Source organism: Perca flavescens, chromosome 23, assembly GCF_004354835.1.
Source record: "Perca flavescens isolate YP-PL-M2 chromosome 23, PFLA_1.0, whole genome shotgun sequence".
NCBI lineage: Eukaryota > Metazoa > Chordata > Actinopteri > Perciformes > Percidae > Perca > Perca flavescens.
Window position 1 is genome coordinate 8,469,593 of NC_041353.1, and position 135,342 is coordinate 8,604,934.

Consider the following 135,342-nt stretch of genomic DNA (forward strand, 5'->3'; position numbering starts at 1 on the left):
CCATAACCATGGATCAAAATGCACTAGAGGACGTAAACAGCTTCACATACCTTGGTAGCATCATTTCAAGGGAAGGTGGCACGGAAGACGATGTCCAAGCCAGGATCGGAAAAGCAAGGACAACGTTCAACATGCTAAACAATATCTGGAAGGCAAAAAACTTGTCACTCAAGACCAAACTGCAAATCTTCAACTCAAACGTAAAGACCACTCTACTCTATGGCTCAGAAACCTGGAGAATTACCACCACCATACTCAATAAGCTGCAGACCTTTACCAACCGGTGCCTCAGACGCCTCCTAGGAATATACTGGCGTAACACCATCTCTAACGCCAACCTGTGGGAACTCACCAAACAAGACCCAATAGAAATGCAAATACGGAGGAGGAAATGGAAGTGGATAGGGCACACACTCAGGAGAAAGAAATCAATCACTAAACAGGCGCTGACGTGGAACCCACAGGGCAGGAGGAAGAGAGGCAGACCGAGAACCACCTGGAGAAGAACCACAGAACAGGAGATGAAGAAAGAAGGGCTGACGTGGCAACATCTGGAGCGGAGGGCCCAAGACCGGAGAGGATGGAAGAGCTTCGTCGATGGCTTATGTTCCTATGGGAATCTAAAGGCCTAAAGTAAAAAAGTGTATTAGTAATGCGTTATATTACTGCGTTACAGCAAAAAGGAATACATTGCTGTAAACGCGTTACTCCCATCACTGACCCTGACATGGTTGACTGTGTAGATGAGAAGATACTTATGGGCAAACTATTTGCCTCCGACGACACATACGTCTTGTGCTTCTCTGCTTTCATGTGTGAATCGAGCGCTATGTGGCCCATTGTCCCCAGCTGTATAGTCTTTTTACATAAAGCACAACTCGCTTCATGATTACTGGCTGTTTTCTTCAGCCACCCCCGATCGTCTTGTCAGTCACCTACGAAATGATGCAGGTTGCACCCACATAGATCAAAGTGCTGCCCACAGATGGTGCGCTGGTCAAATTGCAGTTGAACAAAAAAAGATATATATAAATAAAAAACGGATGATGATTTGGACTCGGTCCCACATGAAATGTAAGACCTCCTTATCAGAAATTCCAGATTTTAAGACATTTTCAGACCTTAAAAATTGAAAATTTTATTTAAGACTTTTTAAGGACCCGAGGGGACCCTGGGTTATGATAACATTAATAAAAAGGGAAACGCAGTAAAAGCAGCTAAACTGGTTGACTCTATGAGACGTTTCTTACACTGATAAATGCTGATGAATTAAACTCCTCTGCTCTATGGAAAAGTGTCACCTAAAAAGCAAATTAAGAAAACACTGAAACCCCAACACAGACAGGGACAGTCCCCCCACCCAGTTTACATGGGTTTCCTTACAGAGATTGTTGACTGTGAGACGAATGGGGCGGAGGCTTGCTGTCGGTGCGCTCACTTCCTGGACAGCTGTCCCCGACACAACCACCCATCCACCCCCTTGAACTTCTCTCTTCCAGCTAAAGCAGCATAAGACTGTTCATTATAAGGAAGAGCTGCAACATCTTTGACTGGCTCTTACAGCCTTCTCTGTGCATCCTGTCAGGATATCCAGGAATCTGGAATCTTAAAGAGCATCAAATAGGACGAATGTCATTTCCCTCAACAGCTGCAGGCAACACAGGAGGATGTATAGAGCGTGTGGAACAGTTTGGTTGAAATAAGAAGCAATTTAGTAAAACGCCAAACATTACCTGGTCACAGCTTTTCAAGTGGGAGGATTTGCTGTTTTACTTTAGGGCCGCAACTAAGGATTATTTTCTCAATTGACCGTTTTGTCTATAAAATATATGTAGCGGTTCATTTGTAGTCTTTAAATTCTTGTTTTTTTCTGAACAACAGTCCAAATCCCAAAGATATACAGTTTACCATCACCTAAGAAAACTGAAGCTGCAAATTATCACAATAGAGAGCCTGAAACTGGCACTTTTGCTTGAAAAATTACTGAAACGATTCATTATTCTGTCGGTCGACTGATCATCTCCGCCCTGCTTCTCTTCATTTTAGCTTTGTGAAGGTAAAATCTCAGAATCACGGAAAGTCTGAACAGCTACTGTACAGGTCCATTACAACTGAGCAAACTTAATCTGCCAATAAAGGACTGTGTGATACGGTAGAAAGCTCCAGAACAAGCTTGTATGCGGACCTTGAGTGCAGATTGTTTTTGGTTTTTGCACTGGTGGTTGAACAAAACTTGGGCGTTATAAAATGGTGATGGCCATTTTATACAATTCTGACATTTTATAGATCAAATAATTGAGAAAACTATTGACAAAGAAATAATCCTTAGTTACAGCTCTAATATGGTAGCTACTTTGCTTTAAAAAAAAAAAACACAGCTCAAAGTTTGTGGTGGACAAACTGGTCGTCAAGTTAATTAAATCAGCCTCATGTTTGTTAGAAAGAATAAAAGATATTCTTGTAAATGCCATAAAGAGATATACTTCTCTTGTTTAATACTTCTATAGATGTGTGGAGAAAAGATTAAAGAGCATTATGGCTGCTGTTTTTAGAATAAACCCTTCTATATACAGAGCAAATACATGTACTGCAAGAGATCCAAATTCTATACTGCATAACTGGCACTAGATGGCATCACACGCCTCTTCAGTCCACATGGATCCAAAGAAAGGATGTGGCTGTATTGTGCACAGCTCCACTTATGAGGAAAATAGGATACTTCTAATGAAACCAAATTAGTTATTAGCATTATAAAATCATGACCGTGCATTTTTATGCTCTCATGAATGGGGCTTTTAAAATCTCCAGTTCTTACCAGCAGTTCCTGTGTTGTGATGGAGTTGTCTGTGTACATGCAAAGTGTTTCTGCTGATAGCTGCCTGCAGTCTTTTAACTTGGAGGCCAGGAATATGCACACAGCTCCCAGAAGCTGCAAATAACTCTTTCTTGTGGGCATCACTGCTAAAAACCTGTCTAAATAATTGATTGCTAAAGGGAAGACGTCTTCATTACTCTTCTCCTCTTCACACACCTAAAATGAGACAGAAATGGAACAGAAAAATTAGTATATATCTGTAAAATAATAAAAACGTAAAATAAAAGGAGTATTTATGCTTTAAAGCAAATGAGCAGTTAAATATGTGGGTGGTTTTGCAGAAGAACGTGATTTTTCCATGCTATTGTTGGTTTGAGGTTAAAAGGTTAAATCCCTAATTTCCATATCACTTAGCAAAGTCAGGGCATGGCAGAAACAAATTAGTTCAATAGGAAGTACTTCAGCAAAACGTCGCCATTCAACTCCTCTTCCTTGTTGGGGCTTGTCTCTTTAAAAAATATGTAAAAATTAAAATATATCATCGAGGATCTTTACAGCGTGTGCACAACGTTAATAAAGTGCGTTAAAATAGTTTCCGACAGTTAAAAAACTGAATTTTGCGAACATTAAGTGATTTTACCTTCAAAATTAAAGTGGTTTTGCATGCACGTTGCCCGACCAAAGCCAACGAGCTTGAGCCATTTGAAAAAATTAATAATAATTATTAAAAATGGTAACTGTCGGTTTTTCGATTATGTAAATTAAGATTAACTTCCCCTCTCACGCGTGAGCTAGCTAATTAGCAAAAAGCAACAACTTTGTAACTGTTAATCAATGTCAATATCTAGCTAGCTAGGCTATTTCTTTGAAGCCGAATTTTCTTCGTGGTGGAATTTCCGACTCTCCCACGCCTTTGGTGAGTCATTCTCGTTCAATTGTCAAATAGGTTAACATCCATGACAACTCTCTGAACTAAAACACACAGTTTTTGAGCCAAAATTAGCTTAAAGATGTGTGTCAACATGCAAAAAAAGAAATAGCTAAAGCAGTTAGCTTATCGATGCATAAAATGCCCACAAACCTCGTGCATCCAACCTGCAACCATTCGTCTCATATACGGCTGAATATCCTTCTGGACCCGCTGGAAATAAGAGCATTGAGGTAAAAACCTGTCCTCAATTTTTAATAAACTTTGCAACACTCTGTCATCATAGAGGATGTTTGGGTCAGGAAGGGCTCTCACGGCTATGTCCGACTCCAGGCAATAAAGCTCCATGACTCGGCCCCCGTCTCCCCCCCCTCCACTTTTTTGTTGTTTTTTGTGGCTTAATAATACAAATAAAAAATAAATATTGTCACGATATTGTCGACAGCGGACAAGAAGAGAAGGAGGGGAAGAGCCCAGGATAACGCATGAGGCTGAGACTGCTGGGTCTGCTTCAGTTAAGTCCCACTGCCTCTCAGCTTTGCTTCGGCGATCTGCGTTGCCTGCTCGGAGTCAAACCGGACACAACGAGGACGACATCCGGCTACGATTTTCAAAATAAAAGCCTATGTGGCAGAAACCCCTCTCTTCTCCACCATTCTCCAGTAGGAACTGTTTGCTTGGCTTCCGGTCTTGCTCTACTTTCTTTTTAAAGACTCGAGGTCGACAGTCCGAACGTGACGTAGCCTAGGTCTTATCTGCCCCACAACTGGTTTAGACTACTTTTAATGGAGCCTTTAGATCTCTGCATGAAAAAGCCTACAGGATAATAACCATAATGGACAATGTACACTTTTTTGGGGGATTAGTTGCTTAGTTTAGAATATAGCTAGTGTGTATATAATTTGAACTACTACTACTACTACTACTACTACTACTACTAATAATAATAATAATAATAATAATCAGCAGCAGCAGCAGCAGCAGCCGCATTATAATCATAATAGAAATGTAAAAGATTAATTTAACATTACAACTACTAACATGTTAAACCGTTAAATCAAATGTATTAGTTGTATATATTATACAATTTATTTTGTAGTAGTTATTTTTATAAACATAATTCTAAAAACAAAGGTTTGTACTGCCCAGTCATGAGGGCATCTCATCAACAAAAGAAATAAAACATTGACAACTAAAATTCAGTTTAGTTTATTACATTTATTTCTCAGGGACCAAGTACAAAAACTAATGCAATTCATTCAAATTCAAAAAACAATGATTACAAAATTTTATTTAAGAAATGTAATCAAAATTAGATTCAAACAACAAAGAACAAAAAGCAGAATTATAAAAAAAGTTATTTTTGTGAAAAAAAATAGAATATAATGAGAGGTGGAAATGACAATGACAGAATAATTATGAGATACATGAATTGCTGGGGGGAAAATACCATAAAAATGCTAGAAAAGACACAAGTAGAAATAATAGCTGTGGTAATACTTACCATACACGAATCACTACAGTTTAATGCAGCCGTCTTGCCATCAGCTGGGCCCCCTAAAAGAATATTGCTCAATCCCCCAAATTTCCCTGAATTTGTGAATAAAACAGATGCTATGTTGGGGCCTCCATGAATTTCTAGCTGCACATAAAACTCACCTCTTGTGGGCCAGACTTCTTAAAAGACTTACCTGTTAAGCACGGTACCTTACAAACAAGTTTTTATAAAGTGGGTTAAATTCCTATATACATCTTGCAATTTAAATGGCAAAACATTGGTTATTGTAAATAAAAAAAAGTTTACATTAATTTAAAGTTGAAGGCAGCATAAGAGTGAATACCAACAACAGTGCTGTATTGAAAACTGGACAAATGCCAAATCCCTAGTGTACAAATGATAGACTGTTTACATTATTGTATGCAGCTTATGATACAAATCAGCACTTTGTACTGTCTGCCATTAGACCTGTATATCTCCAACCCAGATGGTCCGACATATGTGAGGACCATGCAATAAATCAGGGACTGACTGAAAAAAATGACAGAACCTCTTGCTTTACTTTAAATAATCTATTTTATTAACTTTAATTTCTTATACTGCACTGTAACTTTTATTCTTTTTCGCACTATCAATTTTATTATTGTCTTTTAATGTTTTTAATTTGTTTATTATTGTTTTTTAATTGTTTTCTAACTGCTCTTTAATGTTTTATGTAAAGCACTTTGAATTGCCCTGTTGCTGAAATGTGCTATACAAATAAAGCTGCCTTGCCTTGCCTTGCCTTATTAATACTCTCCCTCAAAAAGCTAACAATCTAACTGTGGCTAACAATGCAGTGATGCACCAGATTAAAGTCTAAAAAGTTTAGTCTGCACAGTGGACCGTCCATGCAGACATTAGTTACCACTGCTAGCTTATAGGCTACCTGCTACTCACTTTTAATAGGATAATGACATATCTCATAACATTTTCACTTTCAACATTTCACTCGTAACACTGGATTCCCTGTCATTTCCTACGTTCACTCTTGATCTCATTGGTCATTTTGAACACTTAGTACGTAGGAAAAATTAACTTACAAGACAAACCACACTTACAGTGAGTGAATAATAATTAAGGACATCAGATAAATCTATCAGTTAGGAATAAAATGACTAGAACAGCAACAATATTTGAAGTTAGCTGGTTAACTAGCTGGTTTATGTCTCCTAGCTAGCTAAGCTTTATTCTGGTTAGCTGTAGTTGTCCAAAGCTAATCACCTGCAAAGTGAAGGTATTGTATATTTTTGAAGAGTACCAGCATCTTTTTATTTTTACAACATTTTTCAGTGGGGAATCTATGACATTAATCATTTCTATGCCTGATTTGTCATCTGCATGACTCTAGAGGTGTTGGTCCACAGGCTACTGTAATATTAAGCAGATTACACCGTGGTCTCGTTGCCAGTTAAGTTAATTTGGTCATAAACAACCGAGTCTCCTGCCGTTCCTTGAATTTATGACATTTTTATTGTTGGCCCTTACCAACAGAAGTTCCAGAATCTCCTCGTCTCTTCAGTCAGACCTTTTTGTTGCCATCTTTGTGTAAATGACCTTACTTCTTCACCCTCGGATGTTTGTATTCTTCCATTTTCCACCAGCTGCTTGATAGAAACGTCATCAACATGCCACTCACCACTCGCTTGCTGTGAGTTCTCCGGACAATTAGCCTACCTGCTCTATTCAAGCAGCTAGCAGGGTAAAGACCGTTTGACGCTCGATCCAACTAATTTGGACATTTGTGTTCTCACATGTAGCTCCTCCGGGTAATGTCTAGATAAGTTAAGGGTTGCAGTGCATGTGTGAAAGAGGCTTATGATGAATATTATACCAGCTTAAAATCAGATTGTTAGCATGCTGACGTAAGCATTTAGCATTAAGCACGGCTGTGTTAGTATTAAGTAAAGCCTCACACGCTAGCATGGCTGTACACGCTTGGTCTCTGGTCTCTGTTACACAGCGGCAGCTTGTTTGTAGATGTCTTTATTGTAAGTGTGACTACAGGTTCACTATTCAATAGGCTAATGTGTGATAGCCCTCGCTTAAAAGTCAGTACACAGCCTCTCTGAAACCATTGGTGCTTTTAATCAGGTCATAGTCCTGCCACATGAGCTGGGATCCATGTGACATATTGTGATGTTGTCCACACCCTTTGCCATAAGGATGTTGATCCCTTTCCAGGGAAAAGTTTTCCATAAAGGAAGTCCTTTGGCATGGTGGCATGCCAAAGGATGAGAGTATGAGCATGGACATGTAAATCTGCAGAGAGTGCTTGTGGTGTCTCCAGGATGTCTAAATGTTATTTTGTCCTTCTTAGACGTGATCTAATGTGAAATAATAGACAAGGAAGTTGTGAAGTTGTTAAAATCTTTCACGTGTGATCTCTGAAGGCCATTTCACTTCCGTGTATTTTCTCCATGCAGCTGTAAGTGCTAAATTCCTTATCAAAGGCATCAAAACATGCACAAATAAACCATTCACGCATCTAAATTTGCTGCTTCCGATCATGTGTAAGCATATTTACAGTCAGTTCAGCTGAATGACAGGAGCTGAACTGAACCACTTCTCGCTGGAACGACTTCACAAACTTCCCCCCCTTTCACAGTCGCCACCAAATAGCTGAATGAGATATGGAGTTTCATTGAGGGAAAAAAAAGAGAACTGTGGAGCTATTATGAGAGCAGACTGTGAAGTGAGAGTGGGAACCGTCTCTGAGGGAATGTCAAGGTTAGCAAGATAAGTTCTACTTCAAAGGAGTGGGTGTATGTTTGAGAGGATTCATCTTAAAATTGAGATGTCATGTCAGAGGGTTATCCGTTTGTCTGTTCATGGAGGGTCTGACAAATCCCTGGGTCAGTTTTTTTGTCCAAAGGGGGTCTCTCCACAAGACGCCAAAGAAGCCTACCATACCAGACAGTCAAAGCCTGCAACTTGAGGGAAAGGAAAAAGAGGTGTTAGACCGATAAAGCAGCCTTACCCTGTTGCTGCTGTTTGTGCATGTGTCCTATGATAACACATGTCAGCCACTATCACACACTCCGGGCAGCACAGAGGTAACAGAGAGCGCCCAAAGCCCTGGGAAAACGTGGAGGAGCGTGAAATCACCTTGATCCAAAGATTCCTGCTGCATACCAGTCCACTGAACCCACCAGAGCACAGGGGCCCGGAGATGGGCAGACTGCCACAGATCAAGAGAAAGAGACAAAGACAGAGAAAAAGAGAAGCGGTGGAGGGTGATTGTCAAGATCTTTAATCCCAGAGATTGGTTTGAAGCTTAACATCATTTTATGTATTTCCTGTGCCAGTCGCTCCATTAGGGAGGCCTCTCTCGGATATAAACAGAGGATTTACTTTTACATGCCAGTTTCAGGGCCAAGCTTGATTACAGGTTGCCCATGTGCTCTGAGTCAAGCTGGCTGTTTGGGTTTACTGACAGTAGAGAAGAGGATGCTATGGCTGGAATGCTGTGGTGTGAACAGTGGTAAACACTCCTCCCAGTGCTGAGTGATAGCTCAGCCAGTAGAGATGATAAAATGGCTTCTGTCTGTCACATGGTTGCATAGTGTATGCTTTCACATCAAGTGATTACACCCCACTGGAAGTGGACTAAACACCCGTTCCCAAACATGAAAAGTAGGCAACATGAATGTTGCTCTTTCACATGCTATTCTGGTCAGGCTATCAGCAGCGTGAAGCGGGCATCTATCGCAAATGTCACACATCAAAGCTGTCCTGTCACTGCCACTCACTGCTGAGGAGAAAAGTGAGAAAAGAAGGTGCTTTCAAGAAGAAGTTTAGCAATTAATGTGCAGGATCTGAGAAATAACTGTTTGGCGCAGCACAGCTTCTCTACCCACCATCTCATAATTATATTTTTGTGGATGTGTAAATCCCACTTCCTTAATGCTTGAGTAACCCCCACCATCAATCCTTAATATGTGATTGGAGGCCCTGCAACCAGCTAATTTGTACTCAACTACGCAGCGAGATTAAAAAACAAATGGAGCGACGTCAAATCAGCACAGGAAAAAGAGGGTGTTTTCCACACTGTGTCGAAGGAATGTTGTGGCTAAACTGAAAGCCATCATTCAAACTGAAATGCCAACATTTGAGGAGACAATGACGGGACAGATAGCAACATCCGGGCTTGGTCTTTAGTCGTCTGCGTCATGAACACAAGAGGGTTTCTTTTCTACAGTTTGGGCCTCGGTCACTGCTGAATCTACCCCCTCCTCCATTAAGTCTGTATACAAGTCTGACGTCCGGCAGCTTGCATCCCTCACTCCTACCAGAGCCTCTGAGAACATTGCCCTATTCTCCTGCATGCACTCAGGAGTAATAGCAGACAGAGGAGGGGAGAGGAACATGGTACACTTTAAACAAAAGGGGTTCTATAAGGTGCCAGAACAAAATGATCTACGCTGCTGAAAATCCTTTCATAGTAGGGTAGGACATTTTGAGAAATACACTTTCTAGCAGGGAGTTAAATAAGAAGATTGAAACCACTCTCCTGATACAATACTGGTATCAATGTTCTCATCTAACTGTCCGCCAAATAGCTATTAAAACTTCTTTCCCAAAATGTCAAAGTTTTGTTGTAACAATGTGAGAAATGTCCTGAATTTGCAATATTATGAGAGCTTTCTTCAAAACTACTGTATGTAGTATATATATCCCTATCCAAAGCCATTGAAGAACACTAATTTTTCTATACGTGGGGGGTGGGTAGGGACACTTGGCACAAAGGGGAAGCCTGGATTAAGTCATAAGCGGCAAGCAACATAGGTTGGATTTTAATTGGGTGAGATCACATCCTCTCCATTTCACAGTGAACAAACCTCATGTCTAGAAGGAATCACTTAGATATACTTGAATAAGATGAGTTTTGCGTCTGTTCAATCCCTCCCTGCATGCCAGACTTTAAAATAAATGCATTGAAAGTAACGTCCATGTTCACTGTATGAGAGCTCGACATGTGTCTGCTACAGAGAGTGATGTTCTTCATGTGAGCGTACAGCTAGATTTCAGACTCTTATATAACTCTGCTGTGGGGCCCCCCATGTTCTGTTCCAGCAGTCGACTCTAAAGTTCCCCCAGCTTTCCTGCTCATTTGCCTCACATCACACAGATGTCTCAGGGCAGTGCAGAAGATGGAGGGACGGCTGGGCCGGGGCCAAGAGGCATCGACTGGCTGTCACAAGTGAACAAGTGTGTGTGGTTAGAGATTAGGGAAGGAAGGACACAAACTAAGATTCCGGCGGAGGAGCTCCTGTGGCAGCTGTGGTTTTCTGAGTGCAAAGGATGCTGGACAACTGGAGCGAACCGATTGGCCAGCGAAGACAAGTGGGTGTGTCCTGGCAGTGTCCTGCTTCCTCTGTGTGATCTTAAATGAGAAGAGTGACAATTCATCAGGGACAGGATGTCCAATAGGAAGGCAGCTCCCAGGGGTAGACTGAGGGCCTTGCAGCTGGCCACTCAATGACCTTGGATCAAACAAAAGTTAGTCTTTAGCTTTATGTCCTTTTTTCAAACACTCTCTGTGCCCATAGAAAAATGAAACATTAATCACCAGCAGAGGACTGAGAAGTTTCCAGTAAGTCATTTTGTGTTAGTTTATTTTAAGCCAATGGGCCTCACTGTTCCACAAATAACTTTGCTTTCTTCGTCTATTCACTTCCTTTTGACTCTGCAACATTTCCACCCCTGCACACTTACATTTCCCTCCTGAGAGAGAGGAGGAAATGGGGGGCCTTGCAATGTGAACGAAAGCTCTTTGAAAGTGGCTCTAGTGAGGCGATATGCCCCTTATAAACGTTGAGCAGGGAAGAATTCAGGGGCGGACTGCTGGGGCCTGGACTGTCTGGGAGCTGCCTGGTGTTTTCCTGTGTGTGATGCATGCTAACCCTGGGCCCCCTCGACTTCGGCAGCGGCATAAAGAGGCCTCTGTAAAGCTGAGTCAGCTCCAGCCTTAATTCTTCCAGCCTTAATAACTTATTGGTCTCATTGCTTGATTAAATTCAGCAGGGGGACTCAGAAGGCCCCTGTTTACCCCAAAAATGTCTCATGCATTCAAACAGATGCATGGAAATCAACCTGTTATCAGTATGAGAGCTGGAGCCTGCCACAACAATGGTTCTCATGTAGTGCAGAAAGAAAAACAGGCCATGAAGTATAGCCAGACCAAACACATCAATGCACAATGATAAGTACTGTCAGTTTAATAGATCTAAGTGGGAGTTGGAAATATTGTTTCTGTGAGGTAACTCTTGTTGTAGTGACTTTGTCATAAAATTGAAGCCATTTTTACATTCTTGGCCGACCCTGGCATTTCAAAACAGACTACATTTATCCAATTAAGCATAGAAGACAAAAGAAGAGTGTGTGAAAAACAGGAAGCAAAGCCTATATAGCACAATATGGCACGATATAATCATGAAACCACTTTACTTCAACCACAAAGCAATTGTTTGGTCCATCTCTGGCTCACAGTGAGCTTACCACCACAGTTAGCAACGCAAACCAACAATTCATTTGATGGTGAAATCCAACGTGTCCTAGTATATTGCGTAATTTAGCATGCCAGATTAAAAAAGGACAAACAGGGGCATACTATCTGCAGGAAATGCCATGGTATAAGTTATAGTGATGGAGTGGTCAGGGGGTGGATGACAACATCATTCTCTTCTGTCCCCTGACATCCAGCCTGGCTTTGATCTTGTTATGGGTGGGGGGTCCAGTGGACGTCCAGTGGAGCAGAGGAGCCAACCCGCCTAGTGGTGCCCAGACCATCAGCTTGAATCTGTATCCACTAGGGCGTTCCTGTCTCTAGCCATGTCAAGGGATTTCACATACTGGGCAACATAATAGAAATCATCTCATCTCTCTCTCCAAGTGTACGAATATGAGAAACAACAGTATTTGGCCCATCCTCTGATATAAACATTACATTCATTCAACAAGACTCTCAACAAATTACACTGATAAAGGAATAGTTTTAGCCTGACAAGCCAGACCCACATCCAGATGTAGGGTCTGGGAACTCACCATTGACGGAGCTCGATCCGAGGGGCGGGATAAACGGTTGTCTTTCAAATTCCCTCTGCACGTAATAGGATAGCGCTACAACCAGGCAGAGCAACGAAGAAGGTAGCGGAGCTAGTTGATAGATTAAACTTTTGCCGTATCCGGTCGGCAAAACTCCGACCAAATCTTCCTTTTTTAAGAATGATTTCTGTGCCGCTCTTTGTTCTTTTATCAAAGAAAAGCTTAACTCCAAGTCTTCCAGAAGTCCGCTGTTCCCAGCAGCAGCCATAAGCCCCGCCCACCGACTCTATACACAATGTGATTGGCCTGACCAAAATTTGGTTTTTGCAGCTTGAAAGTCAACGGAGAGTGCCTAGACCCCCCCCTGGCTGCCAAATAAATTTGCTGCCACTAGGGGGAGTCTAGATTTCTAGGCTAGAATAGTTTGACATTTTGAGAAATATTCACTTTCTTTCTGAAAATTGGCACCACTCCACACTATCAATGACACTGTCCATTACCAAGAAATAGTCTGGCATCTCCATTAAATGGCAAATAGTAGTTTTAAACTTTGTTTTTTACACAGATTAAACAAATGAGATAAACATGTCAATTAGTGAGCTTGAAGGATGCTGGTAGGAAGATTTTGCTACCTTCAGATAGAGCCAAGCTAGGTGTTTCCCCCTGTTTCCAGTCTTTATGCTAAGCTAAGCTAACTGGATGCTGGCTCCAGCTACATATTTACTGTACAGAGAGCTTCTTATTGAGCTCACAGAAAGAGAGGGTATAAGTGTTTTCCCGAAAATGTCAAACTATTTATGTAATAAATGTCATTCTTCTACTGTAATGTATCATCTTAAACCAGTTTAGTCAGCATTTTCCCATGTCTTTTGCATTGTACTTTGGGTGCAGCCCTTTTTAGCTCAGAAAGCTCAAAATCCAGTTGAACAGGCTGAGCTTTAGTTTAGACACAGACAGAACACAAACAGTACTTGTTTGGTCATGTTTGTAAATGAGAAGTTGTTCTCAAACAGTTTACCTGGATAAATAAAGGTTTAAAAAAAAAAAAAAAAAAGTACTTCCACCCTACAGAAAAGCAGTTGAAATCAAAACCTGGAGATTAGTTTTAATCAAATAACAACCTTGCAGACCCAGATACCAGGGCTTTGTTACCGAGCTTAAAGCCCCCCGAGCTGTGAAAGGTGGATTAGACTGATCATGATACGACATGCTACGCACACACAAAATCATTTCACACTCCTGGAAACATGACAATTGATCCAACTTAACATTAACATCCCTTGTTTAGCAGTCTACCGGGGCTGTTAATGATAGTTACCTCCCAGGAGAAAACTTTTTCCTCTTTGCCTAAAGTCATCCAAGAGAAACTCATTGATTCTTCCCACCAAAAGTCTGGGAGAAACAGGACACATTCTAGTAGTTGCTCAGATGTCAGCCCATGCTGGGAAAGAAGAAGGTTCACAGTGCTGCTGTGGCCTAAAGCTGCAATGATCCAGTTGATCCTTGGCCACAGCTTCCCAGGACCGAGGCCTCGTCCCCAGGGAGCTCTGTTGAAGTTCCAGCAATGTCATTCTGCAACCTCAGCACTGTCCATATTGGGAACCCATCCCAATTGTAATGACCTACATACTGCCCATATGCATGCAAGAAATCACATTACGCAGTAAACATGGAGCGCAAACAAAGAGGGGTAACAACTATCTGTAAGATTTTATTTAACATTGCTAAAGGCGTGGATGGATGCAGTGGATGGATTGCCATGAAATTTGGTATGGACATTCGTGGTCCATTGAGGATAAATCCAATAGCTTGACAATTGTTGGATGCATTGGCATAAATATTTGCTACATATATGAAAGGTCCCTGCAAGATAAATCATGACTTTGGTGATCATCAGGTCAGTTTTCACTTATTCAGTGAAATATCTCATGGTTCTGCAGACAATGAATCCTAATTGCATTGGTGATTCCCTGACTTTTCCCCATAATTTCATTTTTATTGTTGGCTTATGACCCGATCTGCAAAACTAACATCATTCCCATCAGCCTCAGCTGTACTTTGTGTTTAGTGCTAATCAGCTAACATTAGCATGCTAACACACCAAACTGAGTATACTACATTAAACATGCTAAACATCAGCATGTTAGTATTTCCATTGTGAACACGTTAGCATGCCGACTTTAGCATTAATTTAGCTTAAAGCATCTCTGTGCCAGCCTTACAGAGTTGCTAGCATAGCTGTTGATTTAGCCTTGTTCTAAACAAGGATGCATAGTTTGGCATTCTGTAAAGACAGATCCAACAATAACAGCCTTCAATAGAGTGTGATATTATGCAAAGACTCCCCTTTTTAGTGTGACTATAAAACTTGCAACTATTCCATTCTCATGGAAATCGAGGGGTGAGCTGGCTGCTTCCCTGACAACCTAGGATGCCTTTGTTTCCGAAACTTATGTAATCATTGATAACAGGAAGTAGTGAGGCATAATGTCATGGTTAGAGCCACAGCCAGAGCTCAAGCCCTTGGTCAGGATTCCCACTGTCACTGAGGAAATGAAAGCAAAGGGAGGCTCTCTTTATGGTTAGCCCATGTAGACATAAATACTTACTGGGAGAAGGAAGATTTTCAATTGGACTGCAGAAAAACTGATGACTGGACAAAGAATGAATTGCACAAGAAGATATAATAGTCTAATAGAATGATCTCCAAAAAGCTGCACAAAGCTGGTGAGACACACAATGCAGCACTGGATTCATTCTCTCAACCAAGTAAAAAAGCAAACATTCTTGAGGAATGTGTGAAATGTGCAGCGTGGGAGGAGAAGTTTGACACATGCGGGTGGTTGCGAGACATGAAAAGTTGCCAGGGCCTTCAAGGTGCGGCTCCTCTCTCTACCCTCTGCAGTCCCGACAGTCAAATTGATATGTGTTCTCAGATGACAAGGGGTCCGTATATGTTTGCACTCTGTAGGGTTTCCAGAGTTCAGTTTCAGGCTATCAAAAATACAGTGATGGTGAAGGTAAGTAAGGGTATTTAAGATTACCCTGCAACATCATCTATACTGCCCTACAAAGTCAAACTACACTAACTGCACATTACATCAAAATTAAGTTAAGACGAGAATCAAACTTTTTTTACATCTTACCTGACGATATAACAATTATTATGCCAAGGAAATGTGTAAGTCTGGATAATTAATGCTAGCTAGTGAGATAGCCTTAAGCTAATTTACCCACTTTTCCATTGATCCTGTAATTGAAAATGTAAAAACAATAAGAAACAACAATATATTTTGTTTGAAGATACTATGTGTCCCTGTGCCCTTTAGGTTGCCCAAACTTTACTGTCTGTTTCTGTAGTTAACTATACCTGCTAGTTAGCAATATTGCTGAGATGAGCACGGAAAGTGCATATCAGTCATGTCAACTGGCCAGGTTCAAGTTATTGCTGTGAGAGAAAGAATAAGTAAGGATTTTTTAAGGCAGACAGACATAAAATGAAGTGAACTAACAGGCTGGTGAGGAGCTACAGTAGCAGCTGAGGGTTGCAGACAATCACGGTTCAACAGAGAGAAACAACAAAGGTATCAAAGGCCAACAACAGCTGGGTCTGCTTCCTCCAGAGAGCAGCGTTTGATGGATGGGGAACATGATATAGATTTTTCCACTGTGCAGCCACACATGCCTACATGACATTGGATATTTCACCGCACATGTCCAGTCCGGACTAAATGTCCTGACACGACACACAGACGCGTTCTTAAAAAAAATGCAGAGGAAACGTGTCATTCTTGTCAAAGTTGTGAAATGTGCTTCTTTCTCATCTTACAAATAAAACACTCAAATATATGTCATTCAACTGGTTGAGGGAGTATGCACATGAGGAAGAAAGTGATAACACATTCCCTTATGCTATAATCATTTCCTCCCTCCGGTGCAGTTTCTGCCTCGACAGCTAGCTCACCAGCTGAGAGGCAGAGAGGATGTACTGGGAAATGTGCACCAGCAGCAGCAAAAAAATGAAAAACATGGGAACTTCTCCTCTTAAGTTCACATTTAAAGTCAAGCTTTGACCAGCTCTTTGAATGTACTGTAGTTTACACAGCCACCAGTCCATTCAAAATGAGCCTTCTGTCCCCAGATGATTTGTGATAAGAAGTGAAAAGGCTAAGTCATTATTATCATAGTGGGTTTCGCACCAGCAAAACCAGAGTTATTGTGTAAATGCTTCCACAAACACGAGCTGAAAGGTTTATTTACAATACACGTAGGGACACAAAAGATGAGGATTTTCCAAGTTCTGTGTTTCTAGTACAGTTATCTCTTCTTATATGCCAAATATATGATGAAAATAATATATTTTTGAGTGTTTGAATATTAAAATCCCTCTCTTTTCTCTTCCTGTTAGTCATTCCAAATTTCTGGGTCAATTATACACAGGACTTTCACCCAGGAGACCACTGTTTGTGTCCACTGTGTCCCAGTCAATGTTGACCTATTACCTTGCACACGTAACCAACGTAAGTTAACTACATACATGCCTAATGTCACATATGCTAAGCTAAGCCAGCTAAGTTATGTAATAAACATACTTATTTTAACCCAAACCCCTACATTTACTAAACGTAACCATACCCTGCACGTTAAAAAAATTACCCAGAGTGTTAAATACATAACGCCAATGGGTCCTGACCAAGTAGCTGTACAGCATGTGATGAGTTGGGGGTGAGAACGGGTTACATAGACATCTGTTTGCTAACATGCTGATCGCAACAACTTTAGAAGGTGATACAGCTTGCTGCGCTGTCCCAAGTGGCCAAAAAAATCAATTAATGCTGCTTTAAGATGAGACGCTGTAACTGCCGTTTGATTTTCTCTATGTGCCTTAAAAAAGGGCTTTTAACGAGCCTGACAGTAAAGTGAGAGATGCTTGTGACTTTTGTCGCATGCATCACCAATCTCTATATCATCTTTCAGGCCACAATAAACTAAAACTCTGCAGGAAATCCATTAAAGATGCAACAAAAATGGTATTGTTTTTGTCATGGTAAAAATACCTATGTTGAGTGACTGCAGTGCACAACTTCACAGCTCAGTGCAGTACATGACATGGCACTGAGAGTGAAAGCATTCAAAGCCTAATTTCAGTGAGAGCAGTTTTTTGCTAAGTCAGTCATTTTTGCCCACAGACACTGAGTTGCATCTCAGCCGTGACAGGAACTCTGATGTTCTCACCACCTACAAGCTCAATGTGACCTTCTGTTCACCACTGACACTCATTTATCTGTCACTGATGTGGGGAAACAACAATGGGCAACAGACAGGCGGACGGGCACGTGCCAACAAGCTGAGCACTGCACCCTCTTTTGACACAACAGGAACAAATGTTTTCCCACACATGCTTTAGACACCAAACAAGTTCTTACAACTGTTCTTTTAGATGATAACAGAGAGGTTTATGTAATCCTCCACTTATGTTATCAGAAGATCACTACACCTCTGTTTTTTTTTTGTACAACCCCCACATTGCAGGAAACATGGTGGCATGACTGAGCAGCCTCTATAAAAGATAAAGACTGTGTTTTGTTAGAACAGAGGTATCCAACATCTCTGCCCGGCCCATATGCTGTGTGTGAGACTGGCCACAGGGTAGAACCAGGTCTCATTCACAGATCCACTGCAACCAATTAGGCTTTACCCACGTTGCCACATCAAATAGCTGCTTAAAAAATGGGATTGCATGTTATTGTCCTGCTGATGGGATTTTTGTCTGCAAGACACACATCTGAACCTGCAGAGGTTTAATCTTATTTCCAGATGTTTCATCCTCTGGCCATTATTCACATGTGTTAGGAATTTCAGAATAATGCCTTGTGGAGCTTTACATCATCTATCACCAGTAATGCATCCGCATTGCGAGGCATGTGAATTTCTTCAAAACTGAGAAATTGCACACTGATTTCAATATTACAAACAATCACTTGCTCCTCTGCAGGCCAGAGGTGCAGCACTTCAGTCTCACTGTAATGGAACTTTGTGTGGGCTGAGCTCATTGACGTTGGCTCTCTAAAAATGCTTTTGCAATGTCATATCTTGGAGAATAGGCGCAGTTATCTGAACAACTACAGCAGTGGATTGAACAGCAGATCAAACAGGCTGGCCTGGGGCGCATTATATCAGATTTCATTTTGAGTCGAGGCCCTTCATTCATTTCTGACATTTACAGTTGGATTGGTGCACCCCTCTTCGAGGCCTCTTGGCTCTCAGTCTGCACTGAGGCCCCACCAGCCACTCTGGAAAAACCCGGTGCATCTGACTTGCATTGCCTGGCTCCACTTGTGTGTTCTGTTTGGCCCGTGCCGCTGGAGGAGGAGAGCGGGCCAATTACCAGCTGCCGCTCCGAGACCAATATGATGTCATCCTCCCTCTCTGCCATAACAGGCTGCAGATGAGAGGGGCTGGGCCTCTCAGCAGCCTTATTCACTTAACGAAAGGCAGGAAAGCATAAAAAAATGGTATTGAATATCCCTCAACATTAACATTTTTCTTCATCTAAACTCACTTATTATGCATTAAAGTATTCCATAATGCATCACAGACTGTTAGGAGTGCAACAGACTGGAGATAGCAAAGATAATAGCTCACTGTTTGTTTCATGAGCACGTTGTTTGAATAACACTGATAAGCCCATGAGAAAACAGTGGTAATGCCATTGTGCTTTAGCGTTTCACATATGTGAAGCGGAAGTGAGATTCAGAGGCAGAACCTTCCATGTGTCAGCACGCCCCACCCATAAGGAAAATCACCTGTGTGATATACTGTAGTCTACTGTGCCCTTTTGTGTGTAGCGACACTCCCTGATTCTTTGAAAAGCATCAGTTAGCCAACTGTATCCTCACATATCAAAGGAGAGAGTTTAACAAGAATTTTGATGGAAAAGACACTGTGATATACTAAGATAGAGGCACATGGACTCATTCACACTCAAAACAAACGCTCACAAAACTCTGGAGACTACTTAAGTGGTATCCCAGAAGGCCTTGCTTTTCCTAGGAAGTCTTGAAGCCACATCAGAGAATCTGAAGGGGCCTATGGGCTGCAACAGATCTCTCATTTCCCCACATACTCCATCTCCAACGCCCCACAACCACACACTTCGTATAGACTCTGGAGATGATATATATCCTGAGCTGATAGCAGGCCACGGCTCAGAGTATAAACAAATGGCAGCTTTTACTGTTTAGGTGTGCTCAGCTGCGATTTTATCTCCATGAGAAAAATAATCAAGTCAAACTAAACCTTTGAGGAAAAAGGTTTATCAACAACTGTCCACATTCATTCACAGAGATAGAAAAAGGTTACAGGTAAAGGAACCTGTGTGAAATGTGGAAATTGCAGGATTATTTACTGATGCTATTCATACTGACAATACTCAGGAAGTCTTCCAACCCATTGTTGTGATCAGTGGTTACGTAGTTAGTGAAATGCAAACCACTGAGGTTAGCATTATTTTTGCTGTGCATTCAGAAATATACTGTAGTCCAGTTTTACTGTGTGGGTTAAATGATGAAGAGAGAGAAGAAAGTGTTTTATTTCCAAATTACATAACCACAAATGTCACCTTCATGGTGGCACTAGAGGGAAAAGTCAAGATTCATCGTCTGGGGACCATGAATGTCTGTACAAATTTTCATGGCAATCCATCTAATAGTTGTTGAGCTATTTTAGTCCGAACCAAATGGATGGACTGACCAACTTTGCCATGCCTAAAAACAATTACCTGCAATCTTAGATCAATAAATCCCACTAGAATATGAAAGAGTCTGGCCTGCAAAATGTTCAACTTACCTCATTTCACTGTGTTTCTCTCCCCCGTAGATGAAGATGCATTATCAGGAACATCTTTTGGTATTTGTTGTGGGAGAGTAAAAAGGCTTTGACAGTAAATTCTTCTGTAAATCTTCACAAGCCGGGGTTTTAATATGACTCAGGGGCGGATGGGTGAAACAAGGTCAGGCACTTCCCCATTAGGTCGTAAAGGAATGGACTTCATACCTTTACAAATAAAAAGGCTAGTAGTGAAAAATGTATGATGAATGAATGGTAAGAGGAGCTGTCATTTATTTTCAGCTAAGAGTATAGAAATGTAAGGCCGTGACAATTGCAATGTCCTTTATGGCAGTGACTGGGTCAAAATGGGAACTCTCACGGGGTCCCTAAAATAATATAAAATCTAAAAGCGGTCCCCAGATGATAATCCCAAAATGTCTATCTTTTCTTTAAGGGTCCACAAGCCCAAACGTTTGAGAACCACTGTTTCATTGCATGCTATCTACATCTAATGTTGCTATTAAATAAGAGGAAAATATGCCAGAAAAGGTTTGAGGGGATATGAACAGAGCTTCCACCCAGACATCCAATCAAAATCTTACCCATCATGTCTACAGAACGGATGACTAAACTGTCTGCAAACATGATAAATGAGGGATGTACTTCAGTTATCCAGAGTCCTATCATCCTCTTTCATGAGGGTTGACTCCTCTCTGTAAGAAGACCTCTACCTTGTTAATGTGTCTTTGGGTCTGCACCGTAGAGACTGTGTGAGCTATGCCCCGCTTTGCATTCCTCTGCCATCCAACCTCTGTCCAGGCTGGACTTTCCCACAGAACCCAAACCCCTGTGAATGAGAGTAGGCCTTTGTTTCAGGCATTTTTCATCCTGATCCCAGCAACTTCCCCATGGTGGAATGCAACAGGAATGCCAGAGCCAGCTACCTGGCATTAGAGAGTCTTTGTGCGGAAATAGGAGAAGCTGAAGGAGAGAGCAGGTCAATGAGGTTTGACAATGGATAGCTCACTTCTCAAGGTGCCCAGCCCATATAACACAGCGACTGAACAGCAGAACCCGAGTCAAGTCTCCTAAACATGGCAAGGTGCACCAAGGAGAAGTGAAAAAAAAAACATTGTTTGCAACCAGGCCAGTTTTGCTATGAGCTCTCCACCTGTCAGGTTATTCTCCTATACAAATCATTAACTGGGTGCTGATGTAGAAACTGATTGGCATGCATGCAGAAGCACAGCTGAAATGTGTGTCTGCAGCAGTTAACAGGTTGTTGGGAGCTTATCCCTAGCTGAGAGCTGGAACGGTGAGGCAGTGGTTAGCCTCAAGGTGCAATTCCATTCATTTTTGTATAGTGAGAGACCAGAGAAGGAGGATTTTAATTTGAGGGATGCCATGTGAAGATGAGGATTTATTATGATAATATCTGATGACGGTTTCTCACAAGTCACAACGAGAGTTAAGTTGAGTGACATTCAATTATGATTATGTGGTTGATGCATAGCACTGCATAACCAAAATGCCAACATATCACATCATAAAGTACAAGGGCACTCAGAGAGTGGAAACCTCCACCAAGGCCATGCCATATCGCGCAATGATAACAAAAGTGAAAAAAGAATTTGTATCCACTCCGTGATTCGGATCTGCTCCAAAATGTTCCTTTCCTTGGCCAATGCTTCACCTTTCCACCAAGTTTTATGAAATTCGGGCCAGTAGAATTTCATAATCCTGCTGACAAACAAACAAACCAAACCAAAAACATAACGTCCTTGGCAGAGGTAATGAAAAAGACACTCATACTGGTAGGACCAGTGGAGGGGCCACCAGTTTGGAGGTGCACAAATATGGTGCTGTGCAAGTCAGAGCAGGAGCTTCGAGGCAGGATGCTCACACACTGAGAGACAGACAGTTACCTGGGCCCCATCAGTAAAGCCATTTCACCTGTAACCTGAGCAGCCAGGCTTCTGAGACGACGGCTGATCTTCTCTTTATCCTGAGTCTGATGATAAGGAGCTGAGATAAAGAGCTAACTGATGGGTAACGACAGAGCTATGAAGACAAGGGTGGGGCATCAGGTCACATATCCCTGCATGTCATGACCACAATTACCAAGGGGCCTGCGCTCACTTCCTGTGAGAACCAACATCTGTAACACCAACTCCACTCGGTTGGAAGTCCACTTCATAATAAATAAAAATAACCTGAAAATAACTGAGATTCAATATGTATCATTAGCCACTAAATTGTACTGTCACTTGCCATTTAGAGTTGACCAAAATGAAAGTGAATCATCTGGTTCAAACCAAACCAAACCAAACCAAATTTCAGCCGCACTTTTTCTTTCCTGTTCACTTATATCACATTTGACTGTTCAACATCCCTTTTTCCTAGAAAACTCTGCAGATGTTGTATTTATTACGCTCAGACTGCCAAGAATCTCGGGGCGGACAACTGAACATGTGAAGAGAGGTAAACTCTGTGTTGACCAGACTCCCCTTCTCCCACCAGAGGAAATTTTATGAACTCACTGGGGAAAGATAAGGCTTCTTTACTCGACACGACTGCTCATACTACAAATTCCAGTGAAATCCCCATAGTCTATCTACTAATGTATGCGTTAACACCTAAAGCATTAAAGCACCGCTATGACCTAAATATGAGCCAAGGGCAGCCATTTTGAAATTAGAGGTGAGGGTTACAGGTGACAAATCAATGCAGATCATAGACAAACCTTCCAAGATGGCTAAAATTAGGAATTTAGGTAATTTAAAGTATGCAGGATTTTCTTTTTATGAAGAAATATGCAGATACATTTTCAGGTATGTGCTCCTTTATCTAATTTACCACTTTTTATGAGAGGAAATATTGCATATTGTCAAGCAGCAGACATTTGCCTTCAGTTCTTGTTTGCTATTTATAAAAGCAGACTTCACCATGGTCACCAGGCCTGCACTTAGGACACGAAAGAGAATCATTTCCTATTTGAAACCTCATTATGTAGGCCTAACCAAAGTATAGTTGCGTGAGCAGGCTTGGCACCCTTGAAACCTCCAAAGATATGCTGTTAGATAGATTATATAGGATTGGAGCAGATGAGGGGCAGTTAGAAAAGGGTTTATATATTACGGGGGAAACATCTTCCCATAGAGTTATCTCATAGAGGAGCATTCCTGCAATAAGCCAGTTTAACAGGCAAATGCATGCAGCCACCATTCACAATCTCTGTCCTGAGCAGAAAAGGGTAACTGTGTAGAGAGTTCATGAATGACTTCCTTTTTATGGCTGTAATAACAAAACGAGAAGAGGAAACTGGTAAATTCTGAATGAAACAGGCAGCTCTCAACACTTCCCTGCAAAGCCAAAATGCAGTAACTTCATTCTTTCATCATATAAAGTTATTTAGAGTATTTATGCCGTAGAAATGTATAATTTCCATGAAAACAGCATGTTCAAAATTGCAGTTACTACCAAATGGAGCTAAAACCTAGCTGTTGAGCCACGGTTTGCTAAAATTAAATGTACTTGTATACATATCAATGTTGATGAACTGCCAACTTGATTGTTGTTGTACATAACTAAATGAGGATATAGCTAAACCCATTCATAATAGAGAAGAAAACCTAGCTAAACTCCTGCTAAAGCTAACTAGCTTAGCAGAGAAGCAGTAACTGCCATCTCATATCATTACAGTTTAACTTTACTGCTCTCTGCCTTTGTATGGCAGAACAGCATGAGGGCTATTCTTTGACAAGTGACATAAAATAAGATTATGGCTGGAATACTTGCTGGCTGGCTGTCACTTTCCAAAAAAATATCAAGTCAGGCATAGGCATTTATCTAAGCCTGTGAAATCCTCCACACAAAAAAGGGAAAATTTAAGAGTGGTTCTCAAATGGCCAAATTCTTTCTCCTTGATGCATCACAGTAGTGTGCTCACCTAGTAACTGGTAAACACACATCAACAGTGACGAAAAAAGCATTATTGGACCTCAATATATTCTCCAAAGAAAATAGTTTAAGAGTTGCCACACTGCAAAGCCTGAGGAATATCATTTTAGCCTACGTGCCAACTCTTCACACCGTATATCTGCCTCAGTTTACGGATTTATTGTGTCAATCACTATCCTTGCTGGCAAAATGATATGCCAAAACAATACAACATAGTGTGTCCTTGACTGACTGGCTAACCCCTGATCAAGATAAAGAACTAACACTAAAATGCAGAGATTGTGATCTGCCATAAAGTACGTGTCTCAGTAACCGCATCCAGGGCCATACAAAAGAGACAAAGACTACATGCATGTGACACGTGCATGGAAAGAAACAAAGACGTCCACACGTTCAGTAAGACTTTATTCGTGTGGCCTTGGGGTGTGCTGCCTATGTCATGCTATTGCATTGTTAGCGTTTTGGTCATTGTCAGGGTGGTACTGGACAGGTGCTCGTCTAACATGTAGGCTACTTAACACATGGTCATACAACATGAATTATTGATTAAAACCCTACAAAGAGAAGAACCCGTTCTTTGTTGTTCTAAAATTTCAGTTGACCTACTTGTCCACATTCAGTCTGGATAATGGGGATGCATATACCAAATGTGCCTTTTATAGAAACACTGAGTATTATAAGGTGGTGGAAAGTTACTAATCCACTTTATACTTCTGCTCCACTACATTTGTGAGAGAAATATTGTACTTTTTACTCCACTACATGTACCTGGCTCCTCCTTAGTCAGATTACATTCAGATTAGTCAACAAATAAAATATGATGCATTACATAGATTAAACCACCCAACAGTATGTAGAATAAACAAAGTAGCTCCACCTCGACTAGCTAAAACATTATAATGCTGCTTACACATTAGTGCATTAATAATGATAATCCAACAGTGGTGGAAGAAACATTTAGATCCTTGCAAGTAAAAGTACTGCATTCAAATATGTACTCAGGTCAAAGTACAGAGGTTGTATCAATAAAATGGACTTAAGTGTCGAAAGTAAAAGTACTCAACATGCATAATGGCCCCTTTCTAAGTGTTATATTATCACAATTTATTATATTACTGGAAATGAGTCTGCCATTTGGTGCTGAGCAGGTAGCATTACAGTGGATATTCCAGAGTTTAAAGTTTTTGCGGTGAAAACAGCAGTGAGAGTGAAATAAAGTTGCAACCCAGAAAACCAAAACTATGAGCTGAAAGATGCTAAAAAGCTCTGATGAGCTGAGGAACTACAGTTAGGGGATAATTCTCTGTGAGTTCGTCACAACGAGCGACCCCTTTCACTTTTGTCATTTGATCCACTGTTAAGATCAAAAATATCAATTATAGCAGCTTTAATTGAATGATCTGAGCAAGTCTTCCACAACTAATAACAATGCATTACATTGCTTGTAAATACATCCCATACCCACTAATCTCAACATTTGCTATCGTGTAAAAACTGCAACTTTTTTCTCAGTATACGTCAACAGTCTATATTATTATGACTGTTTCCAGTGTCAGCTTCTTACTTATACAAGTCAGAGGAACAGATGAGATGTCAATGTGACACTGACTCAAATCTAGACCCAATGTAAACATCGAGCCCTGGTCTTTGGTGTAAATGTGGGTGGAAGATACCCCCCGTATATAAATCTGAGCCTCTGCCGCATGGCAGCAAGATGACTAAGCATTAGGCCTGCTGCCTGTGGCCCTGTGCAGACATGTTCCATTTTGTCAGAGCTCTGCAGCACATACGCACCATTTCACACGGTCCCCAGACTCTTGGCGAAGCGAGTGGGAACTTAAGAGGCTCTGCAGACAGCCTATACCAAGCATTTAAGCACTTTGGCTGTAACTGCGACCTTGAACCTATTTTCACTTTAAGATACATACAGAACAGGCATTTCTCAGTACCTTAAAGCACATTCATTTTGAACTCAGGTGGCGGGATATGCACGCTGGTGTTGATGCATCAATAAGAGCAAAACAACATTAAGGTGTGTCATTCCAAATCAGTTTCATCATGTTAAAGGGTCTGCAGGTGGTGAGAAAATGCAATACATAAAATAAGAGTGAGATGCTGAAGATTTTTTGGCAGGCAAAATGATAAAAGAAATGACTTCATTGTTCTTCATGAGTGACTCATATATTATAAAGCAGTGTCAGGGAAATGAATACCAACTCCAATAGGAGTTATTCCCCCCCAAACAGTGAATATCTAAGCTAAGCATTCTTTCCAAACCAACCCCCCTAGTATCATAGAGTGTGTTCACAGTGTGTGTGGTCTGAGGGTGGAAAACCGTGTCAGTGGGTTGAGTCTTCAACGCCACCTGCTGGTGTTTGGCAGAAATTACTGATGTCCAATCTGAACAAGCTCAGAAAAAATCATTAAATATTAAACCATTCACCATGTACAATAAAATCTAAAATATCAATACATTATTTAAAGCAAAAACGTGTTTATATTCCTTAAAATTCCAATAGTTTCCATATTAATCCAATATTGCACCATGACCCCAGGTATAATTCATCTGCATCCATCCACTCAGCCAGAAAGTTCAGGTTGTTGTACCTCCTCTTTTGAGCCTCTTCTGTACATTAACATGTATGCTGTGCCTCTATTAAAAAAAAACACAACAACATTAAACATTTTAGGACATTAATGTACAAATCAAAGTTAAGCTTCTACAAGTTAGGTAGGAAAGGGATAAAAGGAACACATTTCAGTGCAATAAACAAGAATAAAAAGGAATATAAGGTGCTGGGCAAAAGCTGCTAAAAGACAAGACAACATGACAGACAAGACAGACTTCCTTTGGTTATGTGTTGAAAATGTTAAAAAGCACTCATGGCAAAAACATGACCTTTATGTCTTTAATCTTCACTGAGGAACAGACAATATAGGCTTTGTCTAAAGAGCTGAAGCTGTTTCCTCAAGTAGGAAGATAAAAGCTGCATGTTGGCAGCGGTAGTCAAGCATGTAACTAAGGCTTTAAATGTTATTAATAAAAATCTTGAAAGAAACTGGAGGCTAGTTTAAGGGCGCTAATATGGGAGTCACATTGTTTTTGTTACTATTTGCTGAAGGCATTGGTTGCTGTATTCCACATTTTTTGAAGGTGGGAAGAATACTTTATTTTTAGATGAGGCTAAACACAGAACTAGAGTTGTTAATGTGAGAAATAAAAGTCTGATGAGCCCTCTGTATTAAGCTCAGAGACTTCTTTCTCTTAATTAAAGAAAAAGTTTGACATTTTGGGGAATACACTTATTGGCTTTCTTGCCAAGAATTTGAGAAGATAGGTATCACTCTCAATTGTGTGTTCAAATAAGAGCAGTAGGCAATTTGAAGGGAGGGGCAATTGCCAAAATGTTGAACTATTCCTTTAAGAGGACTCCATAATCCTCATTAATCAATAATCCCTTATCAAAATTGCAAGACATGAATTGGGAGACAGTTTGGGACAACATTTCCCACTATTCCAAGAACCAAAATCACCAGCAGATCCACTTCAACATATGTCATAGGACATATTGGACTCCTCAGAAGAGATACGTCTCTAAAGTCATTCCTGCTCCCTATTGCACGTTCTGCCAACCTGAACAAACTGGAACTTTCCTGCATATGGTCTGGGAGTGTGAACAGGTGTATGAGTTCTGGAATAAAACAACATCAATAATATCTGATGTGATAGAATGTCGACTTCCTACTGACCCAATTGTTTTGTTACTTAATGACAACTCTAAACTACATCTGCTCGGGAGTTAGCTGGGTCAACGACCAAGAAAATGATAGCTCAGCGCTGGCTGTGAGTAACTAGGCAAGGTTTGATTTCCTATTTTTGTTTATTTTTTCTTTCTTTCTTTTCCTCGAGACCGCAGAGGGAGGGGGGTGGGAGGGGTGGTTGTTCCTGTTCGAGTGTGTTTCTCTGTTCTGTTGTTTAAAATGAAAAAAGAAATAAAAAATGTATCTAAAAAAAAAAAAAAAAAAAAAAGAAATTGCAAGACATTGATGTTGAGCAATTTACCTGTGATGTCCTCCATATGTTGTCTGCACTTCTTCCCAGGAGGACTATATGTTGGAATGCAAATCAAAGACCAAAATAATCACAAAATTGCATAAAATCCCTCTTGAACAATTGGAAAATAAAAGCTGCATTTTCCCATAATGGCTTTGGGGAGAAAACTTCTGACATTTCAGATACAACATATTTTAACACACACTTTTGATAGTTTTAAGTTATACTTAAAGCTTTAGTGCGTAATGTTTTGATATTAATGAACGTCCGTTACATTCAAGCCATCGCCAAATGAGTTGCTACGAAGCTAATTAAGACCATCAGCTTCACACAACTCTCTCTGGATTTCTCAGTATGGCTATGTTCAGAAGATTGTGTCGTCCGGTGACTTTCCCGCGCAGAAGCTTGAGTGAAGATAATGACTGAAGAGTCCATCATGTTTTTTTAATTGTCCTCCTTGGCTACTAGCAACTGTGTGGAGGATGGGTGGGGGTGCAGATTTTGTCAGACTGAACGTACCTGTTTTACGTGGCTGTCATCTGCGTAGTACCAGCCCTGGTCCCCCCCTGTTACGAACGTAGGCAGTATAGTGCCCACACATTGCATTTCCTGAGTGCACTACCACTGCATGCAATGTGTACTTGCAGTCATTCTGGAAGAACAAAGTAACTTATAAAACATTGTATAAAAGATACAATGTACAGATATTATTATTATTATTATTATTATTATTATTATTATCATCATCATCATCATCATCATCATCATCACCATCATCATCATCATCATCATCACCACCACCATCATCATCATTATTATTATTATTATTATTATTATTATTATTATTATTTAAGTACCTGGGCAAAGTCTGTAGAGAATGCTTCCTTAAGGGTCTCAGAAAAGTCAAAGGTTTCTGGAAAGGTAACCCTGCAATCAAGTTTTCGGGTGAAACCACCGCCATTCCGATACCTTTTCAGGTGCACACACAAGATCCGAGGCAGGGATAGCAGTTTGACACCCTGAGAAAGAAAAAAAGATGTTCCACTATGTTTGATTCATACTTTATGGGAAGCATTTAAACCAATTCTCACCTGTTTAGATGGAGTCTTCTTTCCACATTCTGCACAAAAGCAGCAATTTATGCCCTTTAGCTCCTGATGCTCAAAGAAGGAGGTCATGCAGTCTTCCTGAAAAGGTTAATGTAAAAAATACTTGTAAGTTCGACTTCAGGAACGTCTACAGTAATAGTTTGACATTTTGGAAAACATGTTTATTTGCTTTCTTGACGAGAGTTGAGAATGAGAAGTTGAGACCACTTAGATTACTCTCACTTCTAAAGGGTAAATGTGTAGCAGCAGCCATTTGACTTAGCATAAAGACTGGAAACAGGTGGAAACAGTCAGCATGGCTCTGTCCAAAGATAACAAAATCCACTTCTCAGCACAAACAGAACAAAAACCGAATAGTAAATTGTCAATTTGTTGTTTTACGGGGGTTATATTTTGGACTATTTCTTCGCAACTGCTCCTGGCAAAGAAATAGTCTGGTACATAACCCCCTAAAAGCTTTACATAAGAACTGGGAACAACTAGCCCAGCACTGTCGATCAGTAAAGAAAATTCAGCTACCTGCACCTCGAATTCTCACAATTGAATATGTTATATTTTGTGTATTTAATCTGTACAATCTGTGCAGTTATGCGCAGGACTACTTCTTAGCCAGGAGGAGCGACTTTGTCGTTACACACTTCTGATTTTATATGGATTAAACAACCGAGACGTAACGTTTTTATGAGTGAGCGTAAGAGGAGTGCTGGAAGCGGGGTTTTGTTACCTTCGCACTGATGGTTTCTCTCAGTTTTATGCTAAGCTAAACTAACCGGCTGCAAGCTGTAGCTTCCTACTGAACGTACACAGACACAAGAGTGGTATCAATCTTTTCATCTAACTTTTGTAAAAAAAAAAAAACGCCAATGATTATATTTCCCAAAATGTCGAAATATTCCTTAAAAAACAATTCACTTCAAAAGAAAAAAGAAAAAGCACCAGAGAATCGTGATCTTCCTTTACATGCAGAGGCAGGCTGAGCAGGTAGCTGGTCAGAGTCTGGAAGGAGGCACACTCTAAACACTGCAGGTACGTCTCCACAGAAATCTTGTACAGATTCTGGATTTCAAGAGCCTGGCAAGGGAAAACAAATGCAAGCACACTATAGATGATGCCCTTACAGGTGGAAAAAAAACTAATAATAATGATTCATGATTGAAGCCCAACCAGAGGTTTGTCATCCATCTGCTGTTGCATGAAGTTCAGGATGGAGAGAAACACCTCATCAGCATCATGCTGCGTATTAACTGCAAAACATTGTCAGAAGTCAGAAGATAAACCACATCGATATTCAATATTTTGTAAGTTTGTTTTTCCTTACGTCGAAAACAGTTCCTGTCCAGAGAGCGGAGGAAGTCACGATGAGGAACGGGCTGATTGCAGTCACTCCTCATGGCCGCGAGAACTCTCTTTAGCTGCAGGGGGATGCTGTCCGCTCTCTCACTAGCTGCTTCCCACCTTGTGCGATTAATAAACCGTCATTTATCTTCGTTTTTTAGGCACATGAGGAAAGCAGCCATAGTGTCCAGATTGACACCTGTGCACTCCCCTCTTTCCTTATCAAGGTTGCTGTCATTTTATTCAATAATATCTATAGTAATTATGTATTTTCACTGATTATTTATTAAAGGAATATTTGGTGGTGTCACTGCTTGTAAACACTATCATTGGTGTGCTTTTTTTTTCTTCTTGGTGTTCAATGTCGACGGTATAGAACAGCATTTTCATCGTGGTTCCCTGTTTAAATAATTGTTGTTTTGTATAATAAATGTCTTTACTTAGTAATTTCTTTTTGCGTATAGTCTGTTTTCTGTCACTGTGGCGCTCAACCCAACAGAACAATAGTAGTATTGTAGCACATTGTTTAATATATCATAAAACAGACTTTATATATAATAAGTAATGCTTTATTCCTGCTTTAGTCCTGTTTGTGATGTGGCATTCTACCAGCAAAACAGAGAACCTAGGGCGTTGACTTGCCTTTATACAACAGGTGTGATAATTGGGCAGAACCAACTCATCAGGATCCATAGGGGAGCTCAAAATATAAGTCACATAACTTTATATGTTTATTTATTATAAACTGTTTTTGATGATACAGAGCAAAGTAATTGTGGATTAAACTGGGAAACAATTTACACGTAATGTTAATGTTATCTTTTTAATTTTGTTAATATTGTAAAGTGTGTTTGCTTGTCCCTTTTGTCATCTCAGTGTGTTCATTGCTCATTTGTCTCATTTGTAGCCCAAGTTCTGATTTGGACCTCAGATGATAGAAGACTAGAAAGAGCCGTACTATTTTACCCTTAAAGTGATCTGTTTAGATTTGGATAAATAAAACCCCTTAATTATACTGTGTCTCTTGCCTGACTTGCCTGGTCCCTCACACACCTACAGAGATTAAGGTATTATTGTTTTTATAAGTCAGGATCATAATGCATATGCAATTTAAATGTCTTACTTGTCTAGTAGGTCTCCTATTTCCCAGGTAGCAGAGAAGGTCTGCAGCAAAGTGTTGACACAGCAGGACAGATGGTAGTTGGTGAGGCCTCTCATTCCTGTGACAGACCATCAGAAACGTCAAAATAACCCAGGTCCTAAAAACTTGAACCAAGCATGTTATCCATGGCCCACCTTGGCCCCAGAATGCCAGCGGGCATTCGCATGTGTGAACATAAAAGAAAACTGTAAAATCCTCATGCTAAAGGTAAATATACTGTAGCTGTGCAGAACACCCACCTCACTTACATATAGTATTAAAATAAGCAAATCAATCATTTTATAGAAGACAAAGCGCGGAAGACGTGTTTGGTTTATTGATTTAAGGCCCTATGTACAGCATTTATTTTACACAGATCCAAGGGCAGTATTTTGTTTTCTATGTCGTTACTGCGCACATGTAGGATTTATTGGTCGTGAACAGAAACATAATTGCCATAAAAGAATAAACTCTTCAATTAAAACCACACATTATGTGTAAGAAACTGCATTGTTACAGGCTGAGGTGGGGCCATGCAGCTCTTAATTGTTATAACAGCTGAGGAACAATCTGTGTTGGTCAGCTCTTAAAGGGCCTAAAGACCCTCAGGGATTCCCAAAGGAACCTTAGGGAAAAAATAAGTTATTTCCCTCTTTTTTTATTCCCTTTGTGAAATGTCTAAAGTCGAATATTTTAATTTGTCCTCCCTCTAGAAACAAACATGACATTTTAATAGAATGAATTGAATGACATATACATGACAATACAAAACTTAAGCCCTGCCTTCTTCCACTGCTACTTTAGTTTCTGTATGGTACTTAGTTCTGTGTACTAAAATTTGATTGCATTATATTGAATAGTGTTATACTTATATATTTCCCCATCTTATTTACACACATGACCAATCCATTACAAACACCAATACCAATACAGAATTCGGAAAAGACCTACTGTACATAGCAGGGCTGAATGTGGTCTACTTACCAAAGTAGTGGTCTCTCATATTAAGGGGTGAGAAAACACTGCAGATCCTTCCATACATAGCATACATTTCACACTGTCAATAAACCACCTTAAGGTCTGAAGACAATTTAGAGAAAAGGAGTCAAACGGTTCGTGTATTTTACAGAAAGGATCTGCTGCTCTCATCTCAGAGTCAACATCACCGTCACAACAGCTTCAGTTTCACTTTCGGTTTTTTACAGTTTTCGGTTCGTCACTATGCTGGAATAGAAACTTAAAAGTTGCCGTGCGCAGAAGACTGTAAAATATGGATACATTAACCGACAATATTAACACAAAATGACGGTAACTTCGTTCTCCTTTTGTGATATTTGCTTTATCTCACTTTGTGTCGCCAATAAGACACGTACGTGTCTCAAGTTTTTTTTTCCCTTCTTTTTTACAAGTTTGAATTTCTCATCTCAACTTTAAAAACGGTGTTAAATAATACGCACGTGATGTAGACCATTTCATCACTATAATGACTGATATAATTTCTATTTTTGCCGTAATGTTTGTATAGTATCTCTAAATGTAGGCTATGGTTGATACATTTTAAATTGAGCATCTTGACGTAAGCCTACACGTAAATATGTCCGCATCTGTACATACTTTACACACAATGGCCGGGTTTAAATGCATTTTAGTGTCAGGTGAAGTCAAGCTAAATGAAAAGTTGATGAATGAATGTCAGAGTCAACAGCACTCAATTCAGAAAGTTGTCACACTTTCTTTTAATAATTTTTTTTCAGCTGTACACGTACAATCATATTGTCTCACAAGCCAGAAACACAATTAAATATATATTTATTGTATGTTTTAATATATTTTATTATGAACACATCTGTATTACTTTGATATAATATCTAGTCTGTGTTATATGTTTTGTAATTATGTGTATGTGCTGCTGCTTTCTGCTATCTAAAAAAATATTTTATCTTTGCCAGGCACTTCCCTGGTTATTATTATGATGAAGAGGGAGTTGCTTTAGGATGAACTAGCTGCACCTGCACCATGTAGTTTCTAACTCAGAAAACAAGCAAATACGCCTGGAAATGTCTTTCTGTGGAGTAAAGAAATTAAATAATTAATATGACCGATGTTTAAACAGGTTTGATGAAACTTGAAAAATAAGCTAAACCATATTCTCTTACCAACACAACAAAGTAAAAATGAATGAAAATGATTTACAAAACATTTTGTGATCTTCAGTCTTTTACAGTCTCTGAGTGAGAACCTGATAGTACGGTGCAAACATGGCACTCCACATCTGTCTGAGCAGTTCAAGAAGTTTGGAAATCCACATGAATGAAGACGAAAGAGCTGCGGGGAAAGAACAGGAAGAAATGCACCCATTTGTTTATTTATCTAATGTTTTTACTCCAACAAAGACTTGTAATGAAACGGAGCTACAAAGAACATTTAATCCAACCTGGATCCATTCGGAAAAAAAGCATGTAGAGAAGGACGGCAGCCAGAAAGAGTCTCCGTAGAGGGAATGAGCCAGAGCTAGTCACCAACAGTTTTCTGTAGAGAAATCTGAGCATGGCTGCAAGTTTACGGATTACAGATCCTGTAGAACAAACACAAGCAGAAAGTATGCACTCATTATTTGTACTTATATGACTTAGTATTAAGCAGCATGTCATATGATATATATACACATGATAAGACCTTGAGTTGAGACAGGATGTGCAGTGATCTCAGAGTTTGGACTTGTCCCGGGATTTAGAGGCGGTTCTTGATTCTGTTGCTCTTTTTCTTCGACCACGTCCAGTGCCGTCTGTCTCTGGTCTTCTGTGAATGCAACACTTCCAACCTCACCGACAATCAGCTCCAGAGCCTCATCTCTGTGTCCAAGAGGCACGAGGACATGCAGCAGGTACAGCTCCGCCACAGTCCCGAACCCTGATACTCTGCTGTTGGATAGGCAGTGTAACCAAACTCTGGCTGCCTCCTGCATCACGGCTGGCTCTCCCACCTTGGAGTAAAGAAGTATGCTGCCAAAATGAGAAAGAAAATATATTCAATATGCTTTTTAGAGCTGAAAAGATCAATCAGTAAATTGCTTAGGCAAACTACAGAAAAATAATCTTCGTTTCAGTCATTTATCAAGCTAAAATGCCATATAGTCTCTGATTTCAGCTTCTCAAATGTGAGAATTTGCTGCTCTTCTTGTTATATGATAGTATTCAAGATTCAAAATCCTTTATTAATCCCACAATGGGGAAATTCACACTGTTGCAGCAGCAAGGGATAAGAGGAAAAGTAAAAGACACAGATTAACACACAATAATAAATACAATTAAATAGAATAAATATTAAAATAGTAAAATGTATTTACAGTATTGCACAGTCACAGTTTGGACTTTTGTTGGATAAACCAAAGAATATGAAGATGCTACCTTGGGGACTTGGAAATAACGGCAATTTTATCATCATTATATGACCATTTGTAGCCAAAACAATTATTAAGAAAATAATCTGCAGGTTATTCTACACTATAAGGCGAAAAGTCAGTAGATAGTAAGGGTTTCCACTGACTTTTGGCCATATAGTAAAAATGAAAAGAATTGCTAGCATATTCTTGGTTTAAAAAAATAATAAAATAAATTTAAGAATAAGAGTGGGAAAACAAAAACAACTAATCCAAATATCTGCCGTATGTGCCTGTTGTTGGCCTGGCTATTCAGTGATTGCAAGTTCCTCGGATTCTTCACACCTAGAGCTGCAAATAATGATTACTTTCATAGTTGGTTAATGCTTTGAATCTTTCAGCCAATTCAACCAAACCTCGTATTTAAGAAGCTAGAACCAGAGAATTTTGAGAAGAAAGGAGATAATTTTTACATGATTATCTAAATTGTTGGCAATTAAATAATCATAAAAAGCTTCAGCTCTACTCACCACATCTGCATTATTTTAGCTGGTATTTTCTCCTGGTGCTTATACTGCTGCAGGACCCAGGAGAGAACACCATGCCACTGATTCAGCTCAGCCAGTGCTTGAATTCCTAAGATGCAGAAGCCAGCTTTAAACTCTCCACATCTGAGTAGACAAAACACAGAAACACAGGTATTACACCCTTTAACCAGAAGGTGTCAGTAGCGGTTGCTGATTAGACTAAAGGATATGTGGATGCAACCTGCGGCAAGGGAGTTTGAAACCATAGACTGTATATTAATATAATATTAATAATATACAGTCTATGTTTGAAACTGAATTAGACCAGAGACTCAGTGATTGATGCAGAAATAACAAAGAACAAAACAATTACTATCCAGGCTGCAGAGCATTCAACTGATACATGGTGCAACTGCATTTAGACTTTCACCTGTTGTCCTCTTGCTCCATGTTGGTGAGACAGTCCAGGCCTCTGTCGCATGTGTCAAAGGCTGCCTGGAAGTCTTTATGGACCATCATTTGTTCTGCAGCAGTGTCCAACATGCTGGACATCTGTGTTAGAGAAGAAGTGAGCTGCGGGCTGCAGACTGAGCCGAAGCTGCGAGCAGGAGCCAGGCTGGTTGAACAGCTGCTCATGACTTTCTGTCAAATTTAAGACCAATTAACAAAAAAAAACACAAATTATTTTACAACGCTAAAAGATACTGTTTTACTTCAAGCAGATAGGTTTATACCTGGAGGCCAAATAAACCTGTTTGGAGGTTTGATTTGTACACTATCCTCTCCTCGACATCTTGTTTACAATCCATATGATAATATCCTTCGACCTTCCTGGTTTGAGATCGCCAGCCAATCAGACGCTACAATCTTCAGATTGGCTGAAGCATCCAATCATGCGGCTGGTTCTTCAAAAACGCGTCATCGTTTTTTTTCTCTCCAACTTGTAAACACGTGGACGCAGCGGAGTGTGTGTGCTCCTGTCTCTCCACGGAGGAAATTTAAGCAGCTAAACTAGTTTTCTGTAAGTCACCGCGTACTTTTTACATGTGTAATAATGCTAACACTCTTTATTAATTTAAAACGCGGAACTAGCTAGCTTTGACGTGTATACTTCATAGACAGTAAATGTATACTTGGGCTTCTTTAGCTTTGGATAGCTATAACAAGTTAGCAAACTGTTTACGCATCTTGCTGTACGTTAACGTTAATAACCGTAGCTTGCTAATATCTAGTCATGTAATGTAAATACAAACAATGTGTAACGTTAATTTCATATTCTGGTTGATATGTGGACAACCATGATCTTGCGTAATATAAATGGTGAGCAGGACCCCTCTTCTAGGTTCATTAAAGGCCAAAGGCAGATCTTTTGGAGGCCTATTTTGGGTTAAAAACGACCCCCATCAAGGAATAACAGTGGATTAAACGTGATGTGTAAAACTTAGACTGCTGTCTCGGCTGAAGAGCTGTGTCACCTCACTTCAAGACGTTTAATACCATCATCACTATTTATACTATACATGTCCTCTGAGCTATATTTTCTCCTACCATTCTGAATCATCAATGATTGTATTTTTACTTGATACTGTTATTTTGGTTGTTTTAGAACTTCTTGCCAAAAGTCTATGTATGTGTAATGTGCAATGAAAAATGTAATTAATTGTTGACCATTAATGGTCCTTTTTAGGAGGATCATTTTGAGGGTGTCATCATAAACAAGTGAGGGATATGGAATATAGTTTAAGTCTTCCTGAAGCTGAAACATAATGTATACATAATAGGTGTATTGAGTGTTGGGCCTACAGTGAATGTGTGCTTTTTGTGTTGGCTTCCCAGAGGAACTTGAAAAACACTCATGGAAGTGTAGAGCCTTCTTACTGTCTAGAGATGGTATTTGATAACAATGTGAGTTTGACTGGTGTGTTTTTTGTTGTTGTATTTTCAGATCGTCCTTGAAATGGCAAAAAGCCTCAGGAGCAAATGGAAGAGGAAGATGCGTGCAGAGAAGAGGAAGAAAAATGCTCCCAAGGAGTTGGTCCGTCTGAAACAAGCTCTGAGTCTGGATAAGAAAGGAGAAGCTACCATGACTGACATCCAGGAGATTGCCACGGTGGTGCCAGCTGACAAGATCAAGAAGCAAACGGATGCGGACATGGTGGAGGTTGAGGGGGAAGGTGAGTGAGACAATCAACAGCTTTTATACTTGAACATTTTACCATTCATATTTTAAAGTGTCTGTACTAAAAGGTCATTTTAATCATTTTAGCATTATGCTGGGTCGCTGGAGAAGCTGACACGGAGCTACGTAGAATTAGAAGTTCAAAATGATTTACATCAAACACACAGCATTTGACAGGCTGTCTTACTTCTGTTGGTCCATTTTGCTTTTGGAATCAAAATGTTTATTTATCATCTTTCTTATTTATCAATCTTTGTCTTTTGTGTTACAGATGGGAAGATGGAACTGGACAGCAAGCGCAACAAGAAAACTCAGTTGGATGAAAATGGTCAGTACCCTGGGTGGATGAATCAACGGCAGGCCAAGAAACTGAAAGGCAAACGGGTGGCAAAAAAAAAAACTGGCCAGGGCAAGAAGAAGAAGGGCATCGCCTGGTGAACCAGAGGAAACTGAAATACCTTTGCTTTGCCTTAAAAGACTTTTGACGCAGAAACACAGAATCATTTGATGTATTCTTTTATACATAACTGTGGAATTTCTGTTTTTGAATCTCATTCTGTTCAGTGGATTACAAGATTCACGGTATGGGAAATGAACATTTTCTTCTACAACAGAGTCTGTTTCTTAAAAAGTAATTCACTGCAGGAAAATGTTTGTTCTTATGGAACAGCAGTCCATCTTCATGTTAGGACACATTTTAAGAAAGTAAGACCGGTGCAAAATATGTATGATTGTCATATATTCTCTACTACAATTTAAATCTTTTCATAAATAATTTACAGATCTGTGGCTTGCTTTGTTTAGTAAGGTTGTGTATATAGACTGGGTGATATGGTTAAAATCAAGATTACTGGTTCAGCCTCGCGGCTTAGAGGTTGAGACGCTGCCCACGAAGCGCAGTCTCGGGTTTGAGTAGGGAGGTCAGTTGCGTGTAATTCCCTTATTTCTCCCCTTGTTTCGTCTTGTCTCTAGCTGCATATTCTAAGATATAGAAGATGTATGTAAAATCATAAATTAACCTTTTTGTAGATAAAATACTTGTAAAACAACAGATTCTTTTTTCAATTTTTAACCACACTTTGAATCATTAATTTGGAGAGCATAATAACACAATGTGATCACAATAAAATAGACTGCCAGTAAAAGACTGTAATCGAGCCCTGGCGTTACTGTAAATTGTCCCTAATGAGAAAAGTTTTTGGCACACAAATAACACAAAGAATCTTGTCTGTGGAATATTTTATTGACTCCAGTCGGTTCATTACAGATAACAGATGTAACTGCTTGCCCCTAATGTGGTCATACTGTCAAGATACTCTTTGCCACAGACCCGAAGCGAGATATTAACACAATAAAAGAAATACGCTAATCAGAAGCCATTTTGGCACAAATGTTCTGTGATTTCTCTATAAATACAGTCCTAAAATGAATTATCCCTGTTGAACCACCTAAGATACATGATTGTTTAACAGAAGCTTGTGCAAAACCTCGCTAAGCATGTTGCTTACTGCATCAGCTGAACATAAGAAGCGGGGAAAAGACCAACGCGTCCGTGACACTGTCCCTTCCACCAGCCCTCGTCAATCATCTCTATGTTGGTGATGACATCGTCTGGGTTGAAGGAGATCTCGTCATCCGCCTCTGTGTGGGAAAGGAGCGGATTTGAGGACTTGTCTTCACAAATGTTGAGAGATGGTTAACAAATGTCAACAAATTATGAAGTGAAAAGGTGTCATACCTCCTACGTAGTCATAAATTGCTACTGCCCTCTGGCCACCCGTCAGGTCTTCGTAATCGTCATCGATTGCTGTAAAAGCAAACATTAAAAGGAATGAGCGTTTTAGATGCAAAAGGTTTGACATTTAACCTTCAGCCAATTCAGACACAGACCTGTCGGCACAGGAGGAGGCGCTTCAAGAAATTCCTCGTACTCTCCATCACCCTCGTCCACATCTGCTGACCTGTCGGGTAGTGGGGGAGCATCCGGTTCGGGGAAATTGTCCGAACGTGGAGGCAAGTCCGGGCACACGTCGTATTCTGGTTCCTCCTGGAAACACCACAGAATATCTTTGATTTCATGATCTCAAATCCTGGAGATGACCTGAGAAGATTTCCATGTAAGACCTAACTAGTCCCAGTTTGTGTCTCTCGCGTATTACCATTATATTCAATTTAATTCAATTAAAGTTTATTTAAGACTTTTCTAACCACGTGGATGAGAAACTCTGCTGCACTGTAAAAAACAACAACCTGGGAACCCTAGGAATTGATTGGGTGGATTTATCTACACACTTTGTTGCCTTTTTCTTTACCCTCCCCAGTTTTATTTAGTTGTTATAACATAACTAAATATAAAAAAAATTTCAGATACTGATTGACTGTCTAGGATTTGTTGACAATAACAAAAATACTGAATATTGCCAGCCTTCTGGTTTAATGGATGAATGAATTATTCTATTATTTGGTACATCTGAATCCGAGTGTCTTACCTCTGGTTCTGGTTCAGGTATTTCTTGTATCTCTGGCATTTGTTGGAATTCTGGGGGTGTCATTTCATACTCCTCATCTGGAGCCACGTCTGGAACAGGTGGTGGACGAATTTCCTCCTCTCTTCTGCTTTCTTCCTACAAGAAACACAAAATCATTAACATGCATATTGACCATGACCTAATAGTCTGACCTCATTACATGTTTACAGTGCAGTGTGTACATGTTACCTCTTGTCTGCGTTTGGCCACCTCTCGCTCTCTGCCCTCTCTGGCTTGTCTCCTCGCTCTCTCTTCTTCGACTTTCTTCTTGTTCTCTTCATCGGAAGCTTTGGCCATGTTCTCAAAACGTGCCTTAAGTTTTCCTGCACCTGCACTTGCTGCATATTACAGAGAAAAAATATATAGGAATAGAACGCAATAGCAATAATCGTTTGAACATGTGAATACCTAAGCACTGGTGGCTTTGACTGTAGACAGCAGAAAGATGGTACAGTAGGGTTGATTATGGTGAGTGAAAAAAAATGACTTACAGGCCTCTAACGGTTGTGTCTTTTCATATGCAGAGGTAGGAGAGTCCATGTCAGAGAAGCCGGCTGCACTCTAAAAGTGAACAAGAGAGAGGAAGATGTTGTTTTGAAAGGTCAAGATACTCAATTATCAATACTGACAAGTGCTGGAACGATTAGTTGATTAGTCAAAAGGTTCATACATGTACGGGCCATGATATAGCTTTATCTCAGCCAATTGTTACACCACAGTTTGGTCCTATATAGCCCTTTGTAAATTATAGAGTGTGGTCTAGACCTACTCTATCTGTTAAGTGTCTTGAGATAACTCTTGTTATGATTTGATACTATAAATAAAATTGAATTCAATTGAAAACAAAGGTTCAGCACTGGTGCCCTAAGCTTGATGGAAACCTCTGCCAAGCCAAATGAACTACACCCTCTATTCTTGGCTTCAACAATGGTGGTATTTTACAAACACACACACACACACGCACACACACACACACACACACATATATATATATATATATATATATATATATATATATATATATATATATATGTGTGTATACACAACCAAGCTGGTACAACCCTATATTACTTGAAAATTATAGATAGAGTTTAATGAGCAACAGTTGAAAAAGCCTAACAATTGTGTAAATAAAGATCAAAACCCAAATAATCAATATTAATGCCAACAATATGTAACTTGACAATTAATAGTGTAATGTCAACATTCATGCCAAAAGGCTTATTTGAAACCTATTCAAATGAAAATTGGGAATTTTGATTTGGGGAATTTATACTATTTCAATACATAACACACTCTAGTCAATTAATCAGAGAAATAACCTCCTTAATAAAAATTAAAAAAATTATTAGTTGTAGCTGTAATACTGACCTTATCCATGCGGTCTGCTTGAACTCCATAACGACCTCCAAAACCTGCTGAATAATCTAAAGAGAGATACATTTAATCAGTCTGATGTACTACACTGCAAGTAATAGTATATTATAAAATATTTGTGTCTCTCCTTACCTTTTTGTGACTGGTGTTTCTCCGTCTCGCTCTTATAATCATAGCCCAAAGCAGCTTTATCCACTTTCTCCTTCTCAACACCAAACTTCCCCCCAAATCCCTTTGAGTAATCTGAACGCAAAATGAATAAATGTCAGGCAAAGGTGTAAAAAACTGACAAATGCTATAACTTTAACGTACCTTTCTGTGACTGGTGCTTCTCTGTTTCTCCTTTATAGTCGTACCCCAGAGCAGCTTTATCCACCTTCTCCTTCTCCACCCCGTACTTTCCTCCAAATCCCTTAGCATAGTCTGGTGAAAACAAAGATGCAAAATTAAGCAAATGTCAAAGCAAATAGTGTGAAAACTGACAAATGCTTCAACTTAAGCTCACCTTTTTGTGACTGGTGCTTCTCTGTCTGGCCTTTATAGTCGTACCCCAAAGCGGCCTTGTCCACTTTTTCCTTCTCCACCCCGTACTTTCCTCCAAATCCCTTTGAGTAATCTAAAAACATATGGACTGTGAGGAAAACTCATTCTGTTTGGTAGCAACTTCCAAAAAGGAAAATATTGTACTGTAAGTGAGAAGGCTTCTTTAAAGTTGGACAGATAGCTTACCTTTCTGAGATGCATGTTGCGACACCTCTCCTTTGTATTCAAAGCCCATGGCAGTCTGCACAGACAACACACAGGTTGCATTTCAGGTTCATATCTTTCTTCAAAGATCCCTTGGGTTTTAAGACATTTAAAAAAAATACTCTGCTTTGAATAACTTGTGTCTGATATGGCTTTCCTACAAAAAAGTTTATTTGACCACGATTGGCTCCCAAACTAGTTGTAATGTCACAAAATCATGCTCGTAGACTAGTTACACATGAGATTTAAACTGAGATTGAAGGTATAAGCAGACAAAACTTCTTTCAGTTTCAAACCTTGCACGAACATCATCCATTGAAGGTCAAACACCCAAATGAAGTAAGAATAAAAACAAATCTCTAAGATAAGGGGGAAATCTACTTGTCATCTTACCTTGTCGACGCGGTCTTTCTGAACACCAAATTTTCCGCCGAACCCTTGTGCCGCATCTTTCTGGGAGGAGTGCTGCTCGACTTGTGCCACATAGTCGTGCCCCAAAGCCACCTGAACCGTAAAGATGCATTTATGAACAGATTCCGCCTACAGCCTACTGTGTTTTATATGAGCAGTGGATGCAGAGTAAAGGATAAAATAGATCAAATCTGGCACTAACTAAGAGGATCTTATCACCATATTTTGAATATCAAAAATAAATATTTGTCTACCTTGTCCATTCTGTCTTTTTCGACTCCAAACTTCCCTCCATATCCGTATGACGCTTTGGGAGTCTGATCCTTCTGCTTCCCCTGCTCGTGCTCCACAGCGACATTTTTTCTGAGCTCCGCAACACTAGGATTAAAAGATTAAATTAAAGAAAGTGTGAACATATTTGGAGGCAATTGGGATATCAAATAAAGACATAAATTAGAAGGTAGAAGAAAATAACAGGGTTTTAAGGCTAAAAATAAATAATTTACTAATATGTTGTAAGCCACTAATACAAGCAACTTTGTGGTTGCCAGGGTTGTGAGAAATCCCTTAGCTGTTGTTTATTCTTCCTGTTATTGGAAATGTTGGTTAACAGATGCTTTCAGATTTAACACTTCCTAATAAGGCATCAAGTCAAGAGTTATATAAGTTAATAAGTTGTTAATAAATGGATTTTGGTCAACTCGGTACACGTTGCATTGCCCAGAGTGTCTATCTGAAGAACTAAATAAATAACTAGACTGGGTAAACCCAGCACGATCTGCTGTCGATTTGATTTTGCCCTGTAGTTCATAATACTAATAATAATAATAATGTTCAATCTTAAAAGATTGAGCTTGGTCTGGTAAACTATATAAAAAGATAAATTGAGTGTCCCTGCTGGAGGAGGAGGATTCTTAACAACCAAGCAAGTAACAACTTATAAACTCTTAATAAAGCGTGACGTATCAGGAAGTAGTATCTACATTTGTGAGCAATCTTTAGTCCTATTTTACATCTAGCACTACTCCCTAAATTTAGAAAGCTTTGTGGTTTAAATCTCACTGACAAGTGTCATCATTATATAGTATCCATATTAGGAGAGATTTGCTGCCTGACAGCTTGTTCTCTGCTCTCACTTCCTCTTCCTGTTGCTACACAGCACCCACTCCGACCTACATTTCTCTACATTGTCTAAAGATTTGTTAATTTCCAAACGGACACAGTTGTGCATCTCTAACCTGATGTGCTCTTTTCGTCCTGAACCCTCGATGGTCTTTGCTCCCCACCTCTGCTCCTGCTCTGATACATCATTCTGAAACACAAAGTCAGAAAGGGTTTGACTGACGCACATATATTTTTCCCCACAGTGATACACGTCTCCAGGAGTATACAATACCTCAAAGTCAGGGTCTGTCTCCCAGTCGTCCCCCTCTGCAGCCACCTTCATGTTCACATTGTGGCCCACGACTGACTTCCACATCTGGAACACATCAAAACACTATGAGCCACAATGAAGACAGTATATAACTCTGATTAATGATCATGTGTTCACAACTGGACATATTCAAAAGTGGCATATTTCTATGCACTGAGAGTCTAATCACTGTTTATTTATTATGACTAAACATACAAATGTACAACCATAAGCTCTGACCACCATTTGCTGAAGTCTCAAAAAGGAAGTTCTTTTCAACAAGCTTCATTTCCCCATAATGAAACACATATTATTCAAGAGAAATACTTTCTGTAGCTTTAAATCCTCTGTAACACACTGAAAATAATAGCATTTATTGAGGGAGGCATACAAAAACATTCTCTATATTCATCTAATGCTAGGTTACTGATTGACACTTTTAATATCCTTTTTTATCATGTTTTACGGTCATAAATAGTGTAGGAAAGTTATTAATAGAAGTAATATTGAACATAACATTGGACATACAGGTAGGCCACATAATAATATATAAATGCTAATGTTAGCCCTTCCTATTTTACTGTATTGTTTCAGCATTTTTGATGTCATCCATGTTTTGCACGGTTTACAGTACAGTTTATCAGCTTAAACTACGTCTGCCTAAACCTACTTCCTTAATAAAGATGAATGAAATTAAAGCACATACAGGCTTGTTAGAGTTAGTCTGAAGAAGAAAAAATGTCATTACCTTTTAGTTGTCACGGTAATATATGTGTTTAAGTTGATATTACACCGACTGGTCTTCACTCAAGTTGTGACAGTTTGATGGACGACAAGTGAACGCGGATCTAGCACATGAACGCGCGTTGATGTAGCTAAATAATAGTACAAATGTCCATTTTATCATCGTACTTTAATTAATAACACGTATACGGCGCTGCTATTGTATTGCTATGTTGTATTAGATATGTATATGTAGTATAAAAAAATAATAAAAGGCTTAACAAAAAGAAAGAAATAAGGAGTAAGAAATGCTGCATTCAAGTGCGTACATTAATCCGAGATTGAACGAGCAGACAAAGTGGTGATAGTGATAGGAGTAAACAGGGTTGTTAGCATACAGGAGCTGCTATAACTACGAACACTGCCAATTATCACTATTGTAGTTACTGTTTCTTACTTTAAAACTATTTTATAAGAAATGAAATGCAAAGTCAGCTACAACCGTTGTATTGTAGTTACACCACTTGGGGGCAGACTCACACAGTTTAAACTAGTACCCTTTATTTTTTAAATATAGGGCACTATTTCAAACACAATAGCCCACAGTGATAGGAAAAAATGGGAAAAATGTTTGAGTACTCAAGACTTTAGGGCCACAGTGACCAAACCATACATCCATGGACTAAACAAGTTAACCCTTGTTCTATTAGATTCAGGCACATGTAAGCACACTATTTAAATGAAATACAATAACCTCCCTCTAGGAAAGTTCACATCCTGCATGAACAATTTAAATATACTATTTTTTGTAGCCACTGGCTCCGTTTCGTTGATTCATTAAACTAAATCTGTACTATATTAACTTTAATAATTCATAACCGACATCAGTACAGCCAGACACAATTCAGATGTTTAATCTTTATTATGTGCTATAAGCACTTTTGCAAAAAGTGATAGTGACTGAAGTCTCAGCAAAAACAGTGTTTATATCAGCCTTCCTCCCATATAATAATACATTTTGTTTATGGGTGCCTTTTTATGACACTCAAGGACACCTTACACATACAAATATGAAGCATTGTCATCACACCAGCGCTTAATTGTCATGTCACTCCCATATTTAGAAATGTTTGCTGAAATGGCAAAATCACTGATTAATGATACCCATTTCTTAATTACTTCATAAAAGGGAAAACTTGCATTAATTAACTGAGCCCAAAAAACGGTAAACAAAAGTCCTACTGTAAGTAAAAAATAAGTCCCAATGTCTGTATTTTTTTTTCTACAGACACAAATAAGCAAATAATTAATGCTTGACAAGATCTGTCCCTGGTCCTGGATCTAAACCACCAACATTTTTATTACATTTTAGTTTTCTATACAGCCCTTTTGTAACAGTTATTTACAGTATATTTCAGTGTGTAAGATATAAAGAACATAAGAAATTGATAGAGAAGATGAGTACAGAGGGATCATTTCACCAACAGTGAGCGATTAAATAAACAAGAATCAAGAGGATGACGTCAATATTTATGTAGGTGGTGAATAATTCTAACTGTTATGGGCAATAAATTATGCTACATCAGAATAGTCTATAATGGTATAGATATCATTAGAAAACACAGCAGTCTTTCTCCTCTGGAATGAACCCACACTGTGGTAACATGAATAACTGCTTCCTCTGCCATAAAAAACTACAGAGCAAACTGTAAAATCTAAATCTGTGCAACAGAATCATGGACAGGGAATCTTGTTGGATATGCAAGAGGGAAACCTACATCCAGATGACATACATAATACATGTACATATGTACAAATATCACTATAATGCTCCCTTTTTTAAATGCGATTTATATAAGAGGAAAAGGAAACACACAATAGGAATGTGTAAGAACAGAAATTGCACTGTGCTCCGTTTTTGTGCATAAAATGAGTAGAAGAAGAGGAGACTGGGCTATAACAGCATGTCCTGAACCTCAAGCCATCTTAAAAGAATAGTTCCACATCTTGGGAAATATGCTTATTTGCTTCCTTGCCAGAGACAAGATTGATACCACTAATAAACTAGGCTCGCTGTGTCCAACGGTAACAAAATCCCCCTAAAAGCCCCTCTAAAGATGACTAATTAACACGTTATTTCAAAGAGACAATTTTCCGTTTTTCAAGAGTCAGCACAGGTTGCCAGGCAACTGCTCAAACCGGATCACAGAATACTGTGCAACACCGCCGGTGTTCTGATGATTTATGCTGCCTTGTTGAAAAAGCATACCTAATGTGTTTGTGTGCATTTTCGTGACTATTATAATATAATTATGTATGTTTTTGATTACAAACAGGGGTAAGTGTACGGTAAGAATACGGGGAGCATATGTTGATACTCAGTAGTTAAGGTATTTCGATAAGTCTCGCCATCGCCAGACCTTACTCCACAGTGCTGCAGAGTAAGGTCTGGCTCCTCTACACATACATTCCTGGTTGGGTGCTTTGAATTTGTTTAATCCAATCACAATCATCTTGGCCGGCGCTAAGCTCCGGACGCAGAGATGATGGCTCTGCAAAATGGTCTCGGGAGGGAACTTGTTTTGGTGAAAAAAAAAAAAAAGATAAATTAAGGTTTCCCTCAAAGTCATACAAGAGCAACATAGTTAAAACCAATGACAACAACATCCTATATAAATCTACATACTTTGGCTAAAAGATGAAGTCGTGTAAAGTGCAACATTTGGGTGTAGAAGATCTGTCACACCCTTATACAAAATAAAACATATTGATGGCTTGGGTTAGGTCTGTGTCACGTTTCCATTTTCTTTCCCCCTCCTCTCTCTAACTCGATCTCTTATCCGTCAGGGTTTTTTTTTTTGTTTAAAAGAAGCTGGTTTCAGAGGTATCCGCCCAGACACAGCAGCAGCAGGACGTGCACAGTGAGCAGATAGAGGCTGAACAGCAGAGGGGTGCGCTGGCGGGAGCAGAAGGCCACTCTGAGCATTCGCATCCAACCCGGGCCACTTCTCCGAGTCTGCACGAGACAGATGACAAGGTTACGGGAAACATTCAGCTCATAAGTCTTTATTATTATAGTTATTAAGATGACAGATGAGGTGGTACAGCACATTAGTGGCGCCTTACTCGAGTGACAGCTCCTTCCGGGTCGATAAAAACAGCAGTCTCTGAGTGATCCTCTTCTTGTGCAGGGTGCCATTTAGCCTGGCTATGACTATTAATAATAATAATAATAATAATAAAAACAGATGTTAGCTGTCATATTTGGTAACTAAACAAATTTATCAGAGCTAAAAGATGAATAATTCACCTGCAGAAAAACAACAGAAAGCATATTAAAGAACTGTTTGTCAACGGTTATTACAGAATATGACCATTAGTCTCGACATTATACAATTTAAAACATTTAATCAAGAACAATCTAATGATCAATGTTTCTTAGTCTTCTATTAGAATTATTTGAGTATCATTTGGTTTTGGACCATTTGTTAGACCAAAAAAAGCAAGATTTTAAGATTTAAACTTGGTTTTGGTACAATTGTAACGTACATTTTACGCTATTTTCATTTGATGGACCAAACAATCAAGAAAATACTTATGAATAAATAAATTCTTATAAATAAATACTTAACTAACCATTAGTTGCAGCCATAGCATATTTATGGTGTATATGGTACCACTATTTGTTTTTATGCTTCTTGTTGTGTATGCTAGATACTCGGAATGTGAAGATATTCTAGTTTTAGTAGGTTACAAGCTGTAAACAAAACAGTGACATATTGCCTTTCTAAATTGATATTGTTGGCAAATCATTGCTTATTTACACATGTAGCAGTTTACAGTTGTAGCTTTGTTTTGGTCTCCAGCAACTCCTGAGGGAAATATCTGGCTCTTTAGCTGCTAAATGCTCCACTAGTTCACTAGCTAGTGGCTAACTTTGTGTGTCTGTAGTTTGTAGCTGAGAAGGTAGTGTACAGTGGGTTCATTAGAGCTTTTTTTGCTAAATACATCTGGCTCTTGCAAAAAAACTCTGATGAGAGTGGTTAAAGTGAATCAAAAATAGTGAAGAAAAGTGGGCCGAAGAACCAAAAAAAAGACCCTTAAAAAAGCTCTGTAGAGCTAAGGAGAACTGCAGTCAGATGCAACTCTAAGTTTTTCACTATTAGCCACCCTTTCATATTACACAGTCATTTAACCTACTGTTAATATAATAGTATTGATTATAGCAGCTTTAATTTCCCTTTCCCTTTATCTTGTCACATTTGATACCGTTTGAGTCGATCCTGTGTGTCCATCAGCTGCTCCTCAGCAGCCACCCTCTGCTGCATCTCTTCATCCAGCCTGATTCAAAAGAGTTTAACATTGATTATACTTTACTTTAATACTTGTAACAGTATTTCTGGTAAGGTTTGACCTATACTATACCTTCTCTGTAGCTCTTTGACCTCAGCTACGTATGCGGGGCTGTCTACCAGGCCACTGCGCTCCTGTGGGGCTCCAGGAGCACTGTCCACTTCCTCTGTGCCCTGTAGAGAAGAGAACGACTGATGATTTTATAGTTTATATTATGCCTTCTGCGAGCCACGTTTCTGGAGGGCCAATTAAGACTTCTAACACGACTGAGGGTCCAATTATTTATCCCCAACGTGGTATGAGATGTGGAAGCAAAAAGACAAAGAATGACACAAACGCACAAACTGGGGGTATTTGTGTCAGGGGTCCCAAGTCCAAATCAACAATACGGCTTTTCGCAATGCCACCATGCACAGAATCTATTATTTCCCATTACAGTCATAAGTACATGCAAATGTTAACCTCTCTCTGATAGTGTTCCTGCTGAAGTTTGGGCTTGTGTGCGCGGGCTTCCTCCAGCATGGCGGTGAGTTGCCGCAGTTGTTGGTCCCGCTCCGAGAGTGTGGCGAGGGTCTGCTGCTTCAGCTGCTCTGCTTGAGCCATCCAGTCAATACGCTCCAGTCTAATAAAGCACATGACAAATGAACATACAATAAAAGGCTTTTGTGCCCTTTTGCTTTGTCAAAACGGTGACTATGATGACATAATGCCTGCTCTGTGGCTCACCTGAGAGTTTCTATTTCCTGCTTGCCCATTTCCACCACATTCTCTAGCTGCATTATGACACCCAGTAGGTCTTCATTCTTGTTCTTCTCCTCAAACAGCTCCTGGCTGATTTTAATCAGCTCTCCTGCTCCCAGTCGAGCCAGCTCCGACTTCTGCTTCTTGAGCTCAGATGACTGGGTTTGAAGCTGCTCCAGCTGCACACAAAGAGAAAAAAATATATATGACAACATAATACAACTGCTTGTTCAAAAGGTCAATGCTCACATCATTTATATTCTTTGCCAGAAGAGTTGTGATTATCGGTGTGTTTCTGACTAAAATACTGATATTTATGATGACATGTAACTCACCAGTCTCTCCCTGTCATTCTGCAGGGCTTGTAGTGCGTTCTTCAGCCCCCACACTTCTCCAGTGGAGCCTCCAGGGCTGCTGTGTGCTGCGTGGCCACCTGCCTTGCTCATCTCTTCCAGCTTCTGGCTCAGTTCCTGGACCTTGCTTACTGCCTGGTCCCTGCTGTCCTGCAGGGAGGCCATGGCTTTTGAGAACGAATGGTTCTCTGCTTTCAGCTGCGCCGTTGCCTCTTTCTCCTGTAACAGATTCTGTTCAACAGCCAGCAAGTCTCTGGCCAACTCTGCCACCCTCTCCTGAGCACTCTCTGACTCTGTCCGCATCACACCTCCCTCCCATCGCAGCTCAGCTAGCTCTTTGCTCCTGCTCACCTGCTCTTGTCTCTCCTTGAGTCGCCTCTCCTCCAAAGCCTCCACTTGTTCTTTCGCTGCTTGCAGCTGCTCCCTCAGCTTCTCAACTTCCGCACCGGGAGCGTTGATCACCTGTGACGCTGTCCTAACGTCAACAGCCTGGCTAAGAGTCTCCCTTTCCACTCGGACTGCTTCTACTCCCGTCTCTCTGGCTCTGCTCACGCTCTTTACCTGACTTTCCAACTCATTGCGTTCCTTTTCCAGAGAGGCAATACGCTCTCGCTGAGCTGCCAGAAGCTGTTTGTGTTGGGAGTCCTTCATGCTCAGGACTTGGTTAAGTTCGTTACGGTAGCCGTGAAGCTGAGCAGACAGCTGGGCCTTTTCGGCATACAGGTCGTCTCTCTGGACCAGCAGAGAGCGCAGCTCTTCTTTCAGGCTGTTGTTCTCCCCTGCCGCCTCTTGGATCAGACCGTCCTTTTCCATTATCACCTGAGACGCAATACAAATATTATATTGGCTATTGACTAAAACAAGCTCAGCTTCAGATATTATAAGCTTTAGGTTTTTTGTGCATTACCTGCAGGTGTTTCTCCTCCAGCTGTTTGTACATGTTGAGGACTCTGTCCCTGTCATCCTGCAAGGAGCCCATGGCCTTCATGAAAGAGTCCAGTCTGGCTTTTCTGTTGTTGCTCTCTTCCTCTGCCTTTCGAAATTTTTCTTCCAGATCCCGCACTTCCCCTCTTCTCTGCTCCAGCTCCTTCTCAGCCTCTTCTGCCCTGCTGTCGGCCTCCTTTCTAGCCTCCTCTGCAGCCTGGGAAACAAAACACACATGAATGGTGAAAAATGTGTCATCCGAGAACAATATAGAGCATGTACTGTAGATGAAAACGTGTTAAAACCTGAGTGACAGCTTGCTCCTTCTCCCCCAGCATTTCCACCTCTCTCTTTTCCTTTTCATTTAACTCAGTCTGCAGACTCTCTGTCAGGGCCTTAGAGGACCTCAGGTCGGTCTCTAGTTGCTCCACGTTCAGACACAGCCGCCTCTCTTCTGCCTCCCTCTCCCTCAGCTCAGTCCTGGCCTGGTCGACTTCACCCTGCAGCCGACCTACAGCCTCCTCCAGAGCTCTGGCCCTCTGAATGAGACTCTCGACCTCATTTTTCAGAGCATGGGCTTCATTTTGTGCAGACTGCAGCTCAGTTGTAGTTTGCCGAAGCTTGCTCCTCTCCTCCTCTAGGGCAGTTTTGCTTTCTGTAACTTTCTTTTCCTCCTCTTCCAGTTTCAGCTGGCAATCTTTGATTGCTTTCTCTAGTCTGAAAGAAAAGAAATGTTGTGAGTTTTGAGCTAAAAAAGCTGAACATAATCAGGGAAATAAGACAAATACAGTGAGAAGGTTTTTACCTGTCGACTGATAGCTGAAGTTCCTCTCTCAGGGCAGATTCTCTCTGAAGCTGTTCTGCCAGTTCCTTGGCCCGTGTTTCAGCCTCCCGAACTTCAGCCTCCTTACCCTGCAGAGCATCTTTAAAACGAGTCTCCCATTGTCGGGTCTCGTCCAAAACTCTGTCACGGTCATCTTGCAGTGAGGACATGCAGCGTGAGAAAGCGGCTAACCTGGCCAGAGACTCGTCCAGACGGGCTTGCATCTCCTGGGCCCGTCTCTCGGCTGCTTCTGCGACCTCTCGGGCCTCCAGAGTGGCTTCCTCTTCCCTGTCTCTTTCTCGGTCCACCTCTTCCAGTCTCAGCTCCATCTCCTTCAGTTCGGCTCCAAGCCTAAATCTCACAGAGTCGAGGGTTTGCTCTGCCTCTGCTTTCATCGAGGCCTCCTTCTGTTGGGCATTCTGTTCAAGGGTCGTTTTCTCCGCTAAAGCCTCGCTTGCCTTCTTCTGAGCCTCATCCAGCTGAGATTTGCAGCTAGCCAACTCTGCTTGAGTCCTTTTCAGGTCTTCAACAGTTTTGGAAGTCTCCAGTTGGGACTGTTCTAGTTTGTTGTGGAGCTCTTCGTGGCCTTGCCTCAGCGCCTTAGCTTCTTTACCTAGTTCACTGATCCTTTCCTGGTACTTGATGCAGTCCTTCTGCAGCTGACGGACCTCCAGCTGCTTCTCCCTCAACAGTTCTTCCAGCTGACGTGCTCTGCTCTGGCTGCCTTCTCGGACCCTCTGAGCAGACCTCAGCTGTTGCTCCAGCTCCCTCTGCTTACCAGACTCTGCTTCAGCTTCGGCTCTCTGTCTCTGGGCTTGCCTCATGTCCTCCTCCAGCCTGGCAGCCCGGTCGCTCTCACTCTGAGCCTCGGCTTCCAGCTCGGCACGCTCTCTCTCCAGCCTCTCCACCTCCCGCTGCAGCTCAGCGAGGTGCTCCCGGTTGTCTGCTGCCTCTTGCTGGTAGCCAGCGATGCTGCCGTTGAGCTGAGCCAATTGGTTCATCAGACGCTCCTCCAGGTTATCTTTCTCAGTTTCGAGGCCTCTGAGCAGCTCTTTGAACTGGGCTTCCCTCTTTGAACCCTCTTCAATCAGGCTCTTTTCTCTCTCTTCGCCCTCTTGGAGACACTTCTCTAGAGAGGCCACAAGGCTCTCCTTTTCTCTACTCTCCTGAAGATCTCGCTCAAGAGAGGCCAGCTCAGCTTTGAGCCTAGCCTCCTGTTCCTGCCACAGTTCCCTCTCGGCATTAACAGCTGCCTCCATCTCCCTCATTTTATCCTCTAATAAAACTTGAATACTTTCAGTCATTTCTGCTTTTTCTTTTTCCTCAGTAGGTTGTGAATGTGTTTCTGGTGCATGCACTGCAGCTATTTGGTTAGCTGCTGTGTCTTCTTCTTTGTCTTCATACTGACTCTCAACAGGCTCTGCTTTGGTCATGATTATGTCGGATTGCTGGGCAGTGATAACCTCTTCTACAACGGGGGCTGAGCTAAGCAGTGTAGCATGAATTATGTTGTCTTCTTTCTCTCTTGTTTGGTCGAGTTGTTCCCTCAATTCTTCAATCTGCTGCCCTAAAGAGTCCCTTTCTGCCACTGTAGTGTCTAACTCAGCTTTCAAAGCCCCCAGCTCATCGTGAAGTCTTTCCACCTCAGCTTTGAGAGCCCTGCCCTCTCGTTTTATTACATTCTTGTCCTGCATCTCACTAAGTCTCTCATTCTCCTCCTCTAACTCCATTATTTTCTGCTGCTTTGTTTTGGCAAACTTTCTCATTTTGTCTTTCACCGAATCCACCTCTTTCTGCGACTCTTCCGCCCGTCTTTCGGCATCCTGCTTCGCAGCCTCCTGCGTCCTCACCTTGGCCGCGAGCTCTTGTCTCTCCTGCCTGGCAGCTTCCAGGACTCGTCTCACTCGCTCTGCTTCATCGCTCACGTTTTCGTACGACTTGAGCAGAGTCTCGTACTCGTCCTTCATGCCTTGAACTTTTTCCTCCCATTCTCTGCAGGTTCTGGCAGCTTCTTCTTTCGCTTGGTCTACTTCTCTCTTACAGGCAGCTTTCTCACTCAGTATGCCCTCCATGGCCAGTTTGAGGCTCTCACAGGATGATCCTAGGCTTTGGTTTTCCAGTAATGTCCGGTCAACCTCATCAATCAGTCGAACTTTTTCCGCTCTCAGCTTCTCCAGCTCATCTTGTGCCGACTCCATTTTCTGCTGCAGTTCAGCTAGGAGCTTCTCAGTTGAAGCTAGGTGTTCCTTCTGGGTTTTGTTTTCTTTTAGGGCCTCTTTGCGAGAGATCAGGGCAGCCTGAAGTTTCCGTTGCAGCTGCTGGTTCTTTGCCTCGCTGTCTTTTTCTTCCTCTTGCTTCAGTGGGAGCTCGACCTCTAACCTTTGGGTTTTTTCTTGCTCAGCCTTCAGTTCTTCCTGTAAAGAAAATATTCGCTGATCCTTCTGAGTCACTGTGTCCTGCATTGAGCGTATGAGAGAGTTCTGCTCGCTAAGCTGCTGGCTTAGCTCCGTGATTTCATGGTTCTTACTGACAAGGAACTGCTTAAAGTCCTCCACTTCGGCCTGAAGAGTTGTAATTGAGAATGTAGAATCTGCAGATTCTGTTTTGGCGGCAGCGTCCATCTCTGCTTTCAGGGTTTCAGCGTAAGACTCAGCCCGGTGATACTTTTCTCTAAGATCATTAATTTCCCCTGAGAGTGCATCAATCTGTCTTTCCTTTTCTCGTAATGCTTGTAGCTCTTTGCCCAATTCCAATAAGTCAGCCTCCTTCAGTGACAAACTGGTCTGGGTTTCCTGCAGCTGCTTCTCTAACTCTGTGTTAGCCATCCGCACAGTCTGGATCTCTCCTCTGAGAGCTTTCACAGATTCCTCCATTTGTGCAGAAAGGAGGTCCGACTGCTCTGCAGGACGCTGAACTGAATCGCTGGATTGGGGTTGCGATGAATCAGTCTCAGATGTGGCAAAATCCACCCAATCCTCTTGGACCCAATCACCTGCTGCTTGCTTTGCCAAACTTTCAGCCAGTTGCGTGGTCTCGTGGTGAGATTCTCTATTGGTGCTCACTTTTTCTTCTAATTCTCTCAATTTAGTGAGAAGAACTTCTCGCTCGCCGCTCTGCACCTCAAAACGTTCCACGAGCTCGCTGTATTCTTCTTTCTGCTGCTTCAGCTGTTCACGGTGGTGCCTATCTTTCTCTTTTGCTTTGCGGATTGTTTCCTTGCGAGATTCTTGGGCCTCCTGAACTTTTTTCTGAAGGGTTTCACACTCTGCTTCAAGAGAGACCACTTGGGATTGTAACACAGTTGTTTCAGAAGAACTGTCAGTCTGCTGAGAGTTTTCAGCTTCTTCACTTAGCTTTCGATTCAGAGCAAGCGTCTCATTGAGAACTTGATCCTGCTGGCTAATTTTCTGTTCAAGAGTTTCAACTGCCTCTTCTTTGGATCTTAAAGCTTGCTCGAGTTCAATGACTTTAGCCTCCATTTCTCGAAGCTCACGTGCTCTAGATTGTTCAACCTCTGGGATGTCTGCAGGAGTTTCTGCCTTTGCAGTTTCATCTCGCTCTTTCCATTTCTTTGCTTCTACCTCAAATTCAGCCACCTTCCTCATGAGCTCTTTGCGTTGCACAAGTGCAGCCTGCAATTTCTTCTTTGTGGTTGTCAGCTGGCTTTCCAGCACTCCTTTCTCCTTTCGCAAAGTACCAAGTTCATCATCTACATGAGCAGCTGAGTCTTCAGAACTCCCTTTCTGTTTCTCGTCTCTGACTTTCTCAAGGTCCACTATCTGCCCCTTCAGTTTATTGACCTCACTGTCTGTCTGGAACTTCTCTTCTTCTGCTTGGAGGAGCTTAGCAGACATGCTGTCATTGAGCTCCATCACCTCTTGCTCTTTTTGGCTGAGACGAAGCTGTAGCTCACTGATCTCAGAGTCCTTCTTTGACAAAGTGTCATTGTTGAGCTCTGATGTTTGAGAGTATTCCAACATGCTGTTTTCCATGTCTTGCAGCCTCCTTTCAAGCTCAGAGGAGAGGAGCTCTCTTTCCTCCAGCTGAGCACTCAGCATCCTGGCCTGCCCCTCCTGCTCAGAGAAAGCTTGACGAGCCATTTCCAGTTCTGTCTGCAGGGCCTGGATCTTCTCGTCCTTAGTTTTACTTTGAGTGCTTAAAATGTCTAACTGTTCTTCTAGAAGCTGCATTTCAACACCGCGTTTCTCCACCACTGAGCTGCTTTGCTGAGAGAGCTTGTCCAGCTCCTCTCTGGCTGACTTCAGTTCTTCTATAAAGCCATTGGCCTGGGACTCGGCCTCTTCTTTGGCAGCAGCAAGGCACTGTGTTTCTTCTTCCAGGTTCTTGATTTTCTCCTGTGACTCTGCAGCTGCCTCTCTGAGCCTCTGAAGCTCAGCCAAAAGCTCACTGTACCTCTTCTGAAGTTCCTCAGCCAAGGCCTGAGCAAAGACCTGGCCAGAGGGGACGTCTCCATCTGTGGTGGAAGAACTCTGCTGAGTTAGATGAACTTGTACAGTCTCTCGGATGATGACAGAGGACGACTCAACTTGAACTGTGGATGTTTCCTGCTCCATGCTCGTCGCCTCCCATGACTGCAGCTGCAGCTGGCCAAAGTCCTGCAGGATGGACGGCCACTCCTGGCCTCCATCTTGATTGACAGCTTCCAGGAGGGTCCAGCTGCTGTGGGCCACCTCTGAATCACTGCTGGCGACCATCTCATCTGAGGAGGTCCCTTTGGATTCTTCTGGGGACTCAGACTGGTGTCCAATAAGCTCTGGGCTGCTCTCGTTATCAGCAGGAATGGAGAGGACTGAGGTGTCCTGAGCAACTAAGGTGGTGTCCTCTTCTTGTGTGTCGTCCAGGAAGCCAGGAAGGGCTGCACAACTGTCATGGAGGGCCGTGCTGGCATCGTGACCTTGATCTGGAGTCTGACTGTAGTTTTCACATGATGCAACCCCACTGAGGGACTCTCGTAAGGCAACCAGCTCATTGTCTTTTTCTAAAAGCTGCTGCTCCAATTCCAGTATGTGTGCTGTGGAAGTCAACAAAGTAATTAGAAAAAAAACATTGTATGGCATTTCTTCTCCAGAAAAATAACTTTAGGTCTAATTGATTATCAAAATAGTTGACGATTAATTTAATCATTTAATTATTTTTAGCTTTAAAATCATCCTAATTTATATGCACGTGTGAGCATACTGAGCTTGACCATTATATTGGATTCTGTTTCCATATAATGTATACATTTTATTTTGGGAGAACAAATGCAGTTTTTGTACCTTTATTAGCTTCAGATAAATCCTGTGCAGCTGGTTCAGTCACATCACCTCTTTCAGATGTCTGAAAAAAAAAAAAAAAAAAAAAGAGAATTAGCAGGATTGGAACTTTTACAATATTATGATTCAACATTTACTGGAGAAAAAAATCCTGTATAAAAAGAAAGGGGACAACACTTTTAACACTCTATATGGCCTCTATGGTTGTTCTTAAATAAGGCTGTAACGTGAGGGGAAGGTCGGATAATAACAGTGGATCAGTGCAGAGGGGATTAGGCGCACTTCTTCACACTGAGTTGAAGTATTGTCCTTCTATGACCCTGCACCTGTCCTGTCCTGTCTGAGACTCAGACACATGTTATGACCCTGGACCAGTTGTAGAGGATAAGACCAGTCGGACTGCCCTGCTCTCTAAATAAAAGTTCTGCAAACTGTATTTTAATGAAAGAGTGGAAACACAACAACACGGTTGTCTGACTTTGTAGATCGACTACTAAGAACTACTTTAACTTCTTAAACCTCAGCTTATACTAAGCTTCCAGTCCCACATCTCCCACGTCAACACCTTTTCTTAATCATATAAACAGAGACACAGAAAAACTCATAACGAAGGCTGAAACTTTGAAGTTAAAGCTTGCAGAGTACCACAAAGCTTATTTAAGGTTTTACTTTTGAAGTTCCCATCACAAGTAAAACAAACTGCTAATTTATGGTGTCAAGCAGGTAATGATTGCAGAACGCACAGTGATTAAATCAGACGGACCACATTTTGAGGCGGTCAGGTTTGCACTGTGATCGAATCTCAGCCAGCGTGAGTGCAGTCCGTACAGCATGACCACATTCTTAAGAAGAAAACCCACACAGCAAGTTGAAAGGTTAACTGCTCTTCCTGCTAGCTTAAGCTGCCTGGCAAAAACTACAAGTGGCAGCTACAAGTCTTTCCTGACAAAAAGGGATTTCATTAATTTACATATCTAGATCCAATCCCATCGCAGGCCGAATCGAGAGAACGCATTTTTATATGTAAATGCCTGTGGCTTGGATGCCATTATCCAGATAATGCATACAGATACAGAGCATGTGTTAAAGGAACACGCCGACTTACTGGGAATTTAGCTTATTCACCATAACCCCCAGAGTTAGACAATTAAGTCAATACATACCCTTCTCATCTCCGTGCGTGCTGTAATGCTGTCTGACGGCTCCAGCGGCATCAGGCCAGCACAGAACATGCAGGTGAATGGTTCCAGTAATCCTACTGCTCCGAATAAGTGACAAAATAATGCCAACATGTTCCTATTTACATGTTGTGATTTATAGAGTCACATGCTGTGACTATACAAATCACAACATGTAAATAGGAACATGTTGGCATTATTTAGTCACTTTTGTCACAATTCAGAGCAGTAGGCTAGTTGGAACCAGTTACCTGCAGGATCTGTGCTGGGCTAAGCTAATGCTGGAACCGTCAGACAGCGTTACAGCACGCATGGAGATGAGAAGGGTATGTATCAACTTGTCTTACTCTGGGAGTTATGGTGAATAAGCTAAATTCCCAATAAGTCGGCGTGTTCCTTTAATATACCAGTGTAAAGTAGACAAATTTGCACTGACCAATAGAACTTGAAGCTCCAACTGTTGTATCTTGGCAGTGGTTTCCTCCTGTTCTGTGGTTTTTCTGTCCAGTTGTTCTGAAAATCAGAGATTTATATGAAAACATCATGATAAAACTAAAAGGTTTGACATGAACACACTGAATTTCATAAACAGACACAAACCGACACATTTCCTTACCCTGAAGGGTTTGTATGGTGTGTGTGAGCTCAGCACAATGTTCTTTACTCTCACTGCGTTCATCTTTCAGCTTTGTCAGTTGTGTCTCAAAAGACTGCACAGTGTCCAGGAACAGGGAAAGGTCAGCAGGGAAGGGGACTTCATCTGCTGCTTGCACATCCTCAAGAGCCAGAGAACGTAGATGTCTCCAAATATCACCCAAGATTTCACATTTCTTCTGGACATCTTCATGTTCCTCTTTACATAACGCCAGCTCTCGCTCTAGTTTATCAATTTCCGACTTCTCCCTCTCTGAGGCCTCCTGGCTGGCACCGACAACTGCCTCTCTCATAGAGGTAAGTTCACTTTCGAGCCGAACTACTTCCACCCTGGTGCTCTCTAAAGCATCGTGGCTAGCTTGGACAGCTGCGAGTTCAGCCTCTTTCATCAGAGACAGTTCTCTCTCCAATCTGGCAACTTCCATCTTCTCCTTTCCCAGAGCCTCCTGACTAGCATGCTCTGCCTCTCTCAGGGAGGCCAGCTCGCCCTCTTGTCTTGCCACCTCCGTTTTTTCTCTTTCCAAGTCCTCCAAGCTGGTTCGCAGGGCTGCGACTTCTGCATGGGCCCTGCTGGCCTGTTCGGCCCACTGCTGCCTCTCTTCCTCCCTCTGCTTGGCGGCCTCGGCCAGCTCCTGCTCCATCTGCCGGAACTGAGCAGTCAAGATCTGAGCAGAAAATAAACAGAGAGAAGGAGAAAGAGGATATGAGTGGGTGTGTGTTGTGTGGCTCAGCCAAACAATGCATAATAATGACATGCCATTAAGATGTGGGGTGTGTCTGTTTGAACAGTTCTCTTTTCATTAAGCAGCAGTATTCACTACAACTGAAGCCTCTATAAATATCTGCCAATATGCTGAACAGTCTCTAAACCAACACACTGTAAGTAGCTGCACAAACACAAATGGCATCCAGTACATCAGGACCTGTACCTGTTTTTGCTGATCAGCACTGCTCACTTCCTGCTGCAGCATTTCCAGCACTTGGGACCGAGAGCTTAAGGCCTCCTCAAGCTCTTCACAACGCCTCTGTGCTGCATGCAGGGCCTTGGAGAAAGAAAAACAAAGACACCAAATTATCATATAAACAGTGAATGTATCTGTGAAGTTTGGCCATCATCTTCTCTTTCTCTAGTGGGAAAATTGAAGCATTTTTGTGTTTATCCCCTCGAGATGAACTGAGGCAAATTCCAGTTATCAAAACTTGGGTAATGGGTAATTCCTCTTTTTAGCTCAAGCTATTTCAAAATAAAGGGTTAAGTTGCAGTTCATGGACTATTTTTGGCCTGGTCTCAAGGTTTTATATCTGAATTGAGGGTCTAAGGATAGAAGGTGTTGTAGAGATTGCAAAGCCCTCTGAGACACTTGTGACACATTTGTGATTATGTACTATACAGATAAAACAGACTTAATAATAATACATTTTATTTAAAGGTGCCTTTCTCTGCGGTCAAGGACACCATACAGGGATACATAAGACATTTAAAAGGGCAAAAAAAAAAAAAAAACTAACTTAACTACATTTCTTTACAGGACAATGACATTAAACGGTTGTTAAAAGTCTAAAACATAAATTTTCCAGAATTTGGAGATGCATCGATCAATTAATCAATTAGTTGATAAGAGATAAAATCTATCTGCAATGATTTTGATAACTGATTCATCATTTAAGTAATTTTTTAAGCAAAAATGCTAAAACTTAAGAGGTTCCAGCTTCTCAAATGTGAATATTTGCTGGTTTTCATCTCCTGTCTTCTAAGATAGAAAACTGCATATAGGCTATTTGAGATTTTGAATGTTAGTCAAAAATATCAGAAAACAAGCCATTTTAGACCAAACAATTAATCAGGTTAATAATCAGCAGATTCATTGATGGTCACAGTAATTGTTAGATGCAGCTCTACCATTAAACAAAAAGAGCTGAAAAAGAGAAGAAAACCTCAAACAAATACTTAGAGTAGGGCTTGAATGTGTCAATTATAAATGAATAAACCACAAACAGTTATTTAAATAACTCCTGGATCTTATACCTGCTGAAGCTCACTGTCCCTCTGAGACTGTGCTGTGACCCTCAGCAGCTCTTCTTCATGTTTCTGGATCTGTTCCTGGAAACGCACATCCTTCTCACAGACCACAGCCTGCAGTTTCTGCAACTGAAAAACAAAAAAAAGGCAACAAATCATTCAGAAAGAGTTTTCTCGTGAAATTTTAAATACAAATAATGATTTGTTAACAGTGTATGGCTACATGTAATTCAAGACACGGTTGGGTCACCTGTGAAGCATGGGCAGATTCCTTCTCTTGAAGGAGCTGTTCTGTGGTCTGGAGTCGCTCCTGCAGCTCTCTGCGGACGGCTTCCTCCTCGCTCAGCTTGTTCTTAAGTTCTTGGAGATCCTCCTCGATTGCAGCACCGGCTCCTGTAAAAGAGCTGTCTGGACTCTGCTGCAGACAAAACAAATGTTCAAGTCAGATGAAAGCTTTGAGCTTTATTGTTTGTGTTTGTGGTGAGCGGGTGGCATATCTTAGTCTGTATAAAATTGTTGCTATAAAAGGCTACTGGAGGTAGATTAGTTATAATCCTACAAGCACAACACAGACTATTTTGACCGATTTAAACTTACTGTTGCTCCTTCATGTCCTTTCAACTCAGTTATCTGTTTGTTGAGTGAAGCCATCTTGGCTTTGGCCTGCAGTTTGAGTTTAGTGAAGCGAGCCTCAGCTTCATCTTTTTCATTCTGTGGATATGAAGCACAAATAGCATCCGTGCTCAGTCATAAAAGACGTGACATAAAGAATATAGTGAAATGACTTTTGGAGTTTTAACAGCAAATGAACCCAAAAGGTTATTTACCTTGAGCCGTGCATCTTTGTTAGACAGTTCAGCGTCCTTTTGGATGAGCTGGGTGTCTTTGTCTCGGATAAGCTCCTTCAGCTGGACCACCAGTTGTTCCAGGTGAGCCAGCCTCTCCATCGCCTCCTCAGGAGCCTCAGACTCCACTGGAGCCTGGTCCTCACCGGCAGGGAGCTGAGGCACCAGCATGCCCTGTTTAAGGAAACAGATAAGGTCAGTTCATTTGTCATGGTTAGTCCAACTCAACCTGTAAAAACAGCTATATAATGTCCTCGGTGGCTATATGATCCAATGAAAGATGCTAATGAGCTGCATTATGAATAATGGAGAAAATATAATTTTTTAAGCTGCTTCAAACTTGGGACTAAAAGTCAGAATACCATGGCCTCTGCTGCTTCAGTTTTGACAATTAATTCTCTTTTGAGTGCCACAGCTTAATGGAAGTGACAAAATAAACCACTGGAGTGCTTCTTTAACGTAAGAGAAGGAAATGCGTCCTTGCATGTGCAGACACACTGGAGTCAAAAGAGTCATGCAAATATGATATTCTGTGAAAGTATGTAATGCAAGATAATGCTGTCTTTGACCTATTTCTGTACAGATAGGATCATCTTCCTTTATTTCGTAAGATAAGAGGCAAGCAGACATGTCCTTTCATCATCCTCGTGTTTTTTCAATGGTTGCTCTAAATGGAGGACAAAATGCCCCAGAGACATTGAAACTGGACATAAAATCCACAATTTATCATTTAAAAACTGGGGACACATTAGGCAATACTCTTCATTATAATTTGTGGGTTGCTCTCTCACCTGTGGGTCTCCATCTGGGCCCTCCTCTCCAGAGAGCTCCTGGAGGACTGTGGCCAGACGGCTTAACATAAAGATGGCACTGTGAGGCGAAAAGATATCAAAGGTTTGAGGCTTCAGCTTAGTAATGTCTGCCATATAAATCCTTTCTTTGCTGCACCTGTGCAAACCCTGTCCTGTTTGCTATGGATAAATAGTGGACCTATTTTTTCAAAATCTTTCTCCAATGTCCTTCATCAGTGTACAGGCTAATTAGAATTACAGATGTAAGCATACATTTTAATTATATTCATAGTAGCATAAATACAGCCTACAATTAAATATGTCTTGTGTTTGTAATGCATAGTATATCACAGTAGTGCTGCATGACAATGTCCTCTGAATGAGTGAATATACACATAATCCCAAGCATATTTACTGTTTATTTGACTTTTGTATTCACATAGTGTCTGCAAGCTTGTTACATTACACTAGAGCTGAAACGATTAGTTGATCAAAAGGATAAAGTAATAATTACTTTGACTATCGGTTGAATGTTTCTCCAGTCTACGTTCCTTAGTTTCAGTTTCTCAACAGTAAGGCTTGAAAAATATACACATACAAAAACTATGACTCTGGTTTTTAAGTTGCTCTCAGTGTTACACACAGTTCCAATAGAAATAGAGATAGAAATAGACATACAGCTAAAAACAAGGACAACAAAACTGAACAAAGATAGGGGAAATAAACATAGAACTATTATTTATATACAACTAGGCAAAAAAAAGGGGGAAATCATATAATCGTTTTGGGCTCTAGGAAACTGCGATGTTTTTTTCTCCATAATAGCAGGCCTATGGGCCAAACGATTAATCAATGAATCGAGTAATTATTGGTTGCAGGCCTACAAATTACATTTCAAACCCCGCTAGAAAGTAGGCCTGAAAACGAATGAAAAGCAATATTTTGGGAAAATAGTACATCTCTACCTAGAAATGAAACTGTGTAATATGGAATATGTAAATTGTTGTAGGTTATACGTGGATAATACAGGATTTAGGATATTTGACAGGAATTTATTTATTTTTTAGAACCAGACAGATTTTCAGAACAATGTTTATATAAATAAACTACACGACCTGGGCTTTTACTGACCAATATTTTCTATTTTTTCTTATTTTTCCCCTCCATGTCCAAAGCAACACATTGGCAGACACCTCCCAACCCAACCTATTTGCGCCGAGCTGGATCGGTAGAGCCGAGCTTCCCCGAACCTGCCGGACACTCCACTGCGGCTGCGTCACTTTTTTGTGAACAGCAAAGATTATAGCTAGCTAACGCAAAAATCGACGGGACACTATCCAAGCGGCTGGACAGCGATGTCTTCAAAGAGTAGTAGACACATTTGAAGATTAAGAAACGGCGGTGTGAACAGGACACTTTGTGAAAACACCCGGTGTTTACTCTGCGTGTAGTTTCCACGATACAGTAAGTTAGCTAATGCTACTTAGCTAGCTAACGCTGGTCACTCGTAAATAAGGATTACAAACCCGATTCGATGAGTTTTTTCCTCTAAGAATGACAGCTCTGTTATGCAGCCAAGTAAGTGGTGTGCTTTTTTAAAGAAAGGATATTTGACTCACCTGTGCGAGTGCTTCCCAGGTAAATGTATCTGCTTTTGATTTGATATATTTCCTCGGATGGATGTCAGAGCATAGCCACATCACCAAACATTCCCGGAAACTAAACTTCCTTTGCTCTGATTGGACAGCCGGGATCTGCTCTATAAGGGACTGTCTGCAAATTCTCAGTCGTCTACTCCTTTCTAGGGAGTATCTGCATAAACCTATATTTCCAAAAAATAAAACATAAAATAAAACGAACCATACAAAAGACAGTATAATGATGGCAGGACATGAACAAAGAGTCAACCGAATTGTCAACCATGGCAGACAGCTCGGGAGAAGTCTGTTGCTGCTGGTTTTCTACACCACAGTGTTTGTGACCTTTGTGGGGCGCACCGTGCAGTGGATGGTCAATGCAGTGAAGTGGACCAGCCTGTTTGCACGCTACACAGTGTCTGTGTTTGACTTCATCTACAGACATCTGCACTGGGGGAAGAGGAAAAGTGTCGCTGGGGGTGCGAGAGAGATCTGCCCAGATCTCTGATGGAGCCACAGTAAATTCATGTGTATTATAACTTTGTCTAACTGTTTTGTCATAAAGCCAAATTAAGACAACAACAACAACAAAGACTGAATCTGGAACTGAAGGGGTAAACTTAAAAAAAAAACTGAATATGAAGAAGGAAAATGAGGCCTTACTGAAGTCAGAATAATTACAGCTTTTTACTTTTTTAAGCTCTTGAAACAAAGCTCTTTGTTACATAGTCGTATTAATGTTAAAATTGTGTGTTTACATAATGTGTGTATACCATGTTTGTTATTGTCAGGCAAAGCTCTACCAAAATGTTGAAAACTACATTAATGCTATTGGAAACTATATTTCTATTTGTGAGACACAATGGGGAAAACTCTGTTGCTGCCATTCATCACTCATATCTGCTGATTTGACTGTTAATGCAAATGTATTACAGGGTAATGCAAACTAGAGTAAAATATGTTGGAAGCATTCGTATACTGTATGCCTCTTACGCATTACATTATTGCACTACAGTGGAGGTAGGATGTAAACTATCCTACAGTATGTAGGATTGAAAACGATCAGCCAAATGTTTTCTGGTTGTTTTATTTTTTACATCTGTGCCTTTCTGAAGCATGCACAATATTTAATTTTGGCCAATTCTTATGTGGCATGAATGAAAACCATGGAATGAACAATCAGCTACCACTCAGGCTACACCATGTGGAGATGCTGCTTCCTGAGGTTTTCCTGTGATAATCTAAAAGTCATACTTCTGTTTTTCAAGTTTTTTGGCCAGAAAGAAACGCTAACGCTCCTCCTGAATGTATCCCAGACAGAGGCAACTAATGAGTTTAATGTGAGATTTGACTAAATGAAAAGTGAATTGTTGCTTTAAAATGACCCATAGCTGTATTTACTAATGATGTTTTTATTTTTACTTTTGTATTAATAAATATATTTTAATTGAAAGCATTTTTAGACTTCAGTTAAAGCACTAACATGTATATTTCAGTTTTTTTGTCTTTCCTTTGACGGATAACACAAGTTGCAAGTCATAAGAATGCACTGTTGGAAACATTAACTGCACTGAATACTGCTGCTGAATACCACTAATACTGCTTTGAAATATCATTACATGGTTGTAGTATTATTTTCCTTGTTTATGGTAATCACACTGAGATCAAAAAGCTTTCTGCAGTGTTTTTATATTAATTTCACTAACTCAAACTGCATGGCTCATGCCTTTTGGTTTTAAACTGTGGTATTTAAATAAAACTCTCTACCAAGTAATGTTTTGTAATCTTTTTTGTTTTTTTACAGAATGAAACACAAGTAGAGCAGCAACTAAATATTATTGTTTATTAATGATTAATCTACTGAGGGTAGTGTGTTTGTAGTGTGCAAAGTCTTTATCAGGAGCATTACAGCTGTACTACTTGTACTTGAGTCATCAGTTCGAATGCATGACTGTGATGGATGTCCCGTGTCTCCACGTGAGGGATGAAAGCTGTATTGTGTCTGTCAGCAGTTAACCTGCCCTTTAATGGGGCGATTATGCTGATCATCTGCATGTTTGTCTGGATTATGCCAGAGATTAGACCCAAGGAGGACACAGGGGAGTCCACCGGCTCATCCCCAAACACAGACGGCTACAAAAGGCCCCCACCAGTCGCTACTCTCACCCTAAAACCCGCTGTTGTGTGACTGGGAAGAGGGATAACCTCAGCTTCAGTAGACCAATTGGGCGGAGAGGTTTGTACGCCAGCTGCGAAAAGATCCAGCTATCCTATCTACACACACTCAGGTGTCAGACGGAAATGGGTAACTCAACAGGAAGCACCGTGGACGACCTGCAGTCGGTGGAGATGCACCTCTGGTACAAGAAGTTCATGACTGAGTGCCCCTCAGGTCAGCTCACCCTGCATGAGTTCAAGCAGATCTTCGGGCTGCGAGGGTTGGACCCAGAGGCCAACGCCTACATAGAGCAAATGTTCCGCACGTTTGACATGAACAAGGTAAGATGCTGCATGTTTTGACTACAAAAGTTAAATTGTCATACTTCACTAGGGTGACTGTAGAGAGAGGAACTTTTTAAAGTTAAAAACCCTCACATTTGAGGCACTGGAAGTGGCACATTTGAGGTCTTTTTGCCTAAAAAAACGACTTACTACTTTGATTACTTTAAAATCAAAAGGTGGCAAATTAATCTCAGTTGATCGACGAATGGACTAATTGTTTCAGCACTAAAACAGATACAAACACTTAAATAGGATGGTGCTTGACTTTTTGTTTTGTTCGTTTGTTTTCGGGCAAGACCTAAAGTTGGGTCAAGAGCAGAAAAGTTCTTAAAACTACAACATAATGCCCAAATTGAAAATCATCAGTATCAATTATGTTCACTCACCCATACAAGTGATGCAGTGACCTCTCAGCAACCAGCTTAACCCTAACCCTTAATTAAGAGTGTCTCAGAGCATGCGACAGGGTCATCGCAGGATGTGTCCGTATGAGAAGCTATATTTAGTCTCCCCTTCAACTCCCAAAAGGCTGTGGTAATCTTTCTGCATGATTTAAACTCTGAGATTATCTGTGAGACAAATGCTTTGATGGTAAGATTGCTGCCACTGTGCAGACAGTTCTGAGATAATCCTCTGTCCTGGCATGCCTTTATTTCACACAGATTATTGAGTTGAGATGAGGGGGGATCACTTTCAACTGAGGGACTGATTCATCTCTTTGAATGGCAAAAAAAAAAAAGTTAAATAATAAGTGGACAAGCATGCATAATAATTTATTTATGTTTGAAAAATGTATGTTTATTGCAGGATGGCTACATTGACTTCATGGAGTATGTAGCTGCTCTCAGTCTGGTGATGCGAGGAAAGATGGAGCACAAGCTGCGCTGGTATTTCAAACTTTATGATGTGGATGGCAACGGCTGCATTGACCGACATGAGCTCCTCAACATCATAAAGGTACAGTAGGCCTAGGCCAGGGGCGATTCTAGGATCAGACCTTTAGGGGGGGGCTCAGCCCCCAATGAGAATGTGACACAGTGCCTTGCAAAAGTGTTAACCCCCTCCTGCTAAATCAGTAATTTCATTAGCTGATAATCTCTGAGCTAGCTACTGAACAACAACGTCAGCTAACATTTTTTGACACTATTAACATTATGTTAACCCTTTCCTTGACTGGGTTACAGGTGCATAGCATCGACGACAGACACACAGGATATTAAACCTGTTTTAAGCCCTTTGAACCTGTAATTGTTTGTCCTCTGTCACTAATAGACAAGTTTGCAACTCTAAGTTGAAGCACCAACATTTGTTTTTATTATTATTATAACTTATAGGGGGACTGAGATGAAATTTAGGGGGGCTTGTCTAAAACCACCCATGGCCTAGGCTATATCATGCACCTGCAACACTGATTTCATAGCAAGTCCTGGCCATAACATGGCATAGTGATTTTATTCTGTTCCCGCAGGCCATCCGTGCAATCAATGGGAATGAAAGTCAGGATGGATCTGCTGAGGATTTCACTAACCGTGTGTTTGACCGGATTGACATAAACGGAGATGGTGAGTGTGTTCTGGCACTGTATAGGAAGACTTTTTGAAGAAATCGATCGTGGGTGGACAGTGGTTAGACATTTATTAGCTCCAGTGCTGTTCTGAGTCAGGGAACACAACAAGCACAATAAGAAGATATTCTGTAGGTAGCAGTTGAACACAATAACAATCTGTTATAAAAGGTAAGACCTTTAAAGTGTCTGTAAGTGTGACAATGCTATACCTAGAAGTGCAATGATAAATCAGTGGAGTACTCTTTTAAACCAATGCATGTATTTAATGTCTTTGTATTTCAAAAATGTAAATGTAATCTTTTCCCTCCATCAGGCGAGCTTTCCTTGGAGGAGTTTGTTGCCGGCGCTCGCAGTGACGAAGATTTCATGGAGGTGATGATGAAAAGTCTGGACCTCACACACATTGTGGCCATGATTGACAAGAGGAGGCACAGCATTTAGGATCTGCCCACCCAAACTACCTCATCCTCATTCATGATTTAACCCGAGAGCTTCAAGACACGGCCTCTAGTAAAAATGTCATTTATAGACTGCGATTTCTTTTAGGATTGAATCCAGTTTAATACTGCAAACTCTGACATGTCTTATTTCAAATCTCAAAAAAAGAGTGAAACGTGTGCACTTCAAATGCATTTGGATGACTCAGTCAACCTTTGCAAACTGGTCATTGTCCTTGTTTATCCATGCTGAGCTCTCCCCCAAGGCCACCTTGGCACGAGGGATGATCTCTCAGACAGTCGACTTACCCACAGATACCCCGCGGGATAAAAGAGGAGATAGTGGAGCAAAGTGGCAATTACATGCACTCAATGCTTTTCTGGGTCGGAGTTCTTCTGCCTCAAAATACTTAAATCTCTTTTCTTTTTTTTTTTTTTTTTTTTTTTTACCCATTCTTGCCTGTTGGGTTCACAGGAGGAAGCTATGACTCTGCAGTGTGCTTAACATCCATATTTATTATTTGATTACTTGTTCAGATTCTCAAATGTTTACCTTTTTTAAAGTTAACCTTTTTTTTTTTACATTTTAAATAAAGTTGAAGCAGAAGGCAAAATACCAGCTTGTTGTTTTGTGGTATTTTTGTGTGTATAAAACTGCATTTTACTATATTGTGATTTATTAGAAGAGTAAATCGCTTCATACAACAGGATAAACAAAGGTGACACACCACAGAAACAAAATTGTCCCTTTGAGCAAGGACGATGATTCACCTGCAAGGTGCCACGGCTAAACCTGCATCGTATTCATCTTTTTCATTATTTTAAGTAGGATGAACTATATATATATATATATATATATATATATATACTGGCTCTATTTGTATTATAAAAGAAGATACCACATCTAAAGTAAAACTCTTTGGATAAATACCTAGCAAACTGAACAGAGACTAAAACAAAAATATTGAAAGTATCAATACAGCATTTATTTTATACAAATCAATTATTAAACATTTTTTTTCCACATTCTGCGACTTTACAAGAAAAACATAAACCCATTAATCCTCCACAAGGGGGCAGCGACATAACTGGATTAATTTTTCTCTACACAATTCTCAACAATATTCTGAGCTCGTCATTTTGCTTGTCTTTAAATGTATTAATCCCCCTTTTGTCTTGCTGTCCCTTTGTGTCGCCTCTCCTTTATTCTCAGCAGGCTCACAAGAAGTCATAAAGGTACTTGACAATCTCAAAATTCACCGTCCTAGAAGATAAATCACACAAAGCACATTCTGTGTGAAAAAAAAACTTGTAAAAGGTTAATTAACTTGAATAAATCTGCCTTCAGTCTGAGGCATATTGTATTACCAGACATTCACGCACACACACCTGGAGATGGCACAGATGAAGTCCATAGAAACGGCACATTTGTATTTTGGGGCATCGAGCTGGTCGTCATGACTGACCTGAGTCAACAGCTGTAAGGTCACCAGAGAGGAGATCTAAATGGAGAATAGAGGGAAACATGAAATGACTCTCTGTTCCACTTCTTTAAACACAGCTTTTCCTCACTTTGATCCAGAGGCAATAAATGATAGACAGAGCCAGCTGCCCAGGCTCGAGCCTAATTTCCCAAAACCATTTCATGCTCAGGGCCATAAATAGATCGGAATTTGGCCACGGATCCAAAACTCGTGACCATATGGGTAGAAAACTCCCATCTGAGATCTGTGATCATTAGGCTTGATTTAACACAAAAACGTGTGCCATTTGCACTTTAAAAATGGGAAAAACTATCATTTAAAATCCTCTGATTATCATGGTGCATATTCTCTTTCATTTGCTAGTCTCGAAAATGGGAAAAAAGCATGACATTAAATCATTTTCTAAATTCTGTAGGAACCACTTTACAGACCCATGAGACTTCCTACAGCTAACTTTCAAAGTCACAATCATGGAGAAAGATAACAAGCATTGCAGGACTAAATGAAGGGCAACATTAAACCATCTACAGAGCTCAATTTAACAAAAGTGGTTGTGCTGGAAAAGGCAATGGGAAGCATGTGTACAGACAGATAGATACTATTAATTTACTTATTTATTAAGATTATCTTTTGGGCCTTTTAGGCCTTTATTTATATATGACAGCTGAAGACATGAAAGGGGTGAGAGGGGGAATGACTCAGAGTTGAACCTGCAGCCGCTGGGTCGAGGAGTAAACCTCTATATATGGGCGCCTGCTCTACCAGGTGAGCTACCCAGGTGGCCAGTACATCTTTATTTGTCCTTTTTTCACGATTCCAGTCATCACAAACTATTTTCATCATCAAGAGATGAAGGCCTTGTCCAGATGTAAAAATGTTTGCTGCCTTGAATCCAGGCTTTTTCAAGAAGTTGCCAGCTAAAGCTAAATGCTACTAGTCTGACAAGCCAGACCCACATCGAGATGTTGGGCCTGGGAACTCACCATTGGCAGGGCTCAATCCGAGGGGCGGGATAAACGGTTGTCTTTCAAATTCCCTCTGCACGTAATAAGATAGCGCTACAACCAGGCAGAGCAACGCTATTTGATAGATTAAACATTTGCCGTATCCGGTCGGCAAAACTCCGAACACATCTTCCTTTTTGAAGAATGACTTCAGTGCCGTTCTTTGTTCTTTTCTTAAAGAAAAGCTTAACTCCAAGTCTTCCAGAGTCGCGGCCAAAGCCAATTCGAAAGACTGCTGTTCGCAGCAGCAGCCATCTTCTTTGTTTTCAAATTAAGGCCACCCACCGACTCTATACACGATGTGATTGGCCTGACTAGTTTGGTTTTTCGAGCTCGCAAGCCAACGGAGAGTTACTAGACTGACCCTGGCTGCAAATTACATTTGCTGCCGCTAGGGTGCGTCTAGATTTCTAGGCTAAAATGCTACTGAAAAAATAATAATGTGGTCCTGAAAATTCAGAGGATCACTAAGTTATTATAGTTCATCCTGAGAGGAAAATGAATGTCTGTACCAAATTTAATGGCAATAGTTTGCAGCAGCCACCTGGCCAACTGACCTGGGAGAAGATGCTGGCAGTGGGGGCAACTCTACTGTCCACCACACTGTAGAAAATGGCGAGAAGGCGGTCGAGAGGGAACGGCTTTGGCCCCAGCAGATGGTTACTTGTCTAGAAAATATAGACAGAATTGATATTATATTAACAGGATATATCTGAAACTTGTCATTAAACCTAACTAGTGTAATGTTAAGACAATCACCTTTTCATTTTTCTTCAAGAAGTTTGTTTTTTTTATTTTACCATGGTGCTGTTGGGAGGAAACAGAGGGTCATCAAACTCAAGAATTCACACTAGTCAAGACAATTTAATTTGGATGAATCATAAATTACCAATTTGCCTCAAAGGGTTTTACAATCTGTACAACATACAACTCTCTCTCTATCCTCAAACCCCTGATCTGGATAAGAAAAAACTACAGAGGCCTACTATGAACAAGAGATTCCCTGGTGTAAAAACCTTTTAAGATAAAATTCCTCTACCTTGAGAAAGAAGCGTTTATCTGTGCGGGCAGGGTTGTAGGATGCCAGGTAGGCAGCAATCAACAGGAACTTGGAGTAATAAGGCAGTTCAACATGAGTGTGAGCAGATAAACCTTAGGGGAAATAAATCCATTGAGTCAGACTATATATCTGGAAAATTAAATATACCAGCCCACCATGACATTCAGCGCAACGCAAGATTTGGTGACAATGTATTGTGATTTATTTTTTGTGTGATGCACTGATATGCTGTTAAAGGGATACGCCACCGTTTGTTGAAATAAGGCTTATCGCGGTCTCCCCTAGCTGTAGATAGGTGGGCCAACGCATTTTTTGTGCATGCATTGTTTTAGTCCAGTGCAACATCGGCAGTGCCGCCGCTAGTTAGCTTAGCGTAGTGAATGGAATCCTATGTTGCCGGTTAGCATGTTGTGAGTAAAAGTGAGCCAACAAAAGACAAAAAAACAACCTAATTACTTGCACTGAGACAAAAAATGCATTGGCCCACCTATCTACAGCCAGGGTAGACCGTGATAAGCCCTATTTCAACAAACGGTGGCGTGTTCCTTTAAAAAAATTTTTTAGCATGAATCCAGGGTGTCACTGCACCCCAATGCCGGTTTTACAGTTTAACATCTGCTCTGCAATGGTTTTGCGTCATTGAGAGCAACCACGCTCAGCGTGTGGTGGTACCTCTCAAAGCTCCATTCTCCTTCTCCTCCATTTGCTGCATCTGCTCCCACTGAACACTGAACAGAGAAAAGAGAAGACATAAGGATGAAAAGAAACCGAGGCATCAGTCATCACGCTTAATCAGGTTGATCGCCAGAAGGCAGCAAACTACACAATGAGCACAATGAGTCGTTAGATCAACAGTGACAAGGTTCATTAGCAAACTGATGCAAAGGACACAAACCTGGAGACTTCTCGCAGGTAAACAGTCTGCATGGCTTTTTTCAAATGAGGTTCAATGTTTCTCCACAGCTTGTGTGTGTCAGTCTCTTTCACTGAAGACATAAAACAGTTGAAACAGAATTGTTGAAAAAGCCACAGTGACAGTCAAGTTTGCTTTTAAAGTGGAGGAGTGTAATTTGAAAGGCAAATAAAATGATGGATCAAATGACTATGAGTAATGTGAAAGGTGTAGTCAAAGGTTTTGTGATAAACCCATAGAGAATAATCTTTAGTGTGGAGCTTTTTAGCCACTTTTAACTCAATGTTTTGGTTTTACAGCCCATAAAACGCGAGGAAAAGCGAAAGCAAAAAAAAGCTCTGATAAATCGACTACGCCTACCAGTACACTAACTGTTCAGCACCAAATGACACACAGACAAAGTTAGCGCCTAGCCAAGGAAAGTCAAACAAATAGAAGCTAAAGATCCATATCATTTTGTCACACTACACCAAGAGGAGACCAAATCAGAGCTACAAGAATATCAAGGTTTCTTTCTTGTCTTGAACTTCATTTATACTTCGGCATTTAAGGGTTATACTGTACCTACACTGTACACTAGTGTGCTCCTTCTAAAACATATAACTACAGCAGCTACTGAGATACCACGTGGGGAACGCAAGAACTGTGATTGGTTAGATGATTTTGCTTTGTGTAGGGTCGATGTGTAAATAGGCAGCAAATGTTTACAGTGAGGAAAATAAGTATTTGAACACCCTGCTATTTTGCAAGTTCTCCCACTTGGAAATCATGGAGGGGTCTGAAATTGTCATCGTAGGTGCATGTCCACTGTGAGAGACATAATTAAAAAAAAAACAAATCCAGAAATCACAATATATGATTCTTTTACTATTTATTTGTATGATACAGCTGCAAATAAGTATTTGAACACCTGTCTATCAGCTAGAATTCTGACCCTCAAAGACCTGTTAGTCTGCCTTTAAAATGTCCACCTCCACTCCATTTATTATACTAAATTAGATGAACCTGTTTGAGGTTGTTAGCTGCATAAAGACACCTGTCCACCCCATACAATCAGTAAGAATCCAACTACTAACATGGCCAAGACCAAAGAGGGAAATAAATTAAGGGCATTTCAACTTGATAGAAAGATCTCTTTTCTAAAAGGGTCTAATAAGGCATCTTTAAATATCAGCTGTCAGATGAATGAATACACCTTTTTATGCTTTACCTTTCCCTTCTTCTAACGGCTCGCAGAACTTTGAAAAGTTGAGGGCAGCCTAGTTGAAAAGAGGAAAAAACAGAAATCAACGAAACAAGACTGAAAGAAAATCCAAACTGTGTGTGTGTGTGTGTGTGTGTGTGTGTGTGTGTGTGTGTGTGTGTGTGTTTGTTTGTTTGTCTGACCAGGTGGCGCAGCTCTCTGAGGTCCCGGCAGACCGAGTAAAAGACTCCCAGCAGGATGTTGATGTAAGACGAGTAAAACTCATCCGAATATGAAGGAGGTCTGTCCTGGGACAAAATCTTTTGCAGCTCACCTTTAAAAACATGAACGGACACACACACATACAGAAAAACACTTACAAGTCACTTATACTCACACAAAAAAAAACATTGTTACCATAAAAAGAAATGTCTCTCCAAATGTCTCTTCTCACATATCAACTACAATGATTTACTCCCTCTTAAGTGCTGAATTTATACAGTGGTGTTTTAAAATGCAATATTCCTTCACAGTCGCTGCCTCAAGTGTGAACAAAATCACCGGTACAAATCTAACATCTCACACCGCATCCGCCAAGCGTATGCAGTGTGGTGGGAGTTTATTCATGACACTGGCTGATGTAGTGTGTGTGTGTGTGTGTGTGTGTGTACCTTTACTGTAGTCGGGGAAATGGAGCAGAAGGGGCTCGAAACAGCCGGTGTTTGGTCTGAACTTGTCCCAGACGATTTCACTGAGCAGGATGATGGTAACGTTGTCCTCAACCTGAAAAGGACACGAGTACAAATATGTCATATAATAGTGGTTTTGTACAAGTGGATTGATTGAGTGAACGTACGTCTCCATGGCTACAGACTTTGCTATTTTTTTCAATCTGTTTTATATATTTACATTTAACGTTCTGTGTATTTGACACAGAAAATTAATTTGCAACAAGTTTGATAGTCAACCAATCATATACTGTAAGTAATGTATAAAGCAAAAGCGGCAAACGTTCCCTCGTTCTAGTTGTTCAAAGGCAAGGATTTTGTGCTTTTCTTTACATTTACATATATGAAATTAAACAATAATAAACAGATTGAATTGAGCTGACATTAAAGGTCCAGTGTGTAACGTGTTTAGTTGTTCATTATCTAAATCTGTGTTGCCCGTTGTTAGAAAAATTATGATTTGCATTCTACTGTCTTCATTAATATTAAAACTGTTTGCATAAGAATATCCTATTATACTGGTTGCTCAAAACAAGATAGCAAAAAAAAGAAAATGGATATTGAAAAGAGCAATATACTGGCTTTTTGAAGCGTGAAGGCTACCGTAGCTGTAATACGTACCTTGAACTGTGTGGTGCGAGCAGAGATGATTGCGATATATGATCCCAACACTAGATGGGAGAAATTCCTACACATTGGACCTTTAATGTCAACCTTTGAGTTAAGAAATGTAGTGATCATTTCAAAGTAAAATGATTTAAATAAGTATACACAGTTATATAAAAATAGAGAAAAGCATCAAATCTCTTTACACCGGAGAAGCTGGAACCAGGCATTTTTGCTTAAACGATTAATTGGCAATCAACATACTGATAAACTTTCTGTGGATCGACTTACCAAATATTTGTTTCACATTGTGATGATCCACATTAAATACAATTTCTTTATCAAAGTCATACAATTCAGCATTTCTACCATCCGTTACATTCAGCTGACAGTTTTTAGTGCCTCAGCGATGCCTTATGCTGTCTTAAATAAAAACGATCCCAATAAATTCAGCTAAGTGAGGCAACAGATCTTAAAAAAAAAAAGAGAGCATTAGTGTCAGATTGATACTCGAGCGACACATCCTGCTCCAAAAAGATCTGAAGTTTGGCAGGCTACGCCAATTTGGAAAAAGATAATTGTGCAGCTCTTTGCCTAATACATATTACATAATATGTAACATGTAACATATACATAATATGTACATATACATATTAATAACATATGTTAATATGTGCATCAGCATGATTTGTGCAGACAGAGAGAGATCACACTAATCTAACCTCTACGTGTGCTTTTCTGCCACTATAATAAAAAAAATACCCTCTCTAACCAAGGCAGTAAATCTGTCATGTTATTCTTTTTTGCAGAGGTCATCATCATAATACACATTAGACACACAACAACTCTTCATCATCCTGTCATCTTTCACATACATGTACAGATTCCTGCGTGCACTGAAGAGACACTACATTGAAAAGATAAAATTCCTCTATACACAATCACAATCCACCAGAAAACTATTTACTTAAACAGGAATAAAACACAAATAATCACATAAGTCTTTGTCCTCTTGATGTCTTTAATTAAAATGCTGGTTGCCATCCTTCCTCCCTAACAGCATTATGAAAGAGCTCCACACACTCAGCTCAAGGTCATTCATTACAAAAGAAGCTCCTCCAGTCCCTCTTCATCATCCACACACTGCAACAACAATAAAATGGCTCACTTAATAAATAACACAAAGCGCTTGCTGCACTTTCTCACCAATTCCTGAAGGCGCAGTAGAGCAGGGAGGAGATTGGCATCGGTGTCTCTCAGAAGCTCGGCTTTTTCCATTACCTGAAAAATATAAGTGCACATCTGAGCTTATTAGCATCTATATTTATTAAACTAAAGGTAGCGAATAGCTGTTCTATCACAGCACATTGCTGTTTTATATGCTTGGAGTTCACTTTCAAATATGCTCTAATGATGAAGCCAAAATACTAGATTAAACCTCCTGTGCTGGCTGGAAATCACAATTATTCTCTCCAGGCAAATGCATCTGGTGCTTTGTTTAGCATCTATTTGCATATGTTATCACTACTAATCATATTATCATACAAACATTTAAGTGACCCATCCAAATAATAAATAATGTGCCATGGAGGAGTGATTTTGTGATTTGGGGTCGTAAAGTGCACGGTACTCACAATGTATCGCGTCTGCTTGGCAGGAGACTGGGAGCACTGCTGTCTGTAGATGCGTACAAAGTCAGACAGGGAGGCACTGCGGGGGAGCAGCGAGGCAGCGTCGCAGCCAAAGAAGGACAGCAGAACTTGTTCAAACAGCAACGCAACAGAAACACATTCGACACAGCTGACTGTGGCGTGAGGCAGCTGCAAAGAGGAGGAATGATAAAAGACAATCAGTTTGGTATTTGGGTTAAATACACATCGTCACATTGTATTGATTCTCTCCTTCAATCTGTGACAATGACAATAAAGTATTTAAATTGTGACAGCGCTCCTCTGCTTTAACTTGGTGTAACTGATTAGTCACCTAATCGATACATTGATTGAAAAATAAATTAATTGGCAACTATTTTGTATAATTAATCAATCATTTCAGCCATTTTTCAAGCAAAAAACACCAAGCAAGCAGTTTGAAGCCGTTACTTTGGGGTCTGGGAAATTGCTAGGAGCTTCTTTTACTATTTTTTGACATTTTATCCATATTCTGTCCATACATTTTGAATCAAAAAGGGAAACATAAGCTGTACGCACACATTTAAAAAACGCATACAAAGCTTTGTGTGCACTGACAAGGAGATTTTTCCGAAATGAAATAGAATTTATTAAAAGGAACTGAAATTGTTGGTACTTTAAATAAAATATATTATATCATATTTCCAAAGACTAAGCACTCCTTCAGCAGTCTGAAGGAGGCTTTGCATGATTTAAGTTCCAGTATCTGTTTAGGGTTTATATGAGCTTAAAGTAGTCAGTTAGTCAAACTCTTTCATGTTAAGCAGACAGTGAAATAAACCTGATTAAAGGTTTGTCCTGTAACAAACCTGTGCTGTCTGTCTGCAGTGAAGTGTGTGTGTGTGTGTGGTGGGAGGGGGGGGTCGGTGACAAGAAATTATTTCTCATTTTTATAACAAATTTGGACCCGCACAAACACCATTCAGCCAAGGATGTTCCTGAATTGATAGTCTTGCATAGTCTCCACAGTGCTGTGGAGTTAAGGTCTGGCTAAACCACAGATACATTCTGGGATAGGAGAAAAAAAAAGGCTCTGGGTTGTTCCAATCCCAATTGTCTTGGGCGGCGCTAAGTTTCGGACGCAGCAACGGTGTCTCTGCAAAATAGACTCCGGAAATGGAACTTGTTTTGGAGGCACATTTGCACCCCTCAAAAGAAAACGCCACATACAATATTAAATGAAGGTAACTGTTCATATAATACAGTTATGTGAGCCATTTATATTAGCTGAATACTTGGTTAAATGTAATTTGCTCTTACCAGTGTATCGCAGTGTGTACTTCGTCCATAGCAATCTCGCCAATTGGTCCCTAAACACCCAATTTAGATAGTAAATGCCGTAAACACATCCCTTGTAAATCTTACAAACAATCTTACAAACTAAGCAGGCCTGCCTTATTGCGCAATCCAAATTTTCTTCAAAACTATCCATTTTCAGCATGTGGCTTGCTAGCTCGAAGTTTGTTGTCGTTTGCCATAGTGAAGGGGTTTTTGAGAACGGCACACATAGAGAGCGGACATCCGGCAAGTGGCTTAGCTGTATCCTTAAAATGTACCTCCGTTGATCCAGACTAGTGAACGGACAACAAATGTCTCTCACCTCAAGTTCCTTCAGTAAAACATGCATGACATGACTCTTCCCTGAAGCCCGATGACCATAGATGAAGATTGAGGGGTAGCTGTACTGGTGTGGCTGTAAGAACAAAATTCAGTACATTTTTACTCAATACAGTTGTGACACTACAATACGATCACTAATAATAATAATAATAATAATAATAATAATAATAATAGCATGTTTGATAATAATAAACAAACCCACTCACCCAGTTCATTCTCATACAAAGAACATTAAAAATGAATCAAAATATTTCTTTGTCCACCAAGACCCTAATCCAAAATGGACAGACATTACTGATTGAAAGTTTGTTGCAACAGGAATTACTGTGTATCTGTTGATTTACAATCCTAATCACTTTGTTTAATGTGTGTTTTTCATCTTTTGTAAATATGCTTGAGTACAATTAAAGAGAGAAAAATTGATATAATCATGATAAATATGCATAATATGATATGCAACTGCTCTAAATTCCTTTAACATCTTACAACTCACATTTTTAGATGGAAGCCTTGCTTTGATTTAATGTTGTTATGCTTTAAATTTTATTTATTTATTCTACCCTGTTTTATTGTACTTACATGTTTGTTATTGTTGTTTGGAAATGTTTTATACAATATGATAAATAGCACTTTGAGCATGATTATGAAAGGTGCTATACAAAAAAGGTTTATTTATTATTATTATTATTATTATTATTATTATTATTTTAACACCATTATTAAAACGAGAATTGCTGTCCTCCAAATGTAGTAAACAAAACGTTTTCAGAATATTGGTTTTTGTAAAGTTGACTAAGTATGTTGTACTTGAACACTTGGGAGTCCTAGGCGGTCCCTGATAACAGCCTACATGCACATACCTGCCCCATGAGCGACAGCAGCATCCCCGTCTGGACCTCTCTGCAGGGCAGCTGCTCTGCGACCCTCTGCAGCCTCTCCTCCTCATAACCTGGGAGCTGTAACAGCGCTGCCATCCTGATTTCCGTACTGCCAACCACAACAACGTGTATATTAGCTACAACGTGAGGGATCAAGCGGCTACAAACAAACAGGTTAGCTTGACGTTCAGTAAGTTACAGCACACTCACGAGACTAGAGACGACGATCTCCGGTATTCAGTCAAAATGCGAACACATCGATGACTATTGTAGGTAATTGTTTACTGTGAACATACGGTGTACTGTGGAAAACACCTACGCCTGAAAATAAAATGTGTAACCAACTCAAATACTGTGAAAAGCTAAGTTAAAAGTTGAAAACACAAACAAACAGTCGAGGACACTCAGTTTCGCGCGCGCCCTCAGATTACGTCAAATGACGGACTTCGGTTACCAGGCAATCACAAATTACACATAGAATCATGGGTAATGTAGTTTTGGCGCTAAAACTCTTATTTGTTCAAATCAGAATCTGCTTTAATTAATGCTTAATGGCTTAAAGGAATTTGACTCCGGATTTTTTGTTGCTCTCAAAGAATATACACAGAATTAGACATAGACACGGCGAAAAACAAGGACAACAAAACATATACATAAACATAAACTTACAGTTATAAGTATGTAGGTCTATATAAAAAGTGTATATAGCCTACATATTAGGCTACATTCACATGCATATACACATACGTACACTACATACACACATGTAGACTAACATCTGAGGATTGTAAACAGTAATAGTGCAATGCAAAAGTGCAAATGTGCTGGCATAAATAAAGAATTAAATAACAGTTAAAGGCTATATATGTGAGGTAGATGGATATGACATATACAGTTTATGTTTGACAGATATTGATGTGTTTAAATGTCGTGTTTAACACTATAAAATAGCCTTAGCCTACTTGAAAGGTAGATGCTTGATGTTTCGGGGTTAGTGCACAGTGATTGATCCTGACACTGGTTCATAATAGTGACATGTGGATTGATATATGAATAGAATATCAGATGCTTTAATATGCTTTTTATATATTTATATATTCATGTAAGCTATATTAAGATATCTTATAATTCCATCACAACTCGGCAGCTATCTGCTAAGGTGATGTGACGCGATCCAAAGCTCCAGAACAGCGCAAAGAGATGCTGAATTGACCATGTTGTGAGATAATTCTTATTTGTTAAATTAAGATCGTTTGACATTGCAGCTAACCATTATTACTACATAAAAGGAAAACTGGAAAATATATTATTGAATACAGGTCTCACATGAAAAAATATATTATATTTTTGCAGTGTGAACACAGCAAAAATGTAGTAAAAATCTGGAAAAATTATTATAGTTTCACAATGATCTTATTGGAAGCAAACACCTTAAGGTCCATTTATATAGCACTACAGACATTGTATGTTAGTGTAGGTTTGTATTATTATTATTATTATTATTATTATTATTATTAGGCTATTGTTAATAGTGTGGCTGAATAGGTGCATTTATGTGCCTTAATTCTTGTTGCATTTGTCCTACCGCATTCATACAGTTAGGGTGCTGTGATGCAGCTGTTTGAGTGGGATTATGTGAGAATTACATTTAGGACTATTTGTTGTTTTTTATTGTGTCTGTTTAAGATTTCGCGCGTGCTACTGGGATAATACGTCAGACTGGGATTAAGGGATGTGGGTTGGCCCTGTGCTATCCTCCTACTCTAATTCAATAGGATCTCAGCTGCGGTTATTGGTTCGTCTGCGTCGAGCACAGACGGACCATTTCTGCGAGCTCTCACACACAGAATCACAGAGCTGAACCTGTTTTGTCGGAATAGCAGCTCTCTGGCTTTGGACACAACTCAGGTAGCGACATTTTTAAATAAACATGAGGATAAATCACCGGGCTTCTGAATGCGAGGATTGATTCCTGAAGCTTGTTTTTCCGGAGCGCACGTTTCGTTGTTGCGAGAGTGATGAATGACAATCAGAGGAAAACACCAGAAGATAACCAAAGCCGACATCGCCATGGATACGAGATTACAGTGATGCTGTGGGAACAGCTTTGACTCAATTAAATCAGAAAAGATCAAATCCGAAAACAGCGACAAGTTCTGCAGAACACTGGGATTCTGCCTTTTACGGATCAGATGCGGCAGATGTTAGTTTGTTGAGAGCGGGTTCATTGATCCGAAGTAGGCTACCGAGCAGACCTCCCTTCACACAGAGCGGAGGATGATCCCCGGGGCCCCCAGCACGACCACCACCATGCTCCCCGCCGCCGAGGCTGCCAAAATTTACCAGACCAACTACGTGCGCAACTCCCGCGCCATCGGCACCCTATGGGCCATCTTCACCATCCTCTTCGCCATCGTCAACGTGGTGTGCTTCATCCAGCCGTACTGGATCGGAGACGGCATGGACACACCGCAGGCGGGCTACTTTGGTCTGTTCCACTACTGCATCGGGAACGGGCTGTCCCGGGACTTGACCTGTCAGGGCAGCTTCACCGAGTTCAGCACCATCCCCTCCGGTGCGTTCAAGGCCGCATCCTTCTTCATCGGCATGTCCATGGTGCTGGTCCTCACCTGCATCGGCTGCTTCGCTCTCTTCTTCTTCTGCAGCACTGGCACCGTGTATAAGATCTGCGGCTGGATGCAGCTCGCTGCAGGTAGGAGACTCTGCTCTGACTACAGGTTGGAGTTCATAAAACACCAGTGAGTCAGAGCTCCAATGAGATTACAGGCAGAGATCAAATTAGTATAATAAATCAACCAATTCACTAGAAATTGTCAAAATTCAGAGGGTTACCCTCATCTCCTCCACCTCATAACGTTTGGTATAACCAGGTGTTCTTCTGCTTCTTCAGGTCATAAACTCCAATAGATACTCATTTGAAAAATGTTGAGGTTGGAGCTCAAATGAGTAAGAGTTTAATTCCACAATCATATCATTTACTGGGAATTGGCCAATCACAGGTTTTACCCTCATCTCCCTGTGCACACTGCACATAGCACTGCACTTACCTAAAATACATGTTCTGCCTGCTTTTTTGGGTGGAACACTCCAATAGTTTGGTCACTGAGCCCCATTTTAATAGATTATGTATGAGCATTTCTGTAGTTACTAAAGCCCTGATAAAACATTATGTAACTGTCTGAAGTGAAAGTGTAGTGATAACCAGTGTTGTAGCCTGGTTGACACCAGACCCACTCTCAGTTGTAACTGAGAGTGGGTCAAGCTTCATTCACAGCCCATTTCCAAAGGGGCGTCACCAACGAACGCTGCTCAAATGCCTCTGGGCGCAATTGGATAGTCCTTCAACCAATCAGACCAACGATCCGGGTGATGTAGCAGCAACGGGTTGCTGCGCTTCGGTGGCCGTCATGTTGAATGTAAACAAAAAGCTGCTTGCCGTCACTGCACTATCGTCATTGTGTAAAGCCTGCCTCAACGGTTGCGATTGGGGCCTTGATTTGGAAAAAATGGAAATGGGCTTGAATGGGCTCTTGGCCAGACTGACTTGCAGAGCAAATCTCAAATTTGCCGGAAGTTTGTCAGGGTTTTCCCAGGCTAGTGGCCTTTTTTTTTTTTTTTTTTTTTTTAACAATTGTATCTTTTGTTGGGGATGATTTAATGATACCTGCAGGTCAGAAGTGGACTTTGAGGTAACATACACATGTAGAGATTCATCAGAACCAGACAGTGATAGGCTATTTATTTGAATCTCCTTCCAGGTGGGGATCATCAGTATAAACAAAAAAAAAAAAAAAAACCAAATATAATTTTCAGTTTTTCACCCCAAATTTCTCTGACATTCATTAAATCCTTTTAATGCAACATATTCCAAAGTACATCTAGGTCTTTGTCTTCCATGGTAAACTGTAGTAAACTCAAGTCTGCCAGTTTAAAAGCTTAATTACACTCTTAACACGTAAGTCCTCAATTCATTTTTGGGGTTTACATTGTACGTGCCTTTCAACTAGGAGCATAAATTGAAAATATAAATGATTATTTTTCTTTTAATAAGAACAGAAAAGGTCTCTGTAACATCTTCAAACCCTTCTTGCACATTCTATAAAAAAAGAAAAACACAAAAGGAAATGAGAAGAGAAAAGAAAAGAAAAGAAAATCAATGGAGCAGGGACATATAATGTGTGACTGACTGAACTGCCTTTAATTAGTTTTAGTCTAGTTCCCAACATCCTCTCTGAAGCAGACAGAGAAGATCTTGATTTCCTTCCAAAATAATTTTTTCAAATAACTGAGGGTGCAGCTCAGTTTTATATCTTAGCTATTTCAGTACACAAGGGGAAATGACAGAAAATGTCAGCAATAACATATGTCACAAAGACATTTTTGATGAGCAACCAAACAGAAGATCTTTACTTTTTGTTTTTTTGTATTTGGATGTATGTGTTGATTTGGATCTTATTATGTTCCAGGCTTTTCTCACACAAGTTCATATTTAAATCACAATAAGAGCATATATACTATAGCACACACACACACACACACACACACACACACACACACACACACACACACACACACACACACACACACACATATACACACAAACTCTGTTATACATAACCATCACATACATAGTTCATATAGACATATACCTATTGCACACATGACGACAATAATACTCCACAATCCATCAATTATAATATTCACAACACATTTCATTTAGGTAATATGTTTGTCTCGCACTATAAAAGTTTGTTTTGAATGCGTATTAGCTTTTTAAACTATTGAATTTTTCCAAATAGTGCAATTGATTGTTGTTGAATATTCACACAGTGGACTTGCTCCAATTTCAAACCCACGCAGATCATTCTCACTGCCGTGTTTAATGCAATCTGTCCATATCTCTCTGAGATGTGCTGCACAGCAATAACTGATGTGACTATAAATTAGACTATGAGATACAACTTGAAGAATATATGTAGATTAGAAGCTTGCAATTTGTCAGATTCATTTGTATTTTGATTCCGAGTAGTTTGACTTTTGACATTTACACATGTTAAATACATTGGTTTCAGTTTTCTCCTCCTTCTTATTGTACATATTGTCAGACTTTTATTGTTTGCATTTAACACCATTGTCCCCACTCATTTAATATTTCTTTTAGAATTGCAATAATCCAGCGTTGGAGATGACATTGTCAGACTCACGAAGGACAGTTTAAAAGAAGTATAAAAAATGATGCAGCAGAACCTATGTGGTCATCAGTCGGCCTGTCATTCAAATTACCCTTACTTAACATTTACTGATGATGAGTGGTGGACTTTTTAACATGCTGTTAAAAAGAAGCATTGTTAAGAGACACAACAGATGGAATGTGTACATGAAAGAGCTGTAATTTAAGCCAAAAAAAACTACTTTTAGGGCATAATTTAAGATTCCAAATTCTCACATAAATCTAATTTATGTGTATACATAATCTTCCAGCATCATACTGTGCATCTTCATGGATGCCTGCTTGTAAAACACAGATTGTTCTCAAATGGGAATTAAACGTCATAACCAATTATAATCACATTCATGGAGAGTGTGCCTCTGTCTGTCTGCAATCTAATTCCTCGTTGCACAAGCCATTGATTAGATATAGAGGATGGTAAAGCCATTGGCCAGCTGTGTCGCTAAAGTATCCTGAGTGTCTACTCAGCAGCTGCAAATTGGATCGAAAGTACAACGATGAGCTACTATCATCAGAGTCCTAATGAGTGGCACATCGTGGCAGTTTGCAGTCTTTTTTTGTCACAGATGAAAGCTTCTTCTTAGTCCACCGATTCCCATGTTGGCTTTCTCCAGTTTGTTCCCACCATGTCAGGGGAGCAGATGTGACAGTTTGCAACATATTCAGGTGAAGAATTAAATCATCTCTGGTGGTTTTTGTAAATGTGGTTAGCAGTTCTGGAGAGTAACTAAGTACATTTACTGAAGTACTGTACTTTCAGGTACATAAGTATTGTGGTGCTGCAGAGATGTCCTGGCCTACAAATTGTATCCCACAGACTAAAGAAAAAAATCTTTGTTTGGTACAGCTCCTTGCAAAAATCACACTATAATCATTTTAATTTCTTTCAATGTTAATAATTTTCAATGAAAATGAGAATAATGATACAAAAACGATCATTCCCTCCAATATCGTTAATCATATTGCAATCGCAATATCAGTCAAAATAATCGCAATTAGATATTTTCCTCATATCGTGCACCCTACTTTTTACTCATAATCAGTAGACGATTTGAGGGGGGGATAACATCCACCTTGTTAGCAAAATGACCAAAATGCATGCCCCCATGTTAACCTGCCATTCCTCCTCTCTATCTCCTAGTAGCAGAGAGAGTGCAGGGGCAGAGGGGTTGTTTAGTTGAATTTGTTAGTATAGTCTGCCGGACTCATTGATCCTTTATCTGACTGAAGTTCATGCACAAGTTAGAATCTATGGCCCCATGGCTCTGAAATATCAGTAGCCTGTGTATTGATAAATCCATGGCACTGTCCGTGGTGCTGAAGTAGCAGACACATTTGTAATTGCAACTTTTTCTCTGATTCCCGCCCTTCTGTCAGTTTCATCTTGGATCTATAATATTCTCTAAACTATCTAATTTTGTAAAAAATACAGAACCAAAAGAGTTGTTCATGGGGCGGTTGTTAGTCACAGGTGAACAAAACAAACCGGTTTCCCCCTGTTGAAAATTAACAATTTGCATTCTGACTGCATCTATTTAACAGCTGTAGTTAATGCTTACATTTCAGGGATTTCATTTTCATAGACAACCATATTTTGATTATTTTCTTAAGTAAACTGCTGAATCGTTTGGTCCATAAAATGTCAGAAAACAATAAAAATGTCCATCACAATTTCCATAAGCCCAAGATGACACTTCCAAATTTGATTTATTGTCTGACCAACCGTCCAGAACACAAAAATATGTAGCTTAATATCAGTATTAACAATCTAATGATGTCATATATAATAGGCTAATGTATCAGACACAGGGGCCATTTTTCTGACAAAACAAGTACTTTTACTTTTGATACTTCTAAGTTCATTTTGCCACTAATACTTGCATTTTTACTTAAGTAAAAAACATATTTTTTTTGAGTGCTTCTTTTAGTCACAGTCTCATTCAGTATCACTCTCTGTCTCATATCATCTCTCATTTCCACTGAGGCCACTGTGAAATTTGCCATTTAAAGGTTTTCTAGGCAACTTAAATAGCCAATATCGAGGTGCTTTCTCTCTCTAAGCAGTCTGAAATCCTGACGTGATTGTAAAAAGAAATCCTCCCTGTCAGATGTCCTTTCAGGTGGTATGAGGCTGCTGTGATGTGCTATCAAAGACAGCCCTCCTCTCCAGTGATGGGATGTCCTGAATGTTTGATGAGCTCTGCCTTCTAGAAGATGAAGAGATGTTTTTAGAACTTTAGCTAAGAATAACGATGATCACTGTAATGATGTAGCCGTTTTGTTGCTTCTTTGCAGATGTGGTAAAAAAACTGTCTGGTTTGATGGTCTGTTTGCACAAATCTTTTGCAAAACTTTGCACAGCAGTTGGCAGGTGTACATCAGACAATGCTGGCATCTGGCCCAAACAGAGAAACAACTTTTGTGTCTTTCTATTTTGTTCTCATATTCACTTTTCTGCATGAACACCACCAGTTCTCCACCTGCTGAATGTCCTGACCATTCATGAAGGTAGATGGCCACTATGGCTCTTATAAGAAGTCCACCCATTGCTTCTACCTTTATTTTGGAACTCCTAGTTGTTGGCTGCACACCATTCCAGCAAGGATGAAACTTATTTTTGTAAGCTGCTTCATCAATGTTTAAAAACCAACCTGAGGATGTAGAATCATCTACAAACTTAAACAATTTAACATAGCATGAAAATGAAGCAAATCATATGTTACGGCCTTCGCAGTCATACACAGTAGACCCTGCAGGAGATTTCTTCATCAAAAAAACAAATGTGCGAATAACTTTTGGAAAAACTGTTTCATCCTTCAGAGACTTCTGGAATCTTTATTTATTTATGTAAATTAAAGAGCTTATTAAAAAAAAGCAATCTGGAGGATGCCAAATGGATTCTTCACAGCCTAATGACTTACTTTAATTTATATATACTGTACATATATATATATATATATATATATATATATATAAAGCCATAAATAAGTGATTTATTTGCCATTAACAAATCCATTAGTTACCATTTATAAACCCTTGAGCAAACTAGAAAGTGTTTGTTTTCTGTGGTTGTATATCCATAAAAATCCATAGAATCAGAGGTGTGTCCAATTCCTGGTAGTCTGACCAGCAGCTTCCTGTGCAATAAGTGGCTTTCCTCTCGGTGTTCTAAATGGTCTCGCATTCGGAGCCAAAACAAAAAAGTCCATTTTGATTGCTGGAAGCTTATTGATCCAAATGTTGATTTCCAGAATATCAGGAAGAACTGCTCCGGGGACAGCTGCATGTACCGTAGTTCAGTTGTGTCTTACCCTGTGATAGTGACAGAGAAGACAAAGGCTCTGTTTGCCTTATGTTTGATGCATGATAACACAGTTTGATAAAAGCGTCTGACTGACTGATATTATTATATATGCTCGGTGCATCATGCAGTATTCAATTTTACACCTCTTCAGAAAGATGTCAAGTGGAACCGGGACGTTCTGCTTATCACCGTCACATTGTGTAAGGGAAAGGAGAGAGAAAGGCACGCAGAGTGCACTGTCACAATGTGTCTGCAGAGGAGAAGGGAAGATAATTAAAACTGATACAGGGAATGTTTGAAAGCTGAAATATTCAGCTTGAAATAGTGCTTGTGTTATTTTTGTCCATATTATTATCCAATAAGAAGTATATATATTATTCCTCGTCTAATCTGAAGTTGGAAATCCACACATGCTTTGCAAATTACATATTATATTCTGTTTTCCTTCCTGAAAGGAGATCCTATTAAACCACCCTACCATAAACCTGTGTTCATGTGCACAAAATGCCACGACTTAATGAGCTAATCAATATTTTTCAAACCATCAAATGGCAATGACCTGCATTTTTGACAGCCCACTACAAGATCCGTTCAGTAGCCATTCTGGAGCTTTTGATCACACCACATGATCTTTCTCAGCAGATGGAGTTTGAACCTTATTACATGTTTTTTATACGTATGTTATTTCTTACATTTAATATGTAAAATATCTGATATTGCCTATATCATGTAAAGTTAGCACTTATACAATGTCCAACCAACCACAAACCTTTCACATGTGAAATATTGTTTTATTCCAAAAAAAGATGCTGAACTCACTGATCTCGACCCCTGAATATAGATGCTATGAATTCTGTACTTGTCTCTTCAAAAATAGACAATAAATAAATAAAAGCAAGAGTCTGCTGGCAATAATTGGTTGCTGATCAAAGCTAATCTTAAAAAAAGCCAGGGCATTCATGTGAGCTCTGTGAACATTTGCAGTGTAGCAAGTTTGGATGGATTTAAGGCAGAGAGCTAATGACATCAGCCCGGTCTTTATCCTCTCACACATAAAATGAAGGGCCGGAAGAGTCTGAGAGGCTTTACAGTGATGTAACTTGACCACACATGAGACTAAGACGCCAACATGAACACAAACACTGAGAAAAAAGAAGCTATTAGCAGGAAAAACAAATTAAAAAAATCTGAGTGTTCACCTGAAGGTTTTTTAGATGGAACCCTGTGCGCTCTTTTCCTTTACTCCCTCTCTTAAGTGCTCAGCTGCTTCCCCGGGCTGCCCTTTAGGAAAACGTTTCTTTTTTTAACCTCAGAGAGGTCACAGTGGATGGATGGTGATTTTACACAGAGTCAAAAAAAAAACCGCTATAGAAGCACAAAGAAAAAAAAGATGTTGATGAATGTAGAGGGAATTAGCCAAATTAAAAGCTAGCCAAGTCAGCTGAAACTCCCAGATCTTGAACTACAGACTAAGTCTGTTTGAGGATTAAAAAAGTCAATCACCTCCTTTAGCTGATGAGGATTTTAAAGGGACAGCCGCCGATCTGTCATCCTCTTAAGTTGACACTTTCATAGCCTCAACGTAACTTTGACAACAGAAACATTTAGAAAAGAAATGACTCTGAAAAAAATAATACAATCATGAAGCTACTTTATCATTGTGCTTTTTTGGTTGCTTGAGAATTAAGCATTTTAATCCATAAATTCTACTTCACTTCCTACCTAACTTAACTTAAAGTGCTCATATTATGCTCATCATAATTGTATTTAGAGGTTAGATCAGAATAGGTTTAGATGGTTTAATTTTCAAAAAACACCATATTTTTGTTGTAGTACACATTGCTGCAGCTCCTCTTTTCACCCTGTGTGTTGAGCTCTCCGTTTTAGCTACTGAGTGAGGCATCTCACTTCTAACCCATATTTGTTGTGAGTCGCACATGCGCGGTACCGAGGTCAGCACCACAAGCCAGTCAGAAGCAGAGAATGAGGGCGTGCCACGCCAGGAGCTAGGCGAGCATTTATAAAGTGTGTTAGAAAGTGGCGCTCGTTTGTCACGGAAATAAAAGGCTGGACTACACTAGAGCTGTTTGGAGCAATTTGTGAACAGTGTTTCCTGTTGGAGATGGTAAAACCCTTTGGGGTGGAGTTTGGACTTTTTTACTTTGTAAACCTATTATATGTACAAAAAAGATATATAACATGATAAAGGAAAGGGAAAAAGCCAAAAAGCATAATATGAGCACTTTAATTTGTTTGGCTGCCTACAACCCGAGTTAATTCAAAAGAGGGTGACAAAACAATCTATATGGTCCATTTAGTAGCTGTTCAGGAGATGGTCTAATTTCCATTTTTTTTTAGCACTGGTTGGATTAAACTAAATGGACATTGTGATGAGTTGTTTGTGTTAACTGCTGTTTCCAAAGTAAAAAATAAACTTTTAAATCTAATTTGTTCTCTCTCCGTGAACCATCCGTGAACCATCCGTGAACCATCACCTTATCGTGGTGGAGAGGTTTGTGTGTCTCTGTGAACCTGAGGGCTGTGTTGTCTGGAGCTTTGTGCTCCTGGTAGGGTCTCCCAAGGCAAAGTGGTCTCAGGTGAGGGGCCAGACAAAGAATGGTTCAAAAACCCCAATGAATAAGCAAGGCAGAGATGGAGTGACCCTGCCCGGAGGAAGCCCGGGGCCCCCGTCTGGAGCCAGGCCCAGACGGCGGGCTCGTCGGCGAGCGCCTGGTGGCCGGGTTTGCCACGGAGCCCGGCCGGGCACAGCCCGAACAAGCTACGTGGCTCCCATCTCTCCAGCCCATGGGCCCACCACCTGTGGGAGGAACCGTTGGGGTCGGGTGCGATGCCACATGGGTGGCAGTGAAGGTCAGGGGCCTCGACGGCAGACCCGGGCGGCAGACGCTGGCTCTGGGGACGTGGAACGTCACCTCTCTGTGGGGGAAGGAGCCGGAACTGGTGCGGGAGGTGGAGCGCTACCGGTTAGATCTGGTGGGGCTTACCTCTACGCACAGTCTTGGTTCTGGAACCATACTCCTGGATAGGGGACTCTTTTCTTCTCCGGAGTTGCCCAGGGTGTGAGGCGCCGGGCGGGTGTGGGGATACTAACAAGCCCCCGGCTGAGCGCCGCTGTGTTGGAGTTTACCCCGGTGGACGAGAGGGTTGCCTCCCTACGCCTGCGGGTTGTGGGGGGGAAAACTCTGACTGTTGTTTGTGCATATGCACCAAACAGGAGTTCGGAGTATTTGGCCTTCTTGGAGACCTTGACTGGAGTCCTGCATGCATCCCTGTGGACGCTGGGGGCCTTGAACCCGAGTGGACAATGTTCAAAGTTTCCATTGCTGAAGCTGCGGCGAGGAGCTGTGGTCTTAGGGTCTTAGGTGCCTCAAGGGGCGGTAACCCACGAACACCGTGGTGGACACCGGTGGTCAGGGAAGCCGTCCGACTGAAGAAGGAGTCTTTCCGGGATATGTTATCCCGGAGGACTCCGGAGGCAGTTGCAGGGTACCGAAGGGCCCGAAGGGCTGCAGCCTCTGCCGTGAAAGAGGCAAAGCAGCGGGTGTGGGAGAAGTTTGGAGAAGACATGGAGAAGGACTTTCGGTAGGCACCAAAGTGCTTCTGGAAAACTGTTCGCCACCTCAGGAGGGGGAAGCGGGGAACCATCCAAGCTGTGTACAGTAAGGATGGGACCTCAACTGAGGAGGTAATAGGGCGGTGGAAGGAGCACTTTGAGGAACTCCTGAATCCGACTAATACGCCCTCTATGTTAGAGGCAGAGCTGGAGGATAACGGGGATTGTCGCCGATTTCCCAGGCGGAAGTCACTGATGTAGTCAAACAACTACACAGTGGCAAAGCCCCGGGATTGATGAGATCCGTCCAGAAATGCTCAAGGCTCTGGGTGTGGAGGGGCTGTCCTGGTTGACACGCCTCTTCAACATTGCGTGGAAGTCTGGGACGGTGCCAAAGGAGTGGCAGACTGGGGTGGTGGTTCCCCTTTTAAAAACGGGGACCAGAGGGTGTGTGCCAATTATAGGGGTATCACACTTCTCAGCCTCCCTGGTAAAGTCTACTCCAAGGTGCTGGAAAGGAGGGTTCGGCCGATAGTCGAACCTCGGGTTGAGGAGGAACAATGCGGATTCCGTCCTGGTCGTGGAACAACGGACCAGCTCTTCACTCGCAAGGATCCTGGAGGGAGCCTGGGAGTATGCCCAACCGGGTCTACATGTGTTTTGTGGATTTGGAGAAGGCGTATGACCGGGTCCCCCGGGAGATACTGTGGGAGGTGCTGCGGGAGTATGGGGTGAGGGGGTCTCTACTCAGGGCCATCCAATCTCTGTATGACCAAAGTGAGAGCTGTGTCCGGGTTCTCGGTAGTAAGTCGGATTCGCTTCAGGTGAGGGTTGGCCTCCGCCAGGGCTGCGCTTTGTCACCAATCCTGTTTGTAATATTTATGGACAGGATATCGAGGCGTAGTCGGGGTGGGGAGGGGTTGCAGTTTGGTGGGCTGGGGATCTCATCGCTGCTCTTTGCAGATGATGTGGTCCTGATGGCATCATCGGCCTGCGACCTTCAGCACTCTCTGGATCGGTTCGCAACCGAGTGTGAAGCGGTTGGGATGAGGATCAGCACCTCTAAATCTGAGGCCATGGTTCTCAGCAGGAAACCGATGGAATGCCTTCTCCAGGTAGGGAATGAGTCCTTACCCCAAGTGAAGGAGTTCAAGTACCTTGGGGTTTTGTTCGCGAGTGAGGGGACAATGGAGCGGGAGATTGGTCGGAGAATCGGCCCAGCGGGTGCGGTATTGCATTCAATCTATCGCACCGTTGTGACGAAAAGAGAGCTTAGCCAGAAGGCAAAGCTCTCGATCTACCGGTCAGTTTTCGTTCCTACCCTTGAAGGCATGAAGGCTGGGTCATGACCGAAAGAACGAGATCCAGGGTACAAGCGGCCGAAATGGGTTTCCTCAGGAGGGTGGCTGGCGTCTCCCTTAGAGATAGGGTGAGAAGCTCAGTCATCCGTGAGGAGCTTGGAGTAGTGCCGCTGCTCCTTTGCGTCGAAAGGAGCCAGTTGAGGTGGTTCGGGCATCTGGTAAGGATGCCCCCTGGGCGCCTCCCTAGGGAGGTGTTCCAGGCACGTCCAGCTGGGAGGAGGCCTCGGGGAAGACCCAGGACTAGGTGGAGGGATTATATCTCCAACCTGGCCTGGGAACGCCTCGGGATCCCCCAGTCGGAGCTGGTTAATGTTGCTCGGGAAAGGGAAGTTTGGGGTCCCCTGCTGGAGCTGCTCCCCCCGCGACCCGACACCGGATAAGCGGACGAAGATGGATGGATGGATGGATCTAATTTGTTTAAGCCAACATGGAAGTGAAGTCCCTAAAGTGCTCAGAATTTTTTTCATTCTATTTAGAATTTTTTGATAACCAGGGCAAACTCCATCTGCTGAGGAAATCACGTAATACAACTGAAAGCTCCAGAACAGCTAGTAAATGGACATTGTGGTAAAATTGTTTTTGCTTGACTAAAGAGAAAAATGAGCTTTCAATTTTAAGCCTAATTTGATTACATTTTAATTGGTTAAATAAAAGTACAGCTGGTGGTTCAATCCCTGTCCTTTTCACATGTCAAAGTGTCCTTGAGCAAGACACTGAACTCCATACTGCTCCCAATGTATGTGAAAAACCTTATACTTGGGGCAACCTCTAGCTCACCCAGTAAGAGCATTCGCCCCATGTTGGCTGTAAACACATACTACTACAAAAATGTAGCTACAGAATAATCTGAGCAACTGAGAAAATTGCATTTTTTTATGTTGATGTGATGTTACATGTACATTACTATATTTTCTGAGTGTGTCAGCCCCTCCACAGATGGTTGTTCTGTGCTATGGGATAAGAAAATAAAATGCCCCTTTCAACATAAAAATATACAGAGCTTTATGAAATCCAGTGCACAAAACCAAAACAAAGCTTGAAATGTGTCCTTTAAAGTGTACCACCCAGATGATCAGCGATCTACTTAATAGAGCTGTCACCCATTGAGAATAAATCTAAACACAGTGTCGGCAAGGCGATTTTACAGGAGTCCCAGAGGGTAAGGTGGGGTGTGTGGTCTATGGTGAAGAGGTAAGATCGAACATTGTGTCCAAGATGCTGCAATCACAGCCGGACTTGACAAATAATGACAAATGCACATAAAATACATGATAAATATATTGCTAACAGAATATTAAGTCTACAGCCATGCTATTTACTTTGCTTTGAGTTAAAGGCTAACATCACCATGCTAACATGCTTAAAATGACAATGCTTACATGCTGGCCTTAGCAGGTGTAATGTTTCCCATACTAACCATCTTAGGTCAGCATGTGAGCATGTTAACATTTGCTAATTAGCATCAAATATAGCCTACAGTAAACTCAAACTTGTGAATTTGTAGCTTAAGCTAAATAGACTGTTGACTTCCTGACGTCTGCATATCTTAACATGCTCACAATGTCAATGCTAATATGGTAATGTTTAGCTGGTATAATGTTTACTATGGTATGTTTACCATCTTAGATTTTTGTGTTAGCATGCTAACATTTGCTACTACACACTACTACAACATTTGCTAATTAGCACTAAACACAAAGTACAGTTGAAGTTGATGGAAATGTCTTAAGGTTTGCTAACTCGTTTTCACTCCCATCGTGTCTTTGGTGTTTGTTATTGACGCAAAAAGTCTTCTTTGGCGTCATATTTAGACGTAGAAGTTACGGTAAGTGATCTCCAAAATCTGTAGGATGTATCCTCTGGTTGCCTCGAATTTCTGAATAAACTTTCATGGCGATCCATCCAATAGTTGTTAAGATATTTCAATCTGGACCAAAGAGGTAGATCGACAGAGCCACCGTTAGATCGACATTGTCATCCTTAGATCCATGGCACTAAGATAACAATGAAATACGTGATAAATATACACAAAAACAGAAAGAACATTGCACCGATATTGTCAAGGTCACATTATTTTGATTTACAGCTTATTGACGAGTAATATGTCATGCTGAAGTGATGATGAGTTTGTCTTTCATTTGCTGAGGCGTGATGGACAGATAGGGCTGCAGGAGCGTCTGGAGCTCGGTCGAGATAAAGCGAGAGTGGTCGTGTGTCTGATTGGGGAATCATGAGGTATTTAGAGTCTTAAGTGTGACTGACAGTTTTGATTGCTGAGTAGTTATGACGTGGAATGAGCAGAGAAATGGAGATTATGTGAGGCGAGGAGGAGAAGAAAAAGAAACTGTCAGGGCTGACAGATGAAAATGACTTCAGCGTCCTTCATTCTTCAAAACACTCTGGGACTCTAATTTTACTCCACAAAATGGATACTTGTCTGTTGAGGTTAAACTGCAAAGAGATGAAGAGCATTGATAGGGGTGTAAATTTACATGCACAAACAAAACCTAATATAATAGCTCCATGGTGTAGAGGAGGTCACGCAATAGCTACTTTGTTTGTCTGTTAGCACCATATCTCAAAGATGCTTTTACAATTTTCAGCAAAAGATTAAAGCTGCACCAGTCAACATTTTTATATTAACAATACATCAAATGAATATGTTTAATGTGGAAGATGTGGTTGATAGAATAATCACCCGACTCTGCAGTTCCCCTTAGCTCTACGGAACATTTTAACATCTTTCAGCTCACAGTTTGGTTTTAGGGCCTCCACGTTTACTGTTTTAGTTAACTCCCATGGCGATCATCGACTTTTTCGGCATCCCCTGTGGGCCCCACCGCCGCAGCCTAAACGCACTACCCACATTCAAATGAATGAAAGGAGTGGTGTTTTCACCGCAACACCTGATTTGGTGTGAATGCAACCTAACAGTTTAAAAAGGTGAGAATATGTTATGTTTGTGGCTGTAATGCTGTCCCCAAGTGGCCAAAAAAAATCAATGATTTCAGTTTTAAACCATGAGAAGTAGACATTTTCCCCCCTCATTTGTCATTCAAGCTTTACCAAAAATTGTAGCTTAAATATTTCAATGACCCTGAGAATAAAAGTTATTAATTTTTTTTTTTTTTTTTTTGACATGCCAAACAGTTCTTCTATAATTGGCTGCCAAATTCCTGTAATCTATTTGTCAGGATCCGGCTGTGACTGATTGCCTTTGTGCCACTCTTGTGGCCTTTTTGTGTATTTTGTTGTGATTTGTGCTCATTGCTGTGTTCCATGTGTTCTGTGGTTACCTGTCTGTCAGTCTTTGTCTCCGCCCATCCCCTTATATGGTCTGCACTTCCTGTCTTGTTAGTTTCCCTCCAGTTCTGTTCTCACCTGTTGCTCATTACTGTCTTCTCCAATCCTCTGTCTTTCTGTTCACTGGTCTGTGTATTTCTACACCCCTGTGTTCCTTTGTCTCTTGTTGGCCTCTCTCTGTTTGTCCTGTGAGAGTCCTGTTCGTTTGTAGTTGTGAGTTCATAAGCTGTGAGTCAAAACAAATTGTGTTTGTTGTGCACTTCTGCTGAAGAGTCTTGCATTTGGGTCCACCTGCTGAAACCATGACACTATTGACATAAACTCCCGCGCACATTTGAGCAATGTTTAAATGCAAGTTGCTGCTACAGAAATTGAATAAATCTTAACAGTCCTATCCCAGCTGTCATGTACAATTTGGCACAATTCATCCTTGACTCCACTCCACTAGGGATTTTCCAAAAACTGATGGCCACCCATGTCCAGCACTGTGTCTCTTTTAAAGAACATTGCAAACACTTTCTATCATCAGAATAATGTAGCCTTTGTGCACGTCTGTGCTCTCTGATTGCTTTCTATTTGTTTTGAATGTCTTGTCTAACACTTAATCGCACTTCGACAAGCATCAGAGACCTCACAGGCTCCATTACCTAAGAAGCTGGTTTAATCTTCGTGTTGTTACAAGAATACCGAGGTAAATCCCTCAGCATGGCTGTTATTAAAAACTGTCAGTGTTGAAAGTCTAATTACACCCTCAATTTGCTTGCATGAAGCAACACCAAAGTCTAAAGAGCGAGGTGTCTCAGAGGCAGCCTATAGCCTAATTTCTGCAGTGTTTGCCAGAAGTATGGCTTTATACATGTTTCATGAGATCTGCCTGGTTCTCTTATGTTTCGCTGAGGCCAGAGAAAGAAACTGCAGCTTTGGAAGTCTGTTGGCATTTTCCAGGGTTGTGTTGCTCTTTAAATTGGTGGGATGGTGATGGGATAGTTTCCAGTTGCCAGACAGACAGATCCAGTGGTGAAGCTGATGTGGAGATAATGAGGTCTTTCCAGGAGTCTCTGCAGGATGTGGATGTGCTGAAGTTATAGGGTTTAATAACACTCCTAATCAGGAGCTATGGAGCAGCAGGAGAGCTAACAGCATGAGATTTGGATGGAAATGAGAGTGCTGAATGGCTTGAGGAGAGGAGGAGGAGTGATTGGCAGCTCTGAGTTTGACATCACCTGTGTGTTGTTGAACAGTGTGTCTGTATGTATGAAAGGCAAGAGATATATTCAGTGATTGTGGTTCACACCGGCTGAGTAGCAGTATCACTGATGCGAGCAGCAGCTGTCTATGTTGTGTTATTTTTCTCTCTGAAAAGGAAAATGTTCCCAATCTGCTGTTGCATTATCCTATTGTATTATGTATCCCTGAGGGAGCGTCACTAAATAGCTTGCCCCGCTGCACGAGGGATCAGTGACAAATCCCCCAGCAGGGGAAAGTGATAATCTCAAGGAGCATAAACTCGTCCCAGAGGAGAACAACATACTCTGTTTTTCCTGCTGCCTTTTTAAGTCTTATGGGAAGCTCCAGAATAACACTAACTAACTTATTCTTCAGAGTTGTGCAAATCTGTCTCTTCTGCATATCAAAGGCTACGATGATGATGGATTTTATTTTCTCAGTTGTAGAATGGTTCATAGTCATCCACATTTGCCAAAATGCCACATCCTCAAGTTTAAATCATATATAGGACGTTGTAAACCTGTTATCTTGATTGAGAAGCTAAATTTAAATCCATCCATTCCACCATCCAAACAGTTTTGGACTACCTCCACTCAGTCAATCACAAATGGACTTGTTCCTGATGGAGTCCTCCAATTAAGTAATTGCTAAAATCCTTCCAGTTAGACCAGTTTGCAGAACTTGAACAGGAAGGCCTCCATTATTCAGCTCTCAAACAGTGGTGCATTGAATATCTGGCTTTTTGGCTGCTATTATCATAAATGAATGCAGCTCTGTGTCCTCTTCAAGTAAATCCTAGAGGATATTGAAATCAAAATATTGTTTGAAGCCTGTTTGAAGTCTGAAGCAATACCATAGTAATGTATCAGTACAGTAACTGCTCTTTTTTCTTTTTTTTAGCAGGGATGCATTAATCCAATATTCAACATTAAATACAGATTCTTTTTCCCCTGTTGTAAAATTCAGTATTTCCGCAATCAGCCATTGAATGCCCTCCAAGAGATGATGTTTGATCCAGTTGGGGCTCAGCACCATTTTCATCTCTAAAATAATAGAGAGAATAATAATAATTCCAAGAATAATAAGAAGAGCTGAGTTAAACTTGGGTCTCAGCACTGATCTTTATCCAGCTGGACTACATCACACTGACGGTGTTTCCTAACAGATCTGGTCTAAAATGGGTTTCAGGTGCTTTTTCTGTACACATTGGGCTATTGGAAATAAACAAAGGTTCAGCACCTCTGTCAGTAAAGACTTTCATGTCAAGCACAATATTCAAGTCTTCCACACTTCATTAAGATTTGATTATCCCGTCTCCTCGGGAGTAATGTAATTAGTGTAACCAGGATGGGGGTGTATAAAGGCTGATGCAGCCATGCCCTACTGCCCTGGCCTGTAAGGCTTAGACACCTACAATCAGTGGCTCATTCTAAAAATAAAATGGGGCACCAGCGCGCAGAAGGTTTTCTAGCATGTAATGCCATATATGTCCAGCCTATATTGCATTGCATCACACTTTCTCGACTGTAAGGGCACCCTCGAGGTCACTTTATCATGTTTTATTTACTGTAACGGCACCCTAAATGGCACCTAATCAAATTTTCTCGGCTGTAAGGGCACCCTAGAGCAATGGTTCCCAAACTTTGTCATGTGAAGGACCGCTAAACTGACCCCCATTTGATAAGATTTGATAGCATTTTTGCTTTTAGATGTTTTCATACAGAAAGTGTATGAGACCCATGAACAAAATACTATAGTCATACATTCTGTCATTGTGTTACTTGGATGGAATTATACTAAAAGTTTTAGTGGAAATTACCCTTTTTTCTGGAGACTCTCTGGAACCACCTTAAGGACCCCATTTTGGGAACCACTGCCCTAGAGGGCACTTCATCACGTTTTCTCTACCATAGGGTCATCCAAGAGAGCACTTTTGCTGCGTTTTTTCTGAACATGGTCCCCCCAAGTCCACCAGTGCCTACAGTTATGAAGAGTCATTGGACGCCACCTTCTCACCGACAACTCCTCATAACCTCAGACAACTGGAAACTTCTGCCTTTCCCATCAGAGCTAAAAACAAGACTGAGCTTTGAGGCTCGCCTTGCTGTGATGGGATGTGACAGGCTGAATGCGAGGAACGAGACCCCGAACCAAGAGTATGCCAAATCAACTGGCGAATGACTTTGTTGCTTCTTGATCCCTCTGGACTTTTCAATCTGAGCTCACAGTTCACAGTTGAGATATTTTAAACATCACAGCCAGTTCCACTGACCTTGCAGATTAAATGCATGCTGTTGTCATTGTCTCTCTGCAGTGGGTTACTTTGATAGGAATTGTATATGCAAACACAACTAATCATTTTTTGAATAAATCATTACGCTCCCAGACATGAATGAAAGCTTCTGAGTGTGTCGAGTCTCTGTGGTAGTAGTGCAGTTTTTTGTTAGAATTTCAGTCGTGTTTTTACAAAGTAAATATCCTCATTGAATCCACAGATAGCAGCTGTAACTACTCTGACTCGCCGTGGCTCAAGAATGCAAATTAACCTGTAGCTTTTCTGAAATCACATTCAGTAAAAATATGAACAAAAACATCCACCTATCAACATCCTGCCCAACCTCTCCAGCTCTCTCTCATCCTCCTTCTCCTCAATCTGTTTGTATACTCGGACCAGAGCGAGCTCCTCTCTCACCGGCTTCATAATTACGAGATGAAGCAAGTTGAATTCAACTTAATTAGGACCTGAAGGCAAAGAGAGAGAGAGAGAAATAACTTCACACAAATAATCTCAGCCCGAGGGTGATGAGAGCATGTTTTAGCAAAAAGAAAAGGGGGAGATGTGGTGTATTAACAACAAGACATCATGTTTGTATGAACATGTTTACTGTGCAGAGAGAGTACACCGTGTTAAGTAATTATACTACAAAAGCTCACTATTGAGAAGCTCTTCCTTGCTACTAATGATCCAAGCATTTAAATTCACCAGCATGTCTGTTGGCTGGTTTCCGCTATTTCCATTTTGGCAGGGAAAACGTACTCTGCAGAACTGAATTTGAAAGCTGAGATGCTTTGATTGGTATTTCCAAGATGGAAGCTTTTAGTCTGTCACCATTTCAAAACAGAAAAAGTTTAAATAGCGATATAATTACATTTGAAAAAGGGGCAACTTGGTACATTAACAGGTTGGTTTAAAAAAAAAATGTCTTACTGTCTTGTCTTTGACTTTCCATTGTGTATTATTGAATAAGCAAGAATGGGCATAAAACTACTACATAAATAATGACTTGATCCTAAGCTTCTGTTTGATCCATTAAACTTTGCCGCTGTTGTCAATAAGTCTCTTTCTCTGCCGCTCGCTTTCGCGTTTCCCAGAGTAGGGGCAGGCTTTATAGATTTCACATCGGGGGTTTATCTCCTTGATCACTGGACCAGGGTGGAGAAGACAGCAGGTTTGATTTATTTTCCTCCTCCTGTGTTAGGCAGCAGGACAAGGACACGGTGACCCATTTGAAACTATCTATCTTGGATAAGCCTGTGAGTGTCCGTGCATGTGCATTTGAGTGATGTTCATGTCAACGTGTGTGAGTGTTTGCGTGTGTCTGCTGGTGTCGAGGGGACTGACTCGCAGTCTCAGGTCTTCATCATATATCAGATTCTGTTATGACACCTGGCTGTTATTGTTTGAGGGTGAATGATGCTCAGATGCTCCTTGATTTATAGAAAAGACACATCTGTGAAGTTTGCAACACAATGCCCAATTTTAAACTTTGAAAAACAGCTATGCACTCTCTTTTCAAATCTACTTTTAGAAGATATAACGAGTGATGTTGAGAGTGAAAACTGGCTGTGGTCGATTCTGAGTGGTATAGACTGTTGGTTTCTGGTATGTCGCTCATGTTCCAGTGTCATATACCACTTCTCACTGGCATATACTGATTCTTATTGACAGATGTCACTGCTTATTATGATACGTCAATGCTGTGTGCAAATCTTATGTGATTCTTAGTGATATGACACTGTGACTTGTAGTACATCCCTGCTGTTAGACCAGCTTATGGAAAAAGAAAACTTCCACTTCCATATACAACTCCCCAGCTGTCTGATGTCAATTCTTTACTATCATATATCCCAAACTGTATTTCTCTGTTGTTCATTCATTTTCTTTTTATTTGTTTGCATATACAATCAAAAAATACAATCATTATAAAAGATATATCTACACAAATACTGTAAATTCCCATATGTACAAACACACCTTTACCTACTCAGCTGTACATCAATTTAAAGTAAGCAAACGCTTGTGTAGCTAAAAGCTTATAGAAAGACCTTTCTTAACAAACTTGAGGCAAGATGAACAGAATTACATTAAATAAAAATAATAAAAGGCTGCTACAAGCAATACAATACATATATACAATATATATAATAATAATAGTAATATAAATATATATATTTATATATTTCTCATTCCAGTCCAACAGTTAAAACTGTAATTGGGTAATTTGTTTAGGACATTTTTTATAGTAGACAAAGATGCTGAATGATGGACAATTTGCAAGTTTGATTTCCACAAAACTCATTACTTCAACATAAAGAAAGATGAAGTTCTGACAGTCTAGTAGAATATGAATGAATACATTTGGAAAAACAATTGGAATTAAAAAAACAATTATAAAGTCTTACCAGTTAGTGCGGAAATAAAATTTTATAAGAAACATACATGTCTGTAGTTTGTCGATACTAAAGAAATTAAAACTTTGCACTTTATATGGATCCAGCCGCATTCCTGAATTGTATATTCAGCCCAGTTTCCGATCTCTATTCTCTCTCCGCTTTCTCCGCCTCCTAAATATTCAGTCTATGGCCTACAAATCTCCTGTTCTGGTAATCTTGCAGGCATAAAGTGCATCCACATTTCCTCCCCCAAAGAGCCAAAACAAAACTCAGATCCATTAGAACTACTTCCCAGCAGGACATTTCATTTCCAACATCCTGTCCTCTCATTAATCAATGCTCTCATATTGAACAAGGAAGCTGTTTGATGACTGCAGCCTTCAGCAATCATATAGACGTGACATCCAAAATATATTACTCTCCTGGACCTGGACTGTCTGTGGCCTTAGAAGATTTAAGTGGGTTGACTGATGGTAAACATGATGGCTGTTATTGAGGATACATTTCTACCTCTAACAGAACTGAAGTTACAGTAACAAAGCATCTCGTCCAGCTGGTTTCCCTTCGAGTTGAACGCCCAATTACACTGATCATCCATCGACGATTCTAACAGTGGTATTGAGCTGCAAGTGAGGAGGTGCACGATGCTGTATGGAAAACATGACTAACAATGTCAACGTTGGAAAACATATTGGCAGGAGGACTGAATCAAAGATAGCTAAGTGAAAACTGGATGCAGAAGTAGAATACAAATGAGGTTTGAGCTTGAGAGGACATCACAAGGCTCCAGAGCTTGAGTAGCGCCACAGCAGAGGGTTGTTATTTGATGAACTTAGCAGGAGGAGTTAGGAAGTGTGAGCTGTGGGAGTGTTTGTGTCCCAGTGGACTGACTGACGATTACACCAGAGGAACAAGACTCCTCGATGCACTCAGAGGATCCTCTCTCAAGGGGGGAGGGAGGTGTGTATGTGTGTGTGTGCATGCGTTTGTGGGTAAACAGTTGCTTCTGTGGGTTAACAGTTGCTTCTGCTCTGCGGTTTGTTTGTTCACAGTCACTGTTTTTACGAAGGTCACGGATCGGAGAACACGGACTCTGAGTGTGTGTTTGTGTGTGGAGAGAGGGGACGTGTGTTGTTTCAGTGATGTTCGCAGCCACCTCAGCCACCCATTAATGCTCTTCCTATCCTCCGAGCTTGCCGGTTGCCATGGAAATGCCTTTCCGTGCTCCTGCTGCCTGCAACATCCTATCACTCTCACACTCTCACTCTCCAAGAGATCGCCACGGTGAGCTGTTCGGGATCAGCGGGGTCCTTCTGGAGCTGCCGAAAAGAAGGGGACGCGATCTGGGAGCTGATGCACTCTGGTTGAAGGTGTCTCCATGGCAACCTGCATCGATTCAAGAACAAGTTTGAAGCCAATATGGCTGCTTCACAAAGCCAACCGCTTGGTTCAGGTCCCAAACCACAGGTCAGGGCAGCATCTCCGGAGCGGTGAAGCATCACAGCTGCATGATAAGTGGCAAGATGAGGATTCTCAAATCAGTGCAAGAGTGACGACATTTGAAGCAACTTGACTACCATCAACGAGAGAAGAAGTATTCCGATCTTTTACTTAAGTAAAAGAAGGAATGCCACAGTGTAGAAATACTGTTACAAGTAGAAGTCCTGCATACAATTTAAAAGTTGCCGTGTTTACACTTTCCATACTTCGGAGTACTACTGGTAATTAAAAATTAAGATTGAAAGTTCCTTTTTGACCTTGAAAACAGCAGTTGACAAAACAATCTCAAGTCCAGTTCCACATACTCGCTTGTTATGGAGCTTTCAACCATATCACATGGCCTTGCTGTCACCAAGTTTCCAGAAATACTTCACGGTTTTTATTTCAGCACTACTCCATCAAAAGGAAACATTAAAGACATTTTTTATTTTTTATTTTTTTACCTACAATGGCCCTAATACACCGTTGTATTGAAAACTTTGGGATCTCCACCAGACTTCAAAATAGTTCTGTAGTTTTTAACTATGTTTGAGCCGATTAATGAAAACTTGAACAGCCAGAACAGCTTCTAAATGGCCCTTGTGGTGGGTTTCTCAACTGCTGTTTCCAAAGTGAAGTATGCACTTTCAGTCTCAATTTTTTGAGCCAAAATGGATGAAAAGAAAAACTCAGAAAAGTCCATGATGTCTGTGTGAAATAAGGCCAAAAGCTCCAGAACAGCTACTAAATGAACCTTGTTTTGTTGACACAAGCTCTTACTGACTGATCCTTCGATGCAGTTTAAGAGGTCTCCATGCCTCCATTGTTCTTTCCATTTCAATATTGGTGCAGGTGGACTTTTTCTCATTAAGACAGAGCTCTGTAATTTGTATCTCCCCTCACATCATTATCATTGCTGCAGAAAGAGAGCGAAAATGCTTGAAACAAAAGAGAGAAAAAAAAAGGAGAACATGTATTCGCTGCCATCGCCACAGATCAGAGACACATTAGAAGTTACTGAAACGGAGTGGAGCAACCCCCTCGGCACAACTTCAAAGGCAGCCGGTTTTGGAAGAGAAAGTAAGGACAACCATAAGAGATTCAGAAATGCCAAAAGTTATGTTCAAGAACGCCTTTACCAACATCTGAGAAAGCACAGAGAAGAAAGAGCGCTTAAATGAAACGATTGATCAAACGTGTAACTTAACATTTATCCGATCGAATGTTGTAAATAAAATCAGACCGTGTGGGCTTTTTCCTTCACCCTTCAACTGACAAAATAAAATGTCTTCCTCTTGCTTTATTCCTCGCCTGTCACCATATTGAGCTTCACAAATCACCGTAGGGGGATGTTAGCTTCACTGACAGCGAGCTTGCAAGGCTTAACACACGTTTTTCTTCAGTCTGGGATGTAGAATGGATCCACTTAATTAATGGGAACACCTGTTTTAAATCACCACCTGATAGGTGTGTGTGTGTGTGTGTGTGTGTGTGTGTGTGTGTGTGTGAGTCATCCTGTACTTCCAGAGAACAAAATCTGCTTCAGATTATGGTCATAAGTGAGAATATGTTGCTCATATGGAAGTACGGCTTTACTTATCAGAAGAGATGGGAGGGGGAAAACAAGAGAGGCCTTTTGTGTCACATTCACATCAGAGCACTGAGGTGTTGGTGCAGGGGGGGGCACAGCAGGTGGCCCGTCACCATGGCGATGCAGCATCTCCCTCAACCCAACCAGCCAATTGGATCCTCGGCGTGGGGGTGCGACCTCCCACTCCCGAACATGTTCTGTGCTCAGACAAAATCAGAGTAAGCTTTGATTAAAGCTTGAATGAATACTCAAAAGAAGAAGACCGCTCCAACTAGGACCGACTTCAAACAAGCAGTGTTTGGATGTAACTTCTGAAGTCGTCTCCTGTGTACTGTCAAGCAACAGCGGGGGAGAGGGGGGGCATCATGCAAGGGAGGAGGCATCTGAAGGAGGAAAACAATACCTCAGCACAGGAGGATTATCAGAATAACTTTTATGCAGATTATCACTAAAAATAAGAAGGCTTTGTTTCTGCGGCACTGCCATGCCGAGGGGTTTTAAAAAAGAGCCACTGGAGGTATTTCTAAGTAATCCTACTTTGCTAACACCATAGACTGTAGGCTTACACACTTGTAAGCACATTCTCACATCATCACCTTTTGAGATGCTTTGAGCCATTTTCATTACATTAACTCACATTATTTACTATTTTCTTTGAAGGAGTAGCACCCTCTCCTAAACAGTTATTGTCCAATCATATCTTAACAGCTGTAACAAGGCTCGACGGTAGGCCTGTCGATATTTAGATTTCCACACATGTTGAAAGTAGTAAGTATAGTAGTAAATAATTTGAATTTAAGGAGTGGATTAAAGTATGTTTATTTGCCCTTAGTAAACGTTTGCAGGTCTGGCTATCTAGTTTGCTTACTACAGTAGTGACTGCATGCATGGGTGGATTTTGAGACAATGGGCCCCTGGGCATAGCTGGCAAAAGGCCCCACCAGCTCTCCTTCATAAGAGCAAGACACACTTTATAGTTTTTTAGTCTCGTTTTGTTGTTGTTTTGTGTATCTATATAGTTGTTATGCATCTCTCTGTGATTTTGAGTCTCTTTGTGGCCATCAATTTTAGATCCTTTTACAAGATTTCCATTTTGAAAAAAAATGAGTCTGCTGAAACATTAAAGGCGTTTTCAACCAACTCATAAAGTTAACATTAGCCTATTGTAAGCTAGATCTGCTTGCAACAGCTCTCATGTCGGCCGGGCCAGCAAAATAGACGGTCACTGTCCAGAAATGAGAAGCCTGCTTCTGTCTACTTTTGTTTGAAATAAAGACCAATTGTTTCAAAATTACAAAGAATTTCAAGTGATACAACTTTATGATTGTACACTGCAAGAACAGAAAGCTTAACGACCTTTAGCATGGCAAAGCAACAGTAACTAAGGACGGTTTGTTAGCCTCTGCTGAGTTTCTACTATTACATTAAGTCTAGAGAAAGGTGTGTATATCCTTGAACCAAGGTCAGCTCTTTTTCCTTTGATAAATGATAAAGCACTAATGATATAATAAGTCTTCTGTTTGGCCCGCGCTCAATACAGACCTGAGCTGCTTCCCTTTCTCTGCTCAGAGATGATTAGATTGTAAATTTGATCCTCAATCAAGTTACATTTTATTTTGCCTTTCAATAAATTGAATGAGGACAGCCTAATGGCTGAGGTCGTCCTAGGGAGTAAAATAAAGAGTGGCTTAGCCCATTTTTGCCCCGACTTGGCTTGAAAGTCAGCCTGCTTTATGTCTTTGACCTGTGGTTTCTCTGTCTGTGTGCCATCCTCTGATCAGATGGAGGAGTGTGGTCTGTGTGGCGTTGCCTTTTTTTAACAGCCACTTTCATTCCCTTCATGTCTCAAATGAAGTGCATTGGGATTCCAATCTTGTAACCCTTGTTCCTGCCAAATCTCTCCAGTCTTCATTTCGATCCACAACTGAAAATTACACATTAATGACACATGGATCTTACAATATCCATAACTTTCAGATTGTGTCCTTAAGATTCTAATAATCTCATACTCATCCTGTTCTTGCAGTCTATTTCTTCTTCCATCTTAAGAAGCAAACCATGCAGCCACTCATGTTATTTTAATCCTGAACTGCATAGATCAAGCACCTCTCTTCCTGTCTTTATTCTTTTTTTCTCTCTGTTGTCTCTTCATCTTCAGTCTGTGTTTGTCTTCCTCGCCTCTCCTTCCCCTTCTCTATCATCCACAGTAACAGAGACATGGTTGTTGTAGGAGGTGGAGAGGGAAAGTCTTTTGTTTCCGCCTGTGTGCTGGCATGCATACAGAGTGGCGCAGAGTGACCCCACTCAGTGTCTAAATCACAGGGAATTGTTGAGGCTGTGTAGTTCAGAATAGAGCAGCTGAAAAAACTGCCACGGACAGCTCCTTGTGAGGCTTACAGTGGTTGCAATAATAGCCAGTTGTTGGTAGATTAGTACGGTTTTTATTTTAGTCTTTTTTCAGTGTGGGAAGCTACCACTGAAGCTTTGTTTAAGGATCCTATTTCATAAGACTTATTCCATTATTTCTAAACCCTCTGCATTTATACATTCTAATACAAAATAAGTGAATTAATTGCTACTATCCAGAATTGTACTCCTTTTGTACTGGTGGTGTGAAGAGAGTTTTGGAACAAAATTAAATATTACAAACAAATAATACATTGAACCATTAACAATTACTACAATGCAAAAAGTAATTTATTTTATTTATTTATTTTTGGTGTCTGGAGCATTTTGTAATTCCTGTGTAATTTGTTGCTTATTATGAGGAAATAGAGACACTGTCCTGAGACAGTACACATAATAAGTATGCGTGCACTCATTTTTAGTTGACAGTAATAAAGTGTATTTTAAGCTGCTGACATCTGCAGTATTACATTTACATTGATTTCCTTCTGTCAAGTGCAATTTGTGATTCAAATGTGAATGTCATGTTATTTGTGACTCATGTTGACATTTTATGAGTTTTCCCAGTTTTCCCTTATCTATGCATCTGTGGCGCATTAGTTTCCCTGCGTGGGAGTTGATCTTATCTTATCTTAATGATTACATAATTGGCTACAAACATTACTCTCCATGTTTCTCCTAAAAAATTAACTTACTTTGGTAAAATAAGGTTAACTGGAAGAACATAACTGAAAGAGTAACATGTGTCTGTGTAATTACATAGTGTATTCCAGAAATGCATAATATTATGTTATTTTCTGGAAAAGTATTATTAAAATATTAGTAAAATAAAGTATTGATTTAACACTACAACACTTATTTTTAATTTGATTTCATTTGACTTGTTTCAAACTTTCTTAAAGAGTGTGTTATATAATGTTTGCTCACATAGAGCTGGTCATTTGTATCTACATGTTTTTATGAACACACATGGGTACCATTATGAATTATTGTTGGCTCACTGTATCTTTTCATGAGCCTGATGAAGTGCTGAACAAAGCATGTAGCTCATGCCAACGTTCATAAAAGATCCCTGATCATGTAGATTTTATGGGCTGAGTATGCAGTCAGTAGCTCAAATTTGATCTTTTCTGACTTTTGACTTTCATCTTGCTGTACTCAAACCTCATCCTTTGTGGTAAATGCTGTATGTTTAGCTCCTTTTATATTATAGGCTATCTCAGCTTCTACATAAGTGACAAGTTTACTGTAAATATAAAAACGAAGAGTTCTTAGGCACATTTTTTGTCAATCTAAATATAATCTGAGTGAGGAGAAACTGCTGCTTCATTTATATTCAGAGACTGTTCATCCATATTATTTCTTTTTTGGACTTTCATCTTGCTGTACTCAAACCTCATCCTTTGTGGTAAATGCTGTATGTTTAGCTCCTTTTATATTATAGGCTATCTCAGCTTCTACATAAGTGACAAGTTTACTGTAAATATAAAAACGAAGAGTTCTTAGGCACATTTTTTGTCAATCTAAATATAATCTGAGTGAGGAGAAACTGCTGCTTCATTTATATTCAGAGACTGTTCATCCATATTATTTCTTTTTTGTGTTTAACATGCAACATGACAAACCCTGTGAATCAGTGGCACTAACACAAGAGGTGTTAATGAGGATTGGATGCGGGGCATACGGCAGGATTTCTGTTGCAAATCATGCACCCTTTTCTCTGCCTTATCCCTTGAGTAACACACACACACACACACACACACACACACACATGCTCTCTCAATCGTCTGTGGAGCAGAAGGGATCAGGGCAGGGGGGTGGAGAGAAGAGGAGGTATTTTGTCCTCATACCTTCTTGCATCTGCCAGTTTCTGCCCCAATTAACTCCCATTAATATAACTTGCCATGGTACACCTTATTGCTGATGCTCAGTGCATACAAGATGAGCCCTCTGTATCTCCAACACCCCCCACACATGCACAAAAAACACACACCTGCACATAATGATAATAATAATAATAATAACAAATTTTATTTAAAGTCGCCTTTCTCGGCACTCAAGGGACAGGGATACGTAAAACATTTAAAAACAGCAAAAGATAAAGAATACAACAACAATAACAACAACAGAAAGAGGCAGAACAAGTGGAATAGGTAGTTTTCATTTCAATTCAGATGTGTTTTGAGTTGCAATTTGAAATGGGGAATTTAATCAATATTTCTAAATTGGAGTGGTAATGAATTCCAGAGACGGGGAGCAGAGCGGCTGAATGCTCTGCTCCCCATGGTGGTGAGACGGGCAGAGGGGACAGACAGGTGTATGGAGGAAGAGGATCTGAGGGAGCTGGAGGGAGTGGGACGCTGGAGTAGATCAGACAAATACGGGGTGGCGAGATTGTGGATGGCATTGAATGCAAATAGGACTCAGTGGAGCTGTTGGAGGACAGGAGTGATGTGTTGGATGGAGGGGGTTCGAGTTATGATGCGGGCAGCTGAATTCTGGATCAGTTGAAGTTTATGGAGGGATTTGTGAGGGAGGCCGAAGAGGAGAGAGTTACAGTAATCCAGACGGGAAGTGATGAGACTGTGGACAAGGATGGTGGCAGTGTGGGGGGTAAGGGAGGGGCGGAGGCGATTGATGTTTTGTAGGTGGAAGTAGGCAGACTGGGTAATGTTATTGATATGGGGTTGAAAGGATAGTGTGCTGTCAAGGTTGACACCCAGACTCTTAACCTGGGGGGAGGGTGAAATGGAGGAGTTATTAATTAGTTATTAATAGTGAGAGAAAAACGGTTTTAGATAAAGTGGATTTGGTGCCAATGAGGAGAACCTCGGTTTTATTACTGTTTAATTTGAGTATGTTTTGGGTGAACCAGATTTTTATTTCAGAGATGCAATCAGTAAGGGAGGTGGGCGGGAGAGTGGACGAGGGTTTGGTGGAGAGGTAGAGCTGGGTGTCATCAGCATAACAGTGGAAGTGAATGTTAAATTTGCGGAAGATATTGCCGAGGGGAAGGAGGTAAATGATGAAGAGTATGGGGCCCCAGGACAGAGCCCTGGGGTACACCTGAAGTGATGGAGGAGGGAATGGATTTAAAAGACTTGAGTTGAATAACTGAGTGCGGCCAGAGAGGTAAGATGTGAACCAGTCTAACGGAGTGTGGGTGATGCCGATGGATGATAGCCTGTTGAGGAGGGTGGTGTGACAGATGGTATCAAAGGCTGCACTCAAGTTGAGGAGGATGAGGATGGTGAAGACTCCAGAATCAGCTGCCATAAGAAGGTCGTTGGTGACATGCACTCACACTTCATCAATAACCGTGACATTTAAAGGAACATGAATCGCACAAAGTAGACAGCCACAGCTGGGCCTGTGAAATGCACCATAATATGTGTGTGTGTGTGTGTGTGTGTGTGTGTGTGTGTGTGTGTGTGTGTGTGTGTGTGTGTGTGTGTGTGTGTGTGTGTGTGTGTGTGTGTGTGTGCGCGCGCATGTGCATGTGTGCGTGCGTGTGTGCATGTGTGCGTGTGTGTAATATCATGTGGCGATTGGACACAGAGGTCTAGATTATGACACCTCCTCTTCTGATTGTCCTCGTTGTCGCTGCCAACAGCTGTCAGCTGGAAAGGCTTTAAGGAGAGAGAGGAAGTGTGTGTTTAGCGTGTGTGTGTGTGTTAAAGAGAGAGAAATCAAGGGCATCCAAAATCATGACGGGAATGTTTGAAAACTTTTTAATGGCACACTTATTCTGTGTGACCTCTGACCTCCATGTGTAATGATACTTTTCCTTTAGTTGTAGCTTTTTTAGTTTATAAAATGTCACAAAATACAAAAAAATGTCCATCATTATTTTCCAAAGCCCAAGGTGATGTCTTCCCATTTGTTCTTTAGTCCGCATAACAGTCTATTGAATTGATTATTGAATTTATAACAATATAACACTCAATCCCCAAATTTTAGATGTTTGAAATGTTTACCTGATAAATGACTAAAAGAGCAACTATAAACCCTGGAATTTATTTTTTATTTTTTTGCTGACTGCAGTGATGTATAAGTGTACTCCAGGGTGTGTCAGAACATTGCAACATCACTGTTGGGTATGGTTATAGCTGCAAGCAGAGAGGTCTGTTGAACACTGCTTTAGCCTATTAAGCTCCTCTATAAATTATAAATCAATTATCAATTTGGTTTCAATTAACTTTCAACAATATTATTTTTCTTAATCATATTATTTTCGTAAATCCAGCTTTACTTCAGTTGATTTCAGTAGGAAAAACACAGTCAAACATTACACTATTTGTATGAAAAATAACAAACCAAATCATTACTGTCGAGAAATCCCGAATACTTCATCTCTTCAATACTGACTTCACCAAAGAGAGAAATATGCCTGAAGTCTCTCTAGTAACGAGAGAGAGATGAAAGAGTGAGATGTAGCGTTGCTCAGTAATTGACCTCCTCTTCTCTCTGCGATGAAGAGTCGTTCTCTTGAGTGTGAACGTCAGCTTATTACTACCCACCTCCTGCAGAGTTGGAGTACTACCATACTGAAGCCTGTTTTGAACATTTCTGAACAGCTTGGGAGTTGGATATTTCATTCGACCTAAATCATTTGAAGCGTTGAACAGTTTCTCATCTGCTTTCTTACTGTGAGCGTGAATGTTATCCCGAGCTTTTAGGTTGTGTGAGTACAAAAAAAATCACTCATTTAAAGTGTCCAAAAGAGCTGACGTGATTCCTCGTCTGAGGGTTTCATAATATCTTTAATTATTTATGGAAGGGATTGTGTGCAGGCTGCAGGGATGTTGAGATGAGGAGAATAAAGTTTTTTAGGAGATGAAGAGGCTGACCCCGTTGGCTTACTCCTGTTGTTACTGTAACAGCATGCCATTTATAGGATTGTGTGTAGCTACACATTTCTGTGCAAGCCTGAAAACAAAACAATTTTGCCAAAGATAAAAGACTGGCCTCGGCCTACTTTACAGATATTTGGATGCCGTTTTGGAGATGGAGACGATTTCTGTTTGCTGATAGCGGCAGAAGAAATAAAATTGCATGTCTGCTGAAGCTAAAAGATTAGATTCAGTACATTTTGGAAAGGAAGCGTTTAGGTATTGAAGATAAAAGGACGATGATGAGATCAGTCAGTGAGAAGAATTGGCTGGTACTTTTATGAAAAGCATGCAAAGAAGAAGGACTGCATATTTAGCTTCAAGTAGGCATACACTTTGGATTTTGAAACCTGCAGCTCCTGGAAACTGAAGCCTGAACCGCCTGAAATGGACATTTTAAGGCATTCAGATGAGAGTCAGAAAGACATACCCGGTGTCTCTTTGATCCTCTGTGTTTCTCGTAGACTTGAGCTCTGTGGGAGTTTCAAGATTTTCCATTGACAGAGTGTGCAGTTAAACTCATTCTATTAATATTACAGCTAAAAAGCCTGCAGGAGCAGGTTGTTTACACAGGAGAGAAGTGTGTGCAATGTACCAAATCCTCTAATATGAATAAAAGAAAATCAACACTAATACACCGTGGAAGATATGGTGAAAGTTTAGTGTTTATTTATGGACCTGAAAAATCGTCTTCCTTAGGTGACATGAAATTAAAATATTCACCCCAGCGTTGTTGATAAACCGTGTTTCACTCTCATTAGAGAAATCGCAAATGTTTTCTTGCGAACTTCACAGATTACATGTGTTGACTGGGATCTGGAACAAAAGCTGATCATAAAACTGGTTATGTATCTAATGGTGTATATAATGTTTTTGTATGTTATTGTACACGACTGTGAGCTGTGCGTTGATTTGTCACTGTTTATGTTTTTAAATGGAATCCAGGAAGAACAACTGTTGTATAGCAAACAAACTAAGCACTTCTGGAAAAATTCTAATATCTTAACAAAAATTAGCAGCCTCAGCCTTGTTGACAATTTTCATTCCAGGTAACACCTTTGTGAATTTCACAGATTACATTCTCTGTTGCTTTCTTTCAAGCTTTGTTTTGGCGGCAAGATCTTAGGCATGGTGTGCTATTTGGACTTATTAAAAGGTTTCAGGCAGTCTTTTGCAATTTGTTCATCGCACATATTCATATTGCATCACAATGTGTCCACAACTAAGCATTTTGAATATACACGGTCCAGCCATATACTAGGCTTTGTTCTTGTTTCCTTTGCTCTGAGAACATTGATCTCCAAACTAAGGAAGGCTGCGGAAAAGTCAATAGACTCAGTTCCTCCTGGGAAATGTAAGCGAGGCATGTGGATTAGAGTGGTTTTGCATCAATACTGGTTATTATTACAGTAGCTTGTCGCTGCTTTTATTGGTACAACTGTGAGAGGGATGGCTGGGTGTGTTTAATTCATGACTACCAGAAAAACAGACATGACCCAGACACCCATGAGGTCTCTCTCTGCTCATCCTCCGCCTCTATCCTGAATATAAAGGTCTCTATCTTTTCTCATTATGGTGGCCACAAAAAGAATGAGAGGGGGGAGTGGGTGAGATAAGAAAGGGAGGAGTGGGGGGAAGGAGGAGCATGAGTCCCTGACATTTCCGGAGTTTATCTGTTTGTCTAAACTGCTGGCAGCTCACCTTAGTGTGCTAACCTGACACGCACGCACACACACACAATCACAATTGAGGACCCCTACTTGAGGCCCCTGAATGCAGCAGTAGAATGTAATTAAGTACTACACTTAACTCCAGTACATTTATTTATTTAGTAACTTTACAAAATATATAAAGAGCTTAAAAATATGATGCTTTGTTATAAATTAAACTACAACAATAGTTTAAACAGTATATACTGTAGTAAGTAGTAGTAGTAAGTACAGCTTGAACCATTAGTCAATTAATCATTTAGTCAGCAGACAGAAAAGTAATTGGCAACTATTTTTAATGCAAAAAACATTTATGGTTTCAGCTTCTCAATGTTTTGAATTGGCTGCTTTTCTATTTCATTATTTTAATATTTTATTTTTATATTATAATACCGAATGGTTGGTGTCTAACAAGAAACATTATTGTTGGTTGTTGTTTTCTGGGTGAGGACAGTGTGATAGAATCAATATAGTAGCAGTAACTTCTTTCAAACTCCATGCCTGCTGGAAAGCTCACACTAAAACCACAGGAGACATAATTAGCAAAATCCAAAGTGCCCCTTTAACCTTTGCCTCAATCCAATCCACTTTATTTCTATAGCACATTTTACAAACACAACGTTTCCAAAGTGCTGCACAGAAGACTCAGAACATACAAACAATTCATAAAAAATATAGAAATATAGAAAGAATAAAAGAAAGAATAAACACCACAGTGGACCACATAACTCACACAGAATTAAAAGCCAAAGAATAAAAGTGTGTCTTTAGAAGAGCCTTAAAACACTCAACTGTAGGAGCAATTCGGACATGGAGAGGCAGGGCATTCCAGAGTTTAAGTCCAACCACAGGAAAGGCCCTGTCCCCCCGAGTCTTAAGTCTTGACTTGGGGACCACCAGCTGGAGCTGGCCCTCTGACCTCAGTGTCGGCGCTGGCGTATAAATTTGGATGAGGTCCGAAATATATGTTGGGGCCAGTCCATTCACAGCTTTAAAAACAAACAATAAAATCTTGCAATTAATCCTAAAACTAACAGGGAGCCAATGCAATGAGGCAAGAATTGGAGTTATATGCGCATGCTTTTTGGTTCTTGTTAAAAGTCGGGCTGCAGAGTTTTGGACTAACTGTAAGCATGAGAGTGCGTTTTGATTTATACCAATATAAAGTGCATTACGATAGTCCAAACGAGAAGAAATAAAAGCATGTATAGCTTGTTAAACTGCTAAAAGACAAAAACGGTTTAACTTTGGCTAAAAGGCGAAGATGTTAGAAACTAGATTTCACTATTGCATTTATTTTTTTATTAAATTTAAAATCACTGTCTATTTTTACCCCAAGGTTAGTTACCACATGATGCACAGAAACATTGAGGGGGCCCAAATCTATCATGGGAATAGTGGGGCCAAACTGCATAATCTCAGTTTTACTCTCATTTAGTTTAAAAAAAATTTGGGCCAACCACTCTTTGACGTCATTTAAACAGTCAAGTAGGGGTGTCAGGGGGCTGCCCTCATGTTTTCTGATTGGCATATAAATTTGACAGTCATCAGCATAAAGATGATATGAGATGCCATGCTTTTTAAAAACGGTTCCTAGTGGGAGAAGGTACAATGCAAAAAGTATAGGACCAAGAATTGATCCCTGGGGGACCCCACAGTTGAAAGGCGCAGTTGATGAAGTAGAGTCCCCCATTTTAACAAAAACCATCTCCCTGAAAGATATGACTCAAACCACTTTAGGGCAGTCCCCCTGACTCCCACACAGTTTTCCAAACGAGATAAAAGAATTTTGTGGTCAACTGTGTCAAAAGCTGCAGTCTAACATTAAACCTAAAACATCAACCCTTAACCATCAAACCCTCCAATGTATCCGGTCTTCCAAAAACGTCGTTACTCTCATTATCTGAAACTCAAATTGGCCCCTCACAAAACAGAAATTTAAACACACAAAACCTCTGACATTCAGATTTCATGTTTGGCAGCATTGACAACAAATAATTACAGACCTCTCAGACCTGTAAATCGTGTGTGTGTGTGTGTGTGTGTGTGTGTGTGTGTGTGTGTGTGTGTGTGTGTGTGCACGCGTGCGTGCGTGCGTGTGTGTGTTAATGTGACACAGCTCTGTACTGCCAGTAGAAGAAGAAGCTGTTAGATGACTCTGCTCTCTAACAGCTCAATCTGTCATTGTCAGCCATGCAGCAGATGGCTAATGAAGGCAGCCCGACTCACCATTTGGTGCTGTGACATGTTGTAACATATTCTCTCTCTTTCTGCCTCCTTCCTCACCTCTCTGTCCCATTTCTGCACCGCTGTCACCTCCTTTCCCTGTACTGCCTTATTTCTCTTTCTTCTAATTGATAAAAAATGAAAGAAAAACAATATTTATCAGTAAAATATTATCTTATCCTGTTTCTCCTCAGAGTTCACCTTCTTATAACTCCAGATTTCTGATCCTCTACTTATATATCCGCTATGAATTTGCATTTGATTGACTATACTTCAAACTTAACAGTGTAAATAACCTCCCCAAAGCACACTGTCTTTACACTGAGTACTGTACACTTCATATCTAATGCATTTTGTATGGGTTTAAGTAGTGGAGTAACCCAAATCTAAAGTCCTCTCTTTGTATTCAATTAACACTAACCCATCTTTCTCTCCTCCTGATCCAGGTACATGTCTGATTCTAGGCTGCATGATCTACCCGGACGGCTGGGACAGTGACGAGGTGAAGCGGATGTGTGGCGAGCAGACGGACAAGTACACACTGGGGGCCTGCTCGGTGCGCTGGGCCTACATCCTGGCCATCATGGGCATCTTGGATGCTCTCATTCTCTCCTTTCTGGCCTTCGTCCTGGGGAACCGTCAAGACAGTCTGATGTCTGAGGAGCTGCTGGGTGACAGTAAGAGGATAATAATACCTTTAGGGTTCATAGTGGGTAGACATAGCCAGTGTCAGACAGTGCAGTTGGTCAGGGAGAGGAGAAACAGCAGTCTACATACTTTTGTATACTCTAGCTCCTAAAACCATCTCGCAAATGCATTTCCCCAAAGGGATTTAGAAAAGCTGCAACAATGGTGATGCAACGAATAAATCACTTAAAATGAGAAATTGATTATTTAAATTGCTGTGTTTTTATTTTCTTTAGATTGACTATTCTAGTGGTTCCCGACCCAGGGGTCAGGACCCATCAAGGGGTCACTGGATCAGTCTGAAGGGCCACGATTTGATTAACAAAACTGGAAATAAGGAAAAAAAATTAAAACAACTTTTTTAACTACACAAATGAAATGTATTTTTGCTGACTTTTCTCTAATCCTTGCTTTTTATTGGAAAATAATGGATAGTGTTTCTACTGTAGGCCTCTGCAGGAAATTGTTCACATTTATCAATCAGAGAGGGGAACAGCTGAACTTGTTGTAGATAAATGCAGCCTGTGATGAGAGATCACAACACTGCTTTGCCCTAAACGGTCAGCAGCCAAAGGACTAAACAATTATATCGACTTATAAAAGTAATAACATATTTGTCACCATTTTAAAATTTTTTTCTTTTTTTTCCATTTCCTGGTAATTCATGGAACACTTTAACCAAGACAGTTTGGTATACACCAACAGAATAAAAGCTGTAGTGCAATTACACCGGAAATGAGATTCAGGCTATTTTCGAAACAAAACAAAGCAAGTGCCACTTAAATTAAAAAATCGATTTGGACACTGGCCTGAATGTTTGCACTGTGTCTGAATTTTATTCCACTTTTGGCTCCAGGAGCATATCCTATGAGTCTTTACAGTCATGAGGCTCAAACTCCAAGCAAAGTCAAAGTCAGCTACAAGTCTTTTTTTATGTGAATACACTAAATCTGTGACTCGTATCCACACCTCTGCTACATTTTTGTACCTAATTGGCTTTTCCATTAAAGCTCCATACAATAATGAGACAGTACATATCAAAGACCACATCTGATTCCTGTTGCTGTATACCGCACATCCCACCAGCAGCTTGAAATTAAAAACGTACCTTATTTCCTCTTGCATAATTTCCCATGCTCAAGTTATTCATTTTCATGCATTAGCCAGATGTTATAAACCACCTGCTTGCTTCTGTTGCCAATGAGATTCTCCTGTCTTGATTGGGGCGAGATGACAACTGCCCTCGGACTCAACGAGAATGATTTAAACAGTTAGGAAGGAGGCAGGAAGAAGAGGAGAATACAGATGAAGCAGGACGAAGATCAAAAGCAATGAGAGACACAGAGAGAAAGATGGGTGACGGAGAGGAAGAACGCACCAATAGCAAGGGTTAATTGAAGCCTGGGGATGCTGGACAGAGTCATGAATTACTAATGGCTGTTTACACAGCTTGCTGCCAGCATGTCTAAATGAATCACAGCCACCCTATCAGCCGAGACACAGTTGCCTGTTAGCATAAGCAAAAAGACTGGGAGGAAGAAGCCATTATCAGCCGAGAGACCGAAGAGGGAAGGACAAGACAGAGGGATAATGAGCCGATGAGAGAGGAAGAGAGGCAGGATGTACATGAAATACGAGAATGAAAGTGAAAAGTGGGGGATTCATCAAACAGCAGATGGAGTTTAAATGGGATATTTTCTTATCTTGTCACTCAGGAGGATGGATAGTGACTCCTGTCCAGAAACATCAGAGGGGTGTTTTAAGTCATCCTTTAGAGGAGAAGAAGTTCTATCTATTACTGCCACCTGCTGGTTTAAAAATGTCAGAGTTATTGTATCCTCTCCATACTGAACCGGTTTCTCTCTCTTTTTTTCCCACAGAGAGCGGCAATAATACCATATAATATCTGGTAATGGTAAAGCAGTCACACACACACACACACACACACACACACACAGGTAAGGATCAGAGTGTAATATTGTTTTATAGCAACAGTAAGAAATTGGTAACAGCCATTTGTATGCCACTACCACTGTACCTCTCAAGTAATAAAATTTAAAATTGTTCCTGAACAAATTGTTTAATGTCTAGTTTTCCCCTTTTATTTCCTTGAAACTTTGTTTCAGGTCTTGTGTATTTTTCCATAATAATAAATTTTCATGACTAAATAAGCAACAATCAGAGTTATTATTATTATTATTATTATTATTATTATTATTATTAAGAACACTTTTACTAACACTCAAAACTCAGTAAATCTGCTGATTGGAAAAAATACACTTTTAAACTTTTACTTTAAACTTTTGAAAGAAGAGATTTTACATTTTTCCTTTTACAAATTAAATGTTAAATTTATAAGCAATAAAGCCTCACTTTCCTCATTTCAGCACTCTTGTGGGTGTTGCTGTTAAAGCCTTATTTGGTCTGGTATGACCAGTAGGTTATGGTGGCCAATATTAGCAAATGTTAGCAGATATGGCTGAATTAACATCACTGGATCAATTTGGTGACTTTATTTTGAGCTTGTAGCCCCATTCCACTCACTCACTAGATTTTTGAAAACCATTCATAGTAAATAGATTTTGGCTATTTATTGGATTTATCTATTAAAATTTAGTGCAAATCAGAGGGAATAACCAATCCATATCCATTCTCCACTATTCTAAACTACTTGAATTCCTGCAGATTCTATATTATTTTTATTCTTGCCTGCAGGTCTTGCTGCCTAGGCATGATGTTACTTCAGGATCCAGCTTCCCTCTCCTGGTCCAGCCTGTGGCTGAGATGCAGAGCTGATGTGTGGGGAAAGAACAGATCAAAGAAGAGGAGGTCTGGAAGAGGTCATACAAGCTTGGTGGGAACCAGGATGCCACCTGTCCTCTCTGAAAGCTCCCCCCTGTAAAATAGCCTTCTCATTCAACTCAAACTGCTTAATCTCACAGGATAAATTCTCAAAAAGACTTTCTAAAAGTTTACCTGTGTTGGTATGTCACTGCATCATCTTTTCTAGAGCTGTTCAAACTGAAATTATTGTCTGTGTGGGTATGAGGAAGGCTGCCGGTGAGCAAGTTAAGCTGAATTTTATTTATTTAAAGACTCTTCATGCGGTAATATAGCTCCAGGACACACACCACTGAGTGAAGGCTGCTCAAATAGAATTAAATCAAAACAACATTTCCAGACTTCGACCGACACAAATAAGACTTGAGGTCAAAGCTATCAGATGTAATTTCTTATCAAGTCAACAACAACTCTGCAACGGACAGCTTGACCTTTGATTTAAAGAAGAGCAAAGTGAGGACTGAAAAAAATGAGGCTGGATAAAAGAAGAGAAAGAGCAGTATTGTTTTGTTATATTTACATATTTGATGTTATAGAATCAAAGGTAGTAATTAGAGGTTTTGCTGGTAACAACTTTGCAAAAAAAAAAAAAAAGCTAAAAAGGAGAAAACATCAATTGTATCAAGTACATAATCTGTGTATAGCTATATGTTTATTATGTCCCTGTATTTTGTCTTGACTTTGAAATGTACACTTTGAAATGTCAAGCTATTGGTCCATTATTAGTGTGTGCCATACAATATCTTGTAATCTGACAGTATTGTGGAGTACTTAAGGGAGTAAGAAAAGTTAAACTGAACATTAATTGAAGCTGGATAAGTTTGACTCTTTGTATCTTTTTGTTGCCTGTCATTCTTCAGTCTCCCCGCTAAAAGAGTTAGTGGAGTGTGTCTAACTTACATTAAAACTGTTATTTTAACTATGATGGAACAAAAGAAACATGAAAGAAATGTGCTCATTCGCTTATGAAATATGCTCATTCGCTTTTTGGTGTAGAGTTAGCATTAGCTACCTGGGTAAGAATCAGAACTCACAATCACAATCAGAAAAGGGTTAAGAGACTGTGTCAGTGGGGATTACAGGTCTTGTTAATGAGGCCGACAGCAGTCGGGAAGAAACTATTTGTGTGGCGTGAAGTTTTGGTCCTGATGGACTGCAGCATCTTGCGTGTTTCAAGACGTTTTTAACCGGAGCGGTAGGGATCGACGCACAGGTCCTGAAGGGATTGCAGCCAATCACATTCTCAGCAGAGAAGAAGACCAATTCTCTCACCAACTCTCCGCTGGAAAGCTAAGTATAATTCCTAAAACGTCGAATTCCTTTAACACCTTTTTTAAACAAAGTAGGAGTGTCAGACAGCAACATTATATTTTGTTATTATTCCTTATACTTCAGGTACCATGTCACACTAAAGGAGTCGTGTGTGTTTGTGTCACTTGTAAAATGAGAATACCGGAGGCCTATTACCCTTTTAGCCGGAGCTCTGCTTTATTTGAACACATGTCGTTAGCCAGTGAATTCACACAAAAACTCGCAAGTCGCATCCTTGGGACCAAAGGTGTAAGGTGGAGGCAGTATTTCTTTCTCCCAACTTATGTTGAGACTGACAAGAACCCTTTTCTGTATAAATCTGTCTAGATTATTCACTTCTAATATTAGTATGAGACATAATAAAAAATTACCAAATTTACTTAGGAATGTGTTAACCTGCCTTAATCATTTAACTATATCTATATACTGTGTATATATATATATATATATATATATATATATATATATATATATATATATATATATATATATATGTATGTGTAAAATATATATATATTTATTTTTATGACGACATAATATAAACTATGCATTTTTTTTACTTTTTCTTTATTATGCCTTTTTGTGACATTCTTTCACGTTATATTTTACTATGACTTTTTTATGACTTTTTTTTTACAACATACTCTACTATGACTTTTTTGACATTTTTCAACATACTATATACTATGACTTTTTAATGACATTTTTAGACATATTATACTATGACTTTTTTATGACATTTTTACACGTCATACTCTGTGAGTTTCTATGCCATATTTTACAACATACTATGATTTTTTTATCATATATTTTACGACATACCATACCATGACTTTTTTATGACATATTTTACAACGTACTATACTATGACTTTCTTTGACATATTTTTTATGACCTAATTTACTTTTTATGACTTCTTTTACAACATACTATACAATGACTTTTAATGACATTTCTTTCTGACAAATTATGCAATTACTTTTTAATTACTTTTTTTCGACATACTCTACTATGACTTTTTATGACATGTTCACACACCGTACTCTGCAATGAGTTTTCTATGCCATATTTTAGGACATATTATATATTATGACATTTTTACACGGCATGCTCTACTATGAGTTTTCTTTTCATGACATTTTTTGACGTAATATACTATGACTTTTTATGAGATATTTATTGAAAGTTTTCCAAACAATAACAAGAACAACAACAACAATGTAATGGAGTCCTAGTTCACATCAGAGAGTACCTGCCTCAACCTTACATCTGGGACAGTATTCCGAGTAGCTACTATTCATCCTATGAAGGCGCTGAGGTGTCAGATAAATCCTGTGAATAAGATTAAACTGCAAGAGTTTATGTCTACTGTTGTAGGAGAATGATTGGGAGCTCTTACAAATCTCCTCCCATTCAAAGTCCTCAAAAGCCTGACCAATGTCTATTTCCCACTTAGTTTTTGCATTAAGAGTGTTGTTTTCTGCGAGGCTCATGAGTCTGTTATAGGCATAGGATAAAAAACCTTTAGGATTATGCTTGTCTTGTATCATACTCTCTATTTGAAAATCCTCTAAAGAGGTGAGTTTCCCACCCTGTTGCACTCTAATATAGTCTCTAACTTGTAGAAATTTAAAAAAAATGTGCAGAGGGGAGCCCATAAGAGGTTCTCAGTTGTTCAAAGGATTTCAGATTATCAAGCTCATATAGATGTCCAAATGTACATATGCCTCTGTTATACCATTCTCTGGTAATGCCATCTCTCAGTGCCCCAGGTAGGACAGGGTTAAAATGGAATGGGGTAGACCTATATATTGCGCGGACACTTTGGAACTTTGCTCTGATTTCATGCCATATTTTAGATGTGTGTTTTATCATTGGGTTTTGAGTAAAAAAATTTTGACTGTGATAGGAGTGAATAAATGGAATGCTTGACAATATTTCTGCTGTATGAGATTGTTCGATCTGTTTCCAGGCTGGAGGATGCTCTAAGTTTTTAATCCAGGTCCAAACAGCTCTGGATTGTGCAGCCAAATAATATAATTGAAAGTCAGGTAGGTTTAGACCTCCTTGTTCAATGGGGCGACAGAGGGTTTTGAGTTTTACTCTGGGAACCTTACCATTCCACAGGAATCTAGAAATCAGTCTGTCCAGTTTTTTAAAAAAGGTTTTGGGGATTGAAGTTGGAAGGGATTGGAATAGTTAAAGGAATTTAGGTAGAATGTTCATTTTTATACAGTTTATTCGTCCAATCAGGGATATAGGTAAAGACTTCCACCTTTCCAAATCTGCTTCCGCTTTTCTAAGCAGGGGTTCATAGTTGAGTGAGTAAATCTGGTGTAGTTGATTGGGTATCTGTACTCCAAGATAACAGAGCTTATAGGGTTCCCAATGAAAAGAAATGTTTCCTCTCGATAATCCTTTGGCAGATGACGCCACATTAGTCAAGTACAGTATAATATCGTCAGCGTATAGCGAGATGATATGTTTTTCGTTTTCAACCATAATGCCCTCTATGGCCGGGTGTGCTCTAACAGCAACTGCGAGCGGTTCTACCGCCAGCGCGAAGAGGAGCGGGGACAGCCCTGGCGCGTGCCACGTGAGAGAGGAAAAAAGAGATGAGGTATCAGTATTTGTTCGTATCATTGCTGCTGGGTTAAGATATAGCATCTGTATCATTCTTATCAAGTTGGGGCCAAAGTTCATCTTTTGTAAGACTGCGAAAAGAAAAGGCCATTCTAAGTGATCAAATGCCTTTTCGGCGTCTAAAGAAAGGGCAACGACAGGCATGTTAATTTGTCCAGCACAGTGAATAATATCAAGAAACCTACGAATGTTATCGGAGGAAAAACGGTTTTGAATGAAGCCAGTTTGGTCTTTATTTATAAGGCTAGGGATCACTTTCTCCAGCCTGGTAGCTATAACCTTGGTAAATATCTTGTATTCTGACGACAAGAGGGCTATGGGCCTATAGGAGCCACAGAGTTTTGGGTGTTTGCCTGGTTTTAGCAGAACAGTAATCAGTGCCTGTTTTAAAGTTTTAGGTAATTGGCGGATTTCAATTGCATGTTTAAACATTTCCATTAAAGGTGAGAGTAGGTTAGATGCAAAGGTTTTATAAAAATCCATTGGGAATCCATCTGGCCCTGGCGATTTTCCTGCTGAAAGCTTTCCAATTGCATCTAAAACTTCCTGCCTAGTAATGTCTGCCTCTAGTCTATCCCGTGTCTCCGCAGCCAACCCCGGAACAGCCAGACCCTCCAGGAAGTTATTCATTTTGTAAGTATCTACACCCTGGGAGGAGTAAAGGTCTTGATAGAAATCTTTAAAGGTTTCATTAATAAGTCTGGGATTATGGATTATCGTGGCATCCTCTTTGGTTTTAACTGAGGGAATGCATCTTGAGCTTTCCTCTTTTCGGATCTGCCAGGCTAATAGTTTACCACTTTTATCCCCATGTTCATAATACTGTTGTTTAGTTTAGGCCATGGCATTTTCAACCACCCGAGTGGTTAACGTGTTGTATTCGGTTCTTTTGTTATTCAGCAGATGAAAGGTCATTTCATTATGAGTCTGAGAATTTTCCTTTTCAAGTTTCCTAATCTCTGATTCAAGTGTGTTAGTTTTCAGCATATATTGTTTTTTTTTCCATGATGCATAACTTATAGTTTCACCTCTCAAATAGGCTTTTAAGGACTCCCATACAGCGGCGGGCGAGGCGGTTCCTTTATTAATGCTAAGAAAACTGTCTATCTTGCGTCTTATAAGAGTATTATAATCTGCGTCAACAAGCAGGTGTGTGGGGAATCGCCATAGCCTGCTATTACGGGTGGTGGTCTTTAGAGCCATCAGGAGCATGAGAGGGGCATGGTCCGAGTGAGTCATGACCAAATATTCACATGAGGAAATAAGATGGATTCTGTCAGCATGAATGAGAAAAATATCAATTCTAGAATAGCTTTTATGAGCATGCGCGTAGAAAGAGGACTCGAGCAGCGATTTGTGCCTAACTCTCCATGTATCTACAAGATTAAAATCTGCCATTTCTTTTTTGAGTGTCTTAGCTGCTTGAGAACAGGTTTTGGAATTTGAGGAGGACCTATCTTTGGAAGGGTCCAAAACTAAGTTTAAATCCCCACCTATAATGAGTTCACTAGGAGGGCAAGTGAATGTGAAAAACAAACTCTGGAAGAATTGAGGGCAAACATAATTTGGGCCATAAACATTAACTAGTGTGATAGATTCACCTGCTATGGAGCCTTTAAGTATCAGGTATCTGACCGGTAGATCGAGAGCTTTGCCTTCTGGCTCAGCTCTCTTTTCGTCACAACGGTGCGATAGATTGAATGTAATACCGCACCCGCTGCGCCGATTCTCCGACCAATCTCCCGCTCCATTGTCCCCTCACTCGCGAACAAAACCCCAAGGTACTTGAACTCCTTCACTTGGGGTAAGGACTCATTCCCTTTTTTATGACATATTTTACGAAATACTCTACTATGACTTTTGTATGCCATATTTTACGACGTACTATATCATGACTTTTTTATGACATATGTTTTGACATGAAATACTATGACATTTGTATGACATCTTTTTTGACGCAAGATACTATGACTTTTTATGACATATTTTACAAAATATTATACTTTTTTTTTAAACCATGTATTTATTGAAATTTTCTACATTTTACAGACAAAAACAGTACAAGGCACATAACATAAAACAGAAAAAAGACCAAGGATCAAATGTAGTAGCTGTAGTATCCACAGTCATAAGTCCGTACATCCATAGGTGTATGCTTACATGAAAAACATAATGCCGTTATTTATCTCAACACCGTACAGTACAGATGGCACACTACAGGCATTAAGAGAATGTTATATTATTTATAAAAATAAATAAATATAAAAAAACAAAAACGCTTGGTCCAGCTAGTTATCACTCTGACCATCCACATCCATACTGTTATTCTCAAGAAAACTGAAGAAAACTCTCCAGTAAAAAGTCATTTCCAACAACCATTGCAATGTGCCACAAGGTGTGTCTGATTTCCAAGAGCAAGCAATGCATCGTTTGGCTTCTAAAAAACAAATAAATATTCAGTAGAGACAAAATATTATACTTTGACTTTTTATGACATATTTTTTTTACACACTACTATGACGTTTTATGATATATTTTACGACATACTATACTATCACTTTTTTATGAAATTTTTTACGGCATAATAGATTTTGACCTTTTGACGTCAAACTATGAATTTCTTATGAAATTGTGATATACTATGACTATGAAATTGTGATACACTATGACTATGAAATTGTGATACACTATGACTTTTTATGACATTGTCCCCACTGCTTTCTCCCTCTACAGCAAAGACTGCAGCTCAGGAGATCCGTCTTTTAAACTCCTGAAATTTGCAGAGGACACAACGGTCATCGGCCTACAGATGTGAGGTTGAACACATTCAAAACTGTGGAGATGACAATGGACTTTGGGAGGAGCTCCCCAACACTGCCCCACCATACTAAACAGCACTGTGTCTGCTGTGGAGTCTTTAGGTTTTTGGTATCCGCAATCTCCAAGGTCCTTAAGTGGACGTCCAACATTGACACAATCAGGAAAAGGACCATCAGAGGATGTACTTCGCCAGCTCAGAAAGTTCAAACTGCCTCAGGAGCTGCTGATCCAATTTTACACAACAATTATTCAGTCTTTTCTTAGCACATCCATAACTGTGTGGTTTGAATCAACCACCAAACAGGACAGGAACAGACTGAACAGTCAGGACTGCAGAAAGAATCATTAGTGCAAACCTGTCCTCCACTCAGAACGTATACACACGAGAGTCAAGACACATGTCATTGTTTTATTCTATACTTTTTAATATATATTTATATCTTTGTCCAGCGTTGTTGTAATGTTTCAGCTGTGTGTCTATTTCTGAGTATGTACATTGAGAGCAACAGAAACTGGAGACAAATTCCTGGTATGTACACATGCTTGGCCAATAAAACTGATTGTGATTCAGATTAATTATTATGTCAAAGTTTAGTATGCAGTAAAAAAAATACATATTATAGTATGTTGGAAAAAGTCATAAATGTCATAGTATTATATATCCCAAAAAGAAAATGCAAAGTATAACCACCAGATGGCTCTACAAAATATATAGAAGAAGGAAAAAATAATGAAAGTGAAAAATAAGGCTGACATTGGTGTGCAAAACAAAAATAAATTAAACAAAATGTAATGATTTTCAGTATTTTTACAACAGCTCCAAAGGACTTTAATACATTTCTTCATTTAGTCCAGGAAAAACTGTGGATTGCATATGATAAATATAGAAGGGTTTCTCTCTGCAGACATAGTATAGTAGGTCCAAAACGTCCTAGTGTAGTATGTCGAGAAAAGTCATAAAACGTCGTAGTTTGTCAAAAAGTAATAAAAAAGTAATTTATATCGAAGAAAAGTCTAACAAAAATTCAATTATATTATGTAACATAAGTCATAAAATGTTCATAGTATAGTGTCCAAAAAAGTCATAGTATAGTATGTCTATAAAAGTCATGAAAATGTTATAGTATAGTATGTTGAAAAAAGTCATAGGATAGTATGTCGAAAAAAGTGATAAAAAGCCATAGTATAGTATGTCGAAAAAAGTGATTAAAAAGCCATAGTATAGTATGTTGAATAAAGTGATAAAAAAGCCATAGTATAGTATGTCGAAAAAAGTGATTAAAAACCAGTAGTATAGTATATCGAAAAAAGCCATATTATAGTATGTTGAATGAAGTGATAAAAAAGCCAAAGTATAGTATGTCAAATATAGTGATAATAAAGCCATAGAATAGTATGTCGAATATAGTGATAAAAAAGCCATAGTATGGTATGTCAAAAAAAGACATAGTATAGTATGTCGAAAAAAGTGATAAAAAGCCATAGTATAGTATGTCGAAAAAAGCCATAGTATAGTATGTCAAATAAAGTGATAAAAAACCCATAGTATAAGTATGTTGAATAAAGTGATAAAAAAGCCATAGTATTGTATATCAAAAAAAGTGATTAAAAAAGCCATCGTATAGAATGTCGAATAAAGTCATAAAAAGCCATAGTATAGTATGTCGAAAAAAGTGATAAAAAGGCCATAGTATAGTATGTCAAATATAGTGATAATAAAGCCATAGTATAGTATGTCAAATGTAGTGATAATAAAGCTATAGCATAGTATGTCGAAAAAAGTGATAAAAAAGCCATAGTATAGTATGTCAAATATAGTGATAATAAAGCCATAGTATAGTATGTTAAATATAGCGATAATAAAGCCATAGTATAGTATGTCAAAAAAAAACATTATATAGTATGTCAAATAAAGTGATAAAAAAGTCATAGTATGTTGAAAAAAGTGATCAAAAAGCCATTGTATGTCGAAAAAAGCCATAGTATAGTATGTCGAAAAAAGTGATTAAAAAGCCATAGTATAGTATGTCGAAATAATTGATTAAAAAGCCATAGTATAGTAAGTCGAAAAAAGTGAATAAAAAGCCATAGTATAGTATGTCGAATAAAGAAATAAAAAAGCCATAGTATAGTAAAAAAAAAAAAAAAGTGATTAAAAAAGCCATAGTATAGTATGTCGAATAAAGTGATAAAAAGCCATAGTATAGTATGTCAAATATAGTGATAATAAAGCCATAGTATAGTATATCGAAAAAAGTGATTAAAAAGCCATAGTATGTCGAAAAAAGCCATAGTATAGTATGTCGAAAAAAAGTGATTAAAAAAGCCATAGTATAGTATGTCGAAATAAATGATCAAAAAGCCATAGTATAGTAAGTCGAAAAAAGTGAATAAAAAGCCATAGTATAGTATGTCGAATATAGTGATAAAAAAGCCATAGTATAGTATGTCAAATATAGTGATAATAAAGCCATAGTATAGTATGTCAAATATAGTGATAATAAAGCCATAGTATAGTATGTCAAAAAAAAACATTATATAGTATGTCAAATAAAGTGATAAAAAAGTCATAGTATGTCGAAAAAGTGATAAAAAAAAAGTGATCAAAAAGCCATAGTATGTCGAAAAAAGCCATAGTATAGTATATTGAAAAAAGTGATTAAAAAGCCATAGTATAGTATGTCGAAATAATTGATTAAAAAGCCATAGTATAGTAAGTTGAAAAAAGTGAATAAAAAGCCATAGTATAGTATGTCGAATAAAGTGATAAAAAAGCAATAGTATAGTATGTCAAAAAAAGTGATTAAAAAAGCCATAGTATTGTATGTATGTTGAAAAGTGATAAAAAAAGTGATAAAAAGCCATAGTATAGTATGTCAAATATAGTGATAATAAAGCCATAGTATAGTATATCGAAAAAAGTGATTAAAAAGCCATAGTATGTTGAAAAAAGCCATAGTATAGTATGTCGAAAAAAAGTGATTAAAAAAGCCATAGTATAGTATTTCAAATATAGTGATAAAAAAGCCATAGTATAGTATGTCGAAAAAAGTGATTAAAAAGCCATAGTATATTATGTCGAATAAAGTGATAAAAAAGCCATAGTATAGTATGTCAAATAAAGTGATAAAAAAGCCATAGTATAGTATATCAAATATAGTGATAATAAAGCCATAGTATAGTATGTCGAAAAAAGTGATAAAAAAGTCATAGTATGTCGAAAAAAGTGATCAAAAAGCCATAGTATTTCGAAAAAAGCTATAGTATAGTATGTCGAAAAAAGTGATTAAAAAAGTCATAGTATAGTATGTCGAATAAAGTGATAAAAATGCCATAGTATAGTATGTCAAATATAGTGATAATAAAGCCATAGTATAGTATGTCGAAAAAAAGTGATAAAAAAGCCATAGTATAGTATGTCAAATAAAGTGATAATAAAGCCATAGTATAGTATGTCGAATTAAGTGATTAAAAAGCCATAGTATAGTATGTCGAAGAAAGTGATAATAAAGCCATAGTATAGTAAGTCGAAAAAAGTGATTAAAAAGCCATAGTATAGTATGTCGAATAAAGTGATAAAAAAGCCATAGTATAGTATGTCGAAAAAAGTGATAAAAAAAGCCATAGTATAGTATGTCGAATAAAGTGATAAAAAGCTATAGTATAGTATGTCAAATATAGTGATAATAAAGCCATAGTATAGTATGTCGAAAAAGTGATTAAAAAAGCCATAGTATAGTATGTCGAAAAAAGTGATAAAAAAGCCATAGTATAGTATGTCGAAAAAAGTGATAAAAAAAACATTATATAGTATCTCAAATAAAGTGATAAAAAAGTCATAGTATGTCGAAAAAAGTGATCAAAAAGCCATAGTATGTCAAAAAAAGCTATAGTATAGTATGTCGAAAAAAGTGATTAAAAAAGTCATAGTATAGTATGTTGAATAAAGTGATAAAAAAGCCATAGTATAGTATGTCAAATATAGTGATAATAAAGCCATAGTATAGTATGTCGAAAAAAGTGATAAAAAAGCCATAGTATAGTATGTCAAATATAGTGATAATAAAGCCATAGTATAGTATGTTAAATATAGCGATAATAAAGCCATAGTATAGTATGTCAAAAAAAAACATTATATAGTATGTCAAATAAAGTGATAAAAAAGTCATAGTATGTTGAAAAAAGTGATCAAAAAGCCATAGTATGTCAAAAAAAGTGATTAAAAAGCCATAGTATATTATGTCGAATGAAGTGATAAAAAAGCCATAGTATAGTATGTCAAATAAAGTGATAAAAAAGCCATAGTATAGTATATCAAATATAGTGATAATAAAGCCATAGTATAGTAAGTCGAAAAAAGTGATAAAAAAGTCATAGTATGTCGAAAAAAGTGATCAAAAAGCCATAGTATTTCGAAAAAAGCTATAGTATAGTATGTCGAAAAAAGTGATTAAAAAAGTCATAGTATAGTATGTCGAATAAAGTGATAAAAATGCCATAGTATAGTATGTCAAATATAGTGATAATAAAGCCATAGTATAGTATGTCGAAAAAAAGTGATAAAAAAGCCATAGTATAGTATGTCAAATATAGTGATAAAAAAGCCATAGTATAGTATAGTAAAAGTGATAAAAAAGTGATTAAAAAGCCATAGTATAGTATGTCGAAAAAAGTGATAAAAAGCCATAGTATAGTATGTCGAAAAAAAGTGATTAAAAAAGCCATAGTATAGTATGTCGAAAAAGTGATTAAAAAAGCCATAGTATAGTATGTCGAAAAAAGTGATAAAAAAGCCATAGTATAGTATGTCGAATAAAGTGATAAAAAGCTATAGTATAGTATGTCAAATATAGTGATAATAAAGCCATAGTATAGTATGTCAAATGTAGTGATAATAAAGCTATAGCATAGTATGTCGAAAAAAGTGATAAAAAAGCCATAGTATAGTATGTCAAATATAGTGATAATAAAGCCATAGTATAGTATGTTAAATATAGTGATAATAAAGCCATAGTATAGTATAAAAAAAAAAAAACATTATATAGTATGTCAAATAAAGTGATAAAAAAGTCATAGTATGTTGAAAAAAGTGATCAAAAAGCCATAGTATGTCGAAAAAAGCCATAGTATAGTATGTCGAAAAAAGTGATTAAAAAGCCATAGTATAGTATGTCGAAAAAATTGATTAAAAAGCCATAGTATAGTATGTCAAAAAAAGTGAATAAAAAGCCATAGTATAGTATGTCGAATAAAGAAATAAAAAAGCCATAGTATAGTATGTCGAAAAAAGTGATTAAAAAGCCATAGTATAGTATGTCGAATAAAGTGATAAAAAAGCCATAGTATAGTATGTCAAATATAGTGATAAAAAAGCCATAGTATAGTATGTCAAAAAAAGTGATAAAAAGCCATAGTATAGTATGTCGAAAAAAAAAGTGATTAAAAAGCTATAGTATGTCGAAAAAAGCCATAGTATAGTATGTCGAAAAAAAGTGATTAAAAAAGCCATAGTATAGTATGTCGAAATAAATGATAAAAAGCCATAGTATAGTAAGTCGAAAAAAGTGAATAAAAAGCCATAGTATAGTATGTCGAATAAAGTGATAAAAAGCCATAGTATAGTATGTCAAATATAGTGATAATAAAGCCATAGTATAGTATGTCAAAAAAAGTGATAAAAAAGCCATAGTATAGTATGTCAAAAAAAAACATTATATAGTATGTCAAATAAAGTGATAAAAAAGTCATAGTATGTCGAAAAAAGTGATCAAAAAGCCATAGTATGTCGAAAAAAGCCATAGTATAGTATATTGAAAAAAGTGATTAAAAAGCCATAGTATAGTATGTCGAAATAATTGATTAAAAAGCCATAGTATAGTAAGTTGAAAAAAGTGAATAAAAAGCCATAGTATAGTATGTCGAATAAAGTGATAAAAAAGCCATAGTATAGTATGTCGAAAAAAGTGATTAAAAAGCCATAGTATAGTATGTCAAATAAAGTGATAAAAAGCCATAGTATAGTATGTCAAATATAGTGATAATAAAGCCATAGTATAGTATGTCGAAAAAGTGATTAAAAAGCCATAGCCATAGTAGTATTGAAAAAGCCATAGTATAGTATAGTAAAAAAGTGATTGAAAAAAAGCCATAGTATAGTATTTCAAATATAGTGATAAAAAAGCCATAGTATAGTATGTCGAAAAAGTGATAAAAAAGCCATAGTATAGTATGTCGAAAAAGTGATAAAAAAAGCCATAGTATAGTATGTCAAATAAAGTGATAAAAAGCCATAGTATAGTATGTCAAATATAGTGATAAAAAAGCCATAGTATAGTATGTCAAAAAAAGTGATAAAAAGTCATAGTATAGTATAAAAAGTGATCAAAAAGCCATAGTATTTCGAAAAAAGCTATAGTATAGTATGTCGAAAAAAGTGATTAAAAAGTCATAGTATAGTATGTCTAAAAAGTGATAAAAAAGTGATAAAATGCCATAGTATAGTGATAAAAAGCCAAATATAGTGATAAGTGATAAAAAGCCATAGTATAGTATGTCAAAAAAAGTGATAAAAAAGCCATAGTATAGTATGTCGAATAAAGTGATTAAAAAGCCATAGTATAGTATGTCGAAAAAGTGATAAAAAGCCATAGTATAGTATGTCGAAAAAGTGATTAAAAAGCCATAGTATAGTATGTCGAATAAAGTGATAAAAAAGCCATAGTATAGTATGTCGAAAAAAGTGATAAAAAAAGCCATAGTATAGTATGTCGAATAAAGTGATAAAAAGCTATAGTATAGTATGTCAAATATAGTGATAATGAAAAAGATAAAAATAGTATAGTATGTCGAATAAAGTGATAAAAAGCCATAGTATAGTATGTCAAAAAAGTGATAATAAAGCCATAGTATAGTATGTGAAAAATAAAAAAAGTATAGATGCGAAAAAAAAAAAATTATATAGTATCTCAAATAAAGTGATAAAAAAGTCATAGTATAGTATGTCGAAAAAGTGATAAAAAAAGTATAGTAGTATGTCAAAAAGCTATAGTATAGTATGTCGAAAAAAGTGATTAAAAAAGCAATAGTATAGTATGTCGAAAAAAGTGATTAAAAAAGCCATAGTACAGTATGTCGAATAAAGTCATAAAAAGCCATAGTATAGTATGTCGAAAAAAGTGATTAAAAAGCCATAGTATAGTATGTCAAATATAGTGATAATAAAGCCATAGTGATAAAAATGTTAAATATAGTATGTCGAAAAAAGTGATAAAAAAGCCATAGTATAGTATGTCAAAAAAAAACATTATATAGTATGTCGAAAAAAGTGATAAAAAAAGTCATAGTATGTTGAAAAAAGTGATCAAAAAGCCATAGTATGTCAAAAAAAGTGATTAAAAAGCCATAGTATATTATGTCGAATGAAGTGATAAAAAAGCCATAGTATAGTATGTCAAATAAAGTGATAAAAAAGCCATAGTATAGTATATCAAATATAGTGATAATAAAGCCATAGTATAGTAAGTTGAAAAAGTATAGTATAGTATCGAAAAAAAGTGATAAAAAAGCCATAGTATAGTATGTCAAAAAAGTGATTAAAAAGCCATAGTATAGTATGTCGAATAAAGTGATAAAAAGCCATAGTATAGTATGTCAAAAAAAGTGATAAAAAAGCCATAGTATAGTATGTCGAAAAAAGTGATAAAAAGCCATAGTATAGTATGTCAAATATAGTGATAA

The 135,342-nt window shown here is 39.7% G+C and overlaps 9 protein-coding genes across 13 annotated transcripts in view; 3 read left to right on the plus strand and 6 right to left on the minus strand.

Moving 5' to 3' along the window:
- LOC114550465 (G1/S-specific cyclin-D2) overlaps window positions 1-7,171 on the minus strand; it is an 18,137-nt gene extending 10,966 nt beyond the window's left edge. The window contains exons 1-3 of one of the 3 annotated variants that reach the window (XM_028571264.1): window positions 6,769-7,171; window positions 3,897-3,956; window positions 2,816-3,031 (exon numbers count right to left, since the gene is read on the minus strand). In XM_028571264.1, coding sequence (XP_028427065.1) covers window positions 2,816-3,031; window positions 3,897-3,929 — 249 coding nt within the window. In that variant the 5' untranslated portion in view covers window positions 3,930-3,956; window positions 6,769-7,171. Of the gene's footprint in view, window positions 1-2,815; window positions 3,032-3,896; window positions 4,327-6,768 lie in introns of those variants that run through there. The other 2 variants (XM_028571263.1, XM_028571262.1) reach the window with 2 other exon arrangements.
- A 17,346-nt stretch (window positions 7,172-24,517) lies between these two features.
- LOC114550490 (ubl carboxyl-terminal hydrolase 18-like) lies at window positions 24,518-33,089 on the minus strand. Its single transcript, XM_028571287.1, is given in 11 exon segments — window positions 24,518-26,770; window positions 28,181-28,224; window positions 28,691-28,741; window positions 28,743-28,823; window positions 29,029-29,190; window positions 29,263-29,358; window positions 30,217-30,351; window positions 30,445-30,524; window positions 30,599-30,735; window positions 31,739-31,835; window positions 32,741-33,089. Coding segments are annotated over 11 exon segments (1,023 nt in total). The 5' UTR covers window positions 32,808-33,089; the 3' UTR covers window positions 24,518-26,697.
- A 767-nt stretch (window positions 33,090-33,856) lies between these two features.
- pex26 (peroxisomal biogenesis factor 26) lies at window positions 33,857-36,547 on the minus strand. Of its 2 annotated transcripts, none has more exons than XM_028570272.1 (6): window positions 36,397-36,547; window positions 36,093-36,304; window positions 35,666-35,806; window positions 34,433-34,758; window positions 34,191-34,331; window positions 33,857-34,081 (listed from the first exon to the last, which is right to left on the minus strand). In XM_028570272.1, the coding sequence occupies exons 1-6, from the start codon at window positions 36,469-36,471 to the stop codon at window positions 33,975-33,977; spliced, it is 1,002 nt and encodes a 333-aa protein (XP_028426073.1). In that variant the 5' UTR covers window positions 36,472-36,547; the 3' UTR covers window positions 33,857-33,974. The 2 variants fall into 2 exon arrangements, with proteins under 2 accessions (XP_028426073.1, XP_028426074.1); XM_028570273.1 differs by having other exon boundaries at window positions 36,093-36,300; window positions 36,397-36,483.
- A 30-nt stretch (window positions 36,548-36,577) lies between these two features.
- On the plus strand, window positions 36,578-38,989 carry llph (LLP homolog, long-term synaptic facilitation factor). The gene is made up of 3 exons (XM_028570274.1): window positions 36,578-36,683; window positions 37,608-37,836; window positions 38,113-38,989. The coding sequence occupies exons 2-3, from the start codon at window positions 37,620-37,622 to the stop codon at window positions 38,277-38,279; spliced, it is 384 nt and encodes a 127-aa protein (XP_028426075.1). The 5' UTR covers window positions 36,578-36,683; window positions 37,608-37,619; the 3' UTR covers window positions 38,280-38,989.
- Window positions 38,990-39,063: 74 nt separating this feature from the next.
- On the minus strand, window positions 39,064-45,214 carry hcls1 (hematopoietic cell-specific Lyn substrate 1). Of its 2 annotated transcripts, XM_028570270.1 has the most exons (16): window positions 45,067-45,207; window positions 44,301-44,384; window positions 44,143-44,216; window positions 43,159-43,282; window positions 42,887-42,997; window positions 42,476-42,530; window positions 42,252-42,362; window positions 42,059-42,169; window positions 41,879-41,989; window positions 41,741-41,796; window positions 40,861-40,930; window positions 40,559-40,707; window positions 40,331-40,465; window positions 39,732-39,888; window positions 39,580-39,648; window positions 39,064-39,482 (listed from the first exon to the last, which is right to left on the minus strand). In XM_028570270.1, exons 2-16 carry the CDS (start codon window positions 44,382-44,384, stop codon window positions 39,346-39,348), a joined length of 1,554 nt encoding a protein of 517 aa, XP_028426071.1. In that variant the 5' UTR covers window positions 45,067-45,207; the 3' UTR covers window positions 39,064-39,345. The 2 variants fall into 2 exon arrangements, with proteins under 2 accessions (XP_028426071.1, XP_028426072.1); XM_028570271.1 differs by lacking the exons at window positions 41,879-41,989; window positions 42,059-42,169 and having other exon boundaries at window positions 45,067-45,214.
- A 730-nt stretch (window positions 45,215-45,944) lies between these two features.
- On the minus strand, window positions 45,945-64,717 carry golgb1 (golgin B1). The gene is made up of 20 exons (XM_028570064.1): window positions 64,619-64,717; window positions 63,000-63,078; window positions 62,191-62,382; window positions 61,961-62,074; window positions 61,614-61,781; window positions 61,370-61,492; window positions 60,273-60,386; window positions 59,306-60,008; window positions 59,126-59,202; window positions 57,515-57,575; window positions 52,218-57,267; window positions 51,718-52,129; window positions 51,396-51,629; window positions 50,471-51,307; window positions 50,121-50,314; window positions 49,857-50,016; window positions 49,467-49,567; window positions 49,311-49,382; window positions 48,168-48,255; window positions 45,945-48,057 (listed from the first exon to the last, which is right to left on the minus strand). Exons 2-20 carry the CDS (start codon window positions 63,066-63,068, stop codon window positions 47,920-47,922), a joined length of 8,907 nt encoding a protein of 2,968 aa, XP_028425865.1. The 5' UTR covers window positions 63,069-63,078; window positions 64,619-64,717; the 3' UTR covers window positions 45,945-47,919.
- A 2,220-nt stretch (window positions 64,718-66,937) lies between these two features.
- guca1aa (guanylate cyclase activator 1Aa) lies at window positions 66,938-69,184 on the plus strand. Its single transcript, XM_028570902.1, has 4 exons — window positions 66,938-67,135; window positions 67,946-68,095; window positions 68,607-68,700; window positions 69,019-69,184. Exons 1-4 carry the CDS (start codon window positions 66,938-66,940, stop codon window positions 69,144-69,146), a joined length of 570 nt encoding a protein of 189 aa, XP_028426703.1. The 3' UTR covers window positions 69,147-69,184.
- A 943-nt stretch (window positions 69,185-70,127) lies between these two features.
- orc5 (origin recognition complex, subunit 5) lies at window positions 70,128-80,750 on the minus strand. Its single transcript, XM_028570451.1, has 15 exons — window positions 80,517-80,750; window positions 80,289-80,415; window positions 79,409-79,501; window positions 77,755-77,940; window positions 77,327-77,401; window positions 75,458-75,569; window positions 74,990-75,120; window positions 74,814-74,862; window positions 73,586-73,676; window positions 73,363-73,418; window positions 72,670-72,782; window positions 72,390-72,437; window positions 72,188-72,298; window positions 70,532-70,644; window positions 70,128-70,406 (listed from the first exon to the last, which is right to left on the minus strand). The coding sequence occupies exons 2-15, from the start codon at window positions 80,400-80,402 to the stop codon at window positions 70,361-70,363; spliced, it is 1,338 nt and encodes a 445-aa protein (XP_028426252.1). The 5' UTR covers window positions 80,403-80,415; window positions 80,517-80,750; the 3' UTR covers window positions 70,128-70,360.
- Window positions 80,751-82,446: 1,696 nt separating this feature from the next.
- On the plus strand, window positions 82,447-121,665 carry lhfpl3 (LHFPL tetraspan subfamily member 3). The gene is made up of 4 exons (XM_028570452.1): window positions 82,447-83,019; window positions 117,750-117,980; window positions 119,871-119,899; window positions 120,706-121,665. The coding sequence occupies exons 1-3, from the start codon at window positions 82,584-82,586 to the stop codon at window positions 119,891-119,893; spliced, it is 690 nt and encodes a 229-aa protein (XP_028426253.1). The 5' UTR covers window positions 82,447-82,583; the 3' UTR covers window positions 119,894-119,899; window positions 120,706-121,665.
- Window positions 121,666-135,342: the final 13,677 nt, after the last annotated feature.

What these genes read in the sequence shown, in the direction of transcription:
- pex26 (XM_028570272.1), bottom strand. Translation starts at nt 36,471, where the DNA reads ATGGATTGTAAACAAGATGTCGAGGAGAGGATAGTGTACAAATCAAAC. An exon ending in ATGGAGCAAGAGGACAACAG is followed by an intron (nt 35,807 to 36,092) that starts GTGAAAGTCTAA and finishes TTGTCTACTCAG; the next exon opens with ATGTGGAGAGTTTAAAGCTG. An exon ending in ACATCCTGTCTCAACTCAAG is followed by an intron (nt 34,332 to 34,432) that starts GTCTTATCATGT and finishes TTTGTTCTACAG; the next exon opens with GATCTGTAATCCGTAAACTT.
- llph (XM_028570274.1), top strand. Translation starts at nt 37,620, where the DNA reads ATGGCAAAAAGCCTCAGGAGCAAATGGAAGAGGAAGATGCGTGCAGAG. An exon ending in GGTGGAGGTTGAGGGGGAAG is followed by an intron (nt 37,837 to 38,112) that starts GTGAGTGAGACA and finishes TTTGTGTTACAG; the next exon opens with ATGGGAAGATGGAACTGGAC.
- hcls1 (XM_028570270.1), bottom strand. Translation starts at nt 44,384, where the DNA reads ATGTGGAAGTCAGTCGTGGGCCACAATGTGAACATGAAGGTGGCTGCA. An exon ending in AGAAAGACCGCGTCGACAAG is followed by an intron (nt 42,531 to 42,886) that starts GTAAGATGACAA and finishes TTGTCTGTGCAG; the next exon opens with ACTGCCATGGGCTTTGAATA. An exon ending in TACCTGAACCAGAACCAGAG is followed by an intron (nt 39,889 to 40,330) that starts GTAAGACACTCG and finishes TGGTGTTTCCAG; the next exon opens with GAGGAACCAGAATACGACGT.
- golgb1 (XM_028570064.1), bottom strand. Translation starts at nt 63,068, where the DNA reads ATGTTAAGCCGTCTGGCCACAGTCCTCCAGGAGCTCTCTGGAGAGGAG. An exon ending in ACAAAGATGCACGGCTCAAG is followed by an intron (nt 62,075 to 62,190) that starts GTAAATAACCTT and finishes TCATATCCACAG; the next exon opens with AATGAAAAAGATGAAGCTGA. An exon ending in TTTATCTGAAGCTAATAAAG is followed by an intron (nt 57,268 to 57,514) that starts GTACAAAAACTG and finishes TGACTTCCACAG; the next exon opens with CACACATACTGGAATTGGAG.
- guca1aa (XM_028570902.1), top strand. Translation starts at nt 66,938, where the DNA reads ATGGGTAACTCAACAGGAAGCACCGTGGACGACCTGCAGTCGGTGGAG. An exon ending in GCACGTTTGACATGAACAAG is followed by an intron (nt 67,136 to 67,945) that starts GTAAGATGCTGC and finishes TGTTTATTGCAG; the next exon opens with GATGGCTACATTGACTTCAT. An exon ending in AGCTCCTCAACATCATAAAG is followed by an intron (nt 68,096 to 68,606) that starts GTACAGTAGGCC and finishes CTGTTCCCGCAG; the next exon opens with GCCATCCGTGCAATCAATGG.
- orc5 (XM_028570451.1), bottom strand. Translation starts at nt 80,402, where the DNA reads ATGGCAGCGCTGTTACAGCTCCCAGGTTATGAGGAGGAGAGGCTGCAG. An exon ending in TTTTACTGAAGGAACTTGAG is followed by an intron (nt 77,941 to 79,408) that starts GTGAGAGACATT and finishes TCCTCTTTGCAG; the next exon opens with CTGCCTCACGCCACAGTCAG. An exon ending in TCTTGAAGAAAAATGAAAAG is followed by an intron (nt 72,299 to 72,389) that starts GTGATTGTCTTA and finishes TATATTTTCTAG; the next exon opens with ACAAGTAACCATCTGCTGGG.
- lhfpl3 (XM_028570452.1), top strand. Translation starts at nt 82,584, where the DNA reads ATGATCCCCGGGGCCCCCAGCACGACCACCACCATGCTCCCCGCCGCC. An exon ending in CTGGATGCAGCTCGCTGCAG is followed by an intron (nt 83,020 to 117,749) that starts GTAGGAGACTCT and finishes CTCCTGATCCAG; the next exon opens with GTACATGTCTGATTCTAGGC. An exon ending in TGAGGAGCTGCTGGGTGACA is followed by an intron (nt 117,981 to 119,870) that starts GTAAGAGGATAA and finishes TTTTTCCCACAG; the next exon opens with AGAGCGGCAATAATACCATA.